The following is a 144,179-nucleotide window of genomic DNA, read 5'->3' on the forward strand; positions in this document are numbered from 1 at the left end:
TTTAAACATGTTCAATATCACTGCTGTAAGGTAATCCACATCTCAGTAACAGCCCTTACCATCAAATTGTATAAGTTAAGGATAAATATGAAATAATAAATATGAATATGAATATATATGTAGTGCACAACCCGATAAATTTTTAGCTTCATCGGTTCACTAAAACTCGAGATTTGCTTCCACAAAGTTTTGATGATTATTGTTAGAGTGAGACGAAAGATAGAGAAAATAACACGGTCTCCCGTGTCCCCTTAATGTTCGAATTTAGTATCACGTTCAAAAATAAAACTAGGGTAGGTGTACCAGTTATGGCCATAGTGGTTCCCTCTTTCGCCATACGTGATAATTTGACTGCCTCAACATTTCGAAAAGTTTTTCTGTGTTTTAGCAGTAAGATATAGGATATATCTTGATGTTAAAACATTCAAAAAGATTGAAAATGTGAAAGCTATCCGAATTTTGCATATGGCCAAATAGGGAACCACTATGTCCATAACTGGTACACTTTCCCTATACGGAATTTCGGATAACTGAAATTTGACAAATGATAAGTTCAGTGAAAAACTAAGCGTCACATATGTTTAAAATAGTACTTTATGTTAAGTTCTTTATTACTGGTTAAATAAGTGATTTAAATAGATTTACCTTCACTTAACCGCCTAGCTGTAAATCTTACCTCTAAAATGCACGGCGCACTTCTATCCGCGATTACTTACTTCATATACAACATATTTTAGGAAACATAACATTATGACTTTGTTTTTATCTCTCGCCCTAATGATGATGAGATTAAGGTAGGTAGGTACATGTACAATTCAAATCGGTTGTGTTTTGGTGATATTGTTTCATGAAGGGATACAAACGCATTAATATAACAGAAATTCAACAACATTCGAGTGACAAGTTGGAGTGAATGGCAATAGAATACCTACCGGATTGTGAGGGCACAGCTGCGTAGGTCAAATCGCTTCCCTAGAGGCGTCGCCATCGTGCACTTAACGGTCTGAAAGAACATGTTTCAATCACAGAGAAAACGACATGAGAGCAACGTGTTTCAAAGGGGGACGAGCGACAAGCCGTAACTCAACTGAACGATCCCCGGGTGGAATGAGTTGTCCTCCAGTTCGTTTTTTTTTTCGGGACATTCTCATTTCACCACTCCGTCCGGTCGAGCTGCGACCCTTTCGTTGTCGGAAGACAGCGACTACGAAAGATAATTGGTTCGATACATTCTTTAAGGGGGACCAAACAGAGGAGAGACACAAAGGATCTTGAAGTGAGGGTCCAGGAGTTGATTGATGCACGTAGATCAATGCTGCAGGCTGCTGTAAGAGCGATTAAGAATGGATTAAATAGCGGTGGCAGCTCCCTTTTGCGTTGCAGTTATCTCCCACCTTTTCCAGAAGCGCGCCAAAAGCGGATGAAACGTTGGTTTGATGCAAACATTGGCTCCCTCTCTTCGCTGCGATGCGCTTCTCTGTCATTATTTTCGCGCCAGCTGAAATTGCAACACATACATTAACTAGTAACGTGATTTTTCCCGTTTCACTTGAGAGCAAGGGTAGTCGTGTTGTGCTTTTATTCTATATGTCATTACTCCAACTTGTTTGGACTCTTTTCTAATGGGTAAATATATTCCCTGACTGGTCGTTTGTTTCTATTGAGATGCAAATCAGTAGGAGATGGATGTAAGGAATTCAATGGAATCTTTTGCCTGAAGCAAAACTTAAGAAAGAATGGAAACTGGTCGGACCTGTCCCGGACCCCTAAGTAGCACATCCTTATGTTACAACACTGTGTGAGAGATTGTGTCTTAAATTACTAATATAATAATAGTGATACCGACATTCTACTTAAACCTGTTCATCGTTCCTCGGCTTCCTCGAGCCACGCCCGCTGGGAGCTTAGCGCACAGGAAGCGCAAAACTCCACGGAGACGCGTCCTCCCGGAACAATGTGGACGCACACTCCTGATCCTGACGCAGAACCTGATTCCAACGAGTTGTGATTACTGTGTTCGAAATAGTTATGCTCTGTGGTAATTACTTGTTCTCCCCGGGATCGGTCCCCTCCGGCCATCGTCGACAGCAACTCGTCCACATCCGGGAGCCGGCTGAACTCCTCCTCGAAGGACGACACTTCCTGCCCGGACAGCGCAGACAAACCTAGATCTGGGAGGGAAAATTCGGACTCGATCAGAAAGCTGCACAAAAAGGGATCCTCTTCCGGGTGGACAGTCGTACCGTGTGGGTTGAATTTGTCCTCCTCGTCCGTCAGGGCCGAATGTGGCGAAGATCCCAGCCCTTCATCGCTGCTACTTCCGATTCTCTGTGGCTTTCCCCCCATCGGTTCCGTCACGTAACTCAATCCGGAAGATGTCATCGGGAATCCCGCTCGCTGAACCGATTTCAACACCGCCATTATCCCGGTCCTATTCGCAATCACGCTCTTCAGATAGTTCCTCTCCCGGGTCAATTCCTGCACCAGCTTGGACTTTTTCTTCAGCGCCTTCCGGATCTTCCCGTTGCAATCCTTGAGCTCTTCCAATTCCCGCTCCAAGCTCTCCACATGCTCCTTCTTGCGGCGACGGTTCTCCCGGGCCAACAGTGCATTCCGGTTGGAAATCTTCGGATTCGGTCGGCGGGTTGGATTCCGCTCCAGTTTCCCATTGGCCTTTCCTGGTGCTACGCCACCTCTTTTGTTCCTCCTCTCGGAAATCGACGACTCATCATCTTCGCCACTGTCCCGCTCGGAAATGGTTTCCGTTTCGCTTCCGCTACTGAATCCGCAGAAATCGTCCTCCTGGTCCATTTCGTACGAGGCGGAGCTGATTTTTCTGGTGAAAATTCGATTCAACGATGAGGCCATTTTTCGACGATTGCAAACGTTTTCACTTCAACCGAGCGATGGGATCACCACAAAAGAAGCAGTCGGGAAATGGTGTCAATTTATGCTCTGAGGGTGTTATCTTCTGGCGACTGGATGGTACTTACTGTCGGAAACACTAAAACACCAGTTTCAGAACGGAAGTTCACGGATTTTGACTAGCGTTAAGCTAGGCACCAAAATCCAGGCACCAAAAAAAATTTTTGTGCTTCAACTTACCAATCACAGTGCCACCTACATGTCATAATGTATACTACGTCAGGCACCAAAATTTCAGATGAAATATTTCATAGCGATTTTGGTGCCTGGCGTTGTAAAGCGAGGCATTTTTTTCTTTTTTACTTGAATCAACACAGACGCAGATGTGTTCCGACTGCACACGCATTGCAGATTTTGGTGCCTAGCTTCACAAAACCGTATGCGCGAGCAAGTCACTCAAGTTAAGAATATTGCAATGAACAATATATCTACCTTTAAAGTAATGATCCTAAGATTAAACTAATCAATAGAAAAACATGTTAGTAATATGAAAAATCAATTGCCTTAGATGTCCGAAACCATAACCAATTGCATAGTCGGTTCAACAAACCATATTGAAGATATGGTGAAATTTTCCAAAATCAAATAAGTGCTTCTAAAGCAATGTTCTTTTGTTTCAAAAAAATATTGAAAAATACTATCAGATAGCCAACAATATGTAGAATCAATTGAGCAAAACTGCAGAAGGAGTAATTTTCAAAAATGGCGTATTTTTTTAATAGTAAGTTTCATATTGCAGATATGGTGAAACTTTCCAAAATCAAATAAATGCTTCTAAAGCAATGTTCTTTTGTTTCAAAAAAATATTGAAAAATACTGTGAGATAGCCAATAATATATAGAATCAATTGAGCAAAACTCCAGAAGGCGTAATTTTCAAAAATGGCGTATTTTTTAATAGTAAGTTTCATATGGCAGATATGGTGAAACTTTCCAAAATCAAATAAGTGCTTCTAAAGCAATGTTCTTTTGTTTCAAAAAAATAATGAAAAATACTGTGAGATAGCCAACAATATGTACAATCAATTGAGCAAAACTCCAGATGGCGTAATTTTCAAAAATGGCGTATTTTTTTTTAATAGTAAGTTCAATATGGCAGATATGGTGAAACTTTCCAAAATCAAATAAATGCTTCTAAAGCAATGTTCTTTTGTTTCAAAAAAATATTGAAAAATACTGTGAGATAGCCAATAATATGTAGAATCAATTGAGCAAAACTCCAGAAGGCGTAATTTTCAAAAATGGCGTATTTTTTTAATAGTAAGTTTCATATTGCAGATATGGTGAAACTTTCCAAAATCAAATAAATGCTTCTAAAGCAATGTTCTTTTGTTTCAAAAAAATATTGAAAAATACTGTGAGATAGCGAACAATATGTACAATCAATTGAGCAAAACTCCAGAAGGCGTAATTTTCAAAAATGGCGTATTTTTTTTAATAGTAAGTTCAATATGGCAGATATGGTGAAACTTTCCAAAATCAAATAAGTGCTTCTAAAGCAATGTTCTTTTGTTTCAAAAAAATATTGAAAAATACTGTGAGATAGCCAATAATATGTAGAATCAATTGAGCAAAACTCCAGAAGGCGTAATTTTCAAAAATGGCGCATTTTTTTAATAGTAAGTTTCATATTGCAGATATGGTGAAACTTTCCAAAATCAAATAAGTGCTTCTAAAGCAATGTTCTTTTGTTTCAAAAAAATATTGAAAAATACTGTGAGATAGCCAATAATATGTAGAATCAATTGAGCAAAACTCCAGAAGGCGTAATTTTCAAAAATGGCGTATTTTTTTAATAGTAAGTTCAATATGGCAGATATGGTGAAACTTTCCAAAATCAAATAAGTGCTTCTAAAGCAATGTTCTTTTGTTTCAAAAAAATATTGAAAAATACTGTGAGATAGCCAATAATATGTAGAATCAATTGAGCAAAACTCCAGAAGGCGTAATTTTCAAAAATGGCGTATTTTTTTAATAGTAAGTTTCATATTGCAGATATGGTGAAACTTTCCAAAATCAAATAAGTGCTTCTAAAGCAATGTTCTTTTGTTTCAAAAAAATATTGAAAAATACTGTGAGATAGCCAATAATATGTACAATCAATTGAGCAAAACTCCAGAAGGCGTAATTTTCAAAAATGGCGTATTTTTTTTAATAGTAAGTTTCATATTGCAGATATGGTGAAACTTTCCAAAATCAAATAAATGCTTCTAAAGCAATGTTCTTTTGCTTCAAAAAAATATTGAAAAATACTGTGAGATAGCCAATAATATGTAGAATCAATTGAGCAAAACTCCAGAAGGCGTAATTTTCAAAAATGGCGTATTTTTTTAATAGTAAGTTTCATATTGCAGATATGGTGAAACTTTCCAAAATCAAATAAGTGCTTCTAAAGCAATGTTCTTTTGTTTCAAAAAAATATTGAAAAATACTGTGAGATAGCCAATAATATGTAGAATCAATTGAGCAAAACTCCAGAAGGCGTAATTTTCAAAAATGGCGTATTTTTTTAATAGTAAGTTTCATATTGCAGATATGGTGAAACTTTCCAAAATCAAATAAATGCTTCTAAAGCAATGTTCTTTTGTTTCAAAAAAATATTGAAAAATACTGTGAGATAGCCAATAATATGTAGAATCAATTGAGCAAAACTCCAGAAGGCGTAATTTTCAAAAATGGCGTATTTTTTTAATAGTAAGTTTCATATTGCAGATATGGTGAAACTTTCCAAAATCAAATAAGTGCTTCTAAAGCAATGTTCTTTTGTTTCAAAAAAATATTGAAAAATACTGTGAGATAGCCAATAATATGTAGAATCAATTGAGCAAAACTCCAGAAGGCGTAATTTTCAAAAATGGCGTATTTTTTTAATAGTAAGTTCAATATGGCAGATATGGTGAAACTTTCCAAAATCAAATAAGTGCTTCTAAAGCAATGTTCTTTTGTTTCAAAAAAATATTGAAAAATACTGTGAGATAGCCAATAATATGTAGAATCAATTGAGCAAAACTCCAGAAGGCGTAATTTTCAAAAATGGCGTATTTTTTTAATAGTAAGTTCAATATGGCAGATATGGTGAAACTTTCCAAAATCAAATAAGTGCTTCTAAAGCAATGTTCTTTTGTTTCAAAAAAATATTGAAAAATACTGTGAGATAGCCAATAATATGTAGAATCAATTGAGCAAAACTCCAGAAGGCGTAATTTTCAAAAATGGCGTATTTTTTTAATAGTAAGTTTCATATTGCAGATATGGTGAAACTTTCCAAAATCAAATAAATGCTTCTAAAGCAATGTTCTTTTGTTTCAAAAAAATATTGAAAAATACTGTGAGATAGCCAATAATATGTAGAATCAATTGAGCAAAACTCCAGAAGGCGTAATTTTCAAAAATGGCGTATTTTTTTAATAGTAAGTTCAATATGGCAGATATGGTGAAACTTTCCAAAATCAAATAAGTGCTTCTAAAGCAATGTTCTTTTGTTTCAAAAAAATATTGAAAAATACTGTGAGATAGCCAATAATATGTAGAATCAATTGAGCAAAACTCCAGAAGGCGTAATTTTCAAAAATGGCGTATTTTTTTAATAGTAAGTTCAATATGGCAGATATGGTGAAACTTTCCAAAATCAAATAAGTGCTTCTAAAGCAATGTTCTTTTGTTTCAAAAAAATATTGAAAAATACTGTGAGATAGCCAATAATATGTAGAATCAATTGCGCAAAACTCCAGAAGGCGTAATTTTCAAAAATGGCGTATTTTTTTAATAGTAAGTTTCATATTGCAGATATGGTGAAACTTTCCAAAATCAAATAAATGCTTCTAAAGCAATGTTCTTTTGTTTCAAAAAAATATTGAAAAATACTGTGAGATAGCCAATAATATGTAGAATCAATTGAGCAAAACTCCAGAAGGCGTAATTTTCAAAAATGGCGTATTTTTTTAATAGTAAGTTTCATATTGCAGATATGGTGAAACTTTCCAAAATCAAATAAGTGCTTCTAAAGCAATGTTCTTTTGTTTCAAAAAAATATTGAAAAATACTGTGAGATAGCCAATAATATGTAGAATCAATTGAGCAAAACTCCAGAAGGCGTAATTTTCAAAAATGGCGCATTTTTTTAATAGTAAGTTTCATATTGCAGATATGGTGAAACTTTCCAAAATCAAATAAGTGCTTCTAAAGCAATGTTCTTTTGTTTCAAAAAAATATTGAAAAATACTGTGAGATAGCCAACAATATGTACAATCAATTGAGCAAAACTCCAGAAGGCGTAATTTTCAAAAATGGCGTATTTTTTTAATAGTAAACTTTCCAAAATCAAATAAATGCTTCTAAAGCAATGTTCTTTTGTTTCAAAAAAATAATGAAAAATACTGTGAGATAGCCAATAATATGTAGAATCAATTGAGCAAAACTCCAGAAGGCGTAATTTTCAAAAATGGCGTATTTTTTTTAATAGTAAGTTCAATATGGCAGATATGGTGAAACTTTCCAAAATCAAATAAATGCTTCTAAAGCAATGTTCTTTTGTTTCAAAAAAATATTGAAAAATACTGTGAGATAGCCAATAATATGTAGAATCAATTGAGCAAAACTCCAGAAGGCGTAATTTTCAAAAATGGCGTATTTTTTTTAATAGTAAGTTCAATATGGCAGATATGGTGAAACTTTCCAAAATCAAATAAATGCTTCTAAAGCAATGTTCTTTTGTTTCAAAAAAATATTGAAAAATACTGTGAGATAGCCAATAATATGTAGAATCAATTGAGCAAAACTCCAGAAGGCGTAATTTTCAAAAATGGCGTATTTTTTTTAATAGTAAGTTCAATATGGCAGATATGGTGAAACTTTCCAAAATGAAATAAATGCTTCTAAAGCAATGTTCTTTTGTTTCAAAAAAATATTGAAAAATACTGTGAGATAGCCAATAGCTAGATAGCGTGATCAGTGGGAGGAATACAAACAACAGTGTCGTCGCTCGGCGGCCGGTGAAAGAAACTGAATGTTCGAAAGGTTGTTGCCTGTACTTTTTGCCGCTGGCGCCAACTGTTAGCGATTAAGAACGAAATAAACAGTCGTTACCCTATTCGCCACCCGCAGCGCTCGCATCGTTTTCGTTCGTGTTTGACGTTTACACACTACCGCCAACTGTTGGTTCGTCGGCCAAACACACCGATTTTAGCATTGGGCGTACATGTCCTCGTGACTATGGTTTTGATCGAGATTTGTTCTAAGTGTTACGTCTGTTTGTCTGTGATGCTACCTTTATTCATAGCAATGCGTTGTTTGTAGTATGTTCGAAAGGTGTAGAAAGGAAAATGACACAAATATGTTCCATACGTGTTCCACATATAGCGTCTACTACCGAGATTGTAGTAAACTCAACTTTACTACATTTTATTCATACATGCCAGAATTCTGACGGATATTACCAATTTATATGCTTGGTAATCTTACGGGAATCTCAAAATTATGTCTATGTCGATTTGTTGTGATTTTCTTACAAACTTCGTGTGTATTACACATTCAATTCTTTAGTTTTGCTTCATGAACTGATTCATCAACCGACAACATGAATTCCATAGTTTTCCACATAAGTTCCTGAAGCTTTCCATTTCAAATTCGTATGCGTCAACCTATGGGCGCATAGATCATCACCCAACACGGATTCAGTGTGTTTAACTTATGGTTATCTTGTGTCATGATCATCATGTTCAAGTTGTTCGATTTGAAATCGATGAGCTTGCTGTCGATTTCCGTGTTCCAAATTTCTAAATTATTTGTGATCAACCCATAGCGAAATTGCGATCGGACCTCATGTCGAACGATAGTCATCATCATGTTCCAAAGAGAAGAAGCAAATTCTGAAGCTGAAAGTATTAGAGGAAAATTTGCGGATTCGTTTTTCTTTCTATTTGTGAAGATTTCCGAGTGAATGTGAAGAGTTCATTCTAATTCAATAAATAAAATGCATTACTTCCAGCGTTGGATATAATGTATGGTGTTAGAGAAAAATCCACTAACAGATTTTCCTTGCTTTCAGCTTCAAATAAAATGAAATATGCTTATCCCGGGCTTCCCAAATTATGGATTTGCGGCGCCCCGCTTGTTGCTGAGTCACTTGTTTGAAAAAAAAAAAAAACATTCAAGTGAGCTTGCGACAAGCAGAGGAGCCTCGAATCCATATTTTGGGGAGCAAGATTTCTTCTATCAAATTTCTTCTTTCAGTCTCATGACATTCATGTTCTATCACACATGACTATCTAAAGCCACTACATTTCGAATTCAATAAGCAAATCAGTTGGTTCTCATGATTTAATATTTAGACATTCATGTTTGTTTCTCATGACAACCTAATGTTGATACACATGTTATTATACCGTGAAGTCAATGACGAAATCCATATGGCTACCACACTCAAGTCATGTGGTTTTCCTCATTGCGCAAATCTATAAGTAAAACACACGACCTTGGCGTGTAGATTTTTCTCAGTGTACACTTTTGGTATGAACAAAAAACTTTTCGAACATGTAGTACTTACTACACGCTAAGATCAGATTACCCATTAATAGGTAGTTGATTTACCCATTTATGAGTTTTAGTTATAAAACGTATAATATGAGTAAAATATACCAAAAAAAAATTGGTAAATTTCACCCATATTATTGGTTAAGTTGGTTTACCTAAATATGGGTAATTGAGATTACCCATATTTGGATGAAAAATTGAATTGTGAACAGTCATAGATAGTGCGACAAACAAAATAGAATTTCTATTTTTAAGCAGTTTAGATAAATTGATTTGAAACCCTGAAGAAAAATATTGATTTCTGTCGGAGGTGAGTAGGTTTTATGCAGTCATATACAGAGCCTTCCCAGGAACCGAAATTATAACGATGTATTTTTTAATTCCAGTTTTGTAACTTATATAAATATGCTGTCAATATTTTTCGTCACGGCGCCAAAACAACTGGAAATGTCGGGCCTGCTAAATGGCTAGATGTAATTTCAAAACTGGGAGACAGCAACTCCATAGAATGGCATTTCTGTATAAAATCGTTTGGTGGTGGCAGATTTCGTTTATTTAAAATGCGATGTGTCACGATACACTTTATAAATTTTGGATGACAGTGATATTAGTCCATCTTATTAGCTTTGTTTCTGAATAAAGTTTGGATTTGTATGTTAATAAAAAAATGAATTATTTTTAAAATTATTATGAAAATCAATTAGGCGAGTGAAAAAGTCTACTAAACTACTCATTTTTGCGTATTTTTCAAATAATTGCTTCCGTGCTGATATACCCATATATGGGTATTGGCAGTTTACCTATTTATGGGTTAACATACTTTACCCATAAAATGAGTGTGCACTTTTTGGCGATTATGGGTAAACTTTACCCATATTTGGGTAGACTTTTCTTAGCGTGTACTTTCGAACATGAGCAGTGACTGAAGCTGCACGTTAAGAAATTTCCATTCAGAGTGCAGAGTGATTCTGCACGTAAAGAACAATCTATTCAGAGTGACGCCTAAAATTAATACAATCATGCATATCAAGAAAATGCATAGAATCTAATCGATTACGCGACAATTTGCACAAATCATGAAGGTGCTGTTATTTGACAAAATTTGTAGTGTAATTTTGCGATTAGTCTGGTATTCTCTTTATGTCTATGATTTTATGATGATGGTACATCAAAGAATTTTCTGGGTGGTTTTCGGCCTTCGCCAACGCCAGTGATTGATGGAACTGGAGATCAACGGAATCTTAAAGGTTTTTACAATAATTACGAAGATTGATTTTCAGAATTACAAATATTCACACAATAATTCGCAGGAATCCCACCGCAATCTCATAGATTCTTACAGAAATACCGTCCCAAAGATACCCACAGAATTCCGAGAGATTAATATTCGGAATCCCATTCCCACCCCAATTCTAGAGTTTTTACCAGTTTCCTAATATTTCCGCAATATTCCTAGAATGGTATTTAAACTTCCAGAATTATCATAAAAAATCCGACATTTACTTTAATTTACTGATTTTTTCAGCTTTGAATGAGAGTGCCCTTTCCAGTCCATATTTTTGTTGGTCAAATCCCAATTCATCACCCTGAACATCCAAACCATTTACATTATGATTTTATATGGAGAAGCTCGTTACTTCTGAAAGGAATTGAAAATCGGCAACAAATTGTTTGTCTTTGGTTGTGCATAGTTCCGGCTTCTTACCTAACCTCAACAAATTGGTGCTGTGATTCGATTCCGTAGTTCACGACTTTTTGAATACACTCGATGTCTATTATCTTGATATAAAACAATATACTGCCGATAATCAATTCCTTACCTTGCACCGAGCCCACAGGAATCAGCATTCAAAAAGTAAAACGGTAAAACTGTGTTTCGTTTGGAAGCAGCTCATCAGCTTCGCACATACCAACTTCTGATGCAGAATCTATATCTGTAATTGTTTTTGTGTAAAATTCTCCCATGCGCTTTTTTGTTTTCTTCGCATTTTAACGAAAACTTCGGTAAAAAATAATTATCACTGAAAGTCGGTACTTTGATTTTACTGACTTTTTAAACTTACTGACTTCGTACGGCATTTTTAGAATATCACTGAACGATCAGCTAAAATAGTTACCGAATTCAGTAAAGTGATAAATTTTTTGCTGAACATCAGAAAGTTCGAATGAAAAAGCGGAAAATTCGGTATTTTTTTTGTAATTTACGGTTCGAACACCGTAAAAAATATTACCGAACAGATAAACTGAGATTGAGTGTGTAGGTCACAAATTTCATAACGCTAGAGGGGGTGGGTGGGTATCCTCCAAATGTTACAGCTCATACAAAAATTGTAAAACATTCATTCAAAAAGCGTTACGCGAGGTTGGGTGGCCCATAAAGCACATTTTTGGCTTTATGAAATTTGTGAATGAACCCCTACCCCTTGTAACGCTTTATGTATGAATATTATTTATTTTCTGTATGGACCGTAACATCGTCAGGACACTCATCCACCCTCTCTAGCGTATGAAATTTGTGAATGGGCCCTCCCAACTAACATTTAGTGCAAATGCAAACATTCTCTAGGCCTTCTTTATACGGCTTTATGCTGAGTAAAGGCGCTGTACATACGAACGAAAGCTTCTATGCGATCCTTTTACCAACAAATCTGGCGAATCTACTCAGCTACTTTTAAGCTGTTTGTTGGCAGCTCTTATTCATATCGATCATTGCTCTATCTCGACAGTTACACGACAAGTAGCTGTGTAACATCTTCGGAAGGCACTTTCTCAACCATTTTGCAACTGTTGAATAATTATTATACAGCTTCGCTGTATTATCGATTAAATATCATTTTCAAGCTGTTTCACAGCTTCCGGAATTCATATCATTAGTATCTGAATTTAATGTTCCCAACGTTACCTGCCATCGCTTGGAATCGAACTCACGATCTCTGCATCCACAAGTCTCGACGCTGTCCTCGTTGCCACCACAGTCTATATCGAAAGGCAAAGAAAACACACAGTTTTGTTCTACATCGAAATTGGTTCACACAATATTTTATAATGATCGTAAAAGATGCCATAGCCACGCTTACACCACTTCATCAGGCTGTAAAAGGGTGCGAAACGTCAAACGCAATATTTACATCCAACAAGCTGAGTAGATGCGCCACAAGTTGTTGTTTTACAGCATACTGCTGTATGCTTGTTGTGTAACTAACGACAAAGCGCTTCTTAAATATATATTGAGCAGCATAACAAATCATATTGTATAGAAGCAGCCGGATTGATGATGGCGAGTTTTATTCCATATCATTAGGTTGCTATCCTTTAAGGTATTGAGTTACAGCTTAGTGAAAGCTGCAAAAGCGATAACTGATGAAATTTATTCAGCTAAGATTTGTAGCTGCAAAACGTTTGCGTTACAGCTGTATTAACGCTAATCGTTCTATTTTTGACAGCTTTCATTTTTTGCTGCGTTCGCTGCTTCAATTCAACTGTTATACAGCACAAAGCAAATACTCTTGGCTTATAGCGCTAAAATTGTTAGTTGGGCTATTTTCGAAGACGCAGGAGAACAATCATTCAAAGAATGGGCCTATCCACAAATGTCATTACGCAAGAGGGAGTGGGTGGGTGCCCTAACGATGTTACGGCCCATACAAAAATTGAATGATATTCATACAAAAATCGTTACAAGGGGGTGGGTGGGTGTTCATAATAGAAAAATTCAGCGTTATGAAATAAATGAATAAGCCCAATGCATAAATTCGGTGACTATTTCAATACAGTACCAGAATAACGGCCTAACTGACAAATGTAAATAAACTTAGTTTTATTCACCTAAGAGCAGTCGTAACGGTGCGCGACTAAACTAAATTACATAGCGCAGTATCATTACGCTGATCCGTACCGGGCGCTGCTAACCGGGGTAGCAAAATGACAGCGCTGCTTTCGGAAAGCATCGGGTGAGCAAATTTAGCAGCGCGATAGTTGCGCTGCTATTCGATTTGAATTCAAGCATATGCGGTGTGGGATATGAAATTCTGGTTGGAGTTTTAGTAATCTGATGCGCATGAAGTAGAAATTTCATAATTTTGAGAATTCGGGTAAACCTTCAAGATTTTGATAAGAATACTAGGAATCTGATGCAATTATTGGAAATCCGATAGAAGTTTATGAAATACTCGAAAATCCTCGATTTCGGAGAATTATGGGATTTTGAGATTCCGACTGGAATCCTTGGGATTCCGACTGGAATCCTTGGGATTCCGACTGGAATCCTTGGGATTCCGACTGGAATCCTTGGGATTCCGACTGGAATCCTTGGGATTCCGACTGGAATCCTTGGGATTCCGACTGGAATCCTTGGGATTCCGACTGGAATCCTTGGGATTCCGACTGGAATCCTTGGAAGTCCGACTGGAATCCTTGGAAGTCCGACTGGAATCCTTGGAAGTCCGACTGGAATCCTTGGAAGTCCAACTGGAATCCTTGGAAGTCCGACTGGAATCCTTGAAGTCCGACTGGAATCCTTGGAAGTCCGACTGGAATCCTTGGAAGTCCGACTGGAATCCTTGGAAGTCCGACTGGAATCCTTGGAAGTCCGACTGGAATCCTTGGAAGTCCGACTGGAATCCTTGGAAGTCCGACTGGAATCCTCGGGATTCAGACTAGAGTCCTCGGGATTCAGACTAGAGTCCAGTCGGAATCCCAAGGATTCCAGTCGGAATCCCAAGGATTCCAGTCGGAATCCCAAGGATTCCAGTCGGAATCCCAAGGATTCCAGTCGGAATCCCAAGGATTCCAGTCGGAATCCCAAGGATTCCAGTCGGAATCCCAAGGATTCCGATGGCATTCTAAAAATTCCGCACCAGAATATAATAGATATTCCAGCAGAGTTACAAAAATTCCCAACCTGAATTGATCACCATTATTTTCACAACTCATATGTTATCCCAAAAAGCAACGACCGGTACGGAAACGAGTTATTAAATATGGTAGCCACCGGTGTGAGAATGAGTGACTAAACTAAAATGACAACTCTGGGGGTGATCATTTTAATCACCCAAATAGTCGCTCCCGTTAAAGATGCTCTAACAGTTTATTTGATATGTTGCAATCATATAATGCATACCTGTTCCTTAGAAATAACATTTTTCACGAAATAAGTGAGAAAAACATTAAGGCGCATTTGACATTCACTTTCGATACGAACTCTGATGTCAATTTCGCTCATTTTCCCACTTACGGTAACCGGTCGCATTTGAAACTGAGTGTGGCAGAAGGGTGATAGTGATAAAGGTTTGTGAGAAAGAGCATAGCAAAACGGCGAAGCTGATGATAGTGAAACCAGAAACGAAAAATCGAGAGGCGCAACAGTTTTGAATTTTGATGAATGGCGCATGATGAATTTTGGTTTATTTTAACATGTTGTTCATAACATGAAAATAAATGAAATGCTTTACTACAAAAGTAATATTGTAATGGATCCTACAAAAATACATCATGCGATTAAATTGATCAGAAACACAAATAATATAGAATTGGAATTATATCCGCTGAATTTCAATCCTATTTTACTGAAAATATATTGGTTGTCACATTCGCCAAAATTCTAGCTCTGTATTATGGATCCGACAGAAATAAGGACAAACATTTTGTTTTAAATGTATTTTTTCTCAATCTCCAAGCGTCGCGACTAATATTTGAATATTGCGCTATGTTCATAAACATCGTAAAAATGCAGCGTCACACATGTCATTATGACAGTTATGTCGTGAATGAGTCACACGCGCGTTCCGATTTGGTGGGCGCGCGACAATATCGATTTTTATTTCTAAAGCTAAGTAGGGTAGATGTACCAATAGTGGAGGTACTAAGCACGATTCAATTTCGTTTAACCGCCTAAAATCAAGAAGCGCAATTAATGTACATGTAAATGTTGAAACGGGAAGTAACGACCTTTGACTTAATGAGAAAAATTATTTCATCGCAGTAATCCACGACATGTCAGTGAAAAATAATACCTCCACTATTGGTACACGGATCCTTTAGTTGAGGTATATTTTTAATTTGTGTTCCTATAGTTGCGGTATCCGTTGTTTTCTTATGGGATCCTCCACTATAGGAACACTTTACCACAACTATTGGTTCAAGCAAGAAAAGTTTTAGCAATTTTAATAATATTTCATCAGTTTTGAAGCAATTTGAACGCTCTTATCAACTATTCCGTGTATCAACAAGCCAAAACGTCGATTGGCAGTGTCGATTCTGTGGCTTATGTATTAAAATCAGAGAAACCGGCACAACTGCAACTATAGGAACACCCACAATTAAGGGAACACTTAGGGCAACTTCACCGGTGGTCCATTTTTTGGTCCAAATTTATTTCAAAAATGGACCTGTCAAAATTTATTAGACCAGTAAAAATAGACCAAACTGCACGCGCATGCACCGGTTGTTTTATTTTCCCGATCCATTTCGAACGTGATGAAAAAAAAAAGAACAAAACAAAATTGTAGAAATTCACGTAAAAACCCCCGGAGGAATGCAGTTCCAGGCAGAGTTCATTATTTTGGAATTTCTTGGCGTTTTGCGTAGTTATCCCTGCGAAGTGGTGGACCTTGTCGAATAATTTCCGGAGGAATCACGATGCACTTAGGAATACTTGATGGAATTCCCTCCTGGGAACGGAATTCTCAGAAATTCTTGGAGGATCTCCTAGAGGAATTAATGGAGGGGGAATTCCTGGATAACTCCCGGGGGGATCGTGCAAAACTCCTAAGAGCATTCCTGGAGAAACGCCTGGCGGGATTCCTTGGAGAACTCCGATAAAATTCCTTGTAGAACTGCCAGCGGGATTCTTGGAACAACTCACGGGGATATTTCTGAAGGTAGTACGGTGGAATCCCTGGAGGAATCCCCGGAGGAATCCAAGAAAAACTCCGGATGAGTTTTGGAAGTAAATTCTGAGAAATTTCCGGTGAAGCTCCTAAGGAATTCCCAAAGGAGTTTCGAAGGACTGCCTGGATAAACTACAAAAAAATTCCCGGAAGAAATTCGAGGCATTCACGGCGGAGCTCTGAACGAAATACCAGGAGGTATTTCTACTGCAATTCCTCTGAGGCGTTCCTGGAGAAAATGTCCGAAGGAGTTCTTGAGGGATATCTTCGGAGGAATCCTTGCAATTGTAGGAAATGCTGGAGAAGAGGAAATACCGAAGGAATTTCTTAACGAAATTTCCCGAGGAATTCCTAAAAGAAATGCTCGAAAGAATAGCTGTTGGTACTGAGGAATTCCTGGCGAAAATTTTCGGAGGAATTGCTATTGGAATTCCCCTGAGGAATTATTGAAATCTCCGGAGAAATTCCTAGCGTATATCCCCAGCGAAATTCTTAAAGGAAAACTCAGTATGCATTCTCTGAAAACATCCCGAAGGAATGTCAAGCGAAAATCCTCTTAGGAAATCCCCGAAAGATTTTCTGGACGAGATCCCCAGAGAAATTCTTGGAGAGAATCCTTAAATGTTTTTTGGGGGAAAATCCCTGGAGGAATTCTTGGGAAAAATCATCGGGGGAATCCTTAGGGAAATTTATAGGAGACATCCCCGGAGGAGCTCTTGTTGGAAAATCCCGGAAAACTTCATGGAAAAAACCCTCCGAAGGCCTACCCGAATGAACCCCAAAAAAATTCCTGGGGGAATTTCGAAGGATTTCGCGGCAGAACTCCGAAGGAACTCTAGATGGGGCTCCGGAGACTTCTTCAGAAGAACTGCTAGGAAATTCCCGGTGTAGCTCCAGAGGAATTGAAGGAACTCTGAAGAAATTTCCGGAGGGATTCCTGGAGGAATTCTGGACAAAATCTTATAGAAACTCTAAAGCTATTCCTAGAGGAACTTCGGATGCTTTCCTGAAGAAACTCCGGGTGCGTTTCTGTAGGAACTCCAGAGGCGTTTCTAGAGGAACACCGAAGAAATTTCTTCAGAAACTAAATACAAAAAAACGAAGGAATTCCCGGTGGAGCTCCAGAGGAACTTTCCAGGTATTACCGAATGAAATCCAGAGGAATCGCTGGAAAAATTCCAGAGAAGTTTCTACAAGAACACTGCAAAAAAGTTGTTGAATATTACATCGAAACCGCTGCAACCAAGTCATTCCCTCGGTTGTGTAATATTACACAGCCCGACGTACTCGTGGGTGGGCTATTGGTGTAATAAATGCGACCGATGTAAGTTTTTCGATGTAATAAATTCAATGATGTAATCGCTGTGATGTAGTATGAAAACAAAGTAATCTAAGCGATTTGAGAGAGAAAAACCGATCGAAAATTCTGCTCAATGGTGGATTAAATTGCTTTTTTCCGTTTACGCTCTTAAATCCTACATATGTAACATCAGGTTTTAGCCACAGGTGAAAATTATTGAATTTTATAATGTTGAAATAAATAAAAGCAATTTAATCAACCATTGAAGAGAATTTGATGGTAACAAGATTAAACATAATTCTGACAAAAAATAAAAATATTACGTTTAAAATATCACATTTTTATTGTCTTACACAATTTTATAAATGATGAAGCATAATGGCTGGGACGTCTAACGTAGGTGATAAGCCCGAGGAACTGTAGTTGACCGTTTCAGGTAGACTGGTAGTGTTCAAATGTTCTTAGCAATCAATGGGATGAATCGCAGAGCTGGTTCCGTACCGATCTAAAAATAAAAAGTGAAAACAAGGAAATATTATTCAATGACAATACACATCTATGTTAAATAGAGTTTTTTTTTTTTCAAATTGTTTATAGGAACATCTGCTCTCAAAGTCCTAAATTATTTTCTTTATTTTTGATCAACTTGGAGTTGCAAAGATTTTAACGAACCCAATTTAGTAAATCCTTCTGAAAATTTGGAAGTTCGCTTGAAATTTTAGAAATTCTAAAAAAAAACTCAGTTTTAAAAATCTTGCATGCATTTTGCGATACATTAATCTTCTGATCGTCCTGTTGAAATTCCACCTAAGGTTCCTCTGAGAAATCCAGGTTAATTTTTTCTTTTGGATTTTTGGATTGCGCTATTTGGATTGCGATGATAGATTGAAATGATGGACTCTTGAGCCTCAACGCATGTAACTGGATGGGTTCCACTTGCCCCGTTTAACGAGGTAAGTGCGCCTAATGATTTATTTCAAATTCAGGCACACGCCTGCAAATATGTTGCCAAAATGTAACCGTGCTATTCAATTTGAAAAATATTGACATTTGAACATTATATTAAACCATTTGTTTGAACTATCGTTTTTAGGTTCCACTTGCCCGGGGTACCTTAATACACAAATTTGATGGGAAAATTATGTCAAATCAAAATGTTTGAAGACTCCGAAAAATCAGAGATTATTTTTGAATTATTTGTGAAGACAGAGGAGTTGTTCGTGTCGAAATGAAATATTTGAAGATTATATAAAATAGTGAGATTAGTTCTGAATAATTTGTTAATAAACAGATAATATGGATTGCTTGAGATTTATTGGGGAATATTTATATCATATGGGATTGTTTAAAATTACGGAAAATTCTGAGAATAATTTGTGAATACATAGAGGCTATGGGAAAATATTAATGTCGAATCTAAATGTTTGAAAATACCGAAAAACCTGAGATTATCTTTGAATTGTTTGTGAAGACAAAGTAGTTGTTGGAGAATATTCGCCTCGAATTGAAATGTATGATTATTACTGAAAATCGTGAGATTTTTTCTGAATAATCTGTAAATACACAAAGATTACGAGAGAATATTTATGTCAAATGGAAATTTTTGAAGATTCCGAATAATCTGAAACTGGAGAATAGTTGTTTCGGATCTGAGTATTCAGAAGCTATTAGAGCCTTTTTATGACGAATGGTGTTCGTTGGAATTTGAGAATAAAAATATTTATTGGACAATATTTTTGTCAAATAGGAAATTTTTTCTGAACAATTTATGAATACACATGGGAAATATGAGAATATTAAACTTAACTGCCCATTAAAGCATAGAGGGAGATCCCCCAGTGCCGGACAGCACCCAATACCAGACAAAGTCAAAACATTGAGAAATCATGGTCCAATCAAGATGGTGTATTAGTAGAAAAAAAAAGCTATTATGTAGACTAATGTTTGCGTACAATAACACATCGGGTGATGTGCTAGTATCCATCGTATTAAGCATTGATCAGTGAGAACTGCAATTTTCGCAGGATTGCAGTGAATGATGCTGACACAAACCGATGCCAAACAATTCTTTCTTAAAACGGCTTTAGCATTGTACAATAACATTTTGATAAATCTTGATCTCTTTTTGGAAATAATGCAACGAAAATGCATCTTACTGTATTCTTAGTACGTCGTATCGTTTTCAACTCCGTCGCAATCAGTTTCCAGATTCGTCTCACAGCTTACGGCTCACTATGTGTATTGAATGGTTAAAATACAACATATCAACGCTATAATAAAATGTTTTACTAGAATATATACATCTACTGGCATCTCCCTCCATTCCTTCAGCATGATGGAATATACTAATTACCTTTAAAATTAATTGTTCGTTATCAAAATTCAGCCCAAACATATGAACACAATTCCTTTTGACCGTACAATTATGGCATTTGCTCACAGTACAGCGAAAACAACACAATCAAAGAAACCGTATTTTTACATCGAGAGTCGCGCACACATTGATGCGCACAAGCTTTTTTTTCTCAGTACGACGGATTAAACTTTGTTTACATTCTTAATTATACGCGGCGGTTGAGGAAATTTCGTAAAACTTAGTGATTTATTGAAGTTTTACGGCGTGTGATTGGAATGAAATCCTTCAGTGAAGAAGTACGAAGGTTTTCCATAGTGAAAATAAGTGCCCGGCGAAGTAAGTCACCCACGGGGCGGGAAGAAACTTGTGCTGGAAAGTGGTGTAGCTCAGTCGATCGCTAAGCATTTCTCTCAAATCGTGTTCGTCCATGCGATTTCGGTGAAAAAGTGCAAAGTGGATAATTGAACTGAAGTTATTTACCGAAATACAGTAGTTTTATTGCATTTTTGGTGTACAAGTGTACAAACCATAACAGCTTTCACAAAATTACACTTGGATAACGAATTTGTGTTGCAGGTAAGTTTGAATATCCGCCGTAGTGGAACATTTAAAGTTTGATACGACGAATAGTAGCGCTTACGACGAAGAAGAACAAAACCCTCCTTGAAATATGCATGCATTTTTAAAAAAGTAGAAAAGTTTGAAAATCTTTAAAAAAATAATTTTGAGCCTATTTAGTAAATATTTTGAATATGAAAAAATACTTTGGATCCCGCAAGCATGATCGAACATAATCTTAATTTGATAGTACGGGAAGTGGTGGTAATTTGAACAGGGGTGGTAAAATGAACACCGTGCCTTTTACCGAGAAAAAACAAATTTCAATGAATTTTTATCACGCACGGACGATTTAGAGCATAAATCCGAGTGTTCGGATTGATACGGAGGTCAATTGAAGTGAAAATATCAACAAAAAACAAAGATTTTAGAAAACCACGTTTGAAAATTTTGGAGTTTTTCAGTGATGAGAAATATCGTTGTGATGTGATGTCAAATCTGAAACTTTAACATTTCTTTTTGAATGGGTTACAAATTGTAACTTACAATCATTTATAGATATATTTTCGGGAATGCAGCGAAAATTGTTAAAAATATTAGTTTTGCTCACGTTTTTTGCATGATGTTCATTTTACCACCAACAGCTGTTTACCCACATGTGCAGGTAAAATGAACATTTGAATTGGTTTTTGCTAGCGATAAAAATATGTGAAAATTTAGCTATTTTGGTCTGAATTCGTGTTGCTGCTTTAGCTAACATCCCTGTTTTTGATCGTGTACGATAAAACTATACATATTCCTCGTTTTTCTATCAGAAACGAGATGATATCCTTAAGGTGTTCATTTTACCACCCCTTCCCCTATGAATGTATTTTGTACCATAATTGAACTAAATATGGACAAATTACAATTTTGGTTAAGCACCTCCTGTCCCTCAGTTTCGGACAGCTTGATTTGTTATATGATATCTTTGTATTTATTGCATCAGTGTCTCAGAATACTTTCATTTTTCATGGGTTCCGTCGATCAGGGTATCAAACATGTAATAAAATTATGAAGAATGAACATTCAGAACAACATCGTAAAATGTGCTATTTTTCATCATATATGAAAGAGGTTTTTGATAGGCATCTTGCAAACTAAGAAAAAATCAAATTATTCTTGTAAATGTTGCAAATGCATTGAATTGGTAATTATAAACTATTCCTATAGTGTACACATTCAATGATGTTCAAATTTACAGAATTCGAGGCATTTCCAGATCGTCTACGGTATTGGGTGCCACCTTTCGAGATCGATCGATTTGGAACTAAAATTCATCATCAAAATGCAGTGTCAAAATTCATATTTATAATTTCAAATTTATTTTTGTATACTGATAGTATTTATCATAAATGGGTGAAACGAGCCCATAAAATCAATATTTTTCGAATTATGAATTTAGTGGCTTAAGTGTCCGGTACGGGGGGATCTCCCCCTAACTGTCCCATATGGGTTTTCGAACCAACACCTCTTTTCGTCGCAACATTCATATTTTAATTTATACTTTACTGTACATATAAAAATTGACACACCTTGTTTGAAAATTTTGTGAAAAAATATGTGGTTGGTGCAGTCCCATATTGAAAAATAAAGGTATAGCAGTCTCTATATGAACTTTCAATCCGAATACCAACTGCAGAAAGTGAATTGTGTTCATGATTATATTTATTTTTTGATGATTAACACTGCTTATACCGACGACGGTTTTTGTAACGTAAAGTACCGACGGGTCAAAAAATGTGGAACGGTAAACTTTGCACGACGATATCTCAGCTGATAATCAATCAATTTCCATAATTTTTTCACCATTGCAACCGTTTACTCTCCTGGATGCGTTTAGTGAAGACCGACTGAAATTTTATGCCACCATGGCTGAGAATTGGCCGGATCAAAAAGTTCCACATTTTTTGCCCACCTCCCGCTGCTTGTATACAAGCGTTGCATGCAAGTTGGTTATTCCGGAACTGAGTTTGTGGCCGGATATTTCAAAATTTTGACCAGCTATAAGGGTTCTGTCTTCGAGAAAGTTGTACAGGACAGTGCTCGCTTCCTCATGGTATATGTAATGATACAAAATTCCACCATTACGTGGCGCTAGTGTACATAAACACTTCCGGTTTACTGCTATTGAGGGATATCTCGGAACCTAAACGAGATAGAAAATTACTGTCTTCGAGAAAGTTGTTCAGAGTGAGCCAAGCTTCCTCGAGGGACCTGGCATAGTTCCAAATTCATCCACTACGTGGCGCTAGTGTACATAATAACTTCCGGTTTACTGGTATTGAGCGATATCTCGGAACCTAAACGAGATAGAAAATTCCGGTCTTCGAGAAAGTTGTTCAGAGTGAGCCAAGCTTCCCAGAGAGACCTGGCATAGTTCCAAATACATCCACTACGTGGCGCTAGTGTACATAAACACTTCCGGTTTACTGGTATTGAAGGATATCTCGGAACCTAAACGAGATAGAAAATTCCTGTCTTCGAGAAAGTTGTTCAGAGTGAGCCAAGCTTCCCCGAGGGTCCTAGCATAGTTCCAAATTCATCCACTACGTGGCGCTAGTGTACATAAACACTTCCGGTTTACTGCTATTGAGGGATATCTCGTAACCTAAACGTGATAAAAAAATTCCTGTCTCCGAGAAAGTTGTTCAGAGCTTCCCCGAGGGACCTAGCATAGTTCCAAATTCATCCACTACGTGGCGCTAGTGTACATAAACACTTCCGGTTTACTGGTATTGAAGGATATCTCGGAACCTAAACGAGATAGAAAATTCCGGTCTTCGAGAAAGTTGTTCAGAGTCAGCCAAGCTCCCCCGAGGGACCTAACATAGTTCCAAATTCATCCACTACGTGGCGCTAGTGTGCATAATCACTTCCGGTTTACTGCTATTGAAGGATATCTCGGAACCTAAACGAGATAGAAAATTACTGTCTTCGAGAAAGTTGTTCAGAGTGAGCCAAGCTTCCCCGACGGACCTAGCATAGTTCCAAATTCATCCGCTACGTGGCGCTAGTGTACATAAACACTTCCGGTTTACTACTATTGAGGGATATCTCGGAACCTAAACGAGATAGAAAATTCCTGTCTTCGAGTAAGTTGTTCTGTGTCAGTCAAGCTTCCCCGAGGGACCTAGCATAGTTCCAAATTCATCCACTACGTGGCGCTAGTGTACATAAACACTTCCGGTTTACTGCTATTGAGGGATATCTCGTAACCTAAACGTGATAAAAAAATTCCTGTCTCCGAGAAAGTTGTTCAGAGCTTCCCCGAGGGACCTAGCATAGTTCCAAATTCATCCACTACGTGGCGCTAGTGTACATAAACACTTCCGGTTTACTGGTATTGAAGGATATCTCGGAACCTAAACGAGATAGAAAATTCCGGTCTTCGAGAAAGTTGTTCAGAGTCAGCCAAGCTCCCCCGAGGGACCTAACATAGTTCCAAATTCATCCACTACGTGGCGCTAGTGTGCATAATCACTTCCGGTTTACTGCTATTGAAGGATATCTCGGAACCTAAACGAGATAGAAAATTACTGTCTTCGAGAAAGTTGTTCAGAGTGAGCCAAGCTTCCCCGACGGACCTAGCATAGTTCCAAATTCATCCGCTACGTGGCGCTAGTGTACATAAACACTTCCGGTTTACTACTATTGAGGGATATCTCGGAACCTAAACGAGATAGAAAATTCCTGTCTTCGAGTAAGTTGTTCTGTGTCAGTCAAGCTTCCCCGAGGGACCTAGCATAGTTCCAAATTCATCCACTACGTGGCGCTAGTGTACATAAACACTTCCGGTTTACTGCTATTGAGGGATATCTCGGAACCTAAACGAGATAGAAAATTTCTGTCTTCGAGAAAGTTGTTCAGAGTGAGCAAAGCTTCCCCGAGGGACCTAGTATAGTTCCAAGTTCATCCGCTACTTGGCGCTAGCTTAGCTTAGCTTAGCTTAGACTGATGTTGGGTCAAAGGATTCACTTTGATAAGTGATTAGACCATGATAAATGGTTTTTTGTCAAATATAAATATGCTTTTATGAAAATATAATATTTTCATTTGATATGAACAATTTCTATGTAAATGAAAATTATGCCGACACTTGAGGTGACGAACCATTCAAAGTTTGTTGAACAAATATCTAAATGTAACATTCCTACAGCTGTCAGGACGAAAACATGTGTTATTATATTTTACTGATTTGAAAAGAAACAAAAACTCGATTGGCTGGAACATCATAGAACACTCTTATTCTTATGCCGACACTTACAGTGGCGAACCATCCAAAGTTTGTTAAATAAAGTGAACCTTTCGCAAGTCTACACTTGTAGTGTAGAACCATTCAAAGTTTTTTTTATAATTACAAAACTAAAGATAAAAAGAAAGGGGTGTTTTGAAAACAAAAAAATGTTAAACATAAATAATTCATGAATTAGAGTTTATGTCGACACTCACAGTTACGAACCTTTCATAGTTTGTTGAAAAATCATATTTACGTCCTACCGTTGTATCGATTAAATGTGCAGTCATACATATTTTATAGATTAGAAATAGTAGCATGAAACGAGCTCAATAATTGATCCGTCATCCTTGACTGAGCAGCAACAATCCACATTCAGCTTAACTCGTTTGCTCGGCTATATAAAAGCACTCAGAGAAAATAGGCGCACGACCTGAGAGGGAAAACAACTGACGACTGCTCGGGCTTTCTTGACGCACTGCCAAGGAGCAATCGTCAAGCTCGAAGATCAAACAGAACTAACCGATCGCGGAACTTTTTCACTTCACTCGACCGACGCGAGACATGTTTGATCCTGCCCTCGTCACTCGCTCCCGCAGAAGCAAGCGTCAAGGTTGAAAGATCAAACAGAACTCTTCATCCGCTACAAAGCGTTAGTGTACATAAACACTTCCGGTTTACTGCTATTGAGGGATATCTCGGAACCTAAACGAGATAGAAAATTACTGTCTTCAAGAAAGTTGTTCAGAGTGAGCCAAGCTTCCCCGAGGGACCTAGCATAGTTCCAAATTCATCCGCTACGTGGCGCTAGTGTACATAAACACTTCCAGTTTACTGCTATTGAGGGATATCTCGGAACCTAAACGAGATAAAAAATTCCTGTCTTCGAGAAAGTTGTTCAGAGTGAGCCAAGCTTCCCCGAGGGACCTAGCATAGTTCCAAATTCATCCACTACGTGGCGCTAGTGTACATAAACACTTCCGGTTTACTGCTATTGAGGGATATCTCGGAACCTAAACGAGATAGAAAATTCCTGTCTTCGAGAAAGTTGTTCAGAGTGAGCCAAGCTTCCCCGAGGGACCTAGCATAGTTCCAAATTCATCCACTACGTGGCGCTAGTGTGCATAATCACTTCCGGTTTACTGCTATTGAGGGATATCTCGGAACCTAAACGAGATAGAAAATTCCGGTCTTCGAGAAAGTTGTTCAGAGTGAGCCAAGCTTTCCCGAGGGACCTAGCATAGTGCCAAATTCATCCACTACGTGGCGCTAGTGTACATAAACACTTCCGGTTTACTGTCTTCAAGAAAGTTGTTCAGAGTGAGCCAAGCTTCCCCGAGGGACCTAGCATAGTTCCAAATTCATCCGCTACGTGGCGCTAGTGTACATAAACACTTCCAGTTTACTGCTATTGAGGGATATCTCGGAACCTAAACGAGATAAAAAATTCCTGTCTTCGAGAAAGTTGTTCAGAGTGAGCCAAGCTTCCCCGAAGGAACCAACGAAAATCCAAATTCATCCACTTATGTACACTAGCGCCACGTAGTGGATGAATTTGGAACTATGCTAGGTCCCTCGGGGAAGCTTGGCTCACTCTGAACAACTTTCTTGAAGACAGTAATTTTCTATCTCGTTTAGGTTCCGAAATATCCCTCAATAGCAGTAAACCGGAAGTGTTTATGTACACTTGCGCCACGTAGTGGATGAATTTGGAACTATGCTAGGTCCCTTGGGGAAGCTTGGCTCACTCTGAACAACTTTCTCGAAGACCGGAATTTTCTATCTCGTTTAGGTTCCGAGATATCCCTCAATAGCAGTAAACCGGAAGTGTTTATGTACACTAGCGCCACGTAGTGGATGAATTTGGAACTATGCTAGGTCCCTCGGGGAAGCTTGGCTCACTCTGAACAACTTTCTCGAAGACAGGAATTTTCTATCTCGTTTAGGTTCCGAGATATCCTTCAATAGCAGTAAACCGGAAGTGTTTATGTACACTAGCGCCACGTAGTGGATGAATTTGGAACTATGCTAGGTCCCTCGGGGAAGCTTGGCTCACTCTGAACAACTTTCTCGAAGACAGGAATTTTCTATCTCGTTTAGGTTCCGAGATATCCTTCAATAGCAGTAAACCGGAAGTGTTTATGTACACTAGCGCCACGTAGTGGATGAATTTGGAACTATGCTAGGTCCCTCGGGGAAGCTTGGCTCACTCTGAACAACTTTCTTGAAGACAGTAATTTTCTATCTCGTTTAGGTTCCGAAATATCCCTCAATAGCAGTAAACCGGAAGTGTTTATGTACACTTGCGCCACGTAGTGGATGAATTTGGAACTATGCTAGGTCCCTCGGGGAAGCTTGGCTCACTCTGAACAACTTTCTCGAAGACAGGAATTTTCTATTTCGTTTAGGTTCCGAGATATCCCTCAATAGCAGTAAACCGGAAGTGTTTATGTACACTAGCGCCACGTAGTGGATGAATTTGGAACTATGCTAGGTCCCTCGGGGAAGCTTGGCTCACTCTGAACAACTTTCTCGAAGACAGGAATTTTCTATCTCGTTTAGGTTCCGAGATATCCCTCAATAGCAGTAAACCGGAAGTGATTATGCACACTAGCGCCACGTAGTGGATGAATTTGGAACTATGCTAGGTCCCTCGGGGAAGCTTGGCTCACTCTGAACAACTTTCTTGAAGACAGTAATTTTCTATCTCGTTTAGGTTCCGAGATATCCCTCAATAGCAGTATACCGGAAGTGTTTATGTACACTAGCGCCACGTAGTGGATGAATTTGGAACTATGCTAGGTCTCTCGGGGAAGCTTGGCTCACTCTGAACAACTTTCTCGAAGACAGGAATTTTCTATCTCGTTTAGGTTCCGAGATATCCCTCAATAGCAGTAAACCGGAAGTGTTTATGTACACTAGCGCCACGTAGTGGTGGAATTTTGTATCATTACATATACCATGAGGAAGCGAGCACTGCCCTGTACAACTCTCCCGAAGACAGAATCCATCTAGCTGGTCAAAATTTTGAAATATCCGGCCGCAAAACTAGTTCCGGAATAACCAACTTGCATGCAACGCTTGTATACAACCAGCAACCAGCTTGTAAGGTGGGCAAAAAATGTAGAACGGTCTTGATCCGGCCAATTCTCAGCCATGGTGGCATAAAATTTCAATCGGTCTTCACTAAACGCATCCAGGATAGTAAACGGTTGCAATGGTGAAAAAATTATGAAAATTGATTGATTATCAGCTGAGATATCGTCGTGCGAAGGTTACCGTCCACATTTTTTGCCCATGTCGGTACTTAGCGTGTTAATAGAAGCAAAATGAGTTATCTGTGTAGTGATGCTCAATGGAAATTGCATGCAGAAATGTACTAGAATTTTATAAGCATTTGTATGAGACGACGAACTTTGAAACTTTGAGTGCTATTTTCTCAATGCCTACTAATTCTATATGGGACAGTTATGCTTTTATGGGCAGTAAACTGCCCATAACAGTATAACTGTCCCTTACTAATACTTAATACACAAAGTTTGTCTTCTAAAACAAGTATTCATAATTTTCTAGTACATTTCTGCATGCCAAATTCAATTTGCACCACTGCAGTGATAACTCATTGTGTTTCTATTCTTCATTAAAAAATATAAACTTTAACACAATTCACGTTTTACAGTTAATATTTAGGTTATAAGTTTATACAGAGATTGTTATGCCTGTTTGTTAACCAATTTAACATAATCAAACAAGCATCGCCCTTAAACTCTATCGAACATTTTGCTGCAAATTTCATCAAGAACTCGCTAATTAGCTAATATTGACCCATCCTCGGACAACTGCCGTTGACTTTTCGCTAGGTTACGTTTGCCATTGAAGATTCTGCCAGAAATTTCTTCTAAAATTAAAAAAACTTGCAAAAATCTCATTAAAAATTTGTCGTGAATATAAAAAAAAACGTCAAGAACTTTGGATTTGAATTATGTTCCTTAATATCTCTTTTGAATGTGTTCAATATGTTCAGCTAGAAAATCACAAAGCATCCCAAAAAACATAGTAAAAATTGTGAGAAAATCTGCCAAATATTACTTAGATGTACTTTTGTTCAAAACATACCTAGGGTCGATGTACCAATAGCCGCATAGCTAAGAACAAATATTCGTATAAAATCGAAAAATAACGCTAGCGTCATTATTTTTACATCATCTGAAAGCTTTTTATCTTAGTTTTGTGGGAAAAATATGAAAACTGAGAAAAATCATATGTTTGCATTTATAATCGCTTGTGCCACTATAGGAATACATGTGCCTATAGTAGCACTATTTTTAATTTCTGTTCCTATAGTAGCACTAGCATCACGGCGTTGGCAACATACTAATCAAAACCGTATTTTTACAAAGCTTTTATATTTTTCCTTCAAAATGTGGATCAAAAGCTTTCGTTTGATGTAAAAAAGTACTTAATTCATTAATTATTTCGTATAATAAAAATAGTTTCTCTCAGTAGTGCTACTATAGGAACAATAGGTTAACTATAGGCGCAAGGGAGCTCAAATTTTAAGCAAAACTAATTATTTCGATCATTTTTTGAACAAAATCAAGCTGTGTATCAATGGTACTTAGATAAATAGCTCCTGACCTTCATGTCAAAAAATATTTTGAAAAGATTCATAGCAAAACGACCGTAAAAAGCCACTAGTGCGACTATAGGGGACTGTCCACTAAGGGAACACTGACCCTACTAGAAACCGTCTAACTTACAACTAAGTCTCATCCATAGTGCTTTTTTCCGGTATGTTCTACCATGTCCCGGGTATTTCATGTATTTATCGCGATCATTTGGAGTTCCCGGATGGATGGACATCCTGATGTTATTTTTTCAGAGTTTGATTAATGAAAGAAAATTAAAAATAATGATTAAAAGATTATCTTGATGAAATCTTAAAAAGGATTCGCCGTGATAATTTTATACCCGAATTCTCGATGATTTTTGAAAGATTCTCAACTGGAATTCTGTAGATATCTAAAATAATTTATAAATAATTCTTGGAGCCAACATTAGAGGACAATCTAAAGAGGAATCCTGGAAGAAAATTCTAAACGTTCTTGAAATAAAATCTCAAGCGACTGCTAGAAGAATTATTACTTGAAAAACACCTGAAGATTGTTTTTAACAAGTATTATTTGGGGGGACGGACCTGGTGTAGTGGTTAGAACACACGCCTCTCACGCCGAGGACCTGGGATCGAATCCCATCCCCGAGATAGTCACTAAAAAATTTCAGTGACGACTTCCTTCGGAAGGGAAGTAAAGCCGTTGGTCCCGAGACGAACTAGCCCAGGGCTAAAAATCTCGTTAATAAAGAAAAAAAAAAGTATTATTTGAAATATTCCTTGAGGAATTTCTGAACAAAAAAAAAATAATAGAAAAAGTGGAAGAATACTCGACAGAACCGAAAACTCTACGTAAGAAAAGAAAAGAATACTGAAAAAATTTGAATAAGGAAACTGTTATGATATTTTTGGAAGCATTCAATTCAGGGCGGAACTTAGAAGAAATTTGCAAGGGACCTTTCAGATTGAGTTTCTGAAAAATTTTGAAATAGGGTAAGTGTTCCCTTAGTTGTGGGTGTTCCTATAGTTGCGGTAGTGCCGCTTTCACTAATTGTATTACATTAACCACAGAACCGACACTGCCAATCGACGCATTGGCTTGTTGATATACGGAATAGTTGAAAAAAAGCGTTCTAATTGCTTTAAAACTGATGAAACATAACTAAATTTGCTAAAACTTTAGTTGCTTGTACCAATAGTTGCGGTAAAGTGTTCCTATAGTGAAGGATCCCATAAGAAAACAACGGATACCGCAACTATAGGAACACAAATTAAAAATATACCGCAACTAAAAGAACAGTGTACCAATAGTGGAGGTATTGTTTTTCACTGACATGCCGTGAATTACTGCGATGAAACCATTTTTCTCATTAGGTCAATGGTCGTTACTTCCCGTTACAACATTAACATGTACATTAAATGCACATCTTGAATTTGGTCGTTTAAACGAAGTTCAATCGTGCTTAGTACCTCCACTATTGGTACATCTACCCTATTCCCTGGAGGAACTTTGAAAGGAACACCGAAGGAATTCCTGGAAAAACTCAAAAATTATTCCTGGAGAAACTCCGAAGTAAATCTTGAAGGAATTCCGAAGAAATTCTTGGGGGTATGCTCGGAGTAACTCTAGAGGAATTCCCGGCAGAAATCTTGAGGATTTTCCAGAGGAAGGCTGGAAGAATTCCTGGAGGACCTTTTAAAGGAACACCGAAAGAATCCATGGAAAAACTCAAAAATTATTCCTGGAGAAACTCTGAAGTAAATCTTGAAGGAATTCCGAAGAAATTCTTGGGGGTATGCTCGGGGTAACTCTGGGGGAATTCCCGGCAGAACTCTTGAGGATTTTCCAGAGGAAGTCTGGAAGAATTCCTGGAGGACCTTTTAAAGGAACACCGAAAGAATTCATGGAAAAACTCAAAAATTATTCCTAGAGAAACTCCGAAGTAAATCTTGAAGGAATTCCGAAGAAATTCTTGGGGGTATGCTCGGGGTAACTCTGGAGGAATTTTCGGCAGAACTCTTGAGGATTTTCCTGAGAAATTCTGGAAGAATTCCTCGAAGACCTTTTTATAAGAACACCGAAGGAATTCCTGGAAAAACTCAAAAATTATTCCTGGAGAAAATCCGAAGGAAGTCCAGGAGAAACTCCGATGTTAATCTCGAAAGAATTCTGAAAAAAATTCTTGGGGGTATGCTCGGGGTAACTCTGGAGGAATTCTCGACAGAACTCTTGAGGATTTTTCAGAAGAAGTCTGAAAAAATTCCTGCAGGAACTCCGTAAGAATTGCTGCAGGAACTCTGAAAATATTCTTGGAGAAATTCCCAGAGGAAGTCTTAAGGAATTCCTGGAGGAACGTTTAAAGGAACACCGAAGGAATTCCTGAAAAAACTCAAAAAATATTCCTGGAGAAACTTCGAAGGAAGTCTTGGAGAAACTCCGAAAAAAATCTTGTAGGAATTCCGAAACAAATCTTGGGGGTATGCTCGGAGTAACTCTAGATGGTTGGTTTGACTTTATTAACGAGATCTTTAGCCCTGGGCTAGTTCATCTCGTGACCAACGGCTTTACTTCCCTTCCGAAGGAAGTCGTCACTATAACTTTTTACGTCATAAGTGACTATGTCGGGGATGGGATTCGATCCCAGGTCCTCGGCGTGAGAGGCGAGTGTTCTAACCACTACACCAGGTCCGTCCCCTGTAACTCTGGAGGAATTTCCAGTTCTGCCGGAGGATTTTTCAGAGGAAGTCTGGAAGAATTCCTGGAGGAGCTTTTAAAGGAACACCGAAGGAATTCATGGGAAAACTCAAAAAATTCAATTCCTGGAGAAAATCCGAAGGAAGGGTTGAAGAAACTCCGAAGCTAATCTTGAAAGAATTCCGAAGAAATTCTTGGGAATATGCTCGGAGTAACTCTGGAGGAAATCCCGGCAGAACTCTTGAGGATTTTTCAGAGTATGTCTGGAAGAATTCTTGCAGGAACTCTGAAAATATTCTTGGAGAAATTCCCAGAGGAACTCTTAAGGAATTCCTGGAGGAGTTTTTAAAGGAACAGCGAAGGAATTCATGGAAAAACACAAAAATTACTCCTGGAGAAACTTCGAAGTAAATATTGAAGTAATTGCGAAGAAATTCTTGGGGGTATGCTCGGAGTAACTCTGGAGGAATTCCCGGCAGAACTCTTGAAGATTGTTCAGAAGAAGTCTGGAAAAATTCCTGCAGGAACTCCGTAGGAATTGCTGCAGGAACTCTGAAAATATTCTTGGAGAAATTCCCAGAGGAAATCTTAAGGAATTCCTGGAGAAACGTTTAAAGGAACACCGAAGGAATTCCTGAAAAAACTCAAAAATTATTCCTGGAGAAACTCCGAAGGAAGTCTTGGAGAAACTCCGAAAAAAATCTTGAAGGAATTCCGAACAAAATCTTGGGGGCATGCTCGGAGTAACTCTGGAGGAATTTCCGGCAGTTCTCTTGAGGATTTTTCAGAGGAAGTCTGGAAGAATTCCTGGAGGAGCTTTTAAAGGAACACCGAAGGAATTCCTGGAAAAACTCAAAAATTATTCCTGAAGAATTCCCGGCAGAACTCTGAGGATTTTTCAGAGGAAGTCTGGAAGAATTCCTGCAGGAACTCTGAAAATATTATTGGTGAAATTCCCAGAGGAACTCTTAAGGAATTCCTGGAGGTACTTTTAAAGGAACACCGAAAGAATTCCTCGAAAAACTCAAAAAATATTCCTGGAGAAACTCCGAAGGAAGTCCTGAAGAAACTCCGAAGTTAATCTTGAAGGAATTCCGAAAAAATTCTTGGGGTATGCTCGGAGTAACTCTGGAGGAATTCCCGACAGAACTCTTGAGGATTTTCCATAGGAAGTTTGGAAGAATTGCTGGAGGAGCTTTTATAGAAACACCGAAGGAATTCCTGGAAAAACTCAAACATTATTCCTGGAGAAAATCCGAAGGAAGTCCAGGAGAAACTCCGAAGTTAATCTTGAAAGAATTCTGAAGAAATTCTTGGGGGTATGCTCGGAGTAACTCTGGAGGAATTCCCGGCAGAACTCTTGAGGATTTTCCAGAGAAAGTCTGGAAGAATTCCTGGAGGAACTTTTAAAGGAACACCGAAGGAATTCCTGGAAAAACTCAAAAATTATTCCTGGAGAAAATCCGAAGGAAGTCCAGGAGAAACACCGAAGTTAATCTTGAAGGAATTCTGAAGAAATTCTTGGGGGTATGCTCGGAGTAACTCTGGAGGAATTCCCGGCAGAACTCTTGAGGATTGTTCAGAAGAAGTCTGGAAAAATTCCTGCAGGAACTCCGTAGGAATTGCTGCAGGAACTCTGAAAATATTCTTGGAGAAATTCCCAGAGGAAATCTTAAGGAATTCCTGGAGGAACGTTTAAAGGAACACCGAAGGAATTCCTGAAAAAACTCAAAAATTATTCCTGAAGAATATCCGGCAGAACTCTGAGGATTTTTCAGAGCAAGTCTGGAAAAATTCCTGCAGGAACTCCGTAGGAACTGCTGCAGGAACTCTGAAAATATTCTTGGTGAAATTCCCAGAGGAACTCTTAAGGAATTCCTAGAGGAACTTTTAAATGAACACCGAAAGAATTCCTCGAAAAACTCAAAAATTATTCCTGGAGAAACTCCGAAGGAAGTCTTGGAGAAACTCCGAAAAAAATCTTGAAGGAATTCCGAAAAAAAATCTTGGGGGTATGCTCGGAGTAACTCTGGAGGAATCTCCGGCAGAACTCTTGAGGATTTTTCAGAGGAAGTCTGGAAGAATTCCTGGAGGAGCTTTTAAAGGAACACCGAAGGAATTCCTGGAAAAACTCAAAAATTATTCCTGAAGAATATCCGGCAGAACTCTGAGGATTTTTCAGAGGAAGTCTGGAAAAATTCCTGCAGGAACTCCGTAGGAACTGCTGCAGGAACTCTGAAAATATTCTTGGTGAAATTCCCAGAGGAACTCTTAAGGAATTCCTAGAGGAACTTTTAAATGAACACCGAAAGAATTCCTCGAAAAACTCAAAAATTATTCCTGGAGAAACTCCGAAGGAAGTCCTGAAGAAACTCCGTAGTTAATCTTGAAGGAATTCCGAACAAATTCTTGGGGGTATGCTCGGAGTAACCCTGGAGGAATTCCCGGCAGAACTCTTGAGGATTTTCCAGAGGAAGTTTGGAAGAATTCCTGGAGGAGCTTTTAAAGAAACACCGAAGGAATTCCTGGAAAAACTCAAACATTATTCCTGGAGAAAATCCGAAGAAAATCTTGAAGGAATTCCGAAGAAGTAGCTCTGGAGGGATTTCCGGCAGAACTCTTGAGGATTTTTCAGAAGAAGTCTGGAAAAATTCTTGCATGAACTCCGTAGGAATTGCTGCAGGAACTCTGAAAAGATACTTGGAGATATTCCCAGAGGAACTCTTAAGGAATTCCTGGAAGAACGTTTAAAGGAACACCGAAGGAATTCCTGGAAAAACTTCTAAAATTATTCCTGGAGAAACTCCGAAGGAAGTCCTGGAGAAACTACCAAGTTAATCTTGAAGGAATTCCGAAGAAATTCTTGGGGGTATGCTCGGAGTAACTCTGGAGGAATTTCCGGCAGAACTCTTGAGGTTTTTCCAGAGGAAAAGTCTGAAAGGATTCCTGCAGGAACTCCGTAGGAATTGAGAAGAAAATCCGGAAGAATCTCCAAAGAAATTCCTGAAGCAGCTTGGAGGATTTCGTGGAATATCTTGAAGGAATTGCTGTGATAAACCCCTGCGATAATAGCTGGAGGCAATCCGTGGTTCATTCCATGAGAAAGTGCTGGAGAAATATCTGGAAAAATTTCTGGTGGAAATCTTTAGAGGAATTTCTGAAGAGTATCCCCTGATGAATTCATGGAGCAATTTCTCAGTGGAATTCCTGGAGCGAATCCCGGAGATTTTTTATAAGAAAACCTCGCAGGAATTCCTGGTTGAAATCCCATGGAAAATTCCAGAAAGAAATCCCCGGAAGAATTTCTGGAGAAATTCCTGGTGCAAATTTCAGGAGGAAATTCTGCGTGTAATCCCCGGTGGAATTTTTGGGGCAAATCCCCAGAGGAACTCTTAGAGGGAATCCCGAAGGAATTCTTATAAGAAAACCTCGCATAAATTTGTGGAGGAAATCCACGGAGTAAATTCTAGTCGAAATCTCATGAGGAATTCCTGGAGAAAATCCTAATGCAAATCTTAATCTTGACCAGGAGGAAATCCCTGGGGAATTTTTGGGGGAAATTCCCGGAGGAATTCTTGGAAAATATCTTCGGAAGAATTTCTGAAGAAAATCCCTGGAGGAATTCGGAGATTTCATCTACGGGTGAATTTGCTGAAAAAATCATCGAGGGATTTCCTGGAGAAAATGGCTGCAGGAATTGCATAATAAAATCCCCGAAGGAATTCTGAGAAATTTCTGCAAAAAATCTCCAGATAAATTCTCTGAAAAAGTCCCTGGAGTAATTTATATTGGAAATCCACATGGAGGAAATAACCAGAAGAGTTCTTGGAAGAATCTCCGGAAGAATCCCTGGACGACATTCCGTGGTGGAAATCTCCTAATAAATTCTCTGAATAAATCCCCGAAGGAATTTCAGGATAAAATGTCTGGAGGAATTTCATAATGAAATCGCCGAAGGAATTTAAAGACAAAATTCCCGAAAACATTCATGCTGCAAATCCCTAGAAACATTCTCGGATGAATTCTCTGAAAGAAGCCCCGAAGCAATTTCCGGAAAAAATGCCTTAAATTTCCGAAAGAATTCCTGTATAAATTCCCAGAGGAATTCCTGGAAAAAATCCCCGGAGAAATTCCTGAATGAACCAAAGCGGTTACCACCACCATTATCCAACGAGGGAACTTATTCACGTTCGATCGAGCCTGGTCCAAAGGTGTCAAACCGGTTTCTCGCTGAATTCCCTCATCGCCTGCACTGAACACGCACAGATCTTTAACCACATCGATTAGGTTTTGAAAGCGTTCTTCCAGCGCGTTGGTTTCTTCAGGATTTTCGGACACCCGGATCAAAAGATCCTACAACACTGCACGCAGGGTGACAATCAGCGCAGCCTGGTGGGGATCCATTTCAAAGTTCATCCAATTATCGATGCGAACCATGTTGTCGACCCAATCCACCTTCTTGCTACCGAACAGCAGGATATGGATCGGGAAAACCATGGGCTGCTTACAGGACACGGCTCTGGTACGAATCTTTTCCCCGAACACGAACATCGGATACGGTAAACTCACCTGCAGGTTGCTGCAGTTGACCGAAGTCTTGTGGATCAGGGCGGCCTTCGATTCCGTGGTCAGCACCTTACGTTTCTCCTTGTGAACGCACACGTTCGGATACTGACCAACGTAAAGCAGCGATAGGGCCATATCTAGGCGGGGATCGTCATCGTTTTGATCGAAGCCCATCTCAACCATGGTGTCTTCGGGGAACCCAGCCTGCGATAACAGTTCCAACAGTTGGCGCTTGGCTTCCGACATGACTCGGAACGTCGATAGCTGCAGTCCCTTCCATTCGCAGTATTCGATTTCCGCTTCCTCGCCCCACAACCGGTAAGCAGTCAACATGGCAACGTAGTCGGAATCCCTCTTTCCGCTTAGCGCCTTCTGGTGGGTCATCAAACGGCGTTGTCCAACGTCCAGTTGGACGTTCCCGACGGAATCCCTGAAGGAAATCCACGGAGGGATTCATGGCGAAAATCCTAAAAGGAATTTTTTTGGGGAAATCCTGAGAATTCCTGGTACAAATCGACGGAGGAATTTGGAAGAAATTCACGAAGAAATTTCTGAAGAATGTACATACCCGAAGGGATTCCTGGAGCAAATCCCTGGCGTAATATTTGCACCAAATCCTGGAAGAAAACCCCAGAGGAGATTGTTTTTCGGCGTTCCTTTTTTAATCACTTTTTTTTTCACTTCGTAGCCTTCGTAGACTATTCGCGACGACGAAGAAAAAAGAGATTCCACAATGCACACGCACCAACGGAAAACTTCGTAAGGAGCTGTCATCGTGTGCGTGAAAAAAAAGCAAAAATATCTCTCTCCTTGTTTTTATGTGTCAAATCAGATTTGGAACAGCTCAAATCTTGTTCCAAATCCGACCAAAAATGGACCAGGCAGTTAGCCTGTTCCAAAAAAATAGACCAGAAAACTGGTATAAAATAGAATTGGAACATAATTTGCAACACCGGTGCAAGCTCCAATTTTTAACATGGTCCAAAAATTTGGAACCAACCGGTGATTTGGACCACCGGTGAAGTTGCCCTTACCCTATGCTGTTCAGCTCAAGAAAAGTAAAAATTTCTGCGCAAGAAATGGTCAAGAAATTTTCTACAGTGACCTCCATTTGAATTGACATTTCTTTTCAACTGCGTACTGCGATCAAAGAATTTAGCTTTTCTTGAGCATTTCTTGCAAGAAATTTCCCACGCATCGAGATAGGCGATTACTTTTCTGTTGAAGTGCATACTTCCCTTAGAGCAACTTTAACGGTGCGCGACTAAACTAAATTACATTGCGCAGCATCATTACGCTGATCCGTACCGGGAGCTGCTAACCGGGGTAGCAAAAAGACAGCGCTGCTTTCGGGAAGCATCGGGTGAGCAAATTTAGTTGCGCGATAGTAGCGCTGCTATTCGATTTCAATTTAAGCATACAGTGGGAGTATGATGAAACATATGAAATTATGAAATTTTGGGAACTCTGGTAAAATTTCAAGATTTTGATAAGGAATCTGATTTAATTATTGGAAGTCCGGGAGAAATTTTTGAAATATTCGATTTCTCGAAAGAATTTGTCTTTCAGGATTTCACCTCGAATCTTTGGGATTCCAACCGGAATCCTTGAGATTTTAACTGGAATTCTTGGGTGTCCAACTGGAATTCTTGATATTCCAACCGGAATCCTTAGGATTCCAACCAGATTCCAACTGAAATCCTCGGGATTCCGACTGAAATCTTCGGGATTCCAACTGGAATCCTCGGGATTCCGGCTGGAATCCTCGGGATTCCGGCTGGAATCCTCGGGATTCCGGCTGGAATCCTCGGGATTCCGGCTGGAATCCTCGGGATTCCGGCTGGAATCCTCGGGATTCCGGCTGGAATCCTCGGGATTCCGGCTGGAATCCTCGGGATTCCGGCTGGAATCCTCGGGATTCCGGCTGGAATCCTCGGGATTCCGGCTGGAATCCTCGGGATTCCGGCTGGAATCCTCGGGATTCCGGCTGGAATCCTCGGGATTCCGACTGGAATCCTCGGGATTCCGACTGGAATCCTCGGGATTCTGACTGGAATCCTCGGGATTCCGACTGGAATCCTCGGGATTCCGACTGGAATCCTCGGGATTCCGACTGGAATCCTCGGGATTCTGACTGGAATCCTCGGGATTCCGACTGGAATCCTCGGGATTCTGACTGGAATCCTCGGGATTCTGACTGGAATCCTCGGGATTCCGACTGGAATCCTCGGGATTCCGACTGGAATCCTCGGGATTCCGACTGGAATCCTCGGGATTCCGACTGGAATCCTCGGGATTCCGACTGGAATCCTCGGGATTCCGACTGGAATCCTCGGGATTCCGACTGGAATCCTCGGGATTCCGACTGAAATCCTCGGGATTCCGACTGGAATCCTCGGGATTCCGACTGGAATCCTCGGGATTCCGAATGGAATCCTCGGGATTACGAATGGAATCCTCGGGATTACGAATGGAATCCTCGGGATTCCGACTGGAATCCTTGGCTTCCAACCGGAATCCTTGGGATTCCAACCGGAATCCTTGGGACTCTGACTGGAATTCCAAGAAAAGTATCCAAAAAATCCCAAGGATTCCAGTCGGAATCTCAAGGATTCCAGTCGGAATCCCAAGGATTGTAGTCAGATTCACAAGTATTTCCGATTGAATTATAATGATTCCGCACCACAATATAATAGATATTCCAGTAGAGTTCCAAAAATTCCCAACTTGAAATGATCACCATTATTTTCACAACCCAATATGTTGACCCAAAATGCAACGACCGGTACGGAAATGAGAAACTAAATATAGTAGCGACCGGTGTGAGAATGAGTGACTAAACTAAAATGACAGCTCTGTGGGTGATCATTTTACTCACCGGAATAGTCGCCCCCGTTAAAGATGCTCTTAAGTGTCGGATTTAAACCAAAATTAATTGCAATTTATCTCTGTGTAGAATTTACTTTCCGTGTAAACAAAAATACTGTGTAACTAGATTTATGTGTGCATAAGAGTAATCGATTAAAATTTAATCGATTTTCGTTATAACATGCCATCCCCGGATCACTTCCGCAGTTGAGATTCATTTCAGTAGTGTGTGCGTGTGAAGCAGCATCAGAAAACGGAGGCGGCGCTCAAATTAAATGGTAAGTTCCTAGGGGCGCGACTCTAATCAATTCGGTTGAAATTTCAACCGTTTGATTAGATTTTGTTTGAGTTTCTAGTTAAGCCTGATTTGCTGCTGAACAGGAATCGCTAAAGAAATTTCTCGCCGATTCCTTGCAGAAATCTTCTACAGCGACTCCCGTTTGAACTGACATCTCTTTTCAACTGCATACTGCGATCAGAAAAAAACGCTTCCTTGATCGATTCCTTGCAGGAATTTCCCATGCATCAAGATAGGCAAAGAAATTACTTGTCAGCAGCGAATCAGGCTTTAAGGCCGGTTTGCTACTGACAAGAAAAGGAATCGCCTATCTCGATGCGTGGAAAATTTCTCCCAAGAAATGGTCAAGAAAATCACTTTTTTCTGATCGCAGTACGCAGTTGAGAAGAAATGTCACTTCAAACAGTGCGCATTGTACCTTCGTGCTGTGCGTACACGAATCTCTCTGCTCTTGGAAGTTTTCTTAAAAACTACCTAAAGCAATAAAACAGTACTATTCAGTGCTACAAAAACAGTACTGGAATGGATATGATTTGGACTGGATTTGGATCGGTTTAAATTGAATTTAGATCGTATCTGGAATTGTAGATTTGGGTTGGTTTTAATTTGGATAGAATTGTATATTGGATTTTGATTTGATTGGATTTTAATTGGATTGGTAATAGGCCAGGGGAAGTGGTTCACCTAGAGTGAATTTCTGTCAAAGAAAAAGTAGATTTTGTATGAGATTTGACAGAAAAATGAATGACAAGTTCATCCACTTCTCCTGGCCTATGGTTTGCATTGGAGTTGGATTATATTTGGATTGGAATTGGATCGTATTTGTAAAGGATTTGCATTGGCTTTGAATTGGATTGGATTTTATTTGTGTTCGGATTGGATGTGGAATAGATTTGAAATGAACTTGGATTAGATTTGGAATGTATTGGATGGCATTGAATTTGATTTGGAATGGATAAGACTTGGACTGGAGAATTGGATTCGATTTTAATTTGATTGGAGTTGGATTGGATTTAAATTGGATTGGATTTTATTTGTGTTCGGATTGGATGTGGAATAGATTTGAAATGATGAACTTGGATTAGATTTGGAATGTATTGGATGGCATTGAATTTGATTTGGAATGGATAAGATTTGCACTGGAGAATTTGATTCGATTTTAATTTTATTGGAGTTGGATTGGATTTGGATTGGATTGGATTTGCATTTGAATTGGAATTGGATCAATTTGGATTTGAATCGGAGTTGCATTGGAGTTGGATTATATTTGGATGGGAATTGGATCGTATTTGTATAGGAATTTCATTAGCTTTGAATTGGATTGGATTTTATTTGTATTCGGATTGGATTTGATTGGATGTGGAATAGATTTGAATTGAACTTGCATTAGACTTGGATAAAATTTGGAAGGCATTGAATAGCATTGAATTTGATTTGGAATGGATATGATTTGGACTGGATTTGGATCGGTTTAAATTGAATTTAGATCGTATCTGGAATTGTAGATTTGGGTTGGTTTTAATTTGGATAGAATTGTATATTGGATTTTGATTTGATTGGATTTTAATTGGATTGGTAATGGTTTGCATTGGAGTTGGATTATATTTGGATTGGAATTGGATCGTATTTGTATAGGATTTGCATTGGCTTTGAATTGGATTGGATTTTATTTGTGTTCGGATTGGATGTGGAATAGATTTGAAATGAACTTGGATTAGATTTGGAATGTATTGGATGGCATTGAATTTGATTTGGAATGGATAAGACTTGGACTGGAGAATTGGATTCGATTTTAATTTGATTGGAGTTGGATTGGATTTAAATTGGATTGGATTTTATTTGTGTTCGGATTGGATGTGGAATAGATTTGAAATGAACTTGGATTAGATTTGGAATGTATTGGATGGCATTGAATTTGATTTGGAATGGATAAGATTTGGACTGGAGAATTTGATTCGATTTTAATTTTATTGGAGTTGGATTGGATTGGATTTGCATTTGAATTGGAATTGGATCAATTTGGATTTGAATCGGATTTGCATTGGAGTTGGATTATATTTGGATGGGAATTGGATCGTATTTGTATAGGAATTTCATTAGCTTTGAATTGGATTGGATTTTATTTGTATTCGGATTGGATTTGATTGGATGTGGAATAGATTTGAATTGAACTTGCATTAGACTTGGATAAAATTTGGAAGGCATTGAATAGCATTGAATTTGATTTGGAATGGATATGATTTGGACTGGATTTGGATCGGTTTAAATTGAATTTAGATCGTATCTGGAATTGTAGATTTGGGTTGGTTTTAATTTGGATAGAATTGTATATTGGATTTTGATTTGATTGGATTTTAATTGGATTGGTAATGGTTTGCATTGGAGTTGGATTATATTTGGATTGGAATTGGATCGTATTTGTATAGGATTTGCATTGGCTTTGAATTGGATTGGATTTTATTTGTGTTCGGATTGGATGTGGAATAGATTTGAAATGAACTTGCATTAAACTTGGATTAGATTTGGAATGTATTGGATGGCATTGAATTTGATTTGGAATGGATAAGATTTGGACTGGAGAATTGGATTCGATTTTAATTTGATTGGAGTTGGATTGGATTTAAATTGGATTGGATTTTATTTGTGTTCGGATTGGATGTGGAATAGATTTGAAATGAACTTGCATTAAACTTGGATTAGATTTGGAATGTATTGGATGGCATTGAATTTGATTTGGAATGGATAAGATTTGGACTGGAGAATTTGATTCGATTTTAATTTTATTGGAGTTGGATTGGATTTGGATTGGATTGGATTTGCATTTGAATTGGAATTGGATCAATTTGGATTTGAATCGGAGTTGCATTGGAGTTGGATTATATTTGGATGGGAATTGGATCGTATTTGTATAGGAATTTCATTAGCTTTGAATTGGATTGGATTTTATTTGTATTCGGATTGGATTTGATTGGATGTGGAATAGATTTGAATTGAACTTGCATTAGACTTGGATAAAATTTGGAAGGCATTGAATAGCATTGAATTTGATTTGGAATGGATATGATTTGGACTGGATTTGGATCGGTTTAAATTGAATTTAGATCGTATCTGGAATTGTAGATTTGGGTTGGTTTTAATTTGGATAGAATTGTATATTGGATTTTGATTTGATTGGATTTTAATTGGATTGGTAATGGTTTGCATTGGAGTTGGATTATATTTGGATTGGAATTGGATCGTATTTGTATAGGATTTGCATTGGCTTTGAATTGGATTGGATTTTATTTGTGTTCGGATTGGATGTGGAATAGATTTGAAATGAACTTGGATTAGATTTGGAATGTATTGGATGGCATTGAATTTGATTTGGAATGGATAAGATTTGGACTGGAGAATTGGATTCGATTTTAATTTGATTGGAGTTGGATTGGATTTAAATTGGATTGGATTTTATTTGTGTTCGGATTGGATGTGGAATAGATTTGAAATGAACTTGCATTAAACTTGGATTAGATTTGGAATGTATTGGATGGCATTGAATTTGATTTGGAATGGATAAGATTTGGACTGGAGAATTGGATTCGATTTTAATTTGATTGGAGTTGGATTGGATTTAAATTGGATTGGATTTTATTTGTGTTCGGATTGGATGTGGAATAGATTTGAAATGAACTTGCATTAAACTTGGATTAGATTTGGAATGTATTGGATGGCATTGAATTTGATTTGGAATGGATAAAATTTGGACTGGAGAATTTGATTCGATTTTAATTTTATTGGAGTTGGATTGGATTTGGATTGGATTGGATTTGCATTTGAATTGGAATTGGATCAATTTGGATTTGAATCGGAGTTGCATTGGAGTTGGATTATATTTGGATGGGAATTGGATCGTATTTGTATAGGAATTTCATTAGCTTTGAATTGGATTGGATTTTATTTGTATTCGGATTGGATTTGATTGGATGTGGAATAGATTTGAATTGAACTTGCATTAGACTTGGATAAAATTTGGAAGGCATTGAATAGCATTGAATTTGATTTGGAATGGATATGATTTGGACTGGATTTGGATCGGTTTAAATTGAATTTAGATCGTATCTGGAATTGTAGATTTGGGTTGGTTTTAATTTGGATAGAATTGTATATTGGATTTTGATTTGATTGGATTTTAATTGGATTGGTAATGGTTTGCATTGGAGTTGGATTATATTTGGATTGGAATTGGATCGTATTTGTATAGGATTTGCATTGGCTTTGAATTGGATTGGATTTTATTTGTGTTCGGATTGGATGTGGAATAGATTTGAAATGAACTTGGATTAGATTTGGAATGTATTGGATGGCATTGAATTTGATTTGGAATGGATAAGATTTGGACTGGAGAATTGGATTCGATTTTAATTTGATTGGAGTTGGATTGGATTTAAATTGGATTGGATTTTATTTGTGTTCGGATTGGATGTGGAATAGATTTGAAATGAACTTGCATTAAACTTGGATTAGATTTGGAATGTATTGGATGGCATTGAATTTGATTTGGAATGGATAAGATTTGGACTGGAGAATTGGATTCGATTTTAATTTGATTGGAGTTGGATTGGATTTAAATTGGATTGGATTTTATTTGTGTTCGGATTGGATGTGGAATAGATTTGAAATGAACTTGCATTAAACTTGGATTAGATTTGGAATGTATTGGATGGCATTGAATTTGATTTGGAATGGATAAAATTTGGACTGGAGAATTTGATTCGATTTTAATTTTATTGGAGTTGGATTGGATTTGGATTGGATTGGATTTGCATTTGAATTGGAATTGGATCAATTTGGATTTGAATCGGAGTTGCATTGGAGTTGGATTATATTTGGATGGGAATTGGATCGTATTTGTATAGGAATTTCATTAGCTTTGAATTGGATTGGATTTTATTTGTATTCGGATTGGATTTGATTGGATGTGGAATAGATTTGAATTGAACTTGCATTAGACTTGGATAAAATTTGGAAGGCATTGAATAGCATTGAATTTGATTTGGAATGGATATGATTTGGACTGGATTTGGATCGGTTTAAATTGAATTTAGATCGTATCTGGAATTGTAGATTTGGGTTGGATTTGATTTGGATAGAATTGTATATTGGATTTTGATTTGATTGGATTTTAATTGGATTGGTAATGGTTTGGATTCGATATGGATTGGATTGGATTTAGATAGCATTTGGATTTGATTCGGAGTTGATTCGAATTTGGATTGGTTTGGATTTAGATTGGATTTGGATTAGTTGAGGATTGGACATGATTTGTATTTGATTTGGATTATATTTGAATTGGATTTCGAATGGATATGATTTGGATTGGATTTGGATCGGTTTGAATTGGATTTAGATCGAATTTGGATTGGATTTGGATTGAAATTGACTGGATAAAATTTTATATTGGATTTGATTTGATTGGAATTTAATAGGATTGGAATGAGTTTGAATTCAATTGGATTTGAATTGAAATTTTATTGATTTTGATTGGATTTGGATTTGATTCGGATTTGAATTGGATTGGATTTTGATTTGGATTTGGACTTGTTTTGAATTGGATTTGATAGGATGTGGATTTGATTGGATGTGTACTATATTTGGATTGGAATTGGATCTGTTTGGATTTGGATTGGACTCGAGTTGGATTTGGTTTGGATTGGATTTATTTTGAATTGGATTGAATTGATCCAAATTTAATTTGGATTGGATTTAAATTTGGATTTGCATTGGAATTAAAAAGGATTTGGATTTAATTAGATTTTGATTGGACTGGATTTTATTTTAGATTGATAATTGATTTGATTTGAATTTGAATTGATAATGGACTGGATTTGGATTTGACTGTATTAGATTTAGTTCGGATTGGAATGGATTTGAATTGGATGCCGATTAAATTTGGATTGTTTTGCATTTGAATTGAATGTAATAAGATCGTAAATAGAAGCCGAATTATTCCGAATATGCAAAATTCCGAAACAAGCGTTGCAGTAATGAGAACCATGAACGTGTTTTCAAATTTACTATTCCAACCACGATAGAGCTATAATGAACTCTTTTTATTTGCGTTTTGTTCCCTCTCAATCCAACCGCGTCGATAGCCGAGCGGCTAACGTTCACGCTTGGCAATCGCCAGATCCTCGGTTCGATTCTGGTCTGCTGCAAGTTTTTAACCATGATATAGTAATTTTTACTATACATCTAACTCTACATTGTGTATTACAGGAAGTAATGATAAATGAAATGGAACATATGAATTTGAACGAAAGAAAAAATATGGAGCAGCAACAACAGCAACAGCAGCAACAACAGCAGGAGCAGCAACAACAGCAACAACAAGCCCAGCATCAACAACAGCAACACCCGCAGTGGCCGCCAACCCCACCACATCAGCAGCAGCTGTGGCCACAACAACAGCAACAACAGCAACAGCAGCAACGACAGCAGGAGCAGCAACAACAGCAACACCCGCAGTGGCCGCCAACCCCACAATATCAGCAGCAGCTGTGGCCACAGCAGCTTGCAGCTCCAGGGGTGGTGCAGATGTGGCCGCCGCAACAGCTGTGGCCGCCGCAACAGCTGTGGCCGCCGCAACAGCTGTGGCCACAGCCGCAAAGACGGAAGCTGAACAAGATTAACAAGCGGCAGCAGCTGCATCATAAAGCGCCTAACAATATAGAAATTGTAAGTACCTTCGTGCTGTGCGTACACGAATTCTCTCTGCTCTTGGAAGTTTTTTAAAAACTACCTAAAGCAATAAAACAGTACTTTTCAGTGCTACTAAAACAGTACTTTTCAGTACTATTTTTTCTACTATTGATCCCTTTACGATCCTTGTTTGGACCCGTGCCTTCGATTTTTCGTTGGACCCGTTGGCGAAAGCTAGCGGTGGTAATCCTTCTTGGACACCGTCTTGGGAAAAAACCTCTTAGGAGGTCACGTCTTCTTTCGTTTTTTTTTCCACAGTACTTTTCAGTACTAAAATTATAAACGGTACTTTTCAGTGCTACTAAAACAGTACTTTTCAGTACTAGTTTTTCTACTATTGATCCCTTTACGATCCTTGTTTGGACCCGTGCCTTCGATTTTTCGTTGGACCCGTTGGCGAAAGCTAGCGGTGGTAATCCTTCTTGGACACCGTCTTGGGAAAAAACCTCTTAGGAGGTCACGTCTTCTTTCGTTTTTTTTCCACAGTACTTTTCAGTACTAAAATTATAAACGGTACTTTTCAGTGCTACTAAAACAGTACTTTTCAGTACTAGTTTTTCTACTATTGATCCCTTTACGATCCTTGTTTGGACCCGTGCCTTCGATTTTTCGTTGGACCCGTTGGCGAAAGCTAGCGGTGGTAATCCTTCTTGGACACCGTCTTGGGAAAAAACCTCTTAGGAGGTCACGTCTTCTTTCGTTTTTTTTTCCACAGTACTTTTCAGTACTAAAATTATAAACGGTACTTTTCAGTGCTACTAAAACAGTACTTTTCAGTACTAGTTTTTCTACTATTGATCCCTTTACGATCCTTGTTTGGACCCGTGCCTTCGATTTTTCGTTGGACCCGTTGGCGAAAGCTAGCGGTGGTAATCCTTCTTGGACACCGTCTTGGGAAAAAACCTCTTAGGAGGTCACGTCTTCTTTCGTTTTTTTTCCACAGTACTTTTCAGTACTAAAATTATAAACGGTACTTTTCAGTGCTACTAAAACAGTACTTTTCAGTACTAGTTTTTCTACTATTGATCCCTTTACGATCCTTGTTTGGACATATAAAGAAAAAAGTTTGTTCAATAAAATTGCTCCCTTTCACCAGTAGCTGCTGTCGTGTTCCAGTAGTAAGTCAACCGACGGAAGCAGTTTTATTTAAAAGAAATATAAAAATGAAGAAATGTCACAGATATGAGCTTTATGCTTCATTCGACAGATTTTAGTTGCAGTTCCGAGAGAAAAATGTGAAACCTATATAAAAATCAACTATTTTTGATAAATTTACTTGTATCATTCGCACTCTTCTACTAATAGAGCTCTAGCGCTACTACTGGAACATGTGTGCCAATAGTGGCTCAAGCGATATTATGCTCAAAAGATAACATTGTCAATTCTTTTTATATATTCCCCATATGACAGAGGTTAAAATCCTTCTGTTGACAAAAGATCTCTGTTAAGGCTTATCGTTTTTAATTTTTGATTTTTCTTGCTTAGGTAATCCACTAATGGCACCGTCACCCTAGTCGGTTGCTGTATTAGAAATGAAAAGCATTTTACTAACTAAAATAAATGAACAAATCCCATAAACATTCTGAAAAATCGCGTCTTCCGTTGGTTTACAGTTCTTTCAGACTATATGCAATTTCGATTTTTTACATCATGCTGTTTCAAACTGTCCAAATGACATACTTTAAGGTATATAGATGTTATATTTGGCATCTATAGATATAAATACACGGTGTGCCAGAAACCGTTATTAACGTAAAAAAATGTTCAAGAATTTGGCACCTACCATTCGAAAGATATAGCATTCAAGCATCTTCTCCGTGAAATTGAAAATATTTTAACGAGGGAATTGAAAGTTATCGTGATTTGAAGGTTTTGGGCTAGTTTGGAAGGGATTTTTAAATGCTTCACAATTTTTCCCACCAGTACATTATTATTAATTTATAAACTAACCAAGTAACCATTACCTAGGATTGACACGTGGTGTTCAAAAGATATAGTAGTCAAGCATCTTTGCAGTTAGTTTGATAAAAGTTTATCGAAAGACAACAAAACTGGAATACTTTGAAGTTTTAGACCTGCCTTTAAGATTTGTTTTTCAATCGTCTAGAATAATGTTCGCAACACGCATTTTATAATTGCAACACAAATTAACTTAACAGATTTGCATTGAACTTGTATCTTTCATTCAAGAAAGGCAGTGCTTCGTTACAGCATAAGCAAAGGTGTTCATTTTTGAAAATTTTGTTTCATTTTCGACGTTTTGCTGGCCCAAATAAGCGTATTGGTGAAGCTGAACAATTTGAAAGTGGTTTCTTGTTGCTCAGTCGAGGATGGATTGTCAACTGGTGAGGTCGCTTTATGCTACTGTTCTAAATGGGCTAAATATGATTGTTCAGAATTTTGGACAACGAAGGACATACGTATATATATTTGTTAAAATAGTAGTTCGTAGTAAAATAAACCTCATGTTCATGTTTTTCAAATATTCAAATGCAACAAGTTTTATATTCGGTTTAGTTTTATGTAATAACACAATATACTTCAATTGTTAGATACTCAAAATATATAAAAAATCCTAAAAAACTCCTTTAGATACTGAGAGATTACGTATTAGATTGATGTTGCATGATTCGCATCATTCAAAATCTTTAAATGATTCGTCATCAAAGGTGTCGTCATATTAGGTCTTCAGTCAAGTTTTGTAAAAATGGAAGAATTACTTTTCTTTATTTTATTTATTAATTTGGTAACTTTATTATGTTTGGAGAGAGATGTAACCAGTGAATATGAAGCAATGATCTCTAGTACTCTTGTAATTATGCGTTTTGTTTACCAAGATGAATCCTGTAATATAACCCCTTTCCATTTTCCAAACTCCCAATGATTTCTCGTGGAAATGCAGAGAGCCCCCATGGCTTCCTCCCTTAGACATAGCAACAAGTAATACATTTATTCCATAACTCAAATTGATCTGTATTCGGACGCAGGGGCGCCGATACTGCTTAATACATGGAATGAAAATTCCACTACTTACACACTGAGGGTTGGGCAACAAATCCTAATTAGCATCCGTTGGATCCTTGTGCAAGTTTAGTTGCTTTTGTAATAACAAAGAAGCAGCGGCGGGCGGTCAATCACATTGATTAACATATTGACAAGAATTTGTTGGTTTTAGTAATGGTTAAAACATTGAACGTTCTAATTAAACATATTCAAAATTTGCTTTTCCAAAACTTATGTTATGTTGTCTTTTGATAAAGTTTTCTCAAACTTACTGCGAAGATGCTAGTCAACTAGTGTGTGTTGTCAACTATATCTTTTGAATGCTGAGTGTCAGTCCTGAAGACATTTTTATTTGTGAATTATGCACATTAATATAACAAAGCCATATAAATAAGCTCTTATTCAAACTTCATATAAATAATGGTAAATATACAAATCACTGTAACTTTTGATTTTCCCGAAGAAATTATTTCAAATTTTCAGAGAAGATTCTTAGATATCATATGTTTTGAATGCTTATTGCAAAGCTGATGGTTACTTGGCTAGTTTATAAATTAATAATGATGTACTGGTGGGAAACATTGTGAAGTATGTAAAAATCCCTTCCGATTCCCTCGTTAAAATATTTTCAAATTCACGGAGATGATGCTTGAATGCTATATCTTTCGAATGGTAGGTGCCAAATTCTTGGACATTTTTTTACGTTAATAACGGTTTCTGGCACACCGTGTAGTAGGTAGTAGCGTAAGTTGTGCAAAATAAATTTTTTAAGTGAATCAAATGAAGTTATTAGTTTTATTTTTGTTGATCGAACTTCTTAACTTGCTTATAGTTTTCCTATACTAAAATATATTTTTTCGACTTTAAGTCGTGGAAAAGTTTTACAATGTACACAATTCAACAATTCACAAGGAATACAATTCTAGCGTCATATTTTGGGAGTTTAGAAGAAAATGTGCAATGACAAAATTTTTATTACACAATTATGCTCAATTATTATTAAAATTATATTACATCAGAAAATACATTTTTGATCAATCTTTTTGATTATATCTTTCTAAAACTGTGAAAATATTGAAAATCGGCTAATAAACGAATTGTTCACGAAAATATGAACTACAGGAATTCCACAACAATTGTTTAACAAATTTTCTCCAGAAATTTTCTTCCTGGCTGAAGGATATGCTATCTAATAGTTAATTTTGAAACCTATTTTTTATATTAATTTTTCTCTGATGCTCTCGAAATTTGACAATAATATAAAAATGTAGTTTTAACAATACTATAAGAAATATTATTTTTTTATGAGACATTATAACGGAAAAACAGTTTTAAAGTAAATTGTATATACCACCAAAATTTATTTTCGAAATATTAAAAGCTCTTATCCATAGATCTATTATTGCAGCATACTGCAAAAATAGCCTAAGTACGAGAGCAGGTTATTTTTCGTTTAAAATATTTAAGGCTCTAATACAAAATATCTTCTCACAACATAACTCAAACGAACAACAAAAGTTAACAAACTTACATCAGGCTATAGCAAGTGCACAATAACTTTGATCGTGGGTTGTTGGTACGAAATCTAAATTGGCTTGTTTAAATGTATCCAGTTTTTTACATATTTTGATTCTACGTTAAAAAATGAGCCAGAAACCAAAGCTTCATAATTTTCCATGCCTTGGAACTATTTAAAAAAAAAACCTTTCAAGTTAGTATGGAAATCATTTTTGAATCACCCCTCGGCAAATTTTAATACGGGACGAGCTGTCATTATGTTTGTTGAAGTGTTATTAAGTCTACGGATGGATTTCTTCATTTATATTTTATTACATCAAAATTAAGATATTTAAGCCCACATACTTAGTAAAATGTGTGCTTTCGATTAAACTAGGAAAAACTGTAACTTTTTCATTGCTAAGCAAACCAATTGTCGGTATTAAAACAGAGTGAACAATGTATCAGTTTCCTGATTTCGAGACAACGGGCTTCAAAGTGTTTCATGTTTTTCCTCACTCCATACTACTTGTATTGTCAATAAATAAATTTAGAAATGGTGACGCAAGGATTTAATTTTTTAAAAATGTTTTTCAACTAAAATTTTGCCGAAATATCACTTGGTCCGCTTTGGCTTCACATCGACCAAATGTTTTCTTTAAATGTTTCAGGATGCCGCGACATAAACGAAGGATAACTGAGGTAAGTAAAAACCTTTTTATACAATACGGTAGAAGTAAATATGGGCAAAATTGGCTGCACACAATTGACAAAAGCGATCCAGAGCTTTACAATGTTTTAGGTGTAACCAAATCTGCACGATCACGTTTACAAGTTTTAAACTTGTTGAATGGTTTGAAATCGAAATTCCGGAACAATCCCGCCATTCTTCAACCGGAACCATGTGTGCAATTTAATTGCAGTAATAATCCTGTAGATGATAATATTACACGACAATGTTCGTTTGAAGATCGAAATACATGTACAAACGATTCCGTAATTCCTAAGGCGCCAGTACCTAATACTTCTAAACAATGCATTTTTGAAGAACTACATGATAACGATTACGCTATTTCCGAGTCAGAAGCATGCATTCAAAGTAATAACAATCAGAACAAATCCAGAAATGAAATTATTGCAGAAGAATGCTTGCAATTCAATTACAATAATAATCCTATACATGATAATATTACACAACAATATTCGTTAGAACAACCAAATACAAGTAGGCAGGATTCTGCAATTACCGAGGCGCAAATACCTTATATTTCTAGACAATGCATTTTCGAAGAAGCTATTCCCGAGCCAGAAGCATGCATTCAAAGTAATTACAATCACAATAAGCCCATGATTGAAAATATTGCAAAAGAATGCTTGTTTGAAGTACGAAGCAATAGCCAAGAAGTAGGTCAAACAGAAGTATGTACAACATATGATGAGTATGTAGATCAACAGCTAAATCTGATCCAGAAAAATGATTTTGATCAGTTGTTCACTCAGGAAACGGTTGATAATACGAAAAGAATTGACGAAAAAGTGTCGTATAGAAACAATAGAGACATGCCTTTTCATATGAATGAGTTTTACAACTCTGGAGATGAAATAAAATGGTCTCGTGGCACTTTAGAAAAGGTAATGGATCCAGTAACAAAAAAATTAATAAGATATAATTCTGGCCATAATAAACGCGCACAGCTAAAAACAATGGAAGAAAAACGAATTTTTGAAACTTATCATGACATTATGCGACATCCAAATGTCCATTGCCAAATATATATTAAAGATATTAAGGACTATGTTCCAGCCAAAAAATTCTAGCGCGCTGCATTTTTCCAACATGTAAGAGGTACATTTATATTGCAAAATTTAAAACAAATAGTACTGATGACATAACTTTTGCCATATTACATGATATGGATGATTTTGTACATCCTATAAAATTGGCTGCCCAAGTTCGAGGCAAACAGAGATCTGTATTACAAGATAAACTTTTGAAGACTACTCCAAGAAATTTCCTGAGAAATGAAGTTGATGAGCTGCAAAAGAGCAAAGATGTTTACAATGCGAACAATATTTTACAAAATTGTATATCAGATAGCTCAGCTCGACAGATTGCTTCGGAAGCAAGAAATATGTTTCGTGGAGATAAAGATGTTTTCAAATCATTGATGTATTTATCCAGACATGAGGAATCTTCCATATTACATCTGAGCTACAAACCACTAAATGTAATAATTATGGCTAAAGCTCAATTCGATGTTTTTGTGAAGATAACCGATATGAACGGTCCCTTTGATTTTCATATGGATGGTACTGGTACAATGTGGAAATCAGTGAAAGGTAGAGACATGCTGTTCTTTAATCTTGTTGCTGGAATCCACATTTGCAGTACCGATAAAATTAAAAAAACTTTACCAATTGCAAGTTTTTTTACTGAAGATCAGTTAGGCAATAATATTGAACAAAACTTACGTTGTATTCTGAGATTTATCAATGAGAATACAAAAAAAAAAGGTTTCAGATATTTTTAGGACTATCACCACAGATAAATCAATGGCGGCTATAAATGCAATTGTGAAGACTTTCAACAATGTGGCATTACATGAATATCTTCAAAAATGCTACGATGCTCAAATTGACGATGGTGGATCTCCTAGTAATATGGTTATTGTCAAGTTATGTTCTTCACATTTGACTAAAAATATGTTTAAAGATATTAACAAGTTCATTACCAATAAAAATGATGTTGAAAACAGGCATTTGAAAATAGTATTGGCATCGCTAATAAATACACGCTCCCTAGAATCAGCGCTGTACTTACTTAAATTGCTTCTAAGGTATATGATAACACAAAATGCAGATACAAAACTTAAAGCGTATGCTGAACTGAAAACATATACCGAGTTGTTGAACGACGAGCTTTTTAATGACTACGTTGAAGAAAATTGTGACCTTCAGGATGGGGTAGTTGATGTGGAGCAGGAGATGATCAAGACATTGTACGAATCTAGTCCATACTATAAATTAGGTTTGGAAACATATAAAAATGTTGTACTTCAAGAGTTTGGATCCTTCGATAATCGTACAAAAATTAGCCAGACGACAAGGCATTTTGTAGAAAACAATATTTTGAAAAACATTTTCACCTTTTTGCCACTAATCAATTGTATGCTAACATACAGAGATTTTCCAGAAGTTCCCGACATGAAAACGAAATTAAAGTTAAACAGATCAAATAATGGTATTATTGAAGGGTATCACAAGGACATTAAATCTGAAATTAGACATTGTTCATTTATTGGAGACAAAGACAGAACAAGGATTGATGATTATGTCGAGCATATACATGATAAACTAGTACGCAATATAGTGCTTAAATATCAAATGCAAATCCCTAATACACGGAATACCAAAGTAAAAAAATCTGTTTCAAATAACAAGCGTAAGCAAATTTCCTCAACACCGGAAACTGCCACTCATATAAAAAAAATAAGCAAGTTGCCAATCAAAATTCACAGTCAACTGTAATATCATCTCCTGCAACTCCACAATCCATGTCAAAAAACCTAACTTTATCAGCTTTGAAAAAAGCGAAAGAAACATTCAAAAAAAGGAAACCTAGACGCAGACTTCCTTTTTCTGATCAAAATATGAAATCAGTTTCTTTCATGGAGGATCTTTTGCAAAGCAAAGAATTTGACTTCAAGCCTCTAGATGAAGACAATTTTGATATGCAACAAATTGAGATCCTACCAATTGAGAAAATACCAATTGAACGTAACTTACATACTATTGCTGAGGAATCTGAAAATACCGAGTTCGACAACAACGGCAGTAAACAAAAATTAAGTTCATTGCTGAGAGAGTCTACATGTTACGGATTCGATGAAATGTTCTTCAAAAATGGTTTGCTTAAGGATATTAATTATTACATTGCAATCCGCAGCAAGGCATGTGATGACATCAAAATTGTATATCAACAATCAACTTTGGTATACAATGACATCAAGACATTGTTTACCGCAAACTGGACTGCATGTTTGACCAATTTTCTGGTAGATTATTGCGTTCAGTTAATGATTAACAAATACGCTACAAATGTGGGTTACTTCTATTGTCACGAAACACCTTACTTCTATTTCGATGTTAACTCACCATTAGATTTTCAAACAGCAGTAATTAAAATATGCAATTCAAATATCACTCTGCTTCCAATGCTGCATTCCTTCCATTACACATTAGGAATTATTGACATGCAAAATGCAATGTTTTATTACTATGATTCAAAAAATGCACTTTCATCGGCCTATATGTTGAAGTTGTTCAAGAATCGGTTAGCAACATGCATGTGTAATGATAAACTATTTTTGGAATCAGTTAAAAAGCTCCTAAATTTAAAAGCATTTCATACTAAATGCAATTTTCAACCGGATAGTACACAATGTGGTGTTCATGTTGTAAACAATATCGAAAAAGTATTGAAGTCACTTCCAACACCAAAAGAAACAATTAAACCCGATATGCATGATGAAATGCGTGCTGATGCTAATATAGTGGCAAATATTGGAACTACTTTCAATCATTCAATTGTTGAAAATGACTTTGATCCGGTTTCGTACAGAAAAGGACTATTACAACAAATATTACAAGAATCATACAGCGTTGAAAATATGTGTCCGAAATGTGGGATTATTGAAGAATATGGTTCTAACAATAGTTCGTCAAAACTGAAGTCTGGATCAAATATAATAGACTGGGTTTGTTGCGACTTTTGTAAAAGATGGTGGCACATGAAATGTTTGAAGAACAAGTATGAGCATGGGTATCTACCATTTTTATGTGACATGTGTTTGAATATTAATTACGCATTCTAAGGATAAAAACGGCATTGCACATTGAGTATACACAAATTGGAATGAAATCAATAATCAAGAAAGCGGCTGAATATGGGAAAGTCTACTCTAAGCGCCCAGTCTAGCTAAATGCTTCTATATGTGTATATAACTAGATAAAGATGTAAGTTATTTAGTGTATAAGTGTATATGTTCTAGTTCTTGGATTGCAAGACGATATAGTCGTATATTATTACAGTTGTAAATTATTCAAAAATAATAAAAAAATGCTCATTGACAACCATTTGCAAATCAAAGATGAGGCTGAATGTTGATTACGTTAGCTTAAATCATCTGATATTAAACAAAAGTAGTTGAATGCAATACGTAAGCGGCTGAATATGGGAAAATCTACTATCACCCAGTCTAGCTTAATGCTTATATAGTACATACATAATGATAGCGATTGTTGTACAACATTACTTATTGCCGATACAAATATGTCCTTAACATCATGTGACTTCCTCTACACAATTGAAGGGGTGAAACAAATATCTCTCGTGACAAAGAGGTTTTAGAACAAACATATTTTTATTGGCTTAAGTACAAAAAAAAAACTTACAGTGAAAAACAGAATACAGTGTAATATTAATTTGGTACTCAACATGTCTCAGTTCAGTTCAGGCTGTTTTACAAAGATTTTACATCTATACGAAGAAAAGGGCATGCAACGAACAAAATGGATCACTCCAGTGTTCTATGAAATTGGCAAACTGCGTGACTGATGACTACGTGCTATGTGCTTTAGAAGCTAACTGGGCAACAATGAGTAGTGTTGGCAACTATGATACCCCTGCCATCGAGCAGTTAATACCCAAACGGTAATGGGGGGGACCCAGAGCCACTACCAATGTATCTGGTGTCAGCACATGTACCGTAAATTCGGGTGAAATTGATCAGTAGGGTGAAATTGATCACTGTGTCACTCGATTTTATTTCTTCCTGATGGAGCACAAATATCAATGTAACCTAAAGTGAACAAGGATGGGAAAATTCATTCACTCACTTTATTCTTGGCAACTCTGTTCCTTACTTTGACATTTATAATTCATTCATTCACAGTCCCCGATATCTCTACAAATAAACATAACTGGGTATGAGTCCAGATGAATTGACAACAAAATGAACCAGGAAAATTAACGAAAGCAGCAGCTACGAATGAAGAAGATCGTGATTCTTGGCCGAGATTGGATTCACAGGATTTCGTCGAGAACGTTCACACGTGAATGTATTTTAGATCTCTAAATGAATGTGAGATTGCAATCACATATATGGGTTCAAGAGTCATTATTTGTCATGTTGAGGAATATGATGTTCGGAAACCGCAGAAGACCGATTACAGGGCTGGTAGCGACCAGGCAGCAAAACAATAGTGACTTTAGTGATATGTTACTAAATAGTGACTTCAAAACTATAACCATATAACATCCAGCCTCAGGTCTTATCTAAAATGCCTCAATTCATATCACAAATTTCTACTAAAATCCCAGGAGTTTCTTGACATTTTCAATTTAAAATCTACTTCATATTTTATTCTTTATCATCACCAAAATAGTGACTTTTTGTTGCGAATAATGACTCTGGCCTAAAATAGTGACCAAGTCACTAAAAAGTGACTCACTAAAAGCACTGTGATTATTATACAGGGTAAAAATCATGGAGCCAAAGTGTAGCTTATATATTGCCTCAATGCTTCTTAAATTGTAACTTTAATCCGTTCTCTTCGTACGGTTATTTCATAATACCATCGTTGGGGGTGAGAAAGGATCAAATTGCATATATTATACTAGAATGTTGGATAACACTTGTACTTTGACTCGTTGTATTTTTTCAATTATGAGAATTTGTTGTTGAATTCTTGAATAATACATTTGAAATGTATCACCTCCGAGTGGGTGGCCTTACACAGTGGTCCACCCAGCAGATTTACGCGGAAAGGTGTTTTTCAACCAAAATTTGAAAACAAAAGATTTTGATACAGTCAACTTTCCATAATTAGATATTAAAGGGACCATCGTCTAAGGGAGGTATCGAGTTACAGAACACAAAACTAGTGCAAATGCGATCCAAGGGACCATCGAGGTAGCCATGAAAACCAGCATTTAGTATGGTTATCTAACTTGATATCGAGATACAGGTATTGAGTAAGAGAAAGTTTATACTAATACTATCTTGAAGATTTTGAAGTTATGAAGAACATATATGTAGTTTTTCATAACTTTGCTAAAATGCAAAACACAAGAACATTTAGCCAAAAACTGTCTCCTACAAAAGTATTTCTTAGAATGTAGCGTTTTCTTAAGTTTTATCTGAATCTAGAGTGGTACAACATCAACATTTTTTTGTTTGCTGTATAATAAGTGGATACATACATTTTATATACAGTATTGGACAACACATTTGCTTCCTTATAAAATTTCAATACAAAATGGCCAACTCTAAGACATAGATCTGAGTTATTTACGGACTTGAATCAAATTTTCACAGAAGGTTGGAAATGACTTGAAATTTAACATATATTTTTGAGAATTTCTTTCATTCGCGAGATCAAAAGTAGTAACGATTTGACTAAAATGAAATTGAAATATTAAGGAACTGAACAACAAATATCTTATACAAAATTGTTCATCTAATCTAAATAAAGATACTATCAATTTAACCCTTCAATTTTTCGAATCATCTAAATATGATAAAAAAATCACTTTAGTTATACATTTATTGCTTACTCGATAATGGAAGAATTTCTCAATAATATGTGTTGAAATTCTAGTTATGTCCGAATACTACCACAAAAAATATTAAGCTGCAAAGGTTTTAACAAAAGCCAAGGAGAAACGAGATTCGACGAACAATGAGATGCAATTACACTTGGTAGAAGTGTGACCACTATTGCAGTAGTCCAACTGAGAGTATAATCAGAAATACAAATTTGAGAATATTTGAACGAATGAATACACTTACAGAATCGATTTTTTTTCATTATATTTCTTTTGTCTGTACCCGGCTATGCTACCCTCATATGGGCAGTATCATCTGTGCTTGGTTGTTCGAATATCAGTAGTTCAAGACAAATACAAGCTGATCAACTAGCGGGATAAGGTACGCAATATACCAACACGCTTTTAGTTTTTAAACAAGTATGTTTATTTCTCAAATTATTGTGATGTGTTTATTAGATATCCGTTATTTATTTTTATTTGTTTCTTCAAATGTAGTTCAAATTTTAGATTTCTTATTCTTCATCAATCATTGCAATGATCTGGGGAAGAAGGTCAGGATTCAGTTTCAGCAGCAACTAATTTTCGACGGAATCAGCATTCAAATTCATTCGTTGGTCTCTTAGTATCAACTTCAATGCACTAAAAGCTCGCTCCACCGAAACTTGCGTAGCTGAAGCCGACAAGACGATCATCGCCACTCTATAAAGGTCAGGATTTGTAAATTTTTGTGCCTCCCAATATTTGATCAGATCAAATTTGATTGGTTTCTTCTCTGTTGCCGACGAGGCATTACCGGGGGCAATGATGGATACTTTCTCTCTCATCTCAAGTTGTTTGAGTTTTTGAGCAAAGGTCGAATCACTAGTGAGCGAAGTGTTGGCTTCCGAATCTTCGTCGAAAAATCCTGCCAAAATAGATTCCAACTGTTCCATGTACATATTGTTGGCTATCTCACAGTATTTTTCATTATTTTTTTGAAACAAAAGAACATTGCTTTAGAAGCACTTATTTGATTTTGGAAAGTTTCACCATATCTGCAATATGAAACTTACTATTAAAAAAATGCGCCATTTTTGAAAATTACGCCTTCTGGAGTTTTGCTCAATTGATTCTACATATTATTGGCTATCTCACAGTATTTTTCAATATTTTTTTGAAACAAAAGAACATTGCTTTAGAAGCACTTATTTGATTTTGGAAAGTTTCACCATATCTGCAATATGAAACTTACTATAAAAAAAATGCGCCATTTTTGAAAATTACGCCTTCTGGAGTTTTGCTCAATTGATTCTACATATTATTGGCTATCTCACAGTATTTTTCAATATTTTTTTGAAACAAAAGAACATTGCTTTAGAAGCACTTATTTGATTTTGGAAAGTTTCACCATATCTGCAATATGAAACTTACTATAAAAAAAATGCGCCATTTTTGAAAATTACGCCTTCTGGAGTTTTGCTCAATTGATTCTACATATTATTGGCTATCTCACAGTATTTTTCAATATTTTTTTGAAACAAAAGAACATTGCTTTAGAAGCACTTATTTGATTTTGGAAAGTTTCACCATATCTGCCATATTGAACTTACTATTAAAAAAAATACGCCATTTTTGAAAATTACGCCTTCTGGAGTTTTGCTCAATTGATTGTACATATTGTTCGCTATCTCACAGTATTTTTCAATATTTTTTTGAAACAAAAGAACATTGCTTTAGAAGCATTTATTTGATTTTGGAAAGTTTCACCATATCTGCAATATGAAACTTACTATTAAAAAAATACGCCATTTTTGAAAATTACGCCTTCTGGAGTTTTGCTCAATTGATTCTACATATTATTGGCTATCTCACAGTATTTTTCAATATTTTTTTGAAACAAAAGAACATTGCTTTAGAAGCATTTATTTGATTTTGGAAAGTTTCACCATATCTGCCATATTGAACTTACTATTAAAAAAATACGCCATTTTTGAAAATTACGCCTTCTGGAGTTTTGCTCAATTGATTCTACATATTATTGGCTATCTCACAGTATTTTTCAATATTTTTTTGAAACAAAAGAACATTGCTTTAGAAGCACTTATTTGATTTTGGAAAGTTTCACCATATCTGCAATATGAAACTTACTATAAAAAAAATGCGCCATTTTTGAAAATTACGCCTTCTGGAGTTTTGCTCAATTGATTCTACATATTATTGGCTATCTCACAGTATTTTTCATTATTTTTTTGAAACAAAAGAACATTGCTTTAGAAGCACTTATTTGATTTTGGAAAGTTTCACCATATCTGCAATATGAAACTTACTATTAAAAAAATGCGCCATTTTTGAAAATTACGCCTTCTGGAGTTTTGCTCAATTGATTCTACATATTATTGGCTATCTCACAGTATTTTTCAATATTTTTTTGAAACAAAAGAACATTGCTTTAGAAGCACTTATTTGATTTTGGAAAGTTTCACCATATCTGCAATATGAAACTTACTATTAAAAAAATGCGCCATTTTTGAAAATTACGCCTTCTGGAGTTTTGCTCAATTGATTCTACATATTATTGGCTATCTCACAGTATTTTTCAATATTTTTTTGAAACAAAAGAACATTGCTTTAGAAGCACTTATTTGATTTTGGAAAGTTTCACCATATCTGCCATATTGAACTTACTATTAAAAAAATACGCCATTTTTGAAAATTACGCCTTCTGGAGTTTTGCTCAATTGATTGTACATATTGTTGGCTATCTCACAGTATTTTTCAATATTTTTTTGAAACAAAAGAACATTGCTTTAGAAGCACTTATTTGATTTTGGAAAGTTTCACCATATCTGCCATATTGAACTTACTATTAAAAAAATACGCCATTTTTGAAAATTACGCCTTCTGGAGTTTTGCTCAATTGATTGTACATATTGTTGGCTATCTCACAGTATTTTTCAATATTTTTTTGAAACAAAAGAACATTGCTTTAGAAGCACTTATTTGATTTTGGAAAGTTTCACCATATCTGCAATATGAAACTTACTATTAAAAAAATGCGCCATTTTTGAAAATTACGCCTTCTGGAGTTTTGCTCAATTGATTCTACATATTATTGGCTATCTCACAGTATTTTTCAATATTTTTTTGAAACAAAAGAACATTGCTTTAGAAGCACTTATTTGATTTTGGAAAGTTTCACCATATCTGCCATATTGAACTTACTATTAAAAAAATACGCCATTTTTGAAAATTACGCCTTCTGGAGTTTTGCTCAATTGATTGTACATATTGTTGGCTATCTCACAGTATTTTTCAATATTTTTTTGAAACAAAAGAACATTGCTTTAGAAGCACTTATTTGATTTTGGAAAGTTTCACCATATCTGCAATATGAAACTTACTATTAAAAAAATACGCCATTTTTGAAAATTACGCCTTCTGGAGTTTTGCTCAATTGATTGTACATATTGTTGGCTATCTCACAGTATTTTTCAATATTTTTTTGAAACAAAAGAACATTGCTTTAGAAGCACTTATTTGATTTTGGAAAGTTTCACCATATCTGCCATATTGAACTTACTATTAAAAAAATACGCCATTTTTGAAAATTACGCCTTCTGGAGTTTTGCTCAATTGATTGTACATATTGTTGGCTATCTCACAGTATTTTTCAATATTTTTTTGAAACAAAAGAACATTGCTTTAGAAGCACTTATTTGATTTTGGAAAGTTTCACCATATCTGCCATATTGAACTTACTATTAAAAAAATACGCCATTTTTGAAAATTACGCCTTCTGGAGTTTTGCTCAATTGATTGTACATATTGTTGGCTATCTCACAGTATTTTTCAATATTTTTTTGAAACAAAAGAACATTGCTTTAGAAGCACTTATTTGATTTTGGAAAGTTTCACCATATCTGCCATATTGAACTTACTATTAAAAAAATACGCCATTTTTGAAAATTACGCCTTCTGGAGTTTTGCTCAATTGATTCTACATATTATTGGCTATCTCACAGTATTTTTCAATATTTTTTTGAAACAAAAGAACATTGCTTTAGAAGCACTTATTTGATTTTGGAAAGTTTCACCATATCTGCCATATTGAACTTACTATTAAAAAAATACGCCATTTTTGAAAATTACGCCTTCTGGAGTTTTGCTCAATTGATTGTACATATTGTTGGCTATCTCACAGTATTTTTCATTATTTTTTTGAAACAAAAGAACATTGCTTTAGAAGCACTTATTTGATTTTGGAAAGTTTCACCATATCTGCAATATGAAACTTACTATTAAAAAAATGCGCCATTTTTGAAAATTACGCCTTCTGGAGTTTTGCTCAATTGATTCTACATATTATTGGCTATCTCACAGTATTTTTCAATATTTTTTTGAAACAAAAGAACATTGCTTTAGAAGCACTTATTTGATTTTGGAAAGTTTCACCATATCTGCAATATGAAACTTACTATTAAAAAAATGCGCCATTTTTGAAAATTACGCCTTCTGGAGTTTTGCTCAATTGATTCTACATATTATTGGCTATCTCACAGTATTTTTCAATATTTTTTTGAAACAAAAGAACATTGCTTTAGAAGCACTTATTTGATTTTGGAAAGTTTCACCATATCTGCCATATTGAACTTACTATTAAAAAAATACGCCATTTTTGAAAATTACGCCTTCTGGAGTTTTGCTCAATTGATTGTACATATTGTTGGCTATCTCACAGTATTTTTCAATATTTTTTTGAAACAAAAGAACATTGCTTTAGAAGCACTTATTTGATTTTGGAAAGTTTCACCATATCTGCCATATTGAACTTACTATTAAAAAAATACGCCATTTTTGAAAATTACGCCTTCTGGAGTTTTGCTCAATTGATTCTACATATTATTGGCTATCTCACAGTATTTTTCAATATTTTTTTGAAACAAAAGAACATTGCTTTAGAAGCACTTATTTGATTTTGGAAAGTTTCACCATATCTGCCATATTGAACTTACTATTAAAAAAATACGCCATTTTTGAAAATTACGCCTTCTGGAGTTTTGCTCAATTGATTGTACATATTGTTGGCTATCTCACAGTATTTTTCATTATTTTTTTGAAACAAAAGAACATTGCTTTAGAAGCACTTATTTGATTTTGGAAAGTTTCACCATATCTGCAATATGAAACTTACTATTAAAAAAATGCGCCATTTTTGAAAATTACGCCTTCTGGAGTTTTGCTCAATTGATTCTACATATTATTGGCTATCTCACAGTATTTTTCAATATTTTTTTGAAACAAAAGAACATTGCTTTAGAAGCACTTATTTGATTTTGGAAAGTTTCACCATATCTGCAATATGAAACTTACTATAAAAAAAATGCGCCATTTTTGAAAATTACGCCTTCTGGAGTTTTGCTCAATTGATTCTACATATTATTGGCTATCTCACAGTATTTTTCAATATTTTTTTGAAACAAAAGAACATTGCTTTAGAAGCACTTATTTGATTTTGGAAAGTTTCACCATATCTGCCATATTGAACATACTATTAAAAAAATACGCCATTTTTGAAAATTACGCCTTCTGGAGTTTTGCTCAATTGATTCTACATATTATTGGCTATCTCACAGTATTTTTCAATATTTTTTTGAAACAAAAGAACATTGCTTTAGAAGCACTTATTTGATTTTGGAAAGTTTCACCATATCTGCAATATGAAACTTACTATTAAAAAAATGCGCCATTTTTGAAAATTACGCCTTCTGGAGTTTTGCTCAATTGATTCTACATATTATTGGCTATCTCACAGTATTTTTCAATATTTTTTTGAAACAAAAGAACATTGCTTTAGAAGCACTTATTTGATTTTGGAAAGTTTCACCATATCTGCCATATTGAACTTACTATTAAAAAAATACGCCATTTTTGAAAATTACGCCTTCTGGAGTTTTGCTCAATTGATTCTACATATTATTGGCTATCTCACAGTATTTTTCAATATTTTTTTGAAACAAAAGAACATTGCTTTAGAAGCACTTATTTGATTTTGGAAAGTTTCACCATATCTGCAATATGAAACTTACTATTAAAAAAATGCGCCATTTTTGAAAATTACGCCTTCTGGAGTTTTGCTCAATTGATTCTACATATTATTGGCTATCTCACAGTATTTTTCAATATTTTTTTGAAACAAAAGAACATTGCTTTAGAAGCACTTATTTGATTTTGGAAAGTTTCACCATATCTGCAATATGAAACTTACTATTAAAAAAATACGCCATTTTTGAAAATTACGCCTCCTGAAGATTTGCTCAATTGAATCTACATATTGTTGGCTATCTTACAGTATTTTTCAATATTTTTTGAAACAAAAGAACATTACTTTAGAAGCACTTACGCTTACACCTTAGAAGCACTTATTTGTCTGCAACATTGACTTGCCCACGCATGGATTTTGTGAAGCTAGGCACCAAAATCTGAAGCTAGGCACTTTCAAAAACTCTTACTCAATAGCATTGGTTTTTTGTATTTTAACCTGGAACTTTCAAACTAGTTTTACTTACCTTTTATTTCGGATATCAAAATAATTGTGGAAAAAGAATGTCTTTATGTTTTTCTACAGACGATTTGTATTGGGAGTTCATAAAGTTAGTAATAGTAATACTCAATGCAATTTTATTTGATTACAATTTTTCGAGCGTGTTGAAACATTTGGCGTGAAATATTACTCTACTTGTTGTCAAATCTGATATGTAGGTGGCGCATCACTAGTGAAGGAGTAAAAATTTTAGTGCCTCGGAATTTAGTGCCTCAGTTGATTCAAGTCGGATTTTGCACAATTTTTTATGTTTTTTCGTTTAGCACAGATAAAGATGACTCAACACGGTGAAAGCTTGGTCGCTTTTGAATTTTGTCTTTTTCGATGAATTTGACAGCAAGGAGGTTTAAAAATGCGGGAGGTGTGATGGAATCCGTAGAGATGTGAGCAGTGTTTTACGATTCGGCTGTTTAAGGACAATGTTCATGTACACTCAGAAACACGGGTAGTCACAGAATTACTAAATTCTCGCATAACTTATGATCTCGCCCTAAAAGCCATTGGTAACCATGTGTGTAGCTCGTTATTTCTGAGCATTTGAATGGAGTTACACGTTATTTAACAACGCTACGATGAAGAAATGGTCTTTCTCTACCTGCCAATGCTGTTGATTTGGATGTTTATTCATTCATTTGCTCAGAAACAACGAGCTACACACGTAGTTACCAATGGCTTTTAGGGCGTTATCTCAGATTATGCCAGCATTTTAATAATTTCTAACTGTGGGAAATGAGATGGGTGTGCAATTCTAAAATAAAAAAATAGTATAATTTCAAATAAAACCACAAACAAAATATATTGATTAATAATTTTGAAAGATGACTGATCCAAGTTAAATTATTTAGTATTTTTCCGTGTATCATACAATTTCAGTCACAGGGCTTCACATTCATTCAATCTATCAACGGAAATTAGAGAAAGGAAAAGAATCGTAAATACTCGATTCCACGAAGAACCATCGAAAATCTACAAACGGTCCCCCGATGCGATCTTCGTGAGTTGCGCTTCGATATAGTACAACGTGAGAGCGTGTGTGGATTGCGAGAGGTAATGGACCGCACGAGTGGTTTGTATCGATTAGTGTGCGTGGAATGTGAGAGGATAATTAATCATACGAGTGATGTTTATCGGTGAGTGTGTGTTGTGAGGTGCTCTTCCTCTTGCAAATCCCGATAGCCTCTTGTCGGAAACTGCTTGTATGCATGGATTGAAGAGACAATTCTCTCTCGCTCCAAGAGAACAGCCAAAGACACATTGAAGACATCCATGTCCCTTGCAGTTGCCCAAAATTTTATGCCTCATAAGGTAATCTAGAATGCCGTTCAAAGTGTACTGCGATCTGTCAAACTTGGGTACCTTTTGCACTACCGAGGGACCAAATGCAGTACTAGAAGTGGTACCCAATCTGAGCCTGAGTGGGATGGACCTGGAACAGCCAACGAAGGACAGGCCCGCATAATAATGAACCATATGTGTACTGTTTCCTAAATGATCACAACTATTTGCAACAATACCAGACCCATTTCGTATAACATGCAAAATAACAATAAATGTACAGTACCAGCAGGTCCGTCACACTCGGCTTCAGATTGGGTACCACTTCTAGTACTGCATTTGGTCCCTCGGTAGTGCAAAAGGTACCCAAGTTTGACAGATCGCAGTACACTTTTCACGGCATTCTAGATTACCTTATGAGCCATAAAATTTTGGGCAACTGCAAGTGACATGGAGGTCTTTAATTTGTCTTTGGTACCAGTAACGGTATTGACAGTTTGATAAATAGTAATTGGAAAAAATACAATATGGGGAATAGGCAGGGGGTGGGAAACTCGGCTCATTTGAAATTGTGCCGAAATGTGCCGACTGTGCGAGAGTGAGCGAACGAATTAAAATGTCACATTTGTCTGGTTGCACTGCAAAAACTGGCAACTGTGATCGTTTCGTGACAGATTGTTTTTGTTTTTTTTTTTCGAAAACTTCGAGACCCCAAACTGCAGTCTGGACAGCTTTGGAGCTAAAGTTTTTACTTTCCGGAAGCGTTATTAACATTTCTGAACATACCTTGGTAAGTTTTAAGTATAATTGAATCTTAAACAATACATTAATCAATACAATGTTGCAGTCCGCTGGCAGAAGAATCGAGTGGATTATTATCGCTCATTTGGATGCCCACCAGAGCAACGGATATTCAATGAATCTGATGGATGGACTGGCGATAAAAAATGAGGAGTACTTGCGGAAGCTGATAATTTTATTGAGAACCAATCCGCACCTATTCGCCAGCACCGATGTGCTGAAGAATGACCTGGTGAGGGTACTGGTTATCACCAGCCAGGTAGTGGTCGAAAGAGACGAGATCGTTCATGAGATGGACCGCGCCGTGACGCTGCTGATGCTTCTCATCCGAGGTGATTTTCGGAGCTAAGCGTGGATCATTGTGGACTCTGTGGAGATGGATTTTTTTAAGGATGGCGATTTGGATTGAATAGGAGATTGTTGCGAGCAACGGACGTTGTCTCGGGGAGATACGACAGACTCGATTATTAAGTTGCATGCCAAAGACTTGCTAAAGGTGAGATAGTAATAGAGAAGTAGTTGGCTTCAAATTAAATTAAATAAAACATTTCATGTTTGTATCCTTCAATGTACCTATCCTATTAGTGGTTCTTGATATCTAACAATAAATGTTGTACATACAATGTGACTTTCACTAAAGGATTATTCACGAATTTTGTTATGCTGAATATGGCCTATTTTGACACCCACCCACCCTCTCGTAACGAATTTTGTATAAATATTTTAAAAATTCTGTATCAACTGTAATATCAAGGACACCCACCGACTTTATTTAACGTTATGAAATTTGAGAATGTGTCCTAACATCTTCAACGCAGGATTGGATTCGTTAGTATTCATATATTTAAATAATTATCAACGATCAGAAACTTGCATTTTGCATTCGTATATCGTGTGCAGGTACGATGATACGATTTCATAATTTACATTACGAAAAGATCCTGGATCAACCGGGAACCGAACCCAGACGCCTTCAGCATGGCTTAGCTTTGTAGCCGCGGACTCTAACCACTCGCCTAAGGAAGACACACTTGTTTACCAATGGCTTTTGGGGCGAGATCAGAAATCGAACAGAAATGATGGTAAATTTGAATCCCCACCAGGACAACGGACATGCTACGGATTCGATGGATGATCACTCCACCATCATTATCAATAGACCATTTCCGTCAGACCTTACCCCCTATTTTTATATTTTTCTTCGAAAGACGATTATTTTTAATGATTATTGACGCTTTCAGATCTAATTTATATGCACTCCTGATTTTATCGTAAATTTTTGAAAATTCGAGAATTTACCACATTTTGAGTAGTGCGGCACAGTTGTTTCAACCCTGTGGGTAAACAAAGTGGAGATTTTCCCACAACTTTCAAAACCCCTGCGCTGAGTGTTTGTAGATATGACGAAATGTCAATGTCAAATCAAGCACACGAGACGACACGACAAAATGGAGAAATCTGAGAGAAATCTGAGGTCCGATGGGCAAGCTTCGTTGTAAATGAAGCCCATCCTTTACTATTGTACTTATAACAAAAACTTTTACCGGAAGACGACTGCTAATAGACCGTTTTAAGCTTAGCAAGTGATGGAATTCTCCTTGGAAGCATTTCTGCAACGCTGCGGAACGTTTTCTACAAGAGGGGCATATTGGCCGGTTTGTTTTGAAACGTCAAGAATTGGACCGTTTGCAGATTTTTCGGGGAGACCTACGAGAGTGGTAAAATGGGGAAGTATGTATAATCCATTGGTCATATGGTTCCGGAACAGCTTGACGACATAAGCAGCAGATATCAAATGGTAGGGTAAACAGGTATAGGTATAGGTATAGGAAAAACTGCTCTATCGCAGTGGCAAATCCATTACTTATACAGTTTTTGGTGTCAAAGTGTTATTTACTTAGTTAATCATGCTTTGCATGCAACTTTCTCTTGCCAGGTAGCTTCTAAAGCGAGTACAAGACGTTATCTGCAAACGGTCCAATTCTTGACGTTTCAAAACAAACCGGCCAATATGCCCCTCTTGTAGAAAACGTTCCGCAGCGTTGCAGAAATGCTTCCAAGGAGAATTCCATCACTTGCTAAGCTTAAAACGGTCTATTAGCAGTCGTCTTCCGATAAAAGTTTTTGTTATAAGTACAATAGTAAAGGATGGGCTTCATTTACAACGAAGCTTGCCCATCGGACCACAGATTTCTCTCAGATTTCTCCCTTTTGTCGTGTCGTCTCGTGTGCTTGATTTGACATTGACATTTCGTCATATCTACAAACACTCAGCGCAGGGGTTTTGAAAGTTGTGGGAAAATCTCCACTTTGTTTACCCACAGGGTTGAAACAACTGTGCCGCACTACTCAAAATTGGTAAATTCTCGAATTTTCAAAAATTTACAATAAAATCAGGAGTGCATATAAATTAGATCTGAAAGCGTCAATAATCATTAAAAATAATCGTCTTTCGAAGAAAAATATAAAAATAGGGGGTAAGGTCTGACGGAAATGGTCTATTGATTATTCTTATTATCTTTTTTTTTTTTTTTTTTTTTTTTATTAACGACATTTTACACCGAGTTGGTGCATTCATGTCGCATGAAAAAAACTTATCAACTATTTTCTGTATACAATTTTATCTCATTACTTGTGATTAGATAATAGCTCTGCAATCCGTTTGTCGTGTCTTATTGATCGTTTTTTACATTTCACAATCCAACCTTCGATGTCGTCGTCAGCTGGGTCTGGGCCGGAGTCAGAATCATTGTTCACGCTCGGTTTTGATTTCTTTTGGTCGTCACTGCTCTGTTTTTCAATCGGCTTCGCTGCTTTCGCCTGCTGCCTTGCCGATGGAGCGATTTTTTCATTCCCATCCATTGCTTGTATTTTCCTAGGTGGCGATTTCGTTGCTGGTTCGATCCTACTACTTACGGGGCGTTTGTTCTACTTCTCTATTGCATCCATTTCAACAGCTACATCCATAGGTAACGAGTTGTCAGCCTCACTGTGCACTATCGGTGGCTGTTGAAGATTGACTTCATTGTCTTTGTTGTCGGTTGAAATTTCAGAGCACTTTTTTCTGGGGTGTGCTTTACGCTGGCACTGGCGGCATGTAGCAATTTGCGATCGGTACGTCACAGTACAGATCTGTTCTGTTATACGAATGTATGATGGTATATGCTTTACCAGTTCGATTCGCACCATGCGAACGCCGTTAGGTATACCGGGGAAGAACTTTTTCCATAGTTCACGTGCCACAGATTCAACTTTTCCGTACTCTTTCAAGTGGTCGGCAACAACCGAGTTTGGGATACCTGGCGGGAGATCGTGGATGCGTACACTGTAAGACTAAAGTACCCTTTAAAGGGTAAAAAAGTACCCTCTTTGAGAGAAACTAGTTTAACTCATAAAAAGAGTAAAGGGCCTGTACCCATTAAAGAGTAAACGGCTTGTACGTCAATCTAACGAGTGAATTTTACCCACTATTCGAAATGAATTCAGCTAGGAAAGAGAGTCAATTTTACTCTGTTTGTAGTTTTACGACTTATAATAACAATTTGAAATTAATTTATGAATAATAATAATAAAGAATAAAGGACAAACAATCATACACCAGTTTTGCACTTTATTGATCAATACATGTTGCTTTTGCTTGATATTAACATCAAGTTCTATATAAAATTACTGCTCTCGGGCGTTTGGCCGCAGTTTCCAATCTGGATCATGCTCCTGATTGTAGAGACGAACAGCAATGAAGTTTTTGGTTCTAAAATCCATTCTGCAAAAACAACAGCGTTTCTTCAAATGAGATGGATAATGTTTTTCGATATTGGACTCACCTGAAAATCTAGACACTCCTGCATTATCAGCGACCTAGATGCGACTCCAGTTACAATGAAACATAACGGACTGAAAAACAGCATCCGCCAAAATATCTTAAATTTTTCACTCATTAAAGGGTAAACCATCGGAACTTACAAATGGGCAAAATTTACCCACTATGGAAAATTTTGAACTACCCTTTATTTTGACAGCTTCATATATCAGAAAATAGTGGGTACTTTTTACACCTTAAAGGGTAATGCCAAGTTTACAGTGTACGTTGGTTGAGCAGTCTTCCATATAGACCGGAATATTGAAATTCTTCTTCTCGGATGCTATGGAATGCTTGAGATGATGAGCAGCAGCAATACGTTCAGCTGCTTCCAATCTACACATCTCGATGAGAGCACAGTTCCGGATGGTGTGTAGCTGAAGATTCTTGACAGAAGCCATATCGAGCTTAAGCTTCTCGTCAAGAAACTGTTTTATGATCCCCGCACTTGGTCGAACGGGAAGAACACTTAAGTCTATGACCAATGTATTTTTTCGCACAGCACTCATTGTTAAGCAAGTTAACAATAGCACTTCACAGCTAAAATCGAAACAAAATGCTTGCTCGGTAGCGCGAAAGGCGACCAATCGGATCGAGCGCTGGCTGATAACTGATCTTTTTTATTGATTATCTACAAGGTAGAACTGGCGATGAAAAGAACGGTTGGGCTGAAGCTCTTCCTGGGAGATGAGCAGCATCTGCGTTGAGAATCTGGTACTGTCGTTTCTATTAGTTTTCGACTAAACTGGCTAATCTTCAACGCCGGCACCAATGCGCTGAAAGATAACCCTCCGAGATCGTACTGGATATTATCGGCGATGGTGTGGGCGGGAGGTACGAGATTGTCCGTAATCATGGAATGCCGCTGGTAATGCTACTCAGTGGAGGCTGGGCTGGGCTGGACCATCGTGGAACCGAACATCAATTTGCACGCCAAACATACTGGTACCGGAGGCAAAGTAATAAATAAACGGCTGTGAGCAAACGAAGACGTATACATTTTCCATTTATTACTTACCAAATAAAATCAATATTTAGATAGTTAAAACAAGCTGGTTGCCTGGTTTGAGCCGCACTACTTTTTTTTTGCTGATGATTAACAACAACAAAGATTCAGTTGTCAAATCCAATAAAAAAAGAAAAAAAATGCTGATGAGAAGGGTGCCCAGATGTGCGGAACTGTGCGGAATAGTGTGCCGGGCACAGTGAGCCGAGTTTCCCACCCCCTGTCATCATCATCATCATCATCATCATCATCATCATCATCATCATCATCATCATCATCATCATCATCATCATCATCATCATCATCATCATCATCATCATCATCATCATCATCATCATCATCATCATCATCATCATCATCATCATCATCATCATCATCATCATCATCATCATCATCATCATCATCATCATCATCATCATCATCATCATCATCATCATCATCATCATCATCATCATCATCATCATCATCATCATCATCATCATCATCATCATCATCATCATCATCATCATCATCATCATCATCATCATCATCATCATCATCATCATCATCATCATCATCATCATCATCATCATCATCATCATCATCATCATCATCATCATCATCATCATCATCATCATCATCATCATCATCATCATCATCATCATCATCATCATCATCATCATCATCATCATCATCATCATCATCATCATCATCATCATCATCATCATCATCATCATCATCATCATCATCATCATCATCATCATCATCATCATCATCATCATCATCATCATCATCATCATCATCATCATCATCATCATCATCATCATCATCATCATCATCATCATCATCATCATCATCATCATCATCATCATCATCATCATCATGCTAAAGCAACGCTTGGCAGGGCATGTTGCGAGACTGCCGGACCATAACCCTGTAGTTCGCTACAAATCCACTTGGAACAAGAAAACGTGGTGCGCAACGGATTGACCAGATGCAACAGGATCTGGAGAGGCAGCCACGGATCGAGTGAAGCGATTGATTTGTCCTTTGAAGGAGGTGTTTTCAAGGTTGCAACCGGTCGTGCAATCATAGACACTCTCAAAATTTGATGGACTAGAGCTCAGATTAAAGAGTCATTGAATACGAAAGTGAAGTCCAGTGTACTTTCGGAAGCAAAATAAAGCTTACAGATAAATGAAATCGTTTACAAACGCATAGCCGATGCTGCCAAGTGCATGGTGATGATGGATTTATTTTTCAAGAATGTCAAGTTAACAGAGTAGAGAAGAAGGCGGATGTGGTAGCTAGAGCTGGTTTATTGATTTTCAATTGAAATATTACTTGAATTTAGTTGAGCGTGCATGTTTGATATTAGCGTGCATGTTCTATATGAGCACTTTTTGATTTGAGTGTAACTATTGACAGCTTGAATGAGCGCGAAAACAGCTTCCAGGCAGGTCGTCGAATCGAGACTTCAGTTTAGTGAAGATTGTTGTGGATGACGGTGGTGAAAACGGCTGTTGAATTTTCAGCCGAAGTGGAGAATCGGCTGATGGCCGAAAGCAGTCGGAAAGTGTCCGGATACTACACACTGCATCAGGTCGAATAGGGTGCTTATGCACATACCACAGACAAACAGACGTCACACTCTCATCGCTGTCCATAGACCAACTTTTTAACGATCGATTCAAATATTGGGTAGGATGTCAATCGACCACCCGCAGCGCTCGCGTCGTTTTTGTTCGTGTTTGAAGTTTACACACTACCGCCACCTGTTGGTCCATCGGCCAACTACAGTGTTTTTAGCATTGGGCGTACATGATTTCGCGACTATGATTTTGATCGAGATTTGTTCTGAGTGTTACGTCTGTTTCTCTGTGCACATACCAACTATCAGAGCTAGATAGTCGTCGGCAAATCCATAAGTTGGAAAACCGCAATTATTGATTTGCCTCAATAGCGTATCTGCTGCGAGATTCTACAGAAGTGGTGACAAGACTCCCCCTTGGGGGCATCCGCAAACACTCAATTTTCGAATCGCTGCTTGACGCAATGTCGAGAAGAGATGTCGGTTTTTGAGCATTTGATGAATCCAATTGGTAATCATTGTAGGTAGCCCATGGTTTCCTGCGGCTTCCAATATGGCATCGAAAGACACGTTATCAAAGGCACCCTCAATATCCAAGAAAACACCCAAGCAGGATTGCTTCTGAGCGAATGCTTTCTCGATATCGTATACAACTTTGTATAAAAGAGTCACAGTGGACTTTCCAGATTGGTAAGCATGTTGATTCACATGAAGAGGCATGTTTGCCAAATAAACATCACGGATGTGATAATCGATAATGCGTTCCAGACGTTTTAATGGCGTTCGATAATGCGTTCCAGACGATGGGGCCCAGATAGCCGTAGCGGTAAACGCGCAGCTATTCAGCAAGGCCAAGCTGAGGGTCGTGGGTTCGAATCCCACCGGTCGAGGATCTTTTCGGGTTGGAAATTTTCTCGACTTCCCAGGGCATAGAGTATCTTCGTACCTGCCACACGATATACACATGCAAAATATGGTCATTGGCATAGTAAGCTCTCAGTTAATAACTGTAGAAGTGCTCATAAGAACACTAAGCTGAGAAGCAGGCTCTGTCCCAGTAGGGACGTAATGCCAGAGAGAAGACGCACGTCCTCCTTTCGAGATAAACTTTACAGTAATATCACGCCAGGATCTGGGAATGTACCCGGTAGCAAAACTGCTTACAAGTAGCTTTTTCAAAACATGTTTGATAAACTCAAATCCCTTTTGGAGCAGAACAGGATAAACCCCATCCGTTCCTGGAGATTTGAAAGGAGCAAAACTATTAAGTGCCCATTGAATCGATTCAGTAGTTACGATACTGCGTGCCGAGACCAGAGACTCGTAACTACATGAAAAGAAATTTGGTTCCGCGTTATGAAATTAATGAATGGGCCCATATGACGTCGATATTTTTCCTCTTCGCGAGTCTCTCGCAGCACAAAACTACGGACAAAATAAATCAAGTTTGTTCAGATCCCAATGTGCTAAATCAGTTCACATCTCTGTTCATACTCTTTTTCATCGCATTCGTACTACACACAACACGATTGGTAGCCAGGGGTTGTCAAATTCGCTACCAACACTGACTCCACTCGCGATCTGATGAGAACAAAACGTCAGAAAGGAGAAAACCAAAATAAAATTACTCTAAATTTGCAGCCTCCTGACACCGCCCATACTACCCCATTGGAAAATAACGAGCAAACATCTCTGGTTCCCACTGGGAAGTGGTTCCCACTGACAACTCAATGTTTGTAAACAAATAGTCGTTTAAGGACTAACAATCGATGAAGGCGAAATCTTTTTTGTCGAAAAATTTATTTTCTCGCAACAACAGTTATATTAGCACAAATAAACGGTTACAAACTATTCGTTTGCAGTACAGCAAGTTAATTAGAGTTGATATGGTTAGCGTGGAACACATTTGAATATCGTAGAAAAATTTATCTAATATGATTACGCCAATGTAGGTTTTTGTTCTTGAGTTTGTTGCTGACCTCGAAAACATGGCTGCCTAGCACCGGGCTGTAAATTTGTGAAAAAGTCCCAATCTGGCTGATTTTGGAAATTAAATTTCCGGCTAAAATCAGCACCTTTTCCGTCGGCTTTTGCTTCCAAGTTTGTCTCGGTTTATAGTTCAGGACGTTCAGTTTGAAATCAGTGCAAGTAAGAATGGAAAATTCGTCGAAATCGGTGGCATAACTTTTCGATCGATTCGTACGTGGACGTGTCGGGAAATGATTACTAGCTCGTTATTCGCTGCAGAAAACATCCATTGCTCGTCGTAACAAAGGGAAGCTCTTGTGTGTTGTTACGTGCTTTCTCTTCCTCTAGAAGCGGAGGAGGAACCATTGGGAAAGGGAGCACGATGCTGGAACCGAAGGCCACCGATGATTCGCAACAGCAGCAGCAGCAGGAGGAGCTGGACCGAAACTTGGGCAATGAGGTTCCGGCAAAGGTCGCTGGGGAAACGGCACCGGAAGCGGAGAAGAGTCGCGAGCTGCAGCTGGAATTGAAACGGATCCGAGATGAGTTCAACCAGCAGCGGGCCAAGATGAAGGAATTGTACCTGGCCAAGGAAGGTGAGTGAGGATGGGGGGTTTTCGAGGGAAGATGAGAATATATTTTGATCTGATCAAAGGTGTTTTCATTACACAGTCTAATTTTAAGAACCAGTTTGCAAGAATCGCAACTTCTTCTTGTATCGATGTTCTCAGATTGGTCTAAAATGTTTGAGGGTTAAGTTTTCTATATAACAACTATAGAAAAAAATATATCACAAAAAAACTAATGGTGCTATGAAACAAAACTAGCAAAATTATAGATTAAAGCTTCTTGAAGATACTTGGGCGACTATACCGCAGGTTCTTCAGAAATGTCTTTACTGATTTCTCTGGGAAATTATTCAACATTTCTTCTAGTGATTTCTCCAGAGGTTTCTTCTAGAATCCTTCAGGAATATCTCAAGCAACACTTCTAAAGATTTCTCCAAAAACCAAGAGTTCGTCTAGAATTTTTACAGGAAATTTTTCAGCACACCAACATATTACTACGTATGGTATTTTCCACAACCCACAAAGGTTTATTCCTGTTTTATTGAAGTTCGTTTACGATTTTTTCTAGGAAACCCAAAAAAAATCCCTCCATGAATTCCAATGTCGATTTTTTTTTCAGTCATTCGTCCAGCCATAAATATGAACAGTGACTCCTTACAAAGTTACTATAATATTTAGCATTTCATGTGAGAATTACATCTGTAGTTCTTATAAAAACTCTCTCTTTCTTGTGACTATTGTGAGATATTTGTCCAGCGATTTTTGAAAAATTTGCTGGTAATTCGCTGGAGACATTCCTGAATAAATACTTTAAAGAAATCTTAGGATCATTGTGCAAATTCCTGAATTCTCAAAGAAATGCCTAGCTACAATCTTAATGATATCCGGAGCGTTTTTTTTTAAATAATTCTTTGTATTCCGTGGAATAATAATTTGAAAGCAACTTCTGGAAGAATTACATGCTAAACTCTTAAGGAAAACGATCCCAATGGATGGGTTCGTAAAAGAAATATGATTTCTTTGAGAAATTTTTGAAAGAATGTTTGGAGCATTTGCTGAAGATGTTCTTGACGCAAGCTCTGGAAGTATTTCTTGGATGATTTTTAGCAAAAATTTCCACATTTAATTATTGAAGATACCTTGAACAAAGTGCTTGGAGCAATTCCTTAAAAAGTTTGTGACAAATTTGTTTGTAAATTAATTGCAGATGTTTGAAATTTAAACTGTTTGAATTTTGTTTCTATATGGTCGGGGTTCTGCTAAACCGCACCAAGTGCCATTTTTCCCCGAATGGAGTTTTTCCCACCAAAGGACTTACATAATCATAACCTCTCTACCATAAAAATATCGAGTGATTTGAACAATCCCTTGTAATCTTAGATCATAAATTTTGTTTGGAAGGACACGTAAAACTGTAATTTTGTTTAGCCAGAGTGAACCATAAACCAACGCACGTCATCAGAGGAAATTCATTTTTCAGATATAAAGCTATGTTTTTCCAATTTCTTTCTATATTCTTACAATTTATCCATTCCAAGCAACTCATAGAAACAGAGGCCAGTTAAATTGAGCAGCAATTGATTTATTAAAATTAAATATTGTTTCGGTGGCGTTGATCTATTTTCTTCAGTTTCTCAGGACGCAAGATTGCATCGCTGCCAATCGGTCTGAAGTGAAAAAATGCCAACAAGCCCACATCTTGTCACCTTTATTCACAGAAGAGAGGATCGATGAAGAGAAATCGATCATGCGACTTACGCCCTTATTCTAGCACACGCTTGAAATACTTGCATTTGCTTGTTATGTAACATGTTTATCAATCCACACAGAAGCCGTAATGAAGAAACTAAATAATTCAATATGTTACTATGTGAACAACTCAGGTGGACTTGGTGCGCTTTAGTTGTTAAGAAAATGGCATTTTCGCCATCAAACCCCGTCAGACAAAGTGCACATTACTTGATTCAAGTTTATCGCCATCCCTTCAAGAAGTGAAGATGACTTAGTGGTAGTACACTAGATTACCACTCAGAAGGCACGAGTTCGACTCCCGATGAAACTTTTTTTCTGATGTTCTATCCGATGGTGATGGAAATCAAACAAATTTTAGATTCTGTAGTTATTTTTATATTGCAGTAAAACACCAGCAGGTCACATCTGAAATGATGGTCATTCCTGGTGAACACTTCACGCATTGAACTGTGAACTTGATCAGCAAAGGTGCACCAAATGGGAGCAACTTGGTGCGCTTTAGCAGAGCGAATTCATGGTTTTCTTCGATCATTAGGATTTATGTATGAACACGTGAGAACCTTGATTCAATACATACGAATCCTTCCCATAAACACTTGTGACATGGATTCCAACATGCACGGTGATGATAAGCATCATTTGTCTACAATTTTACTTGTGTTGTTGAAAACTGTGAAACACATCCAACCATACCGAACCACGAACCATATTTTTCAATTTTTGTTCAGCCAGAGTGAACTGAGTGCTTCATATTGTTTAATGAAATCCAATTACATCGTTAATTTTGGATGATTTACCAGTATATTTATTTTCGGTATATTTATTCAACACTGTTTATATTATGCATGTGAGCGATAAAAAAAATTAAAATTATCGACCGCGATAAACTAGTACAGGAAAATACTTTAAAGTAAAATATCTCGGAATAAAGATTTTGTCACTTGGTGCGGTTTAGCAGAACCCCGACCATATGATATTTAAAATCATTAGGGAAATGTCAGGCAGTTTTTTTTTTTTGAAAAAAAAAACACTTTGAAACTATTATTTTTTGGTGGCTTTTTGTTTTTTTTTTTTTTTATTCCTATGGGGTTTTTTTCCTGCCTAGTGTTTTTTTGGTCTCTTTTTTCAGGGATGAGGTCTGGTTCTTTTGTTCCTTGTTAATTTCGAAAAGTTTTTTTTCTTCAATTTTCTTTAATTATTCCTCAAGATTGTCCTTTGGAAATACCCTGGGCTTTGGATTATATTTTCCAGGGAGCGATGAGTTTTGATAATTGATCGCTGTCGTTAGTAGTTTTGATTAGATATTGGGTAAATTTCAAAGCAATGGCATTTTTATTACAAAATTTAGATATTATCTTCCCAACTAACATTTAGTGCAAATGTAAACATTCTCTAAGCCCTCTTTATACGACTTCATGCTGAGTAAAGGCGCTGTACATACGAACGAAAGCTTCTATGCGATCCTTTTACCAACAAATCTGGCGAATCTACTCAGCTATTGTAAAGATGTGTAGGCAGCTCTTATTCATACCGATCATTGCTCTAACTCGACAGTTATACGACATGTAGCTGTGTAAACATCTTCGGAAGGCGCTTCCTCAATTATTTCGCAACTGTTGAATAATTTTTATACAGCTTCGCTGTATTATCGACTAAATATTATTTTCAAGCTGTTTCACAGCTTCCTGAATTTATATCATAAGTATCTGAACGTTACACAATTAAAGTATCTGCCACCGCCTGGAATCGATCTCACGATCTCTGCATCCACAAGTCTCGACGTTGTCCTTGCTGCCACCACAGTATATATCGAAGGCAAAGAAAACACACCGTTTTGTTCTACATCGAAAACGGTTCATATAATATTCTATAATGACGGTAAAGGATGTTATAGCCACGCTTACACCACTTCATCAGGCTGTAAAAGGGTGTGAAACGTCAAACGCAATGTTTACATCCAACAGGCTGTGTAGATTTGTGATCGAGTGAAACTGCTGGTGAAATAAGAGTGCGCGATGATTTTCGGTGATTATCCGGCGGAGTACAACCCGAAGATCCACGGACCTTACGATCCTGTCCGTTACTACGGCAAGCCGGATACGCCAGGTGAAGTTGATCGAATAGGGTGCTTGGTTTGGCCACCGTGACAAGAACCCAAGGCTGCTGCTGGAGTCGTGAGCCGTGTCTTTTAGAGATGGCAACACAAGTACTGAAAACCCAAGCGGATGGGAATTGCCCCGTTCTTTCAGGTCAACGTCGGCGGAATGGTGTTATTCTATGCCAAAAAGAAGCAGCGCAGGAACTACAAGTACCACAAAACGAAGGCCCCTGGAAGCAGGGCAGTGAGAAGCGAATGAAAGTGCGATCCGCGGAGAAAAATTTTGGCAGGATCTGGAGGGGGGTTCCGGCTTGTGGAAGATAGCAATTCGGCATGTATTGACAGACGGATGCTGGCATATAGTGAAAATCTGCTTTTTCGGAGAGTTAATTACATAATTTGCGAAAAATAAAACGTGAAAATATAGCGCAAATTTCGTTTTTCTGTTAAATGATGGTCACTCCTCCTGTGTTGATTCTTTGAAAATTAAGTTGAGGTTAATGGAATTGCAATAGATGCGTCACAAGTTGTTGTTTTACAGCTTACAGCTGTATATTCGCTGTATAACTAACGATAAAGCGCTTCTTAACTATATATTGAGTAGCATAACAAATCATATTGTATAGAAGCAGCCGGAATAATAATGGGAACTTTTATTTCACACCATTTGGTTGCTACTTTTTACGGTGTTGAGTTATAGCTTAGTGAAGGCAGCAAAAGTGATAACTGATGAAGTCTATTCAGCTAATATTTGTAGCTGCAAATTGTTTGCGATACAGCTGTATTAACGCTAATAGTTCTATTTTTGACAGCTTTCAATTTTTGCTGCGTTTGCTGCTTTGATTCAACTGTTATACAGCACAAAGCAAATAATCTTGGCTTATAGCGCTAAAATTGTTAGTTGGGTTCTGACCTAAAGATTCTGGTTAAGCTACTGCATAGTACAGCTATCACTCATCAAAATTACTTTCACTTCGGGAAAATACAGTCAACTCTCCCTTACTCGATATTGAAGGGACCATCGAGTTAGGGAGGTATCGAGATACAGAACAACGCGAGGCACTATGGATTTTGTCATGATTACTAGATTTCAGGCATTGCAGAATTCGCTCTCAATTGAGTATGAAGTACGATCAAAGCAAGCAAAGAAAAACATCCCATCTGTTGCGGTCCACGATCGTCATTGTATCGCAAGGTGTAACAAGTCTGATAAATGGAAGCAGCGAGCGAGAGCCCCAAAGAGAGAGCGATGATAAAATCCATTTTTCTTTGTTTACCGTTGGGGATAGGTGTTTTTCTTTACTGGCACGATAAACAATCCACGAACATCCAATAGTAATAGTGTCCCCCAGGCTTAGAGCATGTTAAAGGGGTTTTATCATGCACTACTATCCCCCCAATCTGATCAAAGTTGTAGCAGTATACGAAAAAGAATCTCTCATAATGTGCAGCATGTTATGATAGTTACAGAGAGCGATAAGTGAGAAATTCTCTCAATTTTCTCAGGATTCAATCCCTGCTAGATTTCCATCCTTGGTGATTACACGTCCACTTGAAACTCTCTAAGCCGCATTCGAAAGGCAAAGAGTTATTCTTAATTCGTATGTATTTTTCCAAAAACTTTTTTGAACTTTGTGTTCTAAATTTTTACTTAAAGTTGTTACTTACTTACTTGATGGGCTACAATCCGCTACGTTGAATCTACGCCGAATGGATAATTCTTATCCACTGGGCTCGGTCCAGAGCCAATCGCTTCCAGTCGCCCTGAACGTTAAGTGCCCTTAAGTCCTCTTCAACTGCAAAAAGCCAACGTGTGCGCGGCCTACCACGAAGCCGACGGCCTTGTCCGGGTTCTTTACTGAATATTATTTTTGCTTGCCATTCTTCCGGCATTTGTACCACGTGACCAGCCCAACGCAGCATGCCGTGTTTTATGAGCTTGATAATATTCACTGGTACAACTCATGATTCATGCGACGCCGCCAGATGCCATTTTCTTGTTTACCGCCGAGTATTGTTCGCAGCACTTTACGCTCAAAGACTCCAAACGCTTTCCGGTCGACCTCTTTTAACGTCCAGGATTCATCGTATAGAGCAACCGGAAGGATAAGAGTCTTATATAGCGCGAATTTTGTTTTCGTCTGCGGGCTACGGGACTTAAGCTGGTTACGGAGCCCGTAAAAAGTTCTATTCGCAGCTGCAAGACGCCTTTTCACCTTGCGGGTAACATCATTATCGTTAGTCACTAAAGTACCAAGATACACAAATTCTTCCACTACTTCAAATTTTTCACCACCTAGCACCACTTCACAACCAACGTCACGATTGGAACCACGCTGTCTACCAGCGATCATGTACAGTGCTGTTCTGAATAATAGCAGCGCATGTCGATTTTCATACAAAATGCTCAACTTTGACATGCTGTAGTTTTGTTCCCTTTCAAGCAATCGAGCTGAAATTTTCTCCACAGATCTACAAATATGATCAATTTTGTAACTACAAAATTTCAGTTTTTTCTGAGTCCCTGCCGAAAAGTGAGACACTAGGTGAAATTTTTCGAAAAAATAGCAGTTTTTCATTTTAAAATTTTACTTCTACAAATATTTTAAACATTTTCGGTTTAGGTGTAGGTTTGATGAGTAGGAGGAGATTGTTCCAATGGTAAGTGATATACAATTTAAAACTATAATGTCAAGCCGAAATTCAAATTTTTAAAACTGCTATTTTTTCGAACAATTTCACCTAGTGTCTCACTTTTCGGCAGGGACTCAGAAAAAACTAAAATTTTGTAGTTACAAAATTGATCATATTTGTAGATCTGTGGAGAAAATTTCAGCTCGATTGCTTGAAAGGGAACAAAACTACAGCATGTCAAAGTTGAGCATTTTGTATGAAAATCGACATGCGCTGCTAGTATTCAGAACAGCACTGTACTTAGTTTTGCTGGTGTTGACGGTAAGTCCAATCCTCGCTGTCTCCCTTTGAAAAGGCACGAATGCAATTTCTACGGCTCGACGATCAATTCCGATTGTATCGATATCGTCCGCAAAACCCAGGAGCATATGCGACCGGGTGACGATGGCATCGCTTCTTTGCACGCCCGCTCTCCTTATAGCTCCTTCGAGAGCAATGTTGAACAAAAGGTTCGAAAGCGCATCTCCTTGCTTCAATCCATCTAAGGTTACGAAGGAGGTTGAAGTCTCATCCGCATCCCGCACACTTGATTTCGATCCATCCAACGTTGCACGAATCAGTCTTATCAGTTTCGCCGGAAAACCGTGTTCTACCATTATCTGCCATAACTCATTTCTCTTTACTGAATCGTACGCCGCCTTGAAATCAATGAACAGATGATGAGTGTGCAAGTTTCCGGAACTTATCAAGGATTTGTCGCAAGGTAAACATTTGATCCGTCGTTGATCGGCCCTCACGAAAACCAGCTTGGTATTCGCCGACGAAGGACTCCTCCAGCGGTCTCAATCTGTTGAACAGAACACGCGACATTATTTTGTACGCCGAATTGAGGAGCGTTATTCTTCGGTAATTGGCGCACTCCAATCTGTGGCCCTCTTTATACAGAGGGCAGATGAGGCCCTCCAGCCAGCTAGCAGGCAATTCTTCTTCCTCCCATATCCTTTACAGAGTACGGTGCAGTATTTCGTACAGCTGCTCACTACCGTGCTTGAAAAGTTCGGCCGAGATTAGCTCGTCTTTTCCAGCAGCCTTACAGTTCTTCAACTCCTTAATCGATCTTCTAACCTCATCTAGCGTCAAGGGCTCCACAGCTTGTCCATCGTTGCTGATGATTAATTTGTTCTCAGCCGCGCGCGTGTTCTCTCCATTCAACAATTGCTCGAAGTGTTTTTTCCACCTGGCAACCACCAAGATTTTGCGCAGTTTTTCTCACTCTTCAGCACAATCATTGGCGTAAATAGGGAGGGGCCAGGGGGGAGCTGGCCCCCTCGAAACGTAGATTTGGACCCCCTAAAATTTTTGAAAAGTAGATGATGAGATAATTATTAATCTGCATGTTGAATATTCATTTTCAAAATTTCTGAATTATCACTGTTTGACATGCAACAGCAATACTTAGTAAAAACGTCTTATCTACTGCCAAACTCTTTTTTGCCATTTATTTTCTCGATGAAGAAATTGACCAAAACACGTTTCACAATAGGCAGAATGCGTTTGATATATTTGTAGTCGTATAGTTAATCATAAAACCAAATGGTTAAGCTTTTAAGTATGATTCCAATCTTAATACAAGCTTCGGGATTTTAAGATCAATTATTGTAACTTAAGCTAAGTATGCCGTACTACTCAAGAAAAATGAACATTTCTGCGAAAGAAATGGTCAAGAAGTTTTCTACAGCAAGCTTTATTAGAAAAGCCATTTCATCTCAACAGCGTACTGCGATCAAAGTAAAATGCTTTTCTTGATCACTCCTGGAAAAAAATCCCACGCATCGAGATAGGCAATTACTTTTCTTTTCAGGTTCAGGTTCTTTTGGAAACTATCCATTAGACAATTTTTTCCGCTGATTTGCTGTTGAAAAGAAAAGTAATCTCCGATTTGATGCGTGTCTGAAGTGTTCAAGAAAATCATTTTTCTTTGATCGCAGTAGGCAGTTGAGAAGAAATGGCTTTTCAAATGGAGCTCGCTGTAGAAAATTTGTAGACCCTTTCGATTTCGTAATTTTTTTAACTATTCTTGTGAAAAGCAGCTAACGTAGCTATACGGTTCAACTGTAAGCTGTTTAGCATTGATTTGCACTTGCGAATTATCAGTTGGTTTCAACGATACCTTGGAAACCACCCTGAGAATAGTTGTTGCTATTATTCAAAGCGTTCTCTCCCTCAAACATGCTATGATTGGATTGCTAGCTTCAATGATAAAATGATTTGCAAGCCTGTGGTTGAATTTCTAGAATATCTAGAATTTTGTTGTTTAATCAATGATCTTTAGTGATAATAAAAAATGTTCTTACTGTAAAATACAGTGTATAAGAATTTTATACTCTGTCCAAAGATGTGTTCCAAATGTATGTTGTATTATCATTATCGATATTTTTGCATTTATGTGAACTACCGTGATTTCGGGTGAAATTGATCACTTTTCACGGTTTTTCTTGTCTGATTTCTATAAGGTTGACAATGCCAAACAACTGAATGCAGAAAAAAAGGTATGAAGGTGAGCCTTATTGACTCAAGTACCAACATTTTCTAACAAATGTAATTTTAGTGCTAAAAAATATGTCTAAAATAAAAAATCGGGAGATCTCATTTCGGGGTGAAATTGATCACTTATCAATGCGATTATCATTAGTTTTCAAAACAACTCTACATAATGAATTTGAGCTCCCTGAATCCGAATATGCTTGCCAAATTCTTAACAATACAACATTTATAGAAATAATGAATGTTTAAATTTCAAGAATAACGCAGAAAACGCCTAAATGTATGCAACTTCCTAAGGAATTTCCTGATATCTAACCTAAATTCAATTGTTTCAACCAAATAAACGAATTGGTACGAGTTTTGGTTATGAAGTCTAGTTTAGGGATATATCTTAAGTATCCTAACAAACTTTCAGGATTATACAATGTCCAAATCCTTGTCTACAACTAGAAGTTTATTGAAGTTTGTCAATACTGCACCGTACATGATTTTGAAATTTTACATTATTTTCATAGAAATGAACATTTTTGAACGCAAAAAAACTTCACAACACACAATTTGGACATCCTTACGACAAACAACGTTCATTCACTGCAGGTTACATTGATATTTGTGCTCCATTAGAAAGTAATAAAATCGAGTGACACAGTGATCAATTTCACCCTACTGATCAATTTCACCCGAATTTACGGTATCAGTGATTTAAAAAGGTGACGATATTTTAGAAAAATAGATAAAATTTGCTTCTACGCTAACGAGATATTGATGATGAAAACGTTTGTAAAAATTTGGAATCATTTTTAAAACTATGTTTGGACTCCATAGTTTGGGGTGAAAACTCTCATAGTTTTCTCTGTGTTTCAAAGGAAGTTTGAGAAAATTTTCAAAGACTAAATACAAAGGATTTTTCAAAGTCTCATAAGTTTTTGAAAAAAAATATGCATGAAAAATCATAGTATAAAACTTATTCTTAGTTTGTTTCAGATTTTTTATTGTACCAAGATCGATAAAACTTGTGTGAAGTGGGCGTCCTCCTACATCTATTCCAGTTAACATGTATTGAGTTTTTCGGTAATCTAATTCGCAAGGTTTTTAAATAAACTAACTCATTATGCATGTCAAAGATGGATAAATTACTAATTAAATTATGAAAGAAATGTACGTGCTCAGATGGGACTCGAATCCTAGACGAGTTCTTTACCAACTAAGCTACCGAGCCACTTGGTGACCCAATAAATCAGAATGTTACAATTTTCTAATTCAAATTCTCGGTCTGCGTAAACTGTTGTTTGTTCAACTACTTTTCATAAAAGCACTTTTTACGTAGAAAAATTATTGATGAAAGTCGTGGGAAGAAACGGTTAAAACTCTAGTTCAAACAGAATTAACGTGGGTGAACTTGGATTCCTATTAGTTTTATTTTAAATCATTGAATTTCATTTGAGTTCTATGTTATATCATCAGATTCTGTACAAAAAAACGTTATCTTTCCAAAATATACCAAAATTATTAAATTCTAATAATGTACACTACACATAATGATCAATCGATTTGGGACATTTTTTGAGGTTATGTCACACGATTCACACATATTTCAAAACAAGCATTGGGAACCGCCAACGCTTAGGGCCCTTGCCCCCCCCCTCCCCCCCCCCCGAAGTTTGATGACTATTTACGCCCATGAGCACAATCTCACTGAGTTCTTACAAAATCCTGAAATAAATTCACAGAATCTTTCGCAGGCTTCTCAGAGTACGGAGCATAATTATCACAGAAAATCCTGAACAGGTCTTCCACATTAAGCTAGATGAGTTTCGGGCGGGTTTCTTTTGTAAACTTCTAAACAACTGGGCTGAATATTCAAAAAATCTAAAACTGGGAAAAATCTTTCATTATTTTTTTTTGCCAAAAATGTTTAATTTACTTGAGATAATTGAGCACTAATTAATTTTAAATCATCTTACAATATAATTCCAAAAATCCAACACCAACTTCTAAATAATATCTTGATGAAACATCTTTTTATTAAACTTTATTATTTTTTTTACTTCAAGCCGCTTGGCAGCGATGCAGTCGTGCGTCCTGAGGTAAAAAAGCTGACAAATTTCCATCTTGTCACCTTTATTCAGGATCGATGTAGAGAAATCGGTGGGTTTAGTAAAAATAACGATTGAAAAATTACTAAATTTTGTCATGAAAAACTGTTTTATTGTTCTCATTTTTAAATCCAAATATCATACTCATATGAAACTTTATATAACTTTAGAAAATCCATACTAAATATGTTCATTTTTATTATATTGTATTTATGTGATTATAGCAGTTTTTGCAATTTTGCATGATTTGTGACATGAAATCATTATAATTCTTTTTGGCCCACTTTTACCTTGGAATAAAAATCTGAAGTTTTGCGAAAATCTTCTTTTATATGAAAGAAAAATCCGGAAAACTTCAGCCGTATTGGAGATCATCGATACAAGAAGAGGTTGCGTTCTTTTCAAACTGGATCTTAAAAGCAGTGCTGTTAAATATAAAAATTTTGGAAAAAAAAATCAAATGTTTATAGCAGTATTTTCGTTTTGAATTGCAGCGGAATGCAAGCGATTTTCCAAGGAAGCCGCCGCAGTGCGGAAGGAGCTAGACGAGGCCAAATCGCAAATCATGGTGATGGAGTACAACCGGGAGAAGGATCTGGAGGAGCAGAACAGACGAGCGCAGGAGGAGATCCACACGCTGCAGCAGTTGGTCCAGGAAACGGTGGACGAATCGGCTTTCAGCAACGGGGAGGTGCGACGGCTTGCCGAGGAGAACGAACGTCTCCGGGCGGAACAGCAGGAACTGAAGGAGGCGCTCGCTGCAGCGCAGCAGGTGGGTGTTTATGGTTTGGATAGGTGATGGAGATTGTAAAACATGCCCCAGAAAATCATACCCTAGAATCCAACCCTGGTAGCAGGTCTTTTTTTAGAGACCTGATAATTATTTTAATGCAAGTCTTTAGAAAGTCTCTATTTTTAAATAAAAATCTCTAAAGTATCTTTTTCATCCAAAATGGCCTCTAAAGTCACTTTTCTTTTCTTTCCGACTTGCAATGAATCCTGGTGCAAAAGTGTAGAGACTCAAAAGAAATTTTAGAGGAAGGCTTCACGATCTCTTCTATTAGTGTATACTGAAGAGATTTCTTCTGAAATACTTTTAAGGACTCTTCCATGGTTCCCTCTAAAAATTATTTCTCCAATTCTCCAAAGTTTGCTCCAAGAAATCCATGATCTCTCCAACGCTGTTACCTCCAGCAAAATAATCATCACAGGGACTGTTTCAGGATTTTCATCAGAGATTCTTCCACAAATTCCTGCAGTAGTTACGTTAGGAGATCCCCATGCCTATTTTTCCGATTATTCTCCCATTCATTTTGATGTAGATTCCTTTAAGCATTGATGGACGGTTTCTCCAAAGCATTCCTCCAGGGATTATTCCAGATAATGTGTTAAAAACTTTCCCATGATTATGTCAATGATTTTGATCAGGGATTTCTCATGAAGCTCCTCCAGAAATTTCCACAGCATTTCATTCTGAGAAACTTAATACTTAATCGCTTTCCTTCCAGGATACGCCGAGTTTGGCACCGGTGCTGAACCAGGCGAAGAAGATCATCCGCAAGCTCGGGGCGGCCGATTCCAATAGTCACGACAATCTGGAGGATTCCATGCGGAAGGTAAACAAATATGTACGTACCAACGCGAAATTGCGCCTTATGTCCTCTATATTTTGGTTGTATTTGATTGGTTGCTTCTTTCGGAAATTGCTTTGCACGTAGTAGATAACTTGTCAGTTGTGGGTGAGAGCTTTCCTAATTTAGATTTTTGATTTCTAGGCTCAGGAAGATGCTGAGGTGCTTCGGTCGCTTGTGGTTCCCCTAGAGGAAGAGATCAAAACTCTGAAAGAGAAGCTGAGAGATGCTTACGAAGAGCTTGAGAAGCACCGTGGCGAAGACACGCGGAAGCCTCCAGAATCGGCACTGGTTGGGATGTTGAAGGAGGCGGCTCGGAAGGATCCAGCTCCAAAGGAACCAAATCCCGACAATCCCCAAGAACCATCCACCAATAACCCATCGCCGTGCGAGATGTGCTCCAATTACGAAACCAAATTGGTCCATTGTCAGGAACAGATCAATGGCGAGAAGCAAAAAGTGCAGCAGCTGGAAAAGAGCGTCGAGCGGATGAAGGAAGAACTGGCCAAAGAGGGTGCTATGCGAGCGGACTTGGAAACTCAGTGGCAGCTGAAACGAGAGGATCACAAGGCTGAGGTGCAGCGACTGAATGAGCAAACGGCCAAAGCGGAACAGGAACTGGCGGCACTGAGGAAGGACTACGGTCAACTGAAGCAGACCGTGAACGACGAGTTGCAGAAGCTGACGGAGGAGCGGGAACAGGTAACGGAGGCTGGCGGGAAGAGGGGATTTTTGTTTAAATATCGTAAAATTTTGGGATAGACTACTGCTGCTGACGTGAATTGCAATTGGAAGTGAATAACAACTTGAAGTAGAAATGACCCGGACTTTGACTTTGACTGCATCGATTGACTGTTATACTTCTTCCTCTGAGTAGAGGTACTCCCAGAAATATGCTCTGCGAAGGGGTTTTGTCATTTTGGATTCCTCCCAAAAAAAAAAAAGTTTTTCCGAGAGAATTTCTTCCGAAGTGTTTTCCCGAAAAGGATTCGAGAAGCAGACGGCAGACATTCTTTCCGCAGTTTTTTCGGAAAAACAAATTGTCGGAAAAAATGTGTGCCTCGCCCTTATCTAGGTCACGGAAAAAGCATGGACGCGAAGGGTCCAAAATTGGCCTCAAACGGATTTTTCAACATCCAAATGAGCTAGGCAGTTCGTATCTTCGGCAAAGTTATTCAGCCGATTGAAGGCTATCTGGCAATGACAAATTTGACTGAGAATCTATCCGCTAAGTGCCACTAGTGACAAATCTTTTCAGTCATCTGTATCTCAAGATCCTTATCAGTTAGAAGGTTGATTTCTTCGACAATGCTGTTCAGCAGATCAAGGACTACCTGTCGGTGAAGAGTCTGATTGGATATTCATCCGCTTGGTGGCGCTAGTAAAAATAAAACTCTCCAATTTTCACAACCTCACGATGCTTATTAGCTAGAAGGTTGGTGTTTTCAGCCGATTGAGGGCTATCTGGACGTAAAAAATCTAATTGACAATATATTCGCTAGGTGACACTAGTGACAAATCTTCTTCAAGTGTCTGTATCTCAAGATTCTTAAAACTTGGAAGGTTGGTACCTGTTGGATTTAATCCAAAGAGAATTTTCAAAAGTATTATTCTTCGCCGCAAGCGAAATAAATACGCACGATCCAGTTGTGGTTGCAAAGAAGAATATAATTTCCCTAGTTGGAACGTATAAATTCATTTTAGTATCATTTGAATTTCTTAAAATATAGTTCAGGCCGTGTGGTAGGCCATGATAGGTTTGTGAACCCCTGTGGAAAGTGTACATATGATTTTCAATTCTCATGTTTACTTACGTTTAGCTCCCTTTGTGTAATATTGTGTCCGTTCAGAGCAAATTAGTGGTAGTCCTAGTAATTACAATATATGTTTGATATGTTTCGAAGATGTTCCCTCCCCTTGGTTATGCGACCTTGCCGCGATGGGAGGGCATAATCCATTAGCCCATATGATGGAAACCAAAGGCGTAAACTGTAGTGGTGGTATCACATTTTGGCATTTTTTGCTTAAAGCCGCGTCATAATTCACATGGCATAGACGCAATAATATCTCGGATGTGATCCAACGGACATTCTGCGTCATTGATAGAATTGATGCCCATTTCAAATAATTAATCTATTCGAAGTGGACATTAATACTATTGATGACGTTCAGTTTGCCTTTTGCTAACCAGAATGATCCGTAACCACACTTAACCTTCGGGCTGTCGCGCTGTTGTACTTAGTACAACAGTTGTGATTTATATGCTATCATTTTGCAACAAAGATATCTATCGACACCAAACCAAAATGTATTCCTCAAGAATCTTCTTAAGAACTATACTCGATGGTTTTTATATACAGTATGACCCCTTATAATGCGGTAAAATCAACAAATGTACATGAAAGTCGCATAATAATGAACGCACTATATACGGTTCGAGTAAACCACAGTTTTTAATCGGTATATCTCAAAATCCAGATTATATAGAAACTTTGGGTCTTTAGTAAAGTTGTTCTGGAGGTGCAGCGCTATCTGTTGGTACCGCATTTAATTCGGAATTTGACCGCTAGGTGGCACTAGTGGGCATGGAAGTTTTACTTTTGATTTGCAAATATTTCAGGATCCTGATCATTTAGAAGGATGGCGTCTTCGGCAAAGTTGTTTAGTAAGTTAAGGACTATCATTGTTCGAGGTAGTTGATTCAAAATTTTGCCACTAGGCGGCGCTAGTGTGCATGAAACTATTGTTTGCAGATATCTCAGGAGCCTGACCACTTAGAAAGAAGGTGTCTTCGGTAAAATAGCTCAGTAGCTCAAGGACTATCATTATTTGAGGCAAGAAATAGGATATTTTGCCACCAGGCGGCGCTAGTGAGCAAAAAAATTTTGTATTGCGGATGCTGCAGGATCTTGACTTTTTAGACAAACACCTTCAGCAAAGTTGTTCAGAAGCTCAGGAACTATCATTATTTTACAAAATCTCGAACTTTAAGGATTAAAAAAAGATATAATTCGAACTACTGAACAACTCTGCCGAAGACACCATCTTTCTAAGGGAGCAGGCTCCTGAGATATTTGCGAAACAAATGTTTAATGCTCACTAGCGCCGCCTGGTGGCAAAATTTTGAATCAACTAGCCCTAACAATGATAGTCCATAAGTTTCCGAGCAACTTTGCCGAAGACGCCATCTTTCTAAGTGGTCAGGATCCTGAGATCTGCGATTCAAAAGTTTCATGCTCACTAGCGCCACCTAGTGGCAAAATCCCGAATTTCTTGTCTAAAATAATAATAGCCCTTAAGCGACTGAACAAATCTGCCGAAGACGTCATCTTTTTAAGTGGCCAGACTCCTGGGATATTCGCAAAACCAAGGGTGTTGTACAAAGTACAACGCGCGACTACTCGCGTTACAAAAATTCGCGCGACGACCGAAAGGTTAATATTAGCTAGCTAGATACATCGTTATCATATACGACGTAGGGAATACTTAGGAACTCTTAAGAAAATGACTAGTAGATTCACTGAATAGAAGTAAGTGGCGACAATCTTATTTTAATATGGTTTTTACATTGCCATAGTAAGAAATACCTCTTTTGTAACAGCGGTATAAATAATCTAATTCCAGCTTCATTTTCGCAAAATTTACAAGTAGAAAGTAGGCGTTGTGAAGCATTGCATTTGCCACCGAAAAGCGAATCTTGTAGGAGACTGTAATAGAAGCCTAAGGTAACTTTACTCTTCAATATTCACTATAAAAATGACTATGGAAAGTAAGACGCTGAGATCGATCATTAGGGTACACTTGCTAGTTTCGAAAATATTGTTGAACAAACAAGGAAAGCGACTTTTTTCTTAAGGATATATGAACTTAATGACCAATAAATACTTTTAACAACAAAAAATGAAATTAACTAGAACTACTACTAAACAGCCTAATTTTGTTAAGACTTGACGACAATTGACATTTAAGACTCTAATCTTACGTAAAAGACATGAGTAATCAGAATAGCATTTGAATGACAAATTATTCAAAACTATTTCGACCAGACATAATGACACTACTACACTACTATTTCAAAAAAATGCTGATGGAGCTGCTGATTTTCACAATGCTTCCTTTTCTCAAAAGCAAGGGAATATGAGTACTTTTCAAAAACTACCACGTCGCAGGTCGCATACCTGTCACTCCTCTGTCATACCATTACAGCCCCAGTCTTGCATGCAGGATTGCAAGCATTAAAGAGGCCACAGTGATAGACGTGCGCGTTGGCCTAATAGGGTAGGCCAACAGTCCCCCAGGGTACGCCAACTTCCGGTTGGCTTACTTCTCCACGCGCTGAACGTCTAGGACTGCCAGCTTTGCCACGGGACGCTCATAGACTCCGGTAGCTGTCTGCACGGTCGCTGATCGGGTTTGTCCATCTCGGCTGGTTGTTGTAGTGATGACCCTTCCTTTCGGCCAACAGTTCCGTGGTGACTTCGGGTCGACGATGACAACGATGTCTCCGGTAGTGATCGGCTTCACAGGCTGAAACCACTTAGACCGGCGAGTGATCTCTGGTAGGTAATCGGTTACCCAACGTTTCCAGTACGTGTTCGACAAAAAATGAGAGGAGCACATGTTCCGCTTCAGGATATGACCACTGTCATCAAAGTTGACCAGCGGTTCCGAGCCACTGGACGATCCCAGCAGAAAGTGGTTTGGAGTAAGAGCTGGAGCGGAATCCTCGTCTAGCGGAACGTGCGTAAGAGGGCGGGAATTAACGACGTTTTCGATTTCGGTCAGCAGATTGCGAAGGACTTCGTCGGTGAGAGTCTTGGTCAAATTATTTTTGACGGTACGTATCAGTCGCTCCCAGCTGTCACCCATGTGTGGCGACAGCGGAGGGTTGAACACCCATTCGGTCTCCTCGGTTGAAAACTCTTGCATCATTTCGTCGTGGTCAATTGTACTCTAAAGTCTCTGGAGCTCTCGGTCTGCACCAACGAAGTTGGTACCACGGTCACTATATATCTTGCGAGGTTGGCCACGACGAGCGACGAAGTTGCGGATTGCCATGATGCATGAATCGGTGTTTAACGAGGTGACAAGCCAGCGCTTCTCGTGCCTTCTGCCAACAACAACTTCGATGGGGCCGAAATAGTCGATACCAACGTGCGTGAATGGACGGGAAAAAGCTTCTAGACGGCCGGGTGGTAGGTCGGCCATAATCGGGATGCTCGGTGTTGCGCGCTCGTTCTTGCATTTCTGGCAATTCCGATGAACTTGGTTGTAGCAAGTCCGTAAGCGAGCGATTTGGTATTTCTGACGTAGCTCATTAATCACTGTTTCGTGATTTTGATGGTGATATCGATTGTGGTAGTGGTTGTTTACACAGCGTAACAAAAATGGCATATTTGCGTGTCTCTAAAATCAAATTATGTGTCTCTAGTAGACTTGAGGTTGCTGAATTTGAAGCCGTTCTCAGAAATGTTCCAGCACTTTTTTAGCTATAGGTCGCCAAAGTTGCATAAAACACTGGTTTTATTGATGGTTACATAAAATTTAAAGTATGATATATCAATCTTTTTGGAGATAAGCTTGCAAAATAGGACTTCAACTTTCATTTTAGATATAATTTGGTTGAAATTGAACGATTAAATTTAGATTAAATCGATTTTTTCACCAAGCTTGCAGTCTCCACACAAAATTCTTCATTTTTTTGTATGGCAGAATACAATACTTTTCGAAACCATAAAAAAAAAATAACTTTTGAGCATCCAAAGTATGATGAACTTTGTTGATAATAGTTATTTTACATATGATGTTTTGATTTCGTGACAAATTAAGCGAATAAATTACCATACAAGCTGGCAAACTTACATGCAAGTTGGCTGAAATAGTCAAATTTTGCATTTTCAACAGTGAATATCTCAAAAACTAGACGTGCTGTGATATTTTTGAAAACGGCAATGGATTTAGCAAATCTTAATTTAGTAAATAACGGTATTTTGGTGCTTGAGACAAAAACGTGTTCCGCAGTGTTATCAATGTGGTAATATGGTGCTTCCGAGGGAGGATGATGGGACTTTTCGCATCTTCTGTGGTATACTGACACGCTGTAATTCGTGTTCTCATTCGCATAATGCCGTAGTCGTCGATCCATGGGAGAAGTTTGTACAGATCACTGGTTTTAGGAAGCTGTTTAGCGGTATTTAGAATGTGGAGCTCTTCCGAGTACTCGTCCTGCTGCGCGATGCATATCAGGCGTGCTTCGGCTGCGCGGAGCTCTCCGTTAGTCAATGGTCCACAATAAGTGGGCTTTTGAGTGACTTGAGGCGCCCAAGATCGCCAAACGTCTTGAAGTAACACTTTCAGATAGGCGAGAAAGTGAGCAATCAGCCCTACTGGATCGAATATGGTCATCAGCACACGTAGCACCTCTCGTTTTGTTGGACGTCGACCACCCTTCAACAAATCCGCATCGTATCGGTTCCAGCCAATCTTGTAGGTAAAAGCATCGGCTGATGTATTCCACCACATGCCTAGAACCTTCTCAGTGGCCAGTTCAGTAGAGAGGTCTAAACTTTTCTCGTTTTCTACGCTCTGCTCCTGTAGCGCATCCATGACTTTTTTGGAGTTACTGATCCAATTCCGTATCTCAAAGCCACCCTGGGCATGGATGTGCCGAACATCCTTGGATATCTGGATCGCTTATTTCTCTGTTGCCACGCTAATCAGCATGTCATCGTCGTAGTGTGATTTGCTTCACACGCCTCTGGATGACTTTCGATAAACCGGTCAGCATTGACGTTCTTGACGTATTGCGCGCTACTAGGAGAGCAGCATGCTCCAAAGGTCATCACTGTCATGGCATAGATCACCAATTCGCCCTTTTCATCCGTCCAGTAAAACCATTGATATTTCTGATCTTCTCGACGAATGTTCACCTGATGGAACATCTCGCGGATGTCCCCCGTCACCGCAACAGGATGCTGTCGGAAGCGCAGTAGAATGCCAAGAAGAGAGCATAGCAGATCTGGGCCCTTCAGGAGAACCGAATTCAACGATATACCGTGAACTTTAGCGGCTGCGTCCCATACTATTCGGACTTTTCCGGATTTGTTTGGGTTGGTCTCTGAAAAGACGGGCAAGAACCATGCGTTGCTAGATTGCTGCTGAACTTCGTCCTGTGAAAGTTTGCGGATGTACCCTTTGACGATGTAGTCGACTATCTTCTGCTGCAAGACTTCTGCGAGTTGAGGATCGTTTGCCATGCGTTTCTCCAAGCTTCGGTGTCGACGAAGGGCCATTGGCCGGCTATCAGGCAGACGGACGTTGTCGTAGCGCCAGAGAAGGCCGGTCTCGTAGCGATTGCCTACGAAGCGTGTAAGAGATTTCAGTAGCGTCTCGGCTCTTTCATCTTCGGCTGACAGAAGTGGTTTGGATGAACTATTGACTCCTAGGCTGTCGATTGCGAAGTGCTCCTTCATCGTTTGATGCAAGTCGTCATCTAACCGCTCATTCGATTTAGTCATTCGATCATTGGTTCCGATCAAAATCCGTGGATGTGCATCGTGGTATGACGAAATTGGTAACCCTTTCAAATAGCGGTATGATTGTTTCAGTTCATTGAAATCTAGGGTTTGCTGTGGTAGCCGTAGCTCGCTTACGGTTTGAACCTCCTCTAAAGTGAACTTTGCTGCATGTTCATACTGTTCTGCAACTTGGAGGCGAACGATACGCGAATCCTTTTCGCATCGCTCTGTGCCGCAGGTCCAGCGTAGGCATATTGGACTAGGATTACCGCCTAGTCCAAGTTCGTCGACCAATTCTTGGTCCAACAGTGTTGCTCCTGACCCTTCGTCGAGGAAAGCGAAGGTATGAATCGTCTTTCCCGGTCCGGTTAGAACTACAGGAAGATAGGAACATCCATCTTTGCCACATGGTTTTGCCTTGCACAATCCTTTGTGTTGACGAAGACTCGGTAGAGTCCGAACTCTCGGATGACGGCCCATTTGGAATCTCTCGAAAACCGCAAGAAACGCTTACATTTGTCCACAGACTTACAGGTTCCTTTGCAAACCGGACAGGTATTCTTCGCCGGCGCGGTTGTAGGCGTTGGCATTGACTCAGCGGCCGGGGTGGAGTTGGTGATGGACTTCGTTGGTGTTTCTGAGTGAGCATTGAGGTACGCTTTTCCTTTTCCTTTTCGACGAGCGTCGTTCCGAATCGGCTTCGACTGTAACGGATCTATTGGAAACGTTACTGAGATTGCTGCTTCCGCTAGCGAGTAGATCCATTCGCTGAAGGTCGCTAGGTTGACCGTTAGCTGTGGTTTCCGGTGTTGCGCCCAATTCAGCTTGATCGAATGCGGTAGCTTGGCAACAAGCTGGTGAAGGAGGGTTACGTTATACATATATTCCTGCAGACCACAGGAGGCGACCGTTGCACAGAAATTCTGGACGTTTACAGCAAAGTCAACCAACGGCTCAAGCCGATCTTCCCGGATTGGTGGTAGAGCGCTGATCTTGCTTATCAACGAGTGTACGATGATCTCCGGTTGGCCATATAACATTTTCAGGCTATTGATTATGCCTTGGACGTTTCCCGGATGCATCAGCCGACATTTGACTGCTTCGTAGGCTTTTCCCTTCAAGCTCTTTTGCATGCGTACAAGGTTTTCCTCCTCCGTATATCCACACATAGCGGACGTACTATTTAGCATGGATAGAAAGATCGGCCACTCCTCCGGGTAACCGGAAAATGATGGTAAGTCCCTGGAAACCGCTTGTCTTGCCGCAATTTGGGACTGTGATAACTGGAATGCATCGCCGTTGCTCGGCAGCTCTGCAAATGTAGGGTTGTGACCTGATTCTGCTCTAGAATCGTAGAATTTGCCAGAGTTCGCGGAACTCGGACCGGCGCTGAATGGATTCGCGTAGATTGAGGATGGATATTGGGATTGAACTATTTGGACATTCTGATAGGTGTTTGCTGGCATTGTTCAAACTCCTGCGGTGCTGAACGCTGGTCTTGGTGACCTCGTATCTGCTGTGCTGGTGGTTGACATGATTACTCGTTAATACTCGGTTTGAATACGTTACTCAAATAGTTATGAAGTGTGCACATGTATAGCAAAACACAAAATCAATGCAACTGCGCTTCAAGAGACTATAAGGGAAGCCATGAAAAATGGTTTAATAACTCAACATAAAGATTATGATTTGAAAATTATAGAGAGATGGCTGTAGCGCTATCTACCAATTTATTCTTCAATTAGGTTCCACCATTGGACACGAAACATTATTTTTACAGTATATCTAGATACTGTAGTTGAACGGCTAATAATAATATATAAGATTGACTTTTTGTTTGGCTTGCGCCTCCTAGATGATAAATTCCCAATCAGACTCTTCACCGCCAAAACGCTGAAAATCTTTGCCGAAGACTCGAACCTTCAGCTTCATAACTGTTTGAATAACGTATTGGTAATAATTTCTGATCGGCTATATATTACCCCCAATATTTTCCACCTCAAGCTTTCAATCTGCTGAATATCTTTACCGATGACCCAATCAGAATCTAATCAGATTTACATATACATAGCCCTCAATCTGCTGAATATCTCTATCGAAGGCACCAATCTTCTAGCTCACTGTTTCTCAACCTTGATAACCACAGCAAAACGGATCGCTATTGCATTATTTATTTCACTGAACGTTTTTGATTTAAACATGTCGGTATCACATAGTTATCATCTACTGAGTGCTACTGAGTTGGTATCATCACTACACTCAACTTAAAGAAGGATTAATTTTAACAGATCCATGTATACTTCCAAACAGTTTGCGGCTTTGATAGAGGGTGAATTATCAACAAATATCGACACGCTAGTAGTAAGGATGCATAATGAACACAACACTCAGCTGTCAAAATGAACAAGTCTATTGACTTTATTTTCACGTAATAGTGATAGGGTACTTCAGTAACAGCTATAGGCAGTTCATTTCATTTTGATCCATGTTTTGATGATTGTTACGTTTGTCAGGTAAATTCTTAAAAAAATCATTTTCTAGAATCTACGTGATTTTTCACGTAGCCTTGACGTTTGGATTATTTTGAGTGTAAAATGGTTAAGCGAAGTATGCTCTTCAACAGAAAAGTAATTGCCTGTCTCGATACGTGAGAAATTTCTTGCAAGAAATGCTCAAGAAAAGCACTTTTCTTTGATCGCAGTACGCAGTCGAAAAGAAATGTCATTTCAAATGGAGCTCGCTGTAGAATTTTTTTTGACCATTTCTTCCGCAGAAATTTTTACTTTTCTTGAGCAAAACAGCATACTTAGCTGTATTCTAAAAAAATATTTCTTTGTTTTCAACAGTTTTTTCAATAGAATCCACAGAGATTTGTTTCAGGAAGTTTTCCGGAAATCTTACAAGATTCCTCCAGGGGCTCTTACGCCGAACTAACCGGTTATTTTTTCAGCGATTCTATTTTGAATTTCTTCAAGAATCCCTCGCAGGGATTATTTCAGAAAATCTATTAACAACTCTTCCTTGATTGCATTTCCAAGGATTTTTTTTTCAAGAATTTCTTCATATTTTTTTTGTTTTAATCTCTGGATAAATTTATTATAGATTTTCTTGGCAAATTTTACAAATTCAATCCAGAGTGGGAATATTAAACAAATTCCGAACAACAATTTTGGAAGAAATTCTGAGAACTCCCTTGAAGCATTCCCGCAGAAATTACTGATTGATTACTTGAAGATGTCGTAAATATAAATCTTCCTTCTTCTTCTATATAGTATCTCCTAGAGAAGTCGAAAACTATTAAATACTTGGAGGACATAGGACTTTCCCGACAAGTTAAAAAAAACTTAGGAAGTGTTCCTCCTGATAGAATCTTTGGAGTTAGTTTCCAAACTGAACAACAATATGACGGAATTTTCGTATATGAACATGATTGTTCGCAGGAGTTAAAATTCAGTCGGTAAAACATAGTTTTGATTATTACTCGTCTAACTATAAGAGATAAATATAATCACCTAACTCAAATTGACTGAGTCGACGGGGAAAGGAGATTTGATTAGATCTAAAAGGTCAAATATCGTGTAAAATTTGTAATTGCAAATGAATAAAAAAAAACTATTTTAAGTACAAACGACCTGGACTTTGACTTTGACCGCCCCGACCGAAACGACTTTTGCTGCCCAGAGGCTCACCGCAGTCTCCGTCCCATTTCAGGTTTACCGCCATTTGGAGGTCCTGCAGAAGGACAACGAATTCCTCTCCGGTAAATACCTGGACAATTCCGAGATGCTCAAGGATCAGGAAATCAACCTTCCCCAAAGTATCGACGAGCTTCACGAGCTGGTTCTGACGCTGCACGAGAATCTGATCGTCACCAAAGCGGGTTGTGAATTTGCCGAGCGGAAAACGCTCAGCATGCAGGACGAAGTGACCCTGCTGCGAGACCAGCAGCACATTCGCGAACGGGAAGTTCGTCGCGCCGAACGGGATTACTCCAACAAGGTCGCCCAGCTGGAGGAGCAACTCCGACAGCAGTACCAGCACTATCAACGCCTGGCCGCCCACAAGGAAGAACTGGAACGGGCCGACGCCGATAACAAGCGCCAGATATCCGAACTCCGGATGCAAACCATCGAGCTGCAGGCCACCAACGAAAAGCTGGACAAGCACAACGTGGACCTCAAGAACAAGATGAGTGTCCTCCAAGAGGACCTCGCCAACAACGAGGCCGTCCAGAAGGACTTTGTCAAGCTGTCCCAATCGCTGCAGATGCAGTTGGAGAAGATTCGCTCGGCAGACACGCAGGTCCGCTGGCAAGACGAAGAGGACATTGACCAGTGCCCGAACTGTCGGAAGGAGTTTACGGTAACGCGACGGAAGCAGCACTGTCGCCACTGCGGCACCATCTACTGTCCACCGTGTCTCACGAAAACGGTCTCGATGGGAGCGAATCGACGGCCGGCGCATGTCTGCGACGTGTGCCACACGCTTCTGGTCCAGGACACGGCACCCTACTTCAGCCGGGAACCTCCGCAATCGCCCTGAGCTGAGTCGTCGTCGTCGTCGACAGCTATAGTTAGGTAGTGTTCTTGTACGTGTAAATGTGTAACTTTATGGCCGCCTAGCGCCGTTTTGCTGCCAGAGGCCAGATTTAGTGCTGTTAGGGCAAATTGAGTTCCGTTCAGGGAGCGATTGGGAGGGGTGGGTAATCCAAAGCTATCCGTTTGACAATGAAAGAGAGACAAGCGCGCGAGGACGAGCGAACGAGTGCAAAGAGGCAAAGCATGTTTTATTATTACTCTGATTCAAATTTTAGTGTACATTTAGCTCTTTCGCTTTGTCGTATTGCAGAACTTTATGGAACATAACTACTTACAAGGAAATATCGCAAAATATAGGATTCGTTACTAACCGATTGTGGGTGTTGCCGTCTGCTGTTTGAACCGAAAGCCCTGTGTTGATGTCATCATACTTCAATTTCAAAGACCCGAACGTTTTGGAGTATTCAAATACATTTATTATTGACGTGACACTTAAACATTACCTAGTGCGCGAATGACTGCCAAGCTACGGTGACTTTTGGTTGATCTACCTTCAAGAAGCATTACAATTGTTCAAATTTCGCTTGCAAAATTATCGATTTTTACATACCATTCTCATCAAGTAGATCTAAGGACTGGGGAAAACTATGCACGCATACATCTCTGGCGGGGTAAAAATGCTTCAACAATCATTAAACGCTATGCAATTTTCTTATAATTCGTTCAACAAATCCTATAGGCAACAATGAGTCGGTTTTTATCGATTTCGATTCATGCTCGATGGAATATGATTGATTTTTTGTTTGTTAAAGCTAAAGCATAACTTTTTGTGTAATAATAGACAACTGACTTACATCTATATCTTCTTTACAATAGGTCTTAGGTGTAATATCGCTTCCCGGCATAGAAAAAAAGAACACTCATTATGAAGAAGAGAACGTGTTTTGAGAGTTACAAGACGAAGTGATTCATGTTCCACTAGTAGTACATGGCGACCGTGACTGAACGACCTGGTACTCACGGCATTTCTGGAGGATTTGCCGCACGGAAAAGATCTGGTCCGTTGTCGAGCGGCCGTCGATGAAACCTGCTTGATAACTTCCCACGAACTCGTTTGCTATAGGTGATAGACGACGGAAGAGAATCTGGGAAGCACTTTGTAGGCGACGTTTAGGATAGTGATTGCACGATAATTTTCACACTCCAGTTTGTTGCCCTTTTTGTAGATAGGGCATATAACGCCTTGTTTCCGCTCCTCCGGTAGCTGTTCCGTTTCCCAGATTCTGACTGTCAGCCGATGCAGACAAGCGGCCAACCTGCCCGGGCCCATCTTGATGAGTTCGGCTCCGATACCATCCTTGCCAGCGGTCTTGTTGTTCTTGAGCTGTTGAATGGCATACTTAACTTCCGCCATCGTGGGAGCTGGTTGATTTCCACTGTCCGCTGTGCTGACGTAACCATCGCCTTCGCTGTCCTGACCTTCTGGGCCTGTGTTCTCTGCTCCATTCAGGTGTTCATCGTAGTGCGGCTACCAGCTTTCGATCACCTCGCGTCCGTCCGTCAAGATGCTCCTACCCTCATCCCTGCACATTTCAGCTCGCGACACGAAGCTTTTGCGGGATGTGTTGAGCTTCTGATAGAACTTCCGCGTTTCTTGAGAACGGTACAGCAACTCCATCTCTTGGCATTCCACCTCTTCCAGGCGGCGCTTTTTGTTCCGGAATAGGCGGGTTTGCTGTTTCCGCTTCAGTCTGTATCGTTCCTCGTTTTGCCGCGTATCATGCTGCAGCATTGCAGCCCGCGCTGCATTCTTCTCCTCTAAAACCTCCTGGCACTTCTCGCCGAACCAATCGTTTCTTGAGCTCCGTGCCACATATCCGACAATGCTTTCGGCAGCGTCGTTAATGGCTGCTTTGACTGTCCTCTAGCAGTCCTCAAGAGGGTCCCTATCAAGCTCGCCCTCATCCGGCAACGCTGCCTCAAGATGCTGCGCGTACGATGTCTGGTTGTTTCAGTCGCGCTAGATTGTACCGAGGCGGGCGTCGGTACCGTACATCGTTGATGACGAATAGTTTTGGGCACAGTTTCATCATCACCAGGTAGTGGTCGGAGTCAATGTTAGCGCCACGATAGGTTCTGACGTCGGTTATGTCGGAGAAGTGCCGTCTATCGATCAAAACGTGGTCGATTTGCGATTCTGTCTGCTGAAGTGATCTCCAGGTGTACCGACACGAGAGGCTGTGCTGGAAATAGTTGCTACGAATGGCCATATTCTTGAAGGCGGCAAAATCTATCAGTCGTAGGCCGTTCTCGTTCGTCAGCCGGTGGGCGCTGATCTTTCCAATATGACGCATATTGTGGCCAAATTTGAGCTCAGTACCTTTAAAAAAAAAACCCACTGCCGAAGTGAATAAAAAGTGCCAAGAATAGGATCCGGCTCCCTAGATATGTTATTAAGGTTTATCTAAAGGCCATATTGGCAACACCATCCTATATTGGGCTGATTTGGAGCAAACGTTCAGTGTGCCATCGCAGAAACAATCCAATCAGTGCCCAATTTCAACGAATGGTGGCTCCAAAGAAGTAAGTTGCGAACCTGTTGAAGAAGCCATTCTTGCTTCGTAGCGGTATAGTTAAACTTGACCAATAGATAGATTCATGCACGGAATATTATGAATCACTTTCGAGAATATCTTGTAACTCTCAACACGCATCGATAGGTAAGATTGGCTTAAGCTACTGCCGTTCTGAGCAATGTTAAATACACTTATTAATACGCCGCAAAATTTTAAATTACAATTTCTCAGCCTTGACAACTCAAACGATGAATAATGTAAAGTTTTGGAATAATTTGAAAAATTTTACTATTTTTATTTCAAAGTTAGAGGGAGTCTCAATAAAGCAATTTAAAACAATCACGATCGATACATTCTCAGTAATTATTTTTATTGCAATGAGTTCGAATCGTTTGAAGCACTCAAAGGGTATGGCACTAACAAGAAATCAAGCTAAAGGGAGTAGAAATTTCGCTAAACAAATACAAGGTAGATTAATCAGGACGAAACATTTATGCTTAGAACGGCAGTTTAAAATGTATTTACAGTTAGTCTAGTTCAACATTCAACACATTCAATATTTTTCATTTTTTTTTCTACAACTAAAAACTTAAGTATAGAATAGACAAATGGCTGGTGCTTTCGACACAAGTCTTCAAATAAATGCCTGAAGTTTTGAAATAGTTTCTATATTGGTTTAAATTCTGTAGTTAGTCGACCGTTTCCTGTTCGCGATTTCAATAAATCTTCTTCGTTTATAATATCGATCCGGTGGAAATAGTAGTTCCCTCCCCCCATCTTATGAAATTCTTTGGAAATCTCTTAAAACCATACCCGGACTAGTCGCCGCGTAATTGCTTAAATTGCGTAACGTCACTACGATTCTCTACGAACTTACCATATCGCCTCGCTCTCTCAGTGCTAGGAATTGGGACGTTCAACCGGACGTCCCGGACATGCCGTGGCCTCCTCCTCCGCCGCCGCCTCCCGGCTGGGTATACTTCGAAGACGGTCCCCGATCGTAGAACAGCATGTACGCCGGAGTGCTCAGCACCTCTTCGATGGTCACCTCCTTGACCACCGTGTCCGACGTGTAGTACCACCTGTTTGCGAAAACGAGAAATTCAATTAGATTCACTCAACAGTTGAGTTACTCACAAAACTACGATCACAGGGTTAATGACGAAAAGTAATTCAATTCGATTTTAGCATGTTTGTAAAATCAAAATAATTTCCTTTCACACAGGGTGTCTACTACCTTGAATAACCTGGAATTTTCAGGGAATTTCTGCCGTAATCAGGGAAATTATTTTGAATTAGTGATACATGGTAGAATATGTCATTCGACTGCGCCGCTATTACAGCGATGTTCTGTGTTTTAATTTTAGGGGAATACGGGGCAGTATGGACACCCTAAGGAATTTGCCTATTTTGACTGTGAGGACATGAATATTATACTGTTTTTTATGTGCAGTATGCTTTTTAGAGTTCTTAAGCATTTGTTAAATATGGTTGCATATTTGGGAAAAAAAATATTTTGTTTTCAAAAATAGGTTTAAAAAAAGCTTATATTTGGTAGTCGCCATCAAGCTAGCGGGGCAAAGTGGACACCCCCATGGGGCAGTATGGACACCCTAATGTTTATAGGAAAATTGTCCCGCGATCGTTCTCAAAACCTCGAAAAATGAAGTTCATATTCAGGAAACCATAGTGACAGGTCACTGTGCCACTGGAAACATGATTAAAACCAATTTACGACATTTTTCATAGAGATGATTTCAATATTGCCTCCAGGTTAGTTTTAATCAAGAATTGACGATTTTCAACTGATTTGTGGTTCCGCTTCATAATCATTGCATTGAATGCTAAATATTTTTGGATAATTTTGTATTTGAAGTTATATTTTTTTCTCTTTGAAGTGTCAGCTCTACTTTGTCACCCGGTGTCCATATTGCCCCAACAGTATAGGAAATTTTCATATAAGTTTTTCAATGTCTTAAAGTACCAGAAAAAAATCTACTATATTTTTGAATATAGCATAAATAATTCAAGATTCAATCAAGAGCTACATTATCGGTCAACTTGGGGGTGTCCATACTGCCCCCGGTACCCCTAGTACAAGTAAGTAGGTCTCTTTTTAGAGTCTTGATCACTACTTTAAAGCGAGTTTTAAAAAAAAGTTTCAATTTTTGATGTAAAGTCTGTAAAGTCTCTATTTTAATCCAATTTCTTTTCAAGTCACTTTTTTGCCTTAATCTGCTTGTAGTGAATCGTATCCTGGTGTGAAATTCTAGATGCTTAGACAATCCTTCAGAGACTATTACGCCACTATTCCAAAAGCTCCTAATGATATTTTTCTCAGATCCCAAAGAATGCTCCAGGGATTCCTTCTCAAATTCTTTCAGGAATTTCTCCAGGAATGCTTCCAGCGACTTCTCAAGGGCTGCTTATAGGAATTTCTTTGAAATTTAGTCCAGAAAATCCTTCCAACGCTACGACCTCTAGTATTTTTTACAAAGATTACTCTGAAAAAAAAATCCTAGTGCAGATGTTTTTTCACAGACTCTTTCACCTATTTCTCCAGTTGTTATTTCTAGGAGATTTCCCACAGATTCTATACGAGTTCTTACACAAAGGCTTATTCCAAAGCTTTTGAAAAAAAACGCTTCTATGTTTTCCCTAGAAAAGTTAGAACAATTGGGGATTTTTTTATCACCGTACGGGTTTGGGCCGAAGGGTCTCAGATTTTCATGAAACTTTTTCCACAGGCAGGGCTCATGGATATATGAATAAAAAAAAATTGAGAAAAATTCAGGGTCGCCTATTTTTCGGGAAACTCAGGTGGATATTTTTTGTTTTCTTTTGACACTACTTACTTTGAAAAATCATAACTCAAGAACGAAGCATCGTAGAAACAAAGTTTTTATATGAAAATTTAAGCAAATTTTCTCAAAAATAAAAAAAAATGAACTGGAAAAAGTTTTCCACAAAATTTTCCACCGTTGGGAAAATTCGTAAAGAAAAGCCGGAAAAACTATGCCCGAACTCGTGGAAAATTTTCAAAAAAATATTTTCGAGAAGGTAATTTTATAAGCTTTAATCACTGAAATTTTTGGAATGCACTTTTTTTTTTCGTTTTTGAGTTATGGCCAATTTTGTGAAAAATGTCCAGATGTGCCATATAAGACTTTTCTTTGAAAAATCATAACTCAAGAACGAAACATTGTAGAAACAAAGTTTTTATATGAAAATTTAAGCAAATTTTCTCAGAAATCCAAAAAAATATGAACTGGAAAAAGTTTTCCACAAAATTTTCCACCGTTGTGAAAATTCATAAAGAAAAGCTGGAAAATCTATGCCCGAACTCGCGGAAAATTTTTAATAAAATATTTTTTAGAAAGAAACTTCATAAACTTCAATTCTGGTAACTTTTAGGATGTACTTTTCTTTAGTTCCTGATCTATGGTCAATTTTGTAAAAAATGCAAAGATTTGCCATACATGCCTTTTCGTTTAAAAATCATGACTCAAGACTCATCATGACTTGTCGAACCGGATTCAAATTATCTAAAAAATATGAAATTTTTGAAATGGAATCAGTTTCCCAGGACATTTTTCACTGTTTATGAAAACAAATAATGAAAACCCGATTAGCTATTCCAGCTTTCAAACAAAGTATATTTGAAAAGAGCGATCAATAAGATCCAATCCTACAATATTTTTCAATACGCTCGTTTTTCGTTCCTAAAACATGATCAAATATTGCTGAGCTGTTTGAACCATATATTTACAAATTTATAAGTTCATAAACAAAATTTCTTAAGAACGAAACTACATAGAAACAAAGTTTTCTTCAATCAGAATGTAGGCGTTTTTTTTCTGTTAGGTAACTACAAAATTGACAGTAAAATAAATGGGTAGACAATATGACAAATAGGTATTTACCAATTCAAGTTTAAAGCGTTGAAATGGCTTGAGAATCATAAGTTTACCAAAAACTAACAAAGAGCAGTGAGAAAGTGCAAGTGTTGTCTATCAGCTGTATATTCCTCGTTATTAATTTTTGGAAAGTGAAAAAAGTTTTCCCGAAGCTGTTGAAATGGACAAAGTTCAATATTACGAATACAATTCTTTATGCTGTAACCCCTTCGGACTGGACGGCCACAAATCAGTAAGGACAAATCTACGATCGATCAGCCAAGGCCTCATCAGTAAGCTTCATTCGAATGGAGTTCGGTGGATTACGGAAAAGATGAAAATTTGCGTGAAGTGCTCGATTACCGGTGACCAGAAGGCTCTCGTAACGGATCTTCCAGAAGCAATGGCGTTTGAGGAACAAGTTTCACCACTATCTTCGTTGGCGTCGCCAAAGGAAACTCCTTCCTCGGGTGAGTCAGTTGGTTCTATAAATAATGTACAAAAAATACAAGAGCTTGCTAAATTCTTGGAAATTTCTTTTCAAGTAAAATCTTCACTAGTGACGGGGTTGGTGGTCTGATGGCTACCGCTTCTGCTTCATATGCAGAAGGTCATGGGTTCAATCCCAGGCCCGTCCCTTTCCTCGTACTTTGTAGTTGTATATCTCTCACTTGCTTCTATCTTCCATTCTAAATATAACACACTCAAACTATTCGTTCATAGCAAACGCTAGAACCAGAGACGGACAAGAAACCGTTTCCCTAACGCTTCCTACTTCCACGCGCACGCATTTCTTACGCCTGATACATAGGCAGTCTGCTAACCACAAAAGCAAACCTCTCTGCCATGCCTTTCCCCCAATCCATACACTCCCGCATGAACTGACGTGGATGCAGTGGAATATACGGTCTACGTGGGAGTCAGCTCAATGCATCATCAATTCCTCCCCCTTCCCCTCATTGGTCTGCATTCTGACGTGGCAGGTGCCATTGTTGCCTAAAAATAGAAGATCATCAGCACTTATACACTGAGGATGCCTGTTAGTCCCAAGCAGTCATTCGGTTGGTTCCTTGTGTAAGTGCAGCTGATCTGGCGATACTGGAGAGCATCCACGGGCGGCCAATCAAGCTCAAGCTCAAGCTTTTCAAGTAAAATCTTCACGTTTGGATGCTTCTAGTAGTAACTATCGCAATGCTTCTATGGACGAAATGTTCAATCAAATTTTGAGTAAAATAAAGACTTGGTTTCCGCCTAATATTGCCGATGTTTGAACTTGCTGTTTGAACTCTGCTGTTACAAAAGCCGAACCTGACAAGCAAATTGAACTTCTAAAATTACTTCCTAGGAATTGGTCATATGCCAAAGTTAAAGCTCATTTTGACGTGTCTCAATACGTTATAACTGAATCAAAAAAAATACAATTTAGGGATTCAACCACTTTCAAAAGTAGGGTGACCCTCGCATGGATCAGATGTCCAAGACATAGTTTCAAATTTTTACCTAAGGGATGATATCAGTCGGCCATTTCCTGGCTTGAAAGATACCATATCTATTAAGTTACCCAATGGAGTGCGCCAAAATTTTCAAAAACGCCTTTTGCTTGACCCTTTGGATACTTTATATAAACAATATTTGGAAACCTGTAAGAGTGAACAGGAATCTGTCTCATTCACATCGTTCTGGAAACTTAAACCAAAACAATGTGTTTATACAAAGGATTCATCGGCCATGAATGTTTGTGTTTGCATGATACATGAGAATATGAAATTCATGGTTGATGCTTTGAAAAAAAAACTAATTGCTTTGAAGTTCATAATACAGAAAAAAAACTTAACACCTTTTTGACTAGTCAAATGATATGTCCAGATAGTACAGATGATTGTTACTTGAGGTCCTGTGAGGATTGTTAATTAAAGAAACTAGTTTTTTTTGCCAATCGCTTAGATGAAAACAACGTTGAAGAAGTTAAGTATTGTTTTTGGATTATTTCTCCTCGTTGTGAAATTATCAACAAAGAGGAAAATGTAAATGATTTTATAGAAAACTTGAAAAATCTCACAGAGAAGTTTCTTGTGCATCAATTCAAAGTAGATAAACAACATAAATTTATAAGAGCTAAAAAGGAATCACTAGTTGAAAACAAAGAAACAATGTGCCATATGGATTTCGCGGAAAATTATTCGTGCGTGATACAAGATTCCATTCAAAGCTTTTTCTAGTACTTCACGATACTGTTTGAATCATAGCTCTGTAACGAAATGTCCGATCGCAATGAAATTCAATAGCGTTCTATGGGAATGTTGTAGCTTTCATTTAGAGCTAAAAGTGTTTAAATCGGTTGACAAACGGCTGAGATAATCGAGTGACATTTTTGTAACACACACACGGACATGTGCTTAGTTCGTCGAGCTCTATCGATTGGTATATGAGACTTGGCCCCCCGGGCCTCGGATCAAAAGTCAGTTTTTCAAGCGATCTTTATACCCTTCTTATGGTTATAACTTATAAGAAGGGTTTTTACCCTGCAATTTATTATTATCTATTTTGTTGTTTTAGTTCAAGTAGTACCACGTTTACATTAAAATTGATGATGATGTTTGATGTCATGGGCGTAGCCAGAGGGGGCAATGACAATGCCTCCTCCCCTATAGACGATGAAAAAAATATTACGGGAATAAATGTTGTGTTTGAATTATTCAAAGATTGTCTCTAGCGCTCGTATTTATACAACAAGTATGTCAAGATAGATTGGGACACTGATAGGTTCACCAAACAATCAGTATTTTGCAAAACATCTTGCCAGAAATTATTCGAAGGTTTTATCAAATCTGTTAGGAAACTCAAAAAGTTTCTGCCAAATATATTGTTAGCAAAATATTATCATTAAAGTAATTAGAGAAAGCTCCTCGTTTTTCGTGAGCAATTCCTCTAAGGATTTTATGTATACTCCTCTAGATATTTCTTAAACGTGTTTCTCCAATTATTCCTTAAATTATTCCATAGCCGACATAGGCCTTCTGAATATCAAGTAACGCGAATTCGAGATGAGTTTTCGATTGTTTGGCGTTCTCTATTCACGGTGCCCCAACAGACCGTTATTATGTAAAAAAAAATTGTCCATCAAATCTGAGTACAGGGTTCGATTTCTGAGGTCATTCTACACCTCTGGACCAATTTTTAAAAATATCCCTAGGAGGAATCTCGAGAAAGCTAGATTTGAAGTTTTTGACTTAAAAATTCAATATAATCCTTATTAAAATTTTGCAATAGCACTGAAAAAAACTACAATAACGCTCAAAAGTTGGCCCAACTGTTCTCAACTAGAATACCGTAGTTACAATCAATCGTTACCGTAGTTACAATTTGAAATCTCGAAAACTTATTCAAATAGTCTCAAGTCAGAAAAGTGAACAAACTTACTTTATCGATCCTACGTGTTTCACAGACGAAATTCCACACGTTCCGCTCTTCTTCCGAAATTACAAAACGGCGTAAGTAAGAATTTCAAGTTTCGCAACCCAACCGCTACTTTCACCGCTCCGTTGTATGGAAAGACAAAGTTACTTAACCACGACTCAAAACACTACACTACTTGAGCCGATTTTACACTGGTAGAAAAACGTCGCAAGTAACTGAATGAAACGGCTAATCATTTTGTTAAAATGATTTTCATGGGAAATAATAGAAACTTTCTAGTTTTTGAACGCGAGCTGATTGTATGCAAAATTTAAGCGACGTACACGGCGAAAAAATGTTAAAAAGGTGATTCATTTTAAAACAGTTTTAGAAGACAGGTTGTGATTCTTCTTAATTAATTTTCTTAAATCCGTATGAAAGTTACTTACGTCGATTTGAAAAAGTAATCGAGAAATATTTACAACTGACTTAACATACCAGAGTGGCTTAAATATGTTTTAAAAGACACGGACACCGTCTTTAGCCATTTAGCAGCACAGACTGTAACTTAACACTAGACAACGGACAAGCATGCTCCAATGGTACAGCCTAGAAACATTCCTATCGAAAAGTTTCAATGGCCGCAGCGGGAATCGAACCCACACCCCAACTGACGATCGAACGGTGCGCTCAACTGCCTGACGACACTAACCGCACGGACATGAAGCCCACATGGCTTAAACCAATAAGCTTAGTTCAATAAAATGAAATCTAAGAAAAAATTCTTATATACAATAGGGTCCAAAAATGTTCAATGAAATCTTGTTTTTATTTAGTAACACGAAAGAGCATGTTACTGTAACTACTTTAGCAATTTTTCCCGCTCAAATAACGGCTATATCATATTTAAACTTTAATTTTAAAATAGGATTCATAAATGAACCTTGACACTTTTGATCATGTTTGACGTTCGCTTAGTCGACAAAAACACCACAGGGGTTTTAGTTTTAACACTGGGGTTGTTCCTAACTGACATTTCGGAAGGGACACGGAAAACAAAATATACCCAAATTTTGAGTTTAGGCCAAGAGGTGTGACAAAATCTAACGGAACATGAAAAAAATTTTTAGACTTAAACCAACAAAAAAAATACAAAATTGAGTAAACATGTGTTTTTGGCCTAAACTTAAGCGTTTGGCACTAAAATTGGGACAGAGCTTTAGGACCCTATTGATGTTACTTTCGATAAACGTGAAACATTCAATGCAGAATATTACTAATTTTCAGCTTATTTTTTGACTTTCACACTAAGTGACCAGCCCACCAAAGTCTGCCGTATTTATTTTGCATAATAAAATTTGTTTCTTTGTACATTTGGTACTACTATTGTTTACGTCTAGTTTTCCAGCGAGTATTGCCCTCAGCCTTTTGTGTAAAAAATGTCATATTCAACATTCCAGTCACAATAGGATTACAACTAGACGGGAAACATGATTGTCATATGTCACAAGTGTTCGAAGATTAACATTTTTTTTTTACAACTTCAAACAAATCCCCAATAAGTACTACTTAAGTATCAACATCACTAGGAATTCCATTTTACATAACTGCCTAGTTGAATATCGATCACCATCGCTTTTCCAATGGTGATCGATATTCGACCAGGTACTAAATTCCGGTGCGCAGCTTTGAGTTCGATTTTCCCACCGAAAAAGCTTCCTAAACTGACTGCGGTTGTGCGGGAAAAATCGATCCACCAGACAGTTACAGGTTCTATCGAACCACACTGGACGAAAGGACTGTAACAATTGAGTCCCTGAGGAAGGTCCCAAACGGACCGAAACGTTGGATAAAATAAAATTTCAGTTTTGAATTTTGTCAAGACTGAAAAGCCAATCTAACGGTAATATTAAAGGCTTAAAAATAATACTTCAAGCTGATTAAGCTGGCAATGCAATGAAGTGTAAGAGTTGTAGACGAGGAGCTTTTTTTTGGAAAATTACATGGTATGGAAAGAGATGAGTTTCCGAAATGACTGTTCAATATTGCGTTTTGTCGCATATAATCCTTGATTTTGCAGACGATGACTTTATTGAAATCAGTGCAGCAAAGCAGGGTTTCACTATTTTAAAGATGGACAACTAAAATAAGCTTGTAATGCCCTTCACTCTACCCAAACCTATATGGCTGCATGTAGAGAAAGAAGCAAGTTCAGATGTGTTGGTGCTGAAGTAGTGCTTTATGGAGATGTAGATGATTTTGTTGAAGAGCCATATAACGCTTGTGACGAATGATAATAATGTTTCCCGTGTAGTAAGCACACGTGTACTGACTGTGAATATCTCGTTTTAGGATTACGTAACGAGCTTAGGGGCCCGCAACTTGCAAAGGGAAATAACATTCAACACTGTTGCTTGACAAAGGTTTATCTGATTTCATAGATCCATTATTTCGTTAACAACTTCGCCAAAACACCTCGCGATCGTTTTTCGCACAACACTGAAAAGTGTTTCAAAAACTAAATCAGTTTTCAATAATAATGCAAAGAGAGCAACGATGAATGCAAGCATACCTCAATGAGCCACCATTGTCAATTTTCCCTGTATAAAACGCTTACTCTTGGCTCTCTAAGCACATTTATTAAGGAACAGGATCGACAACACTACTGGGCGAATAAAATAGGCAAACTTCAGTGGACTGGTCAATTAGTGAGAATGCCGGTAGAAAAAGTTGCATCATCCAGGTGGAAGTCAGTGGCCCCGTGGAAGACATTTATATGTTCATTCTGATATTTACGTGAGCGTGCCAGAGCTACCAAATCATTCCAGATTTGAAACAAACGGCTGATACTAGCTCACGGTGTGTTTCGCAGAACAAGTTTATTACAAAAAAATAGGTAAGTCTGAAACTTCTCCACAATAAAGTCTAGGTTTCTCGCGTTAATTTGCTGCTAAAACCAAAATAATCGGTCGGGGGGTCCAGAGTAATTTTTTTTTTTGTTTGATTTCGAGAGACTTGCACATATGTTTGAATTTGCCTATCTATGTGTTTATGTAAATTAGGGCGGTTCAAAATTAAAAAATGTTTGAGAATTCAATCCCACATATGTTCCTTTCTATCCTTACTATAAAAATAGTGTTCTGTGAAATTCGCAGCTTTCTAGGTAGTGATTTAAGGTGGCCCAAAGACAATGTAGGTTTATACGGAAATTACTATGAAGAAATTTTGAGGTATGTACTGTAATGTAAGTACAAACTTATTATCCCATTGTAAAAGCTCATTCTTCAAACCATAATAAAGAAATTTGCTGAAGAGAGAAATTTAATTCGACAGTTAGCAGAAGAGATATTCATGAGTTTGTTTGCTATTATTTAGCTTAACCCCTCTACCGGCAGCTTCATTTTTTCAGCACAAAAATATATTTGAATCGCGATAACTTTTTTGTTTCTCTATATTTTTCCACCATTTTTTCACAACTTCTCAAAAAACTCTTCTACTTTTGGAATCTATGTCGGTATTGACCATTGGTCAACTGGTTTTAAAAATATTTCGGTGTTCCTTGGGGGACCGACACTTTCCATATAAAATTTCAATATGATGTTTTAAGAAGTTTTCAAGATCTCGTTACGGCTAGAGTGGTACCAAAACATAAAAGCTCATTGCTCAAAAACAGTTACACCGATTTGTTTAATTTCTTCACAATAAACTTTCATCAAAGTTTAGTTTTGAAAAGCGAATAACCGAATATGAGAAAAAATCTGTAGCCAGAGATAATTACGAGAGTTATGGCTATGCGTCGGTCCCCCAAGGAATTTTGGAATATCTCCGAATATAGATGACCAATGCTCAAAACCGATACAGATTCTGAAAATAAGAGAGTTTTTTGAGAAGTTGTGGAATTTTTTTTCAAAAATATTGAGAAACAAAAAAGTTATCGCGATTCAAATATATTTTTGTGCTGAAAAAATGAAGCTGCCGGTAGAGGGGTTAAGCTAAATAATAGCAAACAAACTCATGAATATCTCTTCTGCTAACTGTCGAATTGAATTTCTCTCTTCAGCAAATTTCTTTATTATGGTTTGAAGAAGGAGCTTTTACAATGGGATAATAAGTTTGTACTTACATTACAGTACAAGCGTGTTTGGAACATACCTCAAAATTTCTTCATAGTAATTTCCGTATAAACCTACATTGTCTTTGGGCCACCTTAACTGCAAACAAGTACAAAAATCCCAAACCCATTTTAGCCTCATGATGTTAGTTTCTGATCTTTTCATAAGCACTGTGCCATTAAGAAAATAACACAAAAATATAAGATTTGAAACTTCTCAAATACCATCCAAATAAGCGTATTTTTCAGCACCATGGGGCAAATATATTACATGCCTTATAACAAGGTTTATCACATGCGAAGCCCTCTACTAGTTAATTCGAATAACTGAAATTGTGTTATTTGAAAGGCGGATAAGTCACTTTTGTATCTAGGGGTCATGCACAAATTACGTCACGCTCCAAGGGGGGGGAGGTGGTTAAGCCATGCGTGACAAGCCTTACAAAATTATCGGAGGACTCATACAGAAAGTGTGCCAAAGGGGGGGGGGTAAGGGGGTCGAAAAAATTGAAATTTAGCGTGACATAATTTGTGTACCATCCCCTACGAATAAAAAGAGAAATCTCGCATAATTTATGATCTCGTCCTAAAAGCCATAGCTTGTTATTACTGAGCAAACGAATGAATTTACACTTTATTTCACAATGCTACGACGAAGAGAAGATCCTCCTCTGTCTCCCAGCGGTGACAGTTTTTATTTTGGTCCGTTTATCTGCTTAATAGCAAAGAGCTACACACTCGGTTATCAATGGTTTTAAGGGTGAATATACATAGAAGCCAAACCACGAATTTTCAAAAGCACAAGTCTAGAGAAGCAGACAACCGGTAACTCACTGGTCACTCGCTGGTGGCGACTAATCAATAAAATGTTCAACGTAAAAGGTTGTCAGGTTCTCAAGATACAAATCTACAAACAAGCTCTTGAAAATTCGAGGTTTGATATCGAAGCATCTTCACCTATTAAAAATATTTCCTAATAACTTGTTACATCATTATGACCAATTTAAGTACGATTTTCAAGGTTTTTCGTGGACAATAACTAAAATGACGTTTGAGACAGTTTTGCAATTATGCGTATATCATATGTCATATATGCTTATTACAGCTCTTTTGAGCAAGAATAGCTTTACCTTCCAAGCCAAGGTGTTCAAATGGTTTGATCTTGCAGTTTGTCCCGTATCTATGTTCAACGCAATGTGTGTCGGTACAAAAACACATATCCATGAATACTTCACACAAAATAAAAAAAAATGTTCTGGACCCCCCGACCGATTATTTTGATTTTGGTCGCAAATGAAAGAGCAAAGTCTAATTGTTTTTAGTTCGAAATTTCAGACTTACCTATTTTTTTGTAATAAAGTTGCTCCACAAAGACACCGTGTAGCTGTAATCGACTATAAAAGTATTCACATGGCTTATCTTCTAACTATTATTGTGCTACATCTATTCTCAGATCCCTCTTCTACAAAAAAAAAAAACAACATTGTTAATTGTTAATTTATTTGTTTTACATTTCAACCGGTTCAACATAGAAAACAACAATCAATTAAATTTAAACTAGTAAACTATGAATAAAAATAGTAGTATACGGTACAAGTAGCAGAATGGTGATTTTTACAGCACGAGTCATAAATTTATCCTACGAGGCTTGCCGATCCTGGGATAAATTTATGACTCGTGCTGGAAGTACAACTAATTTCTTCAGTGATTCCTCAACAAAATTTTAGGGTGTTTTTGAAAATGTATCTCAGAATTATTCCATAAACACTTAATTTAGTATGCCGAATCTCGGCTTATATTAAACGAGATATGCACAGCGAATTCCATGAGATCTCGAGTTTTATAAAATCGTGTTTCGTTACTAAGCAACCTGACAATTTACTAGTTAAATCATGCTTAAAATTGAAAATAAAAACGAGATTCACACAGCCGAGTGCATGACAAAAAAAACTAGGTGTGTAGGTTTATTCATGAATTCCTCATAGAATTTCAACAATATGTACATCTATGGAATACTGTTGAATCTTTTCCTCCAAATGTTGAAGAAATAATTTCATAAATTGTTCCAGAAACACACTGGGTAGACTGAAGGGGTTTTTCGTCTAACTCAAAATTTCTTCATGTATTCTCCCTTGAACTCGACCACAAACTACACCCAAAATTCGAATAGAATTATTCTATTTTTAAAGGAATTTCTTCAATAACTATCTTTTTTTACTCCTTGTTAAATTCATTTAAGGTACCGTGGGGCAAGTGGGTAATGGAATTCGCATAGTAGAGATTCTTCAAATTCTAGAGACTTTAAATTGAAACAAATCATACTCGGTAAGTAGGCCTTGATCAGGCAAAACGGTTTTTTTTTCTCTGCTTGTCAAATTTTTTCTCTCATTTCAGATACTTCCGAGTTTTTGGATTGCGATTTCGTGGATTTCCTGGGACCATTCCTACGAGGCTTTGGATTGCGATTCAGTGGATTTGCAGGGAACATTCCTACGTGGCTTTGGTTTGCGATTTCGTGGTTTCGCTGGGACCATTCCTTCGAGGCTTTGTCTTGCGATTCTGTGGATTTGCTGGGACTATTTCTTCAAGTGCTTTATTCAAGAGTTGCAGTTTTTTCAAGCATTCAAGTACCTTTCATTCAAGTTCGTCGTTGAAGTTTGGTGATTCAAGTTCATTTTGGAGTTTCGTTTGTTGTTGAACTTCCAACATAAGTATAAGTATTTTTCAGAGGCGTCGCGTGGTCTAATTATCAACCTGTGCACTTCAAATTTAGTGTCATATTATTTTTGTAATATTGGGTTCAAACCAATAAAACAAAAAATAATAAAAATGTGTATCCATTGGCTATTAACCTTCGTTTTCAATTTTTTTTTTCGATCTCTCAGTTGATTCAAAATATTTAAGATTTTATGTGCTAATCGGGTTGTTTAGTTTGATTTATCAAATCAACCAACACTTTCTCAATTTTAATGATTAGTCTTTATTATGGGCAAATTGTAAAATTAAATATTACAAATTTGTGGGTCATCAGTGACGATTTATAAAACACTGGATTCTAGCTAATATTGCAATACTACAATCATAGCTTACATATCCTTACATATAATTAATCAAGATCGGTAGCATCGTGTAGTGCACACCTTTTAAAAAATGCTCGCTTTTGAAATACACCACAAGCGTCAAAATGTTGACGATGACGGAGGGCCCGACCGCTCTTGTGTTTATTTTTTGGTTTTCATTTAACTGACCATTGCAAGTACCTCCGCGCTGTATGTGAAAAGCGAGATTTTGAACCAATACCTATTGTTCAAAAAACAGCTTCCTAGTAGGAAGTTCCTGCTGTCAGCCGCCCGAAAAATCCACCTGACTTTACACCACAAGCTTGGTGATGCTGAAGGCGCCCTAAGTATATTGACAGCTATAGAAGGTATGCTATTGACGACTGTGCATTAGTATTAGTAGATAGTTATGAACTTTTACCAGATTTGTATGAAAATTGTTATATTTTAATGCAATTCAAGTAAATTAAGCTATTTAAGATAACCAAATATCGATAGCTTAGCAGAATAATTTGTTACTTATCCGATTAGGAGGTCATTTGATGCATTTGTTCTATTTATGAGGAGTATTTTTCATGTTTCACATCACAACCCATTACCTCCCTCAGAAATAACTAGCCGTGCAAGTTGTTTTTTTTTATATTTTATATATGTACAAGTATATATTTACTATATGTACATAGGAAGGTCTTATTGTACTGAATGCAGGAATTGAATCTGATATAATTTTGGAAATTTGACCGAAAGTCTAGGTCACATGAGGGGCCCAAATACAATGGCATTTGTGAGAATGCCATTTAGGTCGGTTTTGAGTTAAGTATACTGATACCCTTTCGATATTTTAGATGCTCTAAAAATGTTAGCCATCGGTTTCTCTGCACATTGATCGTTGGAACTCTATGGAAAGTAACCGGTTCACATGGTTCTGTTTTAGGGTTTCTTCGAATATAATTTGCTCCTGCATGTCGGAACATGACAATTCGATATTTTGATGGTGAAATTTAAGCACTTTTCTAGTTCCAAACCGGCGAAAACTGGCACTGAAAATGTTTTCGTAGCTTGATCGAAAGAGTACATATGTCTAAGTATAATACAATTTGATAGCGCTTCAATATCATAATTTTGACGTTAAAAATGATTTTTTTTTTTTTTATCTTATCATTTATTTAGCAGGCTCAAGCGCTCTTAGGCATTACGGAGCCGGATTCTATTGATTTATTTTACAAAATCATATTTGCTTCTTATTATCTAGGTTAGTTTTGGGGAACCGTAAAACTCGCGGTTTGGTCGAGGTTAAGGAGAACAATCATTTTTGGAAGGGATGGGAATTTTGGGTTTACTTGTTGATCTTCAACAGCAGCATATTGTAGTGGCGTTATTGGTGCTGATCAACGCAGAGTGGACATGACGACAACCTGTAACGGTACAAACAAACGGGTTTCGAGGGAAACAAGGTGGACATCCAAAAACGGGAAGGGGTAAACGAGGTGGACAAGCGGAACAAAAAGCATATTATCAAACAAAAACGTCGATTTGCTTCAGAAACTTGTAAACAAGTAACATGTAGTCAAAGTCCAGTCTACCCAACACATCTCTAATGTCTTCCTTGTCTGGTTTTCCTCGGGCCCTGAGAGATATACATAGATTTGATCTGGCAATTCCGTATTCGGGACAGTACCAGACAACATGGTTGATGTCTTGGTAACCAGCTCCACAACCACATCGATTGTTATCTGCGAGCCCTATTCGATAGAGATGCGAGCCTAACGAGTAGTGGTTGGACATCAGCCGACACATTATCTTGATAAAGTCGCGACTCATGTTCATCCCTTTAAACCACGACTTCTTTGACACCTGCGGGAGAATGGAATGTAACCACCTGCCCAAATCCCCTTTATCCCATTTTTGTTGCCAACTGAGCAAGGTCTGCTGACGAGCAATTGTGAAAAATTCTTCAAAGGCGATTTGTCGATCATAAATATCGCCTTCCATAGCGCCCACCTTGGCGAGTGCGTCCGCTTTCTCATTGCCCGGAATCGAGCAATGCGAGGGGACCCAAACCAAGGTGATGGTATGATTCGACAAAGCACTCAATTTAGATCGTATTTCACTGAGAAAATACGGTGAGTGCTTTACCGGCCTCATTGAACGTATAGCCTCGATGGAGCTGAGACTATCCGTAAAAATGAAATATCGATCAGAGGGAAGAGAGGCATTTCGCTCTAATGCATAGTGTATAGCCGCTAATTCTGCGACGTATACTGAACAAGGGTTCTGAAGTTTGTGGGCGGCGCTATGAAATTCGTTGTATACACCAAATCCAGTGGAATCATTTGTTTTTGACCCGTCAGTATAAAACGTTCTGTCGCTGCTGACCTGGCCGAACTTGTTTGCAAAAATTAGTGGTATGAACTCCGATCGGAGTAGATCTGGAATTCCATGGGTTTCTCGCCTCATGGTCAGATCAAAACCTACAGTGGAGTTGAAGAGATTTGGGAAGCAACTACGATTGGGAGCATTCAAAGAAGGATTAATCTCCAGACTCATGTACCAGTAGTACAGTGTCATGAATTTTGTTTGAGGATTTCTTTCGATTAGCTTTTCAAAATTTTCAATTACCAATGGATTCAATACTTCACATCGGATGAGGAGCCTGAGTGACAATTCCGCGAAACGATCTGATAAAGGAAGAACTCCTGCTAATACCTCCAAACTCATTGTATGAGTCGAGTTCATGCACCCTAACGCAATCCGAAGACAGCGATACTGGATACGCTCAAGCTTCAGAATATGTGTTTTCGCGGCGGATTGGAAACAAAAGCTACCGTATTCGAGGACGGATAGGATTGTAGTGCGGTACAGCTTTATCAGATCTTCCGGATGGGCTCCCCACCATGTTCCGGTGAGAGTACGCATGAAGTTGATTCGTTGTTGGCATTTCTGATACAGATACTTAATGTGCTTTCCCCAGGTGCATTTAGAGTCGAACCAGACCCCTAAGTACATATATGAAAGATCCTGAGTTAGTTCCTTACCCACCATTTGAAGCACTACCTTTGCTGGGTTATGCTTCTTAGAAAAGACAACTAACTTGGTTTTCTCCGGAGAGAATTCGATACCCAGCTTTAAGGCCCAAGTAGACAAATTGTCTAGAGTATCTTGCAATGGTCCTTGCAGATCTTCCGCCCCTGATCCTGTTACAGAAACAACGGCATCATCCGCAAGCTGTCTAAGCGAGCAATTTTCCATGAGACAATCATCAATATCTCTGATATAGAAATTGTAAAGAAGGGGGCTTAAACATGAGCCCTGGGGGAGACCCATGTAGCTAATTCGTGAAGTTGTTGAGGTTCCGTGAGAAAAACTCATTCGTTTCTCAGACAACAAATTATACAAATAGTTGTTCAATAATGGTGAAAGTCCACAATCATGGAGTTTGTCTGAAAGGACATCAATACATACTGAATCAAAAGCTCCCTTAATGTCCAAAAATACTGATCCCATTTGTTCCTTTCGTGCATAGGCCAGGTGAATTTCTGTTGAAAGCAGCGCAAGACAGTCGCTCGTTCCCTTGCCTCTGCGGAAACCAAATTGAGTAGCTGAAAGAAAGCCATTAGATTCAACCCATTTATCAAGCCGATGGAGAATCATCTTCTCTAACAGCTTGCGCAAGCACGACAACATCGCAATAGGGCGGTACGAGTTGTAGTCGGACGCGGATTTTCCGGGCTTTTGGATGGCAATCACTCTCACTTGTCTCCAATCATCCGGAACAATGTTGTCTTCCAGAAACTGATTGTATAAGTTCAACAAGCGCCTCTTCGCGACGTCTGGGAGGTTTTTAAGCAAGTTGAACTTAATTCTATCCATTCCTGGAGCAGAGTTGTTACATGAGAGGAGAGCAAGTGAAAGTTCGAGCATCGAAAAGGGACTATCGATTTCGCTTCTCTCTGTTAAACCATCGCGAACCGTTCCATACACGGGTACGGAGTCAGGACATACTTTCTTGGCAAATTGGAAGATCCACCGAGAAGAGTGTTCTTTATCTTCATTTACCGCTGACGCGTTGCGCATTTTTCTCCCGACGGTCCACAATGTAGTCATCGAAGTTTCTCGCGAAAGCCCGTTGACGAAATTTCGCCAATATCCTCGTTTCTTCGCTTTGACGAGACTACCAAACTTGCGTTCAAGAGAGGTATAGCGCTCGTAGTTTTCCCTAGAACCACGTTTCCGGTATTCTTTAAACGCGGCGGATTTTTCCCGGTACACTGCGGTGCACTTCTCATCCCACCACGGGGTGGGTGGCCGACGTCGAACTTTCGATCCCGGTATTGGTCGACGCTGCGCTTGAAGAGCACTGTTGATGATTAACTCGGATAGGAACTGATATTCTTCCAACGGGGGAAGAGCATTGACCGACTGCTCGCCATCGGAAATCGCCTCGGCATATTTTCCCCAGTCAATGTGTTTCGTGAGGTCATATGCGACGTCGATCTGGCGGACCTGACACGAATTATTGGTGATTGAAATTTTGATAGGCAGATGATCACTACCATGGGGATCCTGAATCACTTTCCACGTGCAATCCAATGATAGCGAATTCGAACATATTGAGAGGTCTAAAATACTTGGAGGAGCTGGAGGTTTAATTCGTGTTGCTTCCCCAGTGTTCAAAATAGTCAAGTTGAAGTCGTCGCATAGGTCATATAACAAGGTTGAACGGTTGTCGTCGTACATTGACCCCCAGGCTGTACCGTGTGAATTGAAATCACCTACGATCAACCGTGGGGCTGGCATAGCGCAGCAGATGTCTGCTAGGTCTCTGCGAGATATCCTGGCACTCGGCGGCAGGTAGACGCTTGCAATGCTAAAGTTTTTCCCTCGTATAGTAACCTGGCATGCAACTACTTCAGTGCCTGTCATCGGGGGAAAATCAATTCTATAAAAGGAGTGGCGCTTATTGATCCCCAATAACACCCCTCCATAACCGTCCCCTCGATCGTGGCGAATAATATTGAAATCGTGGAAAGGGACATTTTTATCAGAAGTAAGCCATGTTTCACAAAGAGCAAATGCGTCACAGCGTGTGCTATGAACTAAAAATTTTAAAGCTTCAATATTTTTAATAATGCTTCTACAATTCCACTGAAGGATTTCGATCATATCTCCGACCTCGTTGGTTGAATTATCCATCGAAAGATATGAAAGATTCAAGAATCGTCCATTTTGAAGTCAGTCGCTTAAGAAAAGGTTTTACTAAAGAAAGTGCCATGTTTATTAGGTTTCTTATTGCGGGTGAGACTTCCATTGTATCGAAGATGATTTCCACAATCCCAGAAAGCGTTATTTTGTCGGAAGTTTCGACACGTTCTTGTCGACTTGTGAAAATGTTTGATGGGTGTCTTTCCGGGCGAAAAACTGGGACATCTGGGGTTTTAGATGTTCCCGGAAGTGATGGAAAATCTCCAGGTTTCAATTTAAAGCCTGGAGGTATTTTTTTAGATGTATTTCCATCACCTCTTGACTTTTTCAGGGAGGGTGGAGAATTCTGTTGAGCAACAGGGACATGGAAAGCTTGCTGACGGTGCCTTCGTGCTATAGCTCGTTTTCGCTTTGTTCCTGTTTGTATAACACTAAATTCTTCACCTGCCTCAGAGTCAGAGCCTTGATCATCATCAGGCAGGGAAGTAAAGAGGTTATGGTTGCGGGCTGGTGGAACAACAGTAGGTGCAATCTTCTTTAGCATTTCTGCGTAAGATTGCTTTGACCGTTGTTTCAGAGAGCGTATTTGATGTTTCTCCCGCTCTATAAACTTCGGGCACGCAGTAAGCTCATGTGGAGCTTGACCACAGCATGCACACTTGGGTTCAGAACTGCAGGCACCCTGCACATGTAGCTCACCGCACTTTGCGCACCGTGGTTTGTTGCAGCAGAAAGGTGATGTATGACCAATTTGCTGGCACTTATCACAGTGCATAACCGTCGGTTTATAGAGGCGAACGGGTAACCGAAGTTTCCCGATCACCAGGTAATCTGGAAGCGCCGATCCGGAGAAGGTTACGCAAAATGAATTCGAGGGCTGTTTTTTGCCATCAGGAGCCACCTGGTTCATTTGTCTGGCATCAAGTATGGCGACTGGAGGGACGGCACGGTTTTTAAACCCTCCAACACCAGATTTGATGTCAGCACAACTTAAATACGGTTCGGTGACCACTCCTGCGATCTCAATTTCTCGACTTGGAAGGTATACTCTGTACTCCATCGAGAAGAGTTTGTAGGCAACAATCTTATTGGCCTGTTCACGATCACTAACCGTGACACGCAGTTTGTCACGGCTGGGAGCATCTACTGATTCGATGCCCCGAAACGACTTTGCCAGATCTTTCTCAATTTGTAATTTGTTCAACGGTTTGCCTTTGGACCGGAAGAAAACCAGAAAGGGACCCTTAGATCCGGGTGGATAAGCTTTCAGGCGGGGGGTCGCTTCCTTAACCGTACCAGAAGAAGAGGAAAGCACCAGGGGTTGATTTGTTTTACGAGTGATGGAGGACGTATCCATTGGCACTTGATCATTGGTCAAAATTTCGTAAGAAGGAGATTCAATAGATTCAACATCTTCGGAAGGGTCAATGCTGGATGAACTGTTTGCGTGTTCTTCCGAGGCGACTGGAAGAAATGGAGAAAGGTTAACTGTATCAGTCGTCTCCATTTCGGCAATATGCAGCGGAATCAATTTTGGGACAACGTTAGAATGTTTCGTACTTGATTCATCATCCGAGGAAATTTCGAAGCGCGACGAACCCCCGCCTTTGTCTTTTGGTTCCATGGGGTAGTATTACCCCTTCAAAAGACAGTTCAAAATATATGTGCAAATAAAATAATATAGTGGACCAAGAAATGTGAACGGTGTTTGGCTGGTTTGCACTTAACGGTAGTTTTAATAACAATGAAAATAATACTAATTGCAAATAAAGGTAATTACAAAATATTTACAATAAAAAAGGGGAATGCAAAATGCGATTGCACTTTGGGTAAATTAACCACAAATAATGTACGGATTAATAATTATAATAATAATGAAAAAAAATGTACAGCAGAAAAAAAAATAACGTTAGAAAAAAAAAAAAACAAAAAGCAAAACAAGGGAATTGCCCTTTAGGGGACTTAATACTAATAATAAATTTATTATGAAAAATGAAAACGAAATTAACGATGAGAAAAAAAAAAATAGTAAGAAAAGTAATTACCGATGGTAGGTGAATTGATCACCTGCTAACAACGTCGGAGAAAGGACAGACCGTAGACAAGGAGATCGGCAGAACGAAGTAAATACTTATTCAATGCATCCAATGTATGCTTCTCCGGTGCTGTTGTTTTCGATAAGCACGTGCTGGTCAGCAGATGGATGTATTGTCCGGGTGCTGCTAGGAATGAAGATTGAGCAGCCGGTTGGCAGCAAACGGCCGCCTGTTGATGTATGGCCTCTGGTGTGCTGATGATGATGGCACAGCGGATGGCCTTGGTTAAAGTTGAACAGTCCAGCCAGAAGACTATGCTTAAGGCTGGCTGCTTCCGTGGTCCGGAACGCGGGTAAGCGATTATATGCACTATAAAAGTAACCGTAAAAAACCACGCAACGTGGGGAAAAAACAGTTCACTTTTCTGCAAGAACCACTTCACTTGACTCGTAGGTAGCAAGAAAACACGACCGACTCTGGCTAGCGTTCGGAGAGGAATGTAAAAATGATTAATGAAGATTTAAATCTGTAGACTCAATGACATTTCAATTTACATAATAACAGCTCGCCCCGTAGTAACATTTGCCGAGCAATGATTCAAAAGCGATTTCCATACTAACTTCAAATGTATTTTACAAATAGTTCCAGAGCACGGAAAATTATGAAATTTTGGATTCCGGCTCAATTTTTGACGTAGAATCATGATATGTAAAAAAACTGGATACCCTTAAACAAGCCAATTGAATAAATTGAATTTATATTCCGATTTCAGTACAAATCTGACGGATTTTCATAACTATTTTACCTGTGTGAGTGTTTTCGTGTAAGATAGACAATAATACAGCGTACCTTTAGTAGCTGTCAAAATACGTTGGTTCAAAAAGCTTCCTACCACATATACAGAATTGCGTGTACGATACAAGGCAGCGCGTTTCCCGATGAGAGTGCACGCGTTGGTCTTCATCGTCACAGCAGCGAAGTGTAGCGTGGATCAAATTGTTGCGTAGGATGTAGCATGCTGAGCGCGTAGAGAAAATGTGGTCACAAATCGCGCGTCGCACAAAACAGCTTTTGCATAGCAAAAATTTTCCAACATATTTTGTCAGATGGAAATTGCGTTGCAAGCTATCAATAATAGAGATAACGAAATGGGCTAAATTCAATATTATTAAGAGAATTATTGAATTGTACTTCAAAGGCAGTACATATTGTAGGTGGTTAGGATGAACAAGTTGCCACCTGTGCAGTGCACATGTTGCACATGTGGACGCGACGCCTCTGATTTCTTCAATTTACTATTTTTATTACTCTTTCAAACAAATTCACATCTTTTCCCTCGTTGAGTTTCTGTTATGGAAACTGACGAGGGTGAAGGGGGGTCAAAAGATGATGTTCAATCAATTGAAACCTCTTTGAATAAACCTTTTCGTGTGAAGGTTTATCCTTCCAGTTTTTCCGGTCCATTTGTAGTGTATTTTCGTAAGAAAGAAAATCCGATTAACGTTTTATTGATTTCATCTGAAGTTTATAAAAAGTACAAATCGGTAAAAGAAATTAAAAAAATTTCTCTCGATAAGTTGAGAGTAATTTTTGGATCAAGAGATGATGCCAACTCTCTTTTGGAATCCAAAATGTTTTCTAATTCCTATCGCGTGTATGCTCCTTGTGACGCATGCGAAATAAACGGAATTATTTATGATGAATTTTTGGATTGCGAAGATGTTAGGAACCATGGTTCAGGAATTTTTAAGAACCAATCCCTTTCTCCTGTTGGAGTCCTGGATTGTGTTCGTTTGTCAAAACAATATTTTGTTGGAAATGATTCCAAATATTTGCATTCGAATTGCATCAAAATTACGTTTTCTGGTTCAGTCCTGCCAGACTTCGTAATTATTGATAATGTAAAATTTCGCGTGAGGCTTTACTACCCTAAGCTCATGCATTGTGACAAATGTCTCCTTTTTGGTCACACTTCCAGTTTTTGCTCCAATAAACAAAAATGTTCGAAGTGTGGCGAAGCGCATTCTTCGTCTGAATGTAATAAAAATTCGGACCTTTGTATTTATTGTAAACAGAAGCACAAATCTTTGAAAGATTGTGCTGTTTACATTGATCATCAATCCAAATTAAATAAAAAAATAAGAATTAAGACCAATTTATCATATGCTGAAGTAATGAAATCTTCAGATAACATTTCTTCAGCTAATGTTTTTGAAATTTTACCCAATGATGATGGAGTTGAATCATTTGATAATTTCAATAATTTTGTTTACAAACCTCCTAATAAAAGGAGAAAAACTGTTAATATTTCTTCGAACAAACAAAATAATATTTCTAATGAACCTCAACCATCAACTTCTTTTGATATGAATTTTCCTCCCCTTAAGGCATTTGCACCTCACAAAAATATTCCAGGTTTTAAAAGATTTGATTCTGATTGTTCATCCAAGCCTAATGAGCAGTCCAAGACTAACGAAAATTCAAGTCAGTCAATTTTGAGAATCCTTGAAGAAATTGTTGACTTTTTGGGATTAAGTGATTTTTGGAAAAAAATCATTAAAATGGTTTTACCATTTTTGGCCACTCTTTTGAATAAATTGAATTCATTTGTTCCCCTCATTGCCTCATTATTTTCTTCCTAATGGCTTCAAATAATTGCAATAATTTGAACATTTTACAATGGAATTGCCGCAGCATTATTCCCAAAATTGATCGGTTGAAAGCATTAATTACAAATTTTAATGTAGATGTGTTTTGCTTGAATGAAACATGGTTAGGAACATCAAAATTTTTCCGTATTCCACAATTTAACTTAATAAGGAAAGATAGGGATTCATCATTTGGAGGAGTATTAATTGGTGTTCGTGAAAATATTGAATTCAAACATTTAGTTTTATCTTTTCAATCACAAATAGAATACGTTGCTGTATCTATTAGAAAAGGAAAATGTGAGTTTTCTATTGTTTGTTTTTATATTCCTCCAAATGCAAGTTTTTCGTTGTCTCAAATAAAATGTATTTTGAATGAAATTCCTCCTCCATTTTATGTATTGGGCGATTTCAACGCACACAATTTTGCATGGGGTAGTGAAAAAACGGATGGTAGGGGTTCTCTAATTATGGATTTGATTGATGATTTTAATTTAAATATTCTTAATGATGGATCGATTACTAGGGTTGCTGTGCCTCCCAATAATCATTCATGTGTTGATTTATCCCTTTGTTCAAATAATTTATCAATGCAATCTTCTTGGAAAATTATTGATGATCCAAATGGTAGTGATCATTTGCCTATTTTAATTGAAATTCAAACATCTAAATACAATAATATATTAAAAGAACCATGTGTTCCTGATCTCTGTAGAAATGTCAATTGGACCAAATTTTCTGACCTTATATCTGATTCATTGATAAATACAGTTAATTCTGATTCACCAATTGAAAACTATAATACTTTTTCAAAGTTATTGAATAACTGTTTACGGAATTCACAGAACAGGAAATTAGTGTCTGGTACTGTAAAGAAAAATCTTCCTTCTTTTTGGTGGGATGATGAGTGTTCCATTTCTTTAAAGAATAAATCAGATGCTTTCAAATTATTTCGCAGATCTGGTTCCAGAAATCATTATTTATTATATTGCTAAGCTGAAGCACAGTTTACAAGAATAACAAAATTTAAAAAGAGAAACTATTGGAAAAAAATTGTTGAAAATCTTGACAGAGAGACTTCTTTATCGAAGTTATGGTCTGTAGCTCGTAATTTAAGGAATTATAAATCGTCTCTTCCCACTGTTTTGGAATATTCGGAAAAATGGATAGATGATTTTTCTTCAAAAATATGTCCTGATTTTGTACCTCCTCCAATACATTTCAAGGCAAATTCTTTGAATTATTTTCCGGAACTTTGCAATCCTTTTTCATTGGATGAATTTAATATGGCGTTATCAATTACCAAAAATACTGCTCCTGGAATTGATAATATTAAATTTATTGTATTAAAGAATTTGCCAGATGAAGGAAAACTTCATTTACTTTCAATTTATAATTCTTTCTTATATCAGAACATTGTACCTCTTGAATGGCGTTCTATTAAAGTTATTAGTATTGTGAAGCCTGGTAGAGATCCTTCATTTGCAGATAGTAGAAGACCAATTAGTTTGCTGTCATGTTTTCGTAAACTGTTTGAACGAATGATTTTAAACCGCCTTGAATTATGGGCTGAAGATAACAAAATTTTTCCATCTTCTCAATTTGGTTTTAGAAGAGGTCGTGGTACCCGTGATTGTGTTTCACTTTTGGCTTCACAAATTCAACTTTCCTTCAATAAAAAGCAGGATGTTGTTTCAACTTTCTTAGATGTTTCTGGAGCATATGATTCTGTTTTAATTGATTTATTGTTCAATAAAATGAACAATTTAAAAATTCCAAATTTGATTTCAAATTTTTTATGTAATTTGTTTTCTTTCAAAATTATGAATTTTTTTCATGATGGATGTTCCAAAACTATCCGTTATAGTTATTTTGGCCTTCCACAAGGGTCTTGTTTAAGTCCTTTTTTGTACAATTTATTCACAAGTGACATTGCTTCCATTATTCCTAATGGTTGTAACTTACTACAATTTGCTGATGATAATGTGATTTCTATTAGTGGCAAAAATAGAGAGATCATTAGACATTTTATGCAATGTACCTTAGATAATATTGATATGTGGGCACATGAAAACGGTTTTTCTTTTTCTGTTCAAAAAACAAAATATATTGTTTTTACACGAAAATATTCTTCCACAAATATAAATTTATATCTTAATGGACTTGAAATTGAAGAAGTTGATATTTACAAATATCTTGGTATATGGTTTGATTCTAAATTGAATTGGAACACTCACATCAAATATATTCAAAAAGTTTGTGCAAAACGAATAAATTTTCTACGAACAATCACTGGTACTTGGTGGGGAGCAAATCCTTCTGATTTAATAACACTTTACAAAACTACTATTCGTTCAGTTATGGAATATGGTTGTTTTACATTTGGTAGTGCTGCACAAACATATTTTGTCAAACTTGAAAAAATACAATTTCGTTGCTTGAGGATTTGTTTAAAACTTATGAATTCAACTCATACTCAATCAATTGAAGTTTTGGCAGGTGTTATTCCACTTAAAATTCGTTTTCAAGAATTGAACTGTAAATTTATGATGAATTGTTTTTCTAACAATCATCCGATTATTAATATTTTAGGCTCTTTATTTGAAATTAATCCCACGAGCAAAATATTAGACTCCTTTAATCATTGTTCTGTTGAAAATATTGTTTCAATTCCTTGGAATGCATTTTATAATTCTAATATCAGCATTCATACTTATCAACCATTAATTGACTTGTCTCTAATTTATGAATTGAAACAAGTTCCAAAAATTCAACATTCTAATATTTCTAAATTTTTATTCGAGCGGAAATTTAATGGAATCACTCCTGCGCAATTTTATTATACAGATGGTTCTTTGATTCATGATAATGCTGGCTTCGGTGTGTACAATTTATTTTCAGCTCATTTTTTTAAATTACAATCTCCCTGTTCTATTTTCATAGCAGAGCTGATTGCCTTATATTTTGCATGCATCTTGATCAAAGATTGTACTCCAAATATATATATTGTTTGTTCTGACAGTTTGAGTTGTCTTCATGCATTGAATACAATCAATTTTAATTTTAAAACTCATCATATCATTTTTATGATTAAAAAAATACTATTTGATCTCAACTCTCAAGGATTCGTCATAAAATTCGTATGGGTCCCAGCTCATTGTAATATTTATGGAAATGAACAGGCTGATTCTTTAGCTAAATTAGGTGTGAATCGTGGCGTAATTTTCAATCGTGATATTTCGCCTTCTGAATATTATTCAAAATTTAAAAAAATGTCTCTTTCCAATTGGCAAAATTGTTGGAACTCTGGTGATAAAGGGCGTTGGTGTCATTCGATTTGTCCTAAAGTAAGTCACTTTCCATGGTTTAATAATATGTCAGTTAGTAGAAATTTTATTTGCTCATTTTCGAGGTTAATGTCAAATCATTACATTTGCAACAGCCATTTGTATCGTATCAACATTACAGATTCCAATTTGTGCGACTGTGGAAAATCCTATGAAGACATTGATCATATAGTATTTCATTGCGACAAATATATTTTTCCAAGAAACAAATTATTGAACAGCATAACTAATTTTGGTCTCTCAGTTCCTGTGTCTGTGCGTGACATACTAGGTGCAAAATGCTATCCAATTTTAAAATTATTGTTCCATTTCTTGAATGAAATCTCATATTTTGTTTGATACTTCGTTGTTGCTTTTTTCTTTTCAATTTATTTTCAGATATCAACGAGGTTGTGATTCGTTCCCCGACTGGTTTTTATTCGACTGAATTGATGCCCTTATTCCATACCTAATTGACGTCCCTTTCAAGACAATGGCTCTGTTATGGTTCGTTACCGTGTGAGCCTTTAGATTTAAGTGTGTTTTATAACGTTTTGTGAAAAGATAAAGAGGTTTTGTGCCTCTTTGAGAAAGATTTCCAAAAAGAAATCACTCAAAGGGGTTTTTCCCTCTTTCAAAATTTTTGATTAAAAATAAATAATAATAATAAATAAATTGAATCAAATGAGGTCGTGTATATTTTTTAGCTTGACTCCCACCAAATATAAGCAGCATGCTGAAATTGATTTTCATGAAAAATTGAAGAAAAAAATACAGAAAATGTTTTTGAAAAATGTCTCTTTACTTTTCACTTGCCCCAAAAGTGGGGCAAGTGAAAAGTTTACCGTTTTGAACAATAAATTCAAAAACAAACAGTCATATTCACGGTTTCTATTAGTTTTAACATTTGTTAAGACTTCCCAATGAACAATAACATAAGTAACATGTAAACAAAGAAAATGTTATTCTTTTCACTTTAATTTTCTTCTCTTCAGTTATGTTAGTTGAAATGATTCGACTGCAACATTTCCAATGTTAGTTCTTACATTATAGAACAGCAATTGCATTTCTGCTCTGTAGAATTTCCACCGCTCGTTATTTGTTTTTGAGAAAGTCGGATATAACGTCGGATAACTCTTCGGGAGAAATCAAACGGAATCCTTCAATAACGTATTTAGAATCTTTTCTATGTGGATAGACCTATACCCCATTTTTATGTTTTGAACTAGACATTCCACGAGATTTCCGTGTGTTCTCTAATATTACAACATTTCAGTCAACGTCTTCCTTTCAATTCGCTGCCCGAAGTAGACATATTAATATTGTAATGTTTGGCAACATCTTTTAGAGAAGTTCCATGATTTCTAATAGCTTTTAACGCTTGAGTATAGTGTTTCTTGAATTATCAGCACGTTATGTTTTTCTATGATAATTGCGAACTATGTTTACTTATGGCTACTTAAAGAGAAAACACAAATTGAACCTCTAATGATAAACTTTTCACTTGCCCCACCTGATAAGAAAATTAACGGTGTTTAAATTTAGTTATTTTTAGGTCTACGTCAAATTAATTCTAAAACTTTTTTTATTGCAGTTTGAAACTGTCACAGAGGACAACTAAGAAGTGGTACAGGAAATTATTTTCTGCAACTTTTTACCACTGAAAATATAAAAATAAGATTGTACGCCGCCAACTTGTTACGGAGTAACAGTTGACAGGTAAACAATTTTTCACTCTATTATGCAATAATGGCTGAAAAATCCCAGAAATCTCATACCTATCGTAATGTTCTCAATGGCCTCAAAAGTTTACGCATGAGTTTAAAACGGTTATTCACATATTCAGTAAAATATATCAATTGTTTTCACTTACCCCATTTACCCACTTGCCCCGCGGTACCTTAATTTGTTTATTCAGTATGTTTCGAGATATTCCTTCATAATTTGCTCCTTAACATTTTATTGAGATTATGCCTACAATAACTTCAAGAACTCTTTAAAAGATCCCTTTAAAAATACGTTTTGTTGAAGCTTTCTTAGGATATTCTTCATAAAGTTTGACCTTGTACTCACAAAAATCTATTTTTCTATAATTCCGATATTCCTCTAAAAAATGTTTAAAGATTCCGTCAGAAATTCATCCGATTTTTTTAAAGAATTTCTGTGCTTTATCGAAGGGCTCATACAGGAATCATCCCACAAGATTTTCAGGAATTTGATCGGGAATTTCACCAAACACATTTTGAAGCATTTAATCATCTCATAGGTATGGGCATAACTTTTGAGATTTATGCACGACTTCATGTAATGTAATTTATGAATGTTTCTACACCAAAAAATAATCCATGGAAACTAAAGAAATTTTCTTGGTTTCAAACTGTAAGAAATATTTTTGCAAACATTCCAGTTCAAATCTTTGAAAAAATGTTCAAAACGCCTCTGGATGCGTTTTAAATAATGTTCAAGAAAATGTATGTGAAAATCTACGGATGAAACATTCTTTGAATTATGCTTAAAGAAGTTCCAAGAAGAGCTTCGAGGCAATTATTTATACTATTTCGAAGGAGTTGCTACAGAATTAGATGAATTTTAATATGAACCTCTTCAGGAATTGACGTGTTCTAGGGATTTTTTTCCGATAATTCAAGGATCATGTATACCTAGGAACACATGTTGATTCAGTTTGTCTTACTGGCCAGAGCAATATTGCCGATCGAAGGGACCACAACGAACCGAATCTTCAGAATTTTTCTCCAAGACTTTAAGGGGGTAGGATCCGTCATCGATATCATCGAAACTACGAAAGCAGTTTTTCTGTTTAAATTTGAAGATAATTTGATGAAAATGTGTTCACTGTGTTTCGGGTGCAGATAAGAATACAGTGAACACATTTTCTTGATTACGAAGGAAAACACTGCTTTCGAAAATTCTGAAATCAATGAAAGATGCTGCCCCCTTAAATAGACCCGTCATTCAACACTGAAATGCGATTAGGTCTTCACTTCGCTTACTACGAAAAAATAGAGTGGATATGTTGCATAGTTTCATGCAAATAGGGTGCATTGGTAGTGTATAATGATCGTTTTGGCGTGAAAATCGTGAATGAAATGTTAAGAACCGATATTCTCCTCCCGTGATAAAAAAAAACCTGGCTACGCCCATATTCATCGCCCTCTCAAAAGTCCATTTAAGTTCTTGATGCGGTTCACAACCAATAATTAATACCTCAAAGTTTTAAAAGCAGGAACAGCTTAAAATGACCCGATTTTGTCAGGTTCCCCATTTTGTCAGCCTAAAATTCATCGAGGGGTTGACAAAATCGGGTCCTCACTGTATAAACTTTGTAGTGACCAAGTCACTAAAAAATAACTCGCTACCAGTCCTGCGATCCCGAAACTTACTTGTGAGAATTCCGTAGCGCCCCTCGCCTATACGTGACAAAGTGTCCGCTGTTGGCTTCGCCCGAGTGCACAATCACCGCCAGCAGCCGGTACAGATTTTTCGGGAACATAGCGCCAAAGGTGTACGACCCAAAATTGAACGCACTCCCAACCGATCCGACTGGGGTGTTCTGTTCCGTTGGCGCTCCTCCGCCGCCGATCGTTGCCTCGTAGGCAGCCGCCCCCAAACTGGCCGAGTACAGAGACATAGTCGATCCCCACGGGGTGCTCATGGCACTGTTCAAACTGGGCTGCACGAAACTGTACGGTGCCATCGAGAGCGTTTCCGGGAAGTGGACGAAGTCTTGCCGCTTGTAGGCATGCCCCGTCGGAAGCCACGTCGTCCGGGCAATGTGAATACATAGGCAAGCAGGAAGCTTGCTGAAGGTGAGGGTTTTCGTGTGTGTGGTCGTTTCATTGCACGATTCGCACTGCACTCCGTTCAGGGTTTCGGGTTGGATGAATTCGGTCAGAAGACTTCCCACGGAAATGCCCGGGTTCTTGATTTCCGGTAGGGAAAGTGTGACGCTGTCGAATTTGTCGTAACGGACAACGGATTTGTATCCGCAGCCGGAGCAGCACAACTGACTGCTTAGACCGCCCCGGAACGGATGGGGCACTTGAATCTGTTTACGATCTCCCCAGACGGAAACCCTTCCCGGACCACGGGTCAGCCTTTCCAGGGACCTGCAAGATCCGGACGATCGCTTGTCCAGCGTCCCGTTGCGACTCATGTCCGTAGCCAAGATCGATTTCGGTCTGCTCGGTCGTCCGGAGAACGTAGAAATGATCGAAGGTGGTGATCCAGCGCAATCCATTAACGAGCCTTCCAATCCCGCCATCGAATCCTCCGTTTCCGTGCAGGTCGAATGGGGCGAGTCCGGAGTGTGCGCTTCCGATCGAACGTATCGAGTCAAATTAGTAGATTCGTCATACTCTGCGTTGCAAAAGTCCGACAGCATGGCACTGGAAGGTCTAGCCGGAGGCATCATCGCCCTCAGTTCCTCCTCCCCCAGGGCATCCGACAGACATCCGATCTTCTTCGGTTTCGTCACTTCCTCCTCCAGGGAATTCAGCAAAACGTGCAACAGCTCATGGGTGTCGTGTTCATCCGGTGGAATGACCCAGCCCTGGGCGTTCAACGCCCGGATGACCGCTCCCGGGGAATACGGATCGCCACGTAACGTTGGATGTGTCCCATTGACCACCTCCAGCACATTCTGCAGCGAGCTGACCAACGTTTTCTTGTCCTTGGTGTTGTGCAACTGCAACCAGGCGATAAACTGCGGGCAAGCGGCCAAAGCCTGAAGCAACGTATTCAGGAAGCAGGTCTTGCCAAAGTTATGCAATCCGGCGATCTGACCGCGCCTCTGCCGCAATCGAGAGTTGCCTGTCGAATAAAAAGTGCGATCCCAAAGATTAGAAACAATCAGATTTTCCTCTTAGCTATCAGAAAGCCACTACTGATTGATTATCGATTTTTCCCATTACTCACCAGAGGGGCCCCAGAATACGAAAGCGCCGACGACGACAGCAGCCGTCACTCCCGCGGCCATTAGGAATCTGTCACCTTCCATCTTTTGCTGTTCGCTGCTGTTAGCACACTATTTTCTCATTTCCAAATAGCACAGCCGAACTTTACTTGTTTTTTTCGTGAAAAACTTGGAAAATGTTGCTGGAAGAAAAGAAAAAAAACTGCTGATTTTCTGTTGTCGTTTTCTTTTGTTTTTGCTTTTGTTGACAGTTGTTTGGGTCGTCCAGGAAAGACGAAACGGGGAATAGCTGTCCGATTATGAGATGTGAACAGTGCGTTTTCATCGCATCCATGGAAGGCTGTACACTAAAAAAATGATCAGAATCCTGCTTTTTAAAAGCGCTAATGGCTGCCGCAAATAGGCTCGCTTTCTGGAATGGATAAGCCGATTTGACGTTTGGCTTGGGTCGTTTAATATTGAACGGACCCAAGCCAAACGTCATATCGACTGATCCCTACCAGAAAGCGAGCCTATATGCGGCGGCCATTAGCGCTCGTAAAAAGCTGGATAGTCCATTTTACGAGACGTTTTTGAACAGCTGATCGCTTATTTCATGCACAGCAAAAAAAGTTGTTGAATATTACATCGAAACTGCTGCAACCAAGTCATTCCCTCGGTTGTGTAATATTACACAGCCCGACGTACTCGCGGGCTATTGGTGTAATGAAAGCGACCGATGTAATTTTTCCGATGTAATATATTCGACGTACAAAATACGATGTAATCGATGCGGTGTAATATAAAAACTATGTAATCATAGCGATCGCAAATCCCCCGTGCGAAAAAAAAAGCGATCCCAAATTCTACTCAATGGTTGATTAAATTGCTTTGTAATATTTTTTCGCATTTAAATAATAGTTATGATGTTAAATTGGGTTTTACCCACAGACTAAGTTATTGAGTTTTGGGATCGATTTAAACAATTTAATCAACCATTGAAGGGAATTTGATTTGATAGTAAGATAAGATATGTTTCAAACAAAAAAAAATAAATTTACATTATTTATTTCATTTTTATTGCTTCAAAAACTTTAAAATGATGCAGCATAACGACTGGAGCGCTTCAGGTGATAGTCCGAGAACCCGCAGTGGACAGAGATTAAATTCAAGCCTGCAGGCACTTCAGGTAGTGATTAGTTTCTTTCAGCCAACAGTGAAATGAATCGTAGAGCATGTTTTTCGTGCCGTTCTAAAAAAAATACAAAAGAATATATTATTGAATTATACATAAATATATATAACTTAAGTATACTACAACGGATCGATATTTTAAACGGAAGTTCTATTCAAATGTTTAACGGAAATATGAGTTTTCATTTTTTTTTTCTGCTTTGGGGAAATCTTAGATGCAAAGATTCAACAAACCCGCTTCAGAAAACCCTCTGGTACTCTGGATCGCCCATTGTCCTCTATAAAAATTCTGAACTCAGATCTCGATAGGTATTTCTACGATGAACAACATTGCCGAAGAACGCAAAGCAATCCGGTGCTTGTGAAAAAAGTTATTGGACATAGACTATTCGGAGATTTTGCCCGATTTTGTTATTATTGTTATTCCTTTACGTGTTAATCAACGTCGCCTTGCCAATAGGTTTTCATTGAATAACTTTTTTCACAAGTGTCGGATTGTTTCGCGGTCTTCGGCAATATTCTTCATCGTAAAAATACCTATCTAAGTCTGTGTTCAGAATTTTTATAGAGGACAATGGGCGACCTCTGGCGATTTTTCTTTGTAAAAGTAACTTTTCCCATAGTAAATCCCATGCAAACTTTGAACGGCTGGCGCTAAAATATAGTTTCTCCGATCGAGCTGAACTTTTGTACAGTTGTTATGGGACCTAAATGCAATCCAAAAAGTAGACTGGAGCGAGAATCTAAATTTTGTCCCACATTAATACTTAGTCTTCTCGCATGGATCATAAAAGCTTTGAAATTCATTTATGGTTTTCTACGAGTTTTGTAAATCTTCAGTCTTCACTAACTATTTTAAATGTTCTAAAATCATTTGAAAGTTTGAAGATACTGGTGTTATTGCTGTTTGCGTTTGACGTGCAAAACTTGGCTAACTGGGCTTCAAATGCGGTAACACAAAGCAACCAAAGGATACTTAACAACCATGATCCAAATCACCGCCACCCTAGCAAAGAAAATAAAATTTTGACTTCGCCTTCCTTGAGAAAAATCATACCGCGTTTGTTGTTCCCGCATTTGATATTTGCATTTCAAACGTGCACAGCAATATTATGGCCCATAAACATATGCCCCGATGAATAAACGAAATATAATAACCCACCTCAGTTTTTTTTATTGTAATTACTTGAAGAGTTGCTTTTAAAATTTATCATAAAGATCATCATGAATTTCATAAAGGAATACCTTATAGCTTTTTTCGGGAGATTATTGTGTTTTTTACATGAGCTTCTTATAAAACTACATGAGGATATTTTCCTGACATTATAGCATTCCTTCAATATTTTCCACAAGACTTGCTTTTGACTTTTTCCCGCAATTCCTTTAGAAACGTTTCTACACTCAAGATAAACTTCCCATTTGATTCATGTGCCAACCCATATGGATTTTTGCAATGGAGGTATGCCCATACATAGTATGTGCGAAACCAATAAATCATCACCAATCTCTATCTTCATTGAAATCATGATCGAAACACATATTTTTCATAGCTGGCTTGAATGGAATATATGGAATATATTAAATATATTGTAGCTACCTTTTTCTTAACATTAAAAGGAATAATTTCCATTTTTCGTTCCTTGGATCAGAAATGTTTTATCGGAATCACACACGCACACACATGATCCCAATGAAATAAGATCCAAGAAACAATCAACAATGAACAGTTATAATGAGCAAACTTCATAAAAGTTTATTGAAACAAACTTATTATTAAAAGACATGTTATCACACGGAAGTTACATCTGCAGGGTGTCCATTCAAAATCAGTTTTCCAATTCCCGGATTTTTCCCGGGTGTCCAAGAAATTTCTTCTTTTTTATACGATATTGACAAATATGGAGGACATGATCTAATTTATTTATGAATTATTTTTAATACAATTAAAAAAATGGTTTACATTTTAAAAGGGTTTTGGGAAAAAAGATTTAAAATATTTCTGCACATCTTCATCGATCCTCTCTTCCGCTAATAACTTAGCTAAACTAGATAAATCTTCAATATTTCTTATTAATGAAGAAGATATAGTAATTCTTCATCCTACGACAACAGAATCAGTTTTCTGCAATAACGCAAAGAGATTAACGATGAAGAGAAATCGATGAATGTAGATAGGCCCTTATGAAAAAACTTCCACAAAAGGGCAAAATTCAATAGGTTGCTATTACCTTCTAAGAATGTCTTAAGAATTATGCGTTAGACATGGCTTATGCCTGATTTATAGAGAAATGATTGATCTGTGATGAATCTCATTTTGGATCCAAGAAAAGTTCTTTTAACAGAAACAATATTTCCAAATACATGTTATTGTTCTCCTTTGAAGCTGGCTAAAACTTTGGACATGAATCCAAGATTGCATCTTCAAAGTAATCTTCAAGAGATTCAATCAAAATATCAATAATCTAGTCAAATACTTTACAAAAATCTTACCAATAGTACCTAAAGGACCTCTTTATTTATTTATTCATCAAATAACTAGCCATGACATTTGCTTTGGATTATTGAAAGAATTAGCTGTCAATCTGCAGAAATCTATACAAAATCTCGTCAGAGGCCTCATAAGCCAGTGGTTCCCAACCATTTTGGAGCTGTGGCCCCTTTCAAGTTCTATAAATATCCCGCGGACCCATGCAAACAAAAATTTTCTTTTTTTTTGTTAAATAAATGAAAAAGATTTGATTTTTTTTTGTTAAATAAATGAAAAAGATTTGATTTTTTTTGTTAAATAAATGAAAAAGATTTGATTGGTATGTTCTGGTATGTTCTCTCGTGCAGGCAGGTGCAAACCTACTCTCATCAAGTTTGTTCGCGAATCTGTCGTGTTTGTTTTGCGTTGGTTTACACGCGTAAGATGCTTCGTGATTTCCATCTTGGCAAGGAAACTGATTAGCGGTTTAGGAAAATCCTTCGAAAAATTATACATTTATCAATAGATATCCTTGACAGGGTCTCACAGAGATTACGTCTGCGTTCCATGTATAATATTTTCTATTGCCTTCTGCATGGATTTACAGTAAAAATAACAAGGAACTAGTATCTAAGAAACATCTCTAAAGAATATTGCTCAAATTCTACAAAATTCTTGCAGTATAAGCTCTTGCGAAAACTCCAACAAATAATCTCACGATCAATTTGTTGGCCAGGGATTAGCGTTAAAGATTTCCCCAAAAATCGTCTTGAAAGGTTCCCGTGAAGATATTTTTGCTAGACAATTTTTCGAGGATATTGTAAGGAATATAGCAAGCATGGTTTCATAGCCCATTGTATACCGTGGGATGAATTTCGCCTGGAACTGTCAGAAAAGCTAGTCAGATAACCTTCAAGAATCTTCCCAAGAAGTACTGCTGCAGGAATATGTTAAAATCTAACAAGGAATCAAATAGAAATCCAGTTAACTGTATGCGAGTTGCGCCAAGGATTTGGGTGCAATAAGTGAAGAATTTTGAATTTCAAAAATTACACCTATTGTTCATCCCTACGATATTTTTTCAAAGATCTCGTGGATTTTTACAACGAGGAAAATCAAAAATATGTCAGTAATGTTTTGCGCTTTCCTCTAGAAAATATCTTAGTGAAAAATTTTAAATCATATTAATTCGTTTGTTTTTTTCTTAAATTCACATTGAATTAATATGATTTTTCTCAGGAAACTGCTTTTTAAAAAATATGTATCAACATTTATGCTGTTTGAATGAACATTTACTATGTGTTTGTGATTGAAATTGTGAGTAAAAAGAGCTCATGTGAGAAAAAAATTGAACGGATAATATTTAAAAAAAAATCTTATCCAAATGTCAGAGGGACATTAACTTCTAAGGATTTAAAGCAAAATCAGCCAAGGACCTTTTCTAGAGTCTACAGAAAATCTTATTAGCAATCTACTATTAACCATTTCAGTGATCTCTCAGAAAGAATTTTTAAATACTTATCGAATATCGATTCGATTTTCGTTAGGATTCTACCAAAGATTTCATATAAAATTTGCAATGATTTCAAATGGAAATCTAACAATCATCTCGCCAAGAACATTGTCAGAAATCCTCAAGAGGGGTACCTTGAAATGTTTCAAAGATCCTAATCGTTAAGTATCTCTCTATCACCTCACCAAAAAATAATCATAATGCAAAGTACGAATTGCAGACGGTGTTGCACCCCTTGTTAAAAATTCTAGTTTTACCCCATAGTACTTAAAATTTAAATAAACTGGTAGTCTTATGTTTGAAATACATGTTTTCCCGGGGTGTTCACCAAATTCCCGGGTATTTCCCGTATTTTTCCCGGTCATTTGTAATTCCCGGGTTTTTCCCGGTTTTCCCGGATGGATGGACACCCTGCATCTGCATATTATCATTCTTAGTGGAACTTATCCTCGATTTCGTTTATGGCTTGTAACATTTGGTCCCGCTGCTGTTCAGGAACTCTTTGTTTCAAGACTCTCGCATCTGCACAAAAGTAAAAAAATGTTAAAAAACCACTGAGATAGTTTTTTTTTTCTTTTCTAAATACCTGTATATTCAATCAAGATATCGTTGAAATACTGTTATTTGAGTACACCGAGGAGATCACAATCGCGGAAACATTTTTCGGAGACCATGTTTATTTACACAATGTTTTCCAGAAGGGTATGAATACATACTTTGAATGTTCTTCAAATGATATAGGTATGTTACTCAAATACATAATATTGATTACGAGCTTATTTGATATGAGGTACACATACAATTAATGAGAATGAAAATTCGACCAATGTATGCACAAATGCACCTTTATTTAAGGGGGTTGTTTTCTTGAGTGTAGATGTTCCATGAGTTTCTCATATAGTTTTAGTGTACTTTTATCAAATTGAATTTATATGAATATGAATTTATGAAACATTTATGTTATTCATCCAGTGTTTTTTTCTGGATTTAATAATGTAATTCGAACCTATAGTTACTTTTAGAATTGTTCCATTATATTACCAGTTTTTGGTAAATCCAGCAATAGTTTGTTGTACAATTTATCTAAAAGTTCTTCGTGGAATTGTGCCACATAGAATAAATTGAGCATTTAGAATTTCTTTATTAATTTCTTTTGAGTTTTCTCCATAATAGAATAGAGAAGTTTTTTTTTAATCCTGTCAGGCTTTCTTTTTGGAATCCATCCATACGTTTTTTTTCCTTTCCAGGTTGTTCAGCGATTAATTTATGAATTTCCTCCAATATTTCTTTCTGATTATTGTAATATGTACTTTATAACATCGCCTTTGAATAAAATCATAAGAAGATCTGGATATCCTGCAAATGTTTTTTTATAGAAAAAAAAAAATCATAAAATTTCTTGTAAAACTTATTCATGAAATTCCTCTAAGATTTCCTACTGGTTGTAAAATATTATGAAATTGCTTAACCTCTAGACCTTTAGAATTCTTAAGAAGTACTTGTACAATGTTCGTTCTCATGCAAATGTTTTTTTTTCTTTTTTTTTCATAATATTTCTTTGAAACCAATTTAGGAATTTCATTTTGAGGATTTTTTGTAATATGAATACTGCCGTGAATCGCAAGTCAGTCCAATCTGCATTTTCGTCAAAATTGAGTTGAGTTCAGTTTTCAACATATCTTCCAATGCTCTTTCAGCTGCATTAATAGAATAATATGATTTGTTCGAAAAAATTAGGAAACAACAGCAAGTCAAATTGTTCCATGATGAAAAGTAATCGCATAAAAGTCCCACTACAGATTTTCGCACCGTTGAACATAAAAATGTAATTTGTTTCGATCATATTTATATTTTTCTCGGAAAGATATTACATTGTGCATATTTTGATTATGATCATGTCCCTGTTACATTTCAAATATCCCATGAAGCGATTCTTAATCCTATCAGCTTCTTCAGCTGATTCAGCTATTCAGCTTAACATTTCTTTACAAACAAAACTTGATATAGCAAACTGATTGGACGATAGCTAGAAGCTTCTGCAGGATTTTGATATTGACAATGCTCTTGAAACTTCAACAAATTCCATTGTTGAAGCCAGGAGCATTGCAATTCCAAAATGTGAAGTAAATTTGAATCCGTGATTATAGACGATGATCTTAAACTCGACGGGCTGTCCCGTCGTTTTGTGGAAAATGCCCGAACTGTCCCGTATTTTAGGAAATGGAGAATTGGCACATAATTTTCAACACCAGTAAAACAATAAAAATAACAACATAACAAACAGTTTTTAGAAATATTTCAGAGTTTATTGTCTTACTCATCTATTTTCCAAGCAATTATTAGTTTCTCATACAGAGTTAAATGCTTAACTTTTTGCGTTTCTTTACTAATATTTATGAAAAATTTTGGTGGATTTCCAAAATACGGATCTTCATAAGATAATTATTCTATAATACCTTATATGAAAAAGTACAAATATGTGTTTACTTCTGATACGTTATTGATTGGATTACCCGTTTAAAAATTGGATATTTCAATAAAGTAATGAAATAGTAGAAAAGTTTAAGCTTGAATTGGAAAATTGAAAAGTGTAACGATTTTTTTTGGGAAATTCTTAAAAAACGCTGCTTTTTGGAAATCAAAGAATGCGCTTCAAGGTTCTTAAGTTATTTTTATAGTAT

General features: G+C 37.7%; 3 protein-coding genes and 1 long non-coding RNA gene across 19 annotated transcripts in view; 1 reads left to right on the plus strand and 3 right to left on the minus strand.

Moving 5' to 3' along the window:
* Positions 1 to 576: 576 nt before the first annotated feature.
* Positions 577 to 65,613, minus strand: LOC5576540. 15 transcript variants are annotated; one of them, XM_021839103.1, is made up of 8 exons: positions 65,542 to 65,613; positions 2,994 to 3,044; positions 2,244 to 2,893; positions 2,047 to 2,171; positions 1,847 to 1,988; positions 1,395 to 1,498; positions 933 to 1,325; positions 577 to 774 (listed from the first exon to the last, which is right to left on the minus strand). In XM_021839103.1, the coding sequence occupies exons 3-5, from the start codon at positions 2,866 to 2,868 to the stop codon at positions 1,905 to 1,907; spliced, it is 834 nt and encodes a 277-aa protein (XP_021694795.1). In that variant the 5' UTR covers positions 2,869 to 2,893; positions 2,994 to 3,044; positions 65,542 to 65,613; the 3' UTR covers positions 577 to 774; positions 933 to 1,325; positions 1,395 to 1,498; positions 1,847 to 1,904. The 15 variants fall into 15 exon arrangements, with proteins under 15 accessions (XP_021694795.1, XP_021694791.1, XP_021694796.1 ...); XM_021839099.1 differs by having other exon boundaries at positions 1,395 to 1,988; XM_021839104.1 differs by lacking the exon at positions 65,542 to 65,613 and having other exon boundaries at positions 933 to 1,322; positions 2,244 to 3,044.
* Positions 65,614 to 75,828: 10,215 nt separating this feature from the next.
* LOC5576535 (rab GTPase-binding effector protein 1) lies at positions 75,829 to 101,537 on the plus strand. Of its 2 annotated transcripts, none has more exons than XM_021839105.1 (5): positions 75,829 to 76,379; positions 87,971 to 88,248; positions 88,985 to 89,104; positions 89,252 to 89,809; positions 100,336 to 101,537. In XM_021839105.1, exons 1-5 carry the CDS (start codon positions 76,166 to 76,168, stop codon positions 101,164 to 101,166), a joined length of 2,001 nt encoding a protein of 666 aa, XP_021694797.1. In that variant the 5' UTR covers positions 75,829 to 76,165; the 3' UTR covers positions 101,167 to 101,537. The 2 variants fall into 2 exon arrangements, with proteins under 2 accessions (XP_021694797.1, XP_021694798.1); XM_021839106.1 differs by having other exon boundaries at positions 88,985 to 89,092.
* Positions 101,538 to 104,083: 2,546 nt separating this feature from the next.
* Positions 104,084 to 136,596, minus strand: LOC5576542 (ubiquitin carboxyl-terminal hydrolase 30 homolog). The gene is made up of 3 exons (XM_021839107.1): positions 136,348 to 136,596; positions 134,814 to 136,242; positions 104,084 to 104,820 (listed from the first exon to the last, which is right to left on the minus strand). Exons 1-3 carry the CDS (start codon positions 136,427 to 136,429, stop codon positions 104,655 to 104,657), a joined length of 1,677 nt encoding a protein of 558 aa, XP_021694799.1. The 5' UTR covers positions 136,430 to 136,596; the 3' UTR covers positions 104,084 to 104,654.
* Positions 136,597 to 137,558: 962 nt separating this feature from the next.
* Positions 137,559 to 144,179, minus strand: part of LOC110674784 — a 10,371-nt gene continuing 3,750 nt past the window's right edge. Inside the window, exon 4 of the long non-coding RNA XR_002499195.1 lies at positions 137,559 to 137,576. This is a non-coding gene — a long non-coding RNA (uncharacterized LOC110674784). The remainder of the gene's footprint in view (positions 137,577 to 144,179) is intronic.

Source organism: Aedes aegypti, chromosome 1 (assembly GCF_002204515.2).
Source record: "Aedes aegypti strain LVP_AGWG chromosome 1, AaegL5.0 Primary Assembly, whole genome shotgun sequence".
NCBI classification, from domain to species: domain Eukaryota; kingdom Metazoa; phylum Arthropoda; class Insecta; order Diptera; family Culicidae; genus Aedes; species Aedes aegypti.

Excerpts from the sequence above, each read along its gene's own strand:
- LOC5576540 (XM_021839092.1), bottom strand. The coding sequence starts at position 2,868 with ATGGCCTCATCGTTGAATCGAATTTTCACCAGAAAAATCAGCTCCGCC. Across the intron at positions 2,172-2,243 it reads GGACAAATTCAACCCACACG|ATCTAGGTTTGTCTGCGCTG; the intron begins GTACGACTGTCC and ends TTTCCCTCCCAG.
- LOC5576535 (XM_021839105.1), top strand. The coding sequence starts at position 76,166 with ATGCTGGAACCGAAGGCCACCGATGATTCGCAACAGCAGCAGCAGCAG. Across the intron at positions 89,105-89,251 it reads TGCGGAAGGTAAACAAATAT|GCTCAGGAAGATGCTGAGGT; the intron begins GTACGTACCAAC and ends TTTGATTTCTAG. Across the intron at positions 89,810-100,335 it reads TGACGGAGGAGCGGGAACAG|GTTTACCGCCATTTGGAGGT; the intron begins GTAACGGAGGCT and ends GTCCCATTTCAG.
- LOC5576542 (XM_021839107.1), bottom strand. The coding sequence starts at position 136,429 with ATGGAAGGTGACAGATTCCTAATGGCCGCGGGAGTGACGGCTGCTGTC. Across the intron at positions 136,243-136,347 it reads CGTATTCTGGGGCCCCTCTG|GCAACTCTCGATTGCGGCAG; the intron begins GTGAGTAATGGG and ends TTTATTCGACAG. Across the intron at positions 104,821-134,813 it reads GCGCTACGGAATTCTCACAA|GTGGTACTACACGTCGGACA; the intron begins GTAAGTTTCGGG and ends TTTCGCAAACAG.